The sequence below is a fragment of the Bidens hawaiensis genome, unplaced genomic scaffold (genome assembly GCF_021521415.1).
Source record: "Bidens hawaiensis isolate Kalapana, Puna unplaced genomic scaffold, B.hawaiensis_p1.1 tig00027307_1, whole genome shotgun sequence".
Classification (NCBI taxonomy): Eukaryota; Viridiplantae; Streptophyta; class Magnoliopsida; order Asterales; family Asteraceae; genus Bidens; species Bidens hawaiensis.
Window position 1 is genome coordinate 129,984 of NW_027494411.1, and position 144,179 is coordinate 274,162.

The 144,179-nt window shown below is 36.3% G+C and overlaps 2 protein-coding genes and 1 pseudogene across 2 annotated transcripts; 1 reads left to right on the forward strand and 2 right to left on the reverse strand.

Annotated features, from left to right (window-relative positions):
- The first annotated feature begins 7,885 nt into the window (after nt 1–7,885).
- On the forward strand, nt 7,886–93,841 carry LOC143575210 (acetylglutamate kinase, chloroplastic-like; annotated as a pseudogene).
- A 9,926-nt stretch (nt 93,842–103,767) lies between these two features.
- LOC143575211 (uncharacterized) lies at nt 103,768–104,415 on the reverse strand. Its single transcript, XM_077059637.1, has one exon. It carries the CDS (start codon nt 104,413–104,415, stop codon nt 103,768–103,770), a length of 648 nt encoding a protein of 215 aa, XP_076915752.1.
- A 99-nt stretch (nt 104,416–104,514) lies between these two features.
- Nucleotides 104,515–105,027, reverse strand: LOC143575212 (uncharacterized). The gene has a single exon (XM_077059638.1). It carries the CDS (start codon nt 105,025–105,027, stop codon nt 104,515–104,517), a length of 513 nt encoding a protein of 170 aa, XP_076915753.1.
- Nucleotides 105,028–144,179: the final 39,152 nt, after the last annotated feature.

The window sequence follows — 144,179 nt, forward strand, 5'->3', positions numbered from 1 at the left end:
AAATACTACACAATTCAATGCAGTGCGTATCATTATAACTAATGGGTCGTCGCGGTTATAGTCTAGTATGCATGCAGCTTCTAGTTCGCTATAACTAATGGCTCTGATACCAATCTGTCACACCCTCAAAATCCACTAACGGAGTTTTACCGTCAGAGAGTGTGAACTAACAGGATCGGAATCATCAGTTATAATCAAACCATAAAACAAAGTTTCAAAACCATGAAAACGTTTACGAGTAAATAAATGCGGAAGCGTAAAAACCTTTAATCAAAAGTTGCGTCACGCAGGACGACTTAAAACCAATAATAACCGTTAAAAATAAGTTTGCATGACAAAAGCGTTTTCAAGCAATGCATGTTCCTAAACCGCGCGCCCCGCCTTGGCTACCTGAGAATAACATACTAAAAGTGTCAATACAAGGTTGGTGAGTTCACAAGTTTAAATAAAAATAAAGCGATTAACGTTTGCGTTCAGCGTGTTGCGTTAAGCGTTTTGCATTACAGCGTTTTGCGTTACAGCGTTTTGCGTTACAGCGTTTTACGTTACCAGATAGTGTTATGTCAATTATATATCTATAGATAGCTATCCTATAAAGCAAGTATTACTAAGTGTTCGACACCGAAGCTGGTTGTTTATCAATTTGCCTTGCTACCAGGTCATCCAGACCATGGTATGTGTTTAGCCAAGATTACACCCGCTCGACATCCAGTCGAGTTTAGCGTTGGGTGGGGTTTGTCAAACCCAGTAGTACTACTCAACAATGACTCGCTATTCTCAATATTAAACGGTTCGATTGTGAATGAAGGACTTTTAGTTAACGCGTTTGCCACTTAGTCTTTACAAGTGATATATAATCTATATTAACAAAATCTTACATGCGTTTCGGAGTATGTTATCTCCCCCAAGTGAAAAGCGTTTAAAAACAGTTTAAAACGGGGAAAGTGAAACTCACTGTTTGCGAAGTATTCCCAAAATAATTCACCAAGATGCGCGTCACAGAAAAACTCTCTCTAGCGTTCTAAAACAACAAAGAGATTTTTCTAAGTGTCGGAATATTATCGAGTCTCTAGACCCGGCACATAATACCTATGCACATAACATGTTTCGTGTTTCGTTTGTGAATCGTGTGTGACTTTAACAAATGTATTTGTGATACGTTACATGTGTAAGCAATTATATACGTGTCATGTATTCATAAAAGTCATCACTAGCAATTACTCCCCGTAAGGGCAATTTGGTCAACAAATAACAATTAACTAGCCATTATTCCCCATGAAGGCAATTTGGTCAAATCATGGCAATCAACTAGCAATTATTCCTCGCAAGGGCAATTTGGTCAAAACATAACGATTATATAGCAAGTATCATGTTTCATGCATTTTCACACAACTCAGCAGCTAGTTTCACCGAGAAAGAAATTCTACTTGAAAGATTGTACTATTCCACCGATCATAGCATCTCAATTAATTTACCAAAAATCATCACAGAAGCACATATGTCTTAGATTTCCAGAACATATTTTATTATATTTTTATTCCACATAGTTTTCTCACAATCATCAAATCATTACAGCAAACTCATAACAGTCAAATTCATGCACAACAGAATGTTATTTGAAATTCCCGTTAAACGAAAAATCCAATAAATGCAAGACCACTTGGGTTAGGTTCCTAACTCAATGATTCAACTTCCAGAAGTGGAACCAACCCAATTGGTCTCGTAGTTCATGAGATATAACATTTACAACACAACCTAACAGCAGGTCTAACAGCTCAGCTTTGCACAACGTTTTTGTAAAATCATAAAAGTTAACTTCTACTTGTCCAAAAATTACAAATTTATATTCTATAGAAACTAGACTCAACCTAGTTTACTGTAGTACCAATAATCTCCACCAATTTTCACCTTTACACCTCGTTACAGTTAATTTAACATCACTAACACATTCTGTCCAGAAACTGTTTGCATCCAAACTCAACATAGTAATTATCTATGGACTATCATGCATTCATATGACACTCTAGACTCCATAAACACCATCCATGCACATCAATTTCACATTATATACATGATTAGGGTTTTTGTTTGAACTCAATTCAAAGACACAACAATTAACGTGTAACAATATAAATTCTAGTTATCAAATCATTACACAATCAACAACAATCATATTGGTTACATGCACACATGAAAACGGCAGCTAGGGTTTGTAGTTAACCCAACAAACATCAAAATCAAGTATAAAGGATGCATAGGATAATCGATTATACCTTCCTAGCACCTAATTCTTCAATCAAGGGCTTGATTTCTTGGTGTATATGTGTGTATAAGTCGACGGCAGCCATGAGGGGATGGGGTTTGGGTTCCGATCGGGGTTGGGAGAAAAGAAAATAAGTTAGGGTTTAGTTGTTAATGATATATTTATAATAATAATAATAAGTTACACTCAAGTCCCTCCACTATCAATTGTTGTTTTTCTAACTTAAATAACTAGTTTACATCTTGAGTTAACGTTTATAACCATGTTATCACACAACACATAAGTCTAACACGTAATTATCACATAATTACTGTTTTGACGTTTTTCATTTATTCATCAATCGTTTGCGTCAACTCGTTTGCGTTTCGGTGCAATTCCCGAAAGACTACACATGTAGTAAGTGTTAAGCGTCATTTAAACCCTAGTTTAAATGAAATGAAGTGTGCGTTATAGATTCAATGATCTTAAGTTTGAATTGACGGAGTTGAGTTAATGGAGTTAACCTGAAATTGACGATGTCACAGAAACAGCCGCTACAGTCACCGGAATAGTGAAACAATGGCCGGAAATCCTCATTTTGAGCTGCTACGGTTTTTCTGATAAAAACCGTACTTCCCGGCCTCTGATCGAAGATCTAATCGGTGGGAATCTTCATTTATATACCGTGAACACTCAGTTATAATTTGGGACCGATCCGACGGCTAGATCTCCGGGAATCTTTTTGTCATTGTGGGTGGTTTCCTCAAAAACGGGAATTGAGTTAAGTGTGTGTTTTGATGGTGGAGACTATGGTGTGGAGATGTATGAAAAAGGAAAGGATTAGGGTTTTAAGGGGTATTTATACTCCCTTAAGCCCATGGACCTAAGACCCATCTTTCCTTTTTGGTTCATAATTAACTCCATCTAATTAGCCTACTTATCCTTCCATCCTTATTATTTTATTAATTCTCTACTAACTCATGTAAACTTTTTCATCATAAATAAATAATATATTAAATATTATTTTTAGAAATTTCGGGATGTTACACGAAAACAAATCAAAGGTATATTGTATTGAAAGCAAATAATAAACAAAAAAAATGCAAAACTAAACGAATCTAATACTCGAAATCAATGCAAGTTTATGAATGAAACCAAACAGAGGAATACCTTTGATTGGAGGCCAACCGATGATATTATTGTCAAAAGATTTAAACCCTAAATGAAAAAGGAAGTTAATTGTTTTTTAAGCTTATGGTGGTAGCACCTATCCGGGGCATCCTCTCTTGCTTATTTATAGCATCTTCTCGACTATAGTCTCGGTCGCACCCTCCTCCGCATTTTCGGGAGGGATTTTCCCAGTTCTGCCTTAAAAGAGAAAGCATGATAAAAAGCAGCGTAAAGTTACTTCATAAAAAAAATGTAATTACATTATCTTGGAAGTAATCTTATGATTTAATTGCATAATGTCCTATCTTATTTAATTGGTATTTCATTTGTTAAAATAATAAAAATTAGTGTAGTTTGAACCTTTCCTAGTTAATAAAAAACTGAGTTTGACCTTAAGTCGTTAACAACCTAAAGAAGTCTCATACTTTCTAGCATATAACTTTAGTGATAAGATGCTTACATGATTCTTGCCTCTTTGTTTTCACCCGCTGATTTGAAACTTTATCTACTTCATTCGCATTTGTGTTTGAATCATACAACCAAACTGTAAAGCAAAATCAGAAAAGGTTCAAATATCAAATTAAAAAGAATAAATAGTTATATAATAGTAAAGATTTGTGACAAACTAAAATTTTTTTGCCTTTTTCAGGCCGTCATCGCGACATGACACAAATTTTCGGGACGAAAATTTTTTCAACAAGGGAATGATGTGACACTCGTCAATTTCAGGTTAACTCCGTTAACCCAGACCTTGTTAATTCAAACTCAAGTTCACACGAACTATGTCATTTCAATTAACGCATTCCTCAATGCATTAAATTAGGGTTTAAATTAAATGTGTCGATTATTACACAAATAGCCCTTCGGAGTTTTACCGAACCGCACACGAGTCGACTCAAACCGTTGGTGAACAAACAATAATTAATCTAAACAAGTATTTGTTATAAATACGTATTATGATGTAAAAATATATGTTTATACGTGACTACGTGCTTGCATGTGTAACAAGTGTGCTACATGTTAAATTTTTCTAGAATTAAGTTAACTGGAAGATTAGGGTGTGAATTGCAACATGGTATTATATTTAAACAACTTATCCCCAACCCTAATTCCCCCAACCCTTTTCCACGGCTGCCCACCCCCCCTCCCCATTCTCGGCCGCACACACACACACACAAGTTGATTTCAAGTGCAATTGAAGGATCCAATGTGCTAATTAGGTAATTAACAACCTATCTAGCCTTTCTATTGATTCAATTGCATCATTTAATCATGTTAATAAAAACCCTAAATCTCAAAATTGATGAATGGTGATGAATTAGGGTTTAGTAGTGAAATTGTTGATGAATACAAGTGTATTGATTACTAGTTATGTTGTAATTGATTGGCAATTGCATGTTTGTTCGAAATTGAATTTTTATGTAAACCTTATATATGCATGAAAAGTGAAATTGAAGAGAATGTTTGATTTATTATGTGTCTAGCAGGGTTTATGCATGAATTGTGGTAGAAAAACTTGTTTGGTATTGAATTTAGATGAAAACAGGATGCTGATTGGACTGAAAATCCGTTTTTATTTGACTTTAAGTTGGTGTTAATGACATAATTTGAAGTGGTTATTAATTCCCTAATGTAGTATGTCGAGTCTAGTTTCCAGAGAATCCAAGTTTGTAATTTTTGGACGTGTGGAAGTCACTTTTTATGAATTTATAAATTAGTTGTGCGGTTCTGATTCGGGAAGTCTTTTTATATACTGATTTGTTAATAGCATATCTCACAAAGGACAATACCAATTGAATTGATTCCACCTCTGAAAGTTAATAAATTGAATTTGAAATCTAACCCAGTTGTCCTTGTATTAATTGGATTAACCATGTAATGGGACTAGTCAAGAACTTTTTGTTACGCCTGATTATGACTGTTGTGTACCTACTGTGTTGATTTAATTCTTGTGATAAAACCGTACATGCTAAAAACATAATAAAAATATTTCCCGAAACCTAACTCGCGTGTGCTTCTGTGATAAAATTTTGGTGATTTATCTGCATGTTATGAATAGTGAAATAGAGTCTTCTTGGCGTGCTAAATTCTGTCTCGGAAACTTAGCTGCTGAATTCTATTGGAATGTGAAAAGTTGATTGTTTGATCAATGTTTGAGTTGCGTTTGACATATATGCCCTTGTAATTGATGATATACTGAAAATATATATTGTAGTGACATTAAATGTCATACTTGATCATGCCCGTAACTTATCACCAACGTGTTGTTGAGTCGCACTTGTTTCACAAATGTAACACGAACACACCTCATACATAACTTTTATGTGTCGAGTCTAGAGACTCACTCATGGTTCAAAACACTTAGAAATCTCATTTTGTTTTAGAGAATTGAGGATTTCCTTTACGCACGCTTTTTCTTGGCCTTCAGTAACTTCGCAAACAGTGAGTTTCACGGCCCCTCTTACCTTTTTTTACGTATTATTAGGGGGAGATAACATACTCCAAACACTATAGATTTTGTTTATTATATATATATATATATATATCACTTATAAGACTAAGTGGCAAAAAACCAACTAAGTCCTTCAGAAACAATTGAACCGGTCAATATTGGATAATAGCGGGTCAGTGTTGAGTAGTACTACTGGGTTTGACAAACCCTACCCGACTCTAAACTCGACTGTAGGTCGAGTGGGTGTAATTTTGGCAAACACATTACCAAGGTCGTGGTTGACATGGTGGCAAGACAAACGTATAATCAGTCAGCTTCGGTGTTGAACACTTAGTAATACATGCTTGATAGGTTAGCTAACTGTTGATATATATTTGAATAACCCAATCTGGTAACGCTAAAATGCAACATTTATTTTATTTAAACCTGTGAATTCACCAACCTTATGTTGACAGTTTTAGTATGTTTATCTCAGATAGCCGAGGCGAGCGCGCGGTTTAGGACATGCATGCACAATTCTCATATGTTTTAGATTGCTTTTAACTTCACCATACCAACTGTTGCTTTAAGTCGTACTGTGTTGACGCAACAATTTACATTACTGTTTACGCTTCCGCATTTATTTCAGACTTGTATGTTTTGTTTGTTTTTTTTTTAACTTTAATAATGATGTTTGATATAACTAATGACTACAATCCTGTTAGTTCACACCCTCTAACAGTAAAATTCCGTTAATGAATTTTGAGGGTGTGGCAAGATATCCCAAAATGTGACCATTTATTATTATGTATGTTGTAATGTATTCAACTAAAGTAGAAAAATCATATTAAGAAGTTAAACTGTGAAAGAAACAAATTTTTGAAAAAAGCATCTAGTTTGGCATAAAGGCTCAAAATCTTCAAAAATTTCACAAAATTAGCATTTACTCAAATACCTTCTCAACCACTACAGGAATTAAACCTCTAAAGCAAACCATTCCCAAAATTAAACCTCAATTAAGCATAAAGGAAAACAAAACATTTTATCATACGCCTTATGCCTGGCGCTCACGAACCTAAGATGAAGAAAAATGAAGCATGCAATAATGCCCTGACGGTTAAGCAAGCAACATTTAAATGACAAATCAATCACAGTAAATAAAAGATTTATGCTACTATACATAATATCAAACGACGCCATTTTTGAACCTCTGATGGAAGCACTGTGAACCTCCTATGAAGCTACCGTCAACATATAACTAAAATGAAACGTGTAAACCAAAATTAAAGTATAACAAAGATGATAAACAACTACACATGAGTTATTGCAATGTGGAACAATGCAGCCAGCAAGGAGGACTAAATTAAGCTCTAACTCCAACTCGACTAATACATTTATCAAAAGCAAAATTACACCTCTAATATTTAAATCAAACTCCATAACACTTAACTTCTAATACTTTAATAAATTAAATATATGAACAGAGAAGAAACTTACAATTTTCAAACAATTAAATGTACAGCCGATAATTTACTTTGAACCTAGCAAAATCACCAGCGTTTAATACTATGTTCTTCACACAATTTGAACCGCCACCAAATTAGGGTTTGAAGATTGGGGAATTGAGAAATATAATATACGTATAAACTTAAACATCAATTTTATAAAAAGCAATTTAGATGTCTACGATGACGAAACGCGAAGCAGTTGCCTCATGTCCCTAGAAATTACAGGTCCCAACTCCCAGTTTGTGTGCCGACATAGCTAAAGGTGATAGTGGCGGTGGATGATGAGAACATCGACAAAGCGTAAGGTATAACTTCCAAAGCCTAAGAAAGTTTATTTATAATAAATCAAAAAACCAAGTCCAAAACCCTCGTCGTCTTCACCTTCCACTTTGCTAGCTAGTCACAGACACAACTATGACAACAAAAGCCCTTCTTGCAGGCCCATGTATCCACCAACTCCTACCATTCTCAAACCCCATCTCATAAAAACCCTCACGCTTCTCATCCGTACGAATCCAATCATCTTCCCATTCCATCCTCACCGAAACCCTTCAAACTTCCACCACTCCAGCTACAACCCGCGTCAAGATCCTCTCCGAAGCCTTACCCTTCATCCAAAGATCCAGTGGCAAGACCGTCGTCCTCAAATTCCGCCATCACGGACCTCGTCCTTCTTTCTTGCATCGGACTTCGTAGTGTGTTTGTTCACGGCGGCGACCCGAAATCAATCAGTGGCTGAATCGGTTGGTCTGACATTTGTCAATTTTTCGTATTCGTATTGGTATTTGTATTCATTAAACCGACCCGTTTAGTCGTTTCAATGTATTCGTTTTTGAAAGTTATCAATTTATATAAATTTCAATTATTTAAAGTTCGTATCCATTCATTCTCTATTTGTATTGTTCAATTAACGAATCTCCGAGCCTTAAAAGGTTAATAAAATAATCAAGTTCAAACTACTGAGGTATAAAACGTAAACGATCTAAAGATATTAAAGATATAACAAGTTTTAATCTAGTTAAGTATAGTTATAAAGTTCAAGGTTCAAAGTATAAATAAAGTTTAAAATCAATTTATATATATTTATAAAATCTAGGGTTTAAAGTGTAAATATGATTTAAATTATAATATAATAATAATCTAAACCCAACCCCCCCCCCCCCTCATCCCTGATCTCGTTGTTTCGACGACAAGTCCGGCGACCGGATTCCGGCACCGGCGACATGTAAAACGACGTTGTAATCCTCGTTCGATACATTAAATCATCTTAAAAGACTTCTCCTCTAACGTCAAACATTATTACGAGATTTATTTCACCATTTACCACCTAATTAACACCAATTAATTTCCAAAACGATCGAGATTATAATCAAAACTATAATAACTCGTATTAAACATCAAACGATTCAAATGAAGCTATAAATAGTACCCTAATTATCGTCTATGTAACATTCGTTAATTTTCAAACCCGAAAACCCGACCAGTTTTAAATTTTCGGTTTTGTTTATATTTAAATTTATATATTTTTATAATATAATTGAGTAATCTCAATTATTGTTTCATGTATTTTATGTGATCATTTCTATGGAATTATATTTTTCACCACTCTTGTAGTATTTTATACTCATTTAAAACATTCATAATCAAGATAATTTGTTCAAGAACTTTTCCTATGCAAATCACTAGAATAAATTTTGCATTATTATTATTACCATCTTATTCATATGTTGTTTTTTTTAATAAAAATAAACCAATTTATGTTTTAATTAAATATAATTTATTGAAAGACACACTTTGACAACCTTTTAAACCATTTTAATTTTTGTTTTAATTATATTAAATATGTTTAATTTTCATAAATTCTATAAGACATAACAACTCTAAAATTATAAATTAGTATAATTGAGAAGTTTGGTGCCACAAAGTTTTAGATAAGACATTAAGTATTTATATAATTAGTTTCAAGAGTTATTCAAATTGTTGTGTTTGTTTGATGGTTGATGCAAAGCTTTCTAAATCTTGTCTCAATTATATGCCCAAGTTCAAGTCTCTCTTTGAGTCGTAGCTTTCACCTTTTTTTATTTTTGGCTTTTTTTTAAGTTATCCATCTATGCATGTATTGATTAGGTTTTTAAATTTTATTTTATTTGTTTATTTTTTAAATATGACCAAAATTATTTCTTATGTTTAGTTTTCGTACACGTAATGAATCTAATTGATACCGATGGAATTCGCATCCAGTTGTCGCCGTAACGCCAATGTTTTTGTCTTAATATTGGTAACTTGACGTAACTATTTTTTAGGTTTAGTTCTGAAACATAACAAACGTAGAATGTACCGACCAAATGCAACGACTATGTTTTATCGACCGAATAAACATTGTTTTAAATATGTATAAATTTTGTATCATATGTTATAAGGGTATAACTACCATACTAGGTTTTTACTAATTTGTGTTTTGAGGTTAATGTATGTATAGGTACGAACCTAGCTGATACCAATATAATTTGTGTCCGTCGCCGCAACGCGGCGGGTTGCAATCTAGTTCACTATAAAAGGAGGACTAATCCTCCACCTTTTTAACACCACAATACATTCTTTACGTAAGTTTAAGAACACTAACAAGTAAGTTATTACCATTTCATACATTTTATAGCTTTTGTTTTGATTTTACCTTGAATATTCATATTTGTTCATGAGTTGTTTTTAATGATCATGTTACTTTTATCATAAAAATCTTATATTTTGGTTTTAAGAATCATTATGATTATGGATATCCAAGTTAAACACTTTGATTTTTCTATATCTTGGATCAAACCTCGTTATTTTTCAAGAACAAGCATGAATATATATATTTATCTAAATCTTATGTTCCGTTGATTATCATAAACTTATAAACGTTCTTTTAAACAAGATGATTTATAAATTTTTTTTTATATAAATACATCTTATAATAGAAATAACATATATTTAAATTAATAATTGTTTATTTATTTCAACATAAACTAATATTTATAATTTTTTTAAAAGAATTCATGCAAAACATTTAATTTAAGTAACAGTAAATTAATTAATTATGTTACTTGAAAAAAAAACGCTTAATCATAAATTATTATTAATATTCAATGTTTTCATAACCGGACCGGACACCGAACCGGACGGCCTACCGGTTCACCGGTTCAACCGGTCGGACCGGCTGAACAAATTTGGTCAAAAAATGACGGATCAAGCTTCTTTTTCAAAAAAAAAATATTTTTTTCTTAGAAAACCGGTTCAACCGGTCCGGTTTTCCGGTTCGACCAGCCGAACCGGTTCGGACAGGCCGGTTCTCTGTCAGCCGAGCGAACTATGTGAACAGGACCGGTCGGTGGACCGAATCCCGGTCGGACCGGTTCGACCGGCCGGTCCGGTTTCAACAACATTGTTATTTAATTTTATATTAATAAGCTATAATTATGTATCTACAAATCATTCTTCAACTAATAAACATCAAATGATTTATATAAATTTTTATTCATTTTTGTTAAACTTATTAAAAATCCCCAAGTCCCCATTTGCCATAAGTTAATGAAATAGATATTAAAATAATGCATAATTTCTAAAACTAATATTATTTAACTTTTATAATCCCGATAGTTAGTATTTAAATTTTGTATTTACTTTTTAATTATAGTTTATGATGTTCGATCATTTCAATTTCCTTAAACGTGCTTTCGGTTATTATTTCAAGTTGTCTTCAATCTCAAAGGTGAGTTTCTCACATCCCCTTTTTACCTGTTTATTACATTTGGGGGTAGCATATATATCCTATCAACATTACAAATTCGTTTATTCATTATTTACAAACTACAATTCGTTACATGGACTTGTGTGTTTATTTGCTTACTTTCTCAAAGACTACGTGCATTGTTTCCTCAATAAGTATGATCATACGCCCCCCTATGCACTCAGGACCTCGATGTTATGAGTGGAATAGGGACCCCCGATCCGAGTACGTTGGTTGTTACCAACGGAAAAGACACTTAATTGCGCTATTATCCGAGTACGTTGGTGCACAATCCCAACTAGAAAGGACTTTACTTGCTCATTTACACTTGTTCATGGAATTGTAAATTTTTTATGTACTTATATCAAAACTTATGTGAACTCACAAAATATTCATTTGGTTGACATTATTTTATATATATGCTACATGTACCTTATTTAGAGGATGATGCCGTGACAAAGACATTAGTGCTTAGGATATTCAACTTAAATGGACGAATTGCTTAATTGTGTATTTCTTTGTATTTTCCTTGTATTTCTTGATATAAACTTGTGTACTTGATGTTTAAATTAATTAATGATAATATTGTCACTTAATAGTGTCACATGTGTTTTGAGCAATATGTATGTCACACTTGGGCGTTTACCGCTTTAGTCGGGGTGTTACAGTCTAGAACTGCTGCAACCATAAAATTTCACAAACAAACTGTTTTAATCTCGAATATGTTCTTAATATCTCGGTTCCGGCCAACTCGCCGTTCACCGTCTTTCCGGCATCATCCAAGGTAATTAGTATATGGTTTTGATTCGTTTTAACCAGAATAATAAAACCCCTAACATCTGTTTAACAAACATGGAACAGATTAGGAGAATTGAATCTAGGGTTTATTGAAGAAGATGGTGAACTTGTAGTTATTATATATATCTATACTACATTATAATACATATATGAGTCTTTTCAACTACCTATTTTCTCTCTCATGAGACGCCTTAATATTTATTATACCCTTAACCGTGGGCGACTTCAATCCTCTTCCGGCGACTACAATTGCTAACCGACACATTGATTGCGTCTCTCTGAATCCCTGATTGAAGCCATGAAACTGACAATATTCTTTTAATTCTCGATACCAGTTTTAAAGAATCTCCTTTTGATGAAACCCTTCTGTTATCCTCTCTTATAAATTCACTCACTACAACCAATTGAAGAGCAATCCTCTCTAAATTGAAAAATGATAGGTAATTGTTTAGATTTTTATTAGGATTCCAGCAAACGAGTTTGCAATTGTTGCCGCCAATTACAACGGTTAAAGTGGTGTTCTTGGAATTTTCAATGACGATGATTTAATTTTTCAATTGTTTAGTTTCAAACTCAGTGTCTTCTAAATCACCTCTTTATGTCTGCTTCCAACTCTCAAGATTACATATTTTGTTGTTACCGTATTGGATGGCTGTTATTTTGGGTTTAATTGAACACACTTGTCCGAATTTGCAGTGGATTCATGATCCATGTATTATCTATATTCATATCTAGAGTAAAGTGTGATTTTCGTCTCTGTGGTTTGTCCAAATATGTGATTTTAGTCCAATAGTTTCAAATTTGCGATTTTGATCATTGTGGTTTCATTTCATCTGCAATTAAACCCGAATTCAATAACTCCATTAAGTCTGGTCGTTAAACCTATCAGCGTACCCTTCACGTGAGGGGCAGTTTTTTTCCTTTTTTTCTCAAATACTTCCCAGCCCCTCACGTGAGGGGGGGCTTGTGAATTACGGCTGGGGTTTATTTTGGAAAAAAAGGACAAAAATGCCCCTCACGTGAGGGCCACACTGATGGGTTTAACGACCAGACTTAACGGAGTTAATGAATTCGGGTTTAATTGCAACTGAAATGAAACCACAGGGATGAAAAATGTAAATTAGAAACTATTTGACTAAAACCGCAGATTTGGACAAACTACAGTGACGAAAACCGCAATTTACTCTTATTTCTATTACTCTTATTTCTATTACATAAATGCAGGAGACTCCGCTAAACTTTAACTTAGGTTACCTCCGGCAATCCTCAGGCAACGTTACAGTTTCTCTGACGATGTTACATGGTTCAATTGAATTCTTGTACCATGTCATTAGACACCACTAATAAAGTTAAACCCTCATCTGCTCTTCTATTAGATGCAGTCAGTTATTGGGTTGTTCAGTTAGGGCTTAAATCAAATCCAGTTCGTCACAATTTGTATGTTTTAAATCAAATTCGTTCAAAATTTCTTCCTACTACACGGTTTTGATTGTGTTTTCCCTTATTTATTTTGTTTGATTCTAGGTTTTTGTTTAATTGTGCATGTATGCTTTTAATTTAATTCAGTTTGGGGTGTCTTTGAAACTAAATGATGTCTGACAGGAGTTTAGCGTGCTTGATGTTGCCTGTGATTGGATTTTACAGGTGGTTCATAATGTCTTAAAGCGCCCATGTTGCCACTGGTATTTATGCGGGAAGCGACAAACATTGCTTTTACTATTTTGTTGTGTTTGGTTATGTCGCATGAACTTTCTTTGGATGTTGTGAAAGTATACAAGTGATTACTTTCTGTTGGTTTGTTAATTGTTCGTATATGATCAGGTTCGTTTACTTGGTTGAATACATTTGGGTTTAATTGGCTTTTGTATATACGGTTGTAGTCTTTTATTTAAAGTGGAGCAAGCATGAAATGATGAAAACTGGATTGTTTTTTTTTTTCTTTTTTTTCTTAACGGAAAAACTGGATTGGAGTATAGTTTGTTGCTGATAAATAAAGTTACCTGTTGGTGACTTGATGATACATTTAGATGAGATAAATTTGATTCTGGTTGATTTGGAAATAACCTCTATTTTTAATTCACCAATGGACTTCTTGATTTCTATTCATCTTTTTCTTGCATTGTTATTAGTTTATTGTTATTAGTTTTTATTAATTGTGTTTGTTGTACCGGTCACGGTTGGATTCTGGGATGTTAATGGCCATTGTAATTGCCATGGGTGTCAGACGTACCAGTGGGTTTCGAGTATATCGGTTAGTTTGTTAAAAACATCCGTTGGGTATACCAGTCCTAAAACCCATCGGGTATCTATCGGGTTTTGACATAATATTTCAGGATTGGGCTACCTTAACGAACAATGAAATGCTGACTTCTGGTATACACAAGCTTTATTGGCTGTTTGTATCAAACAATTGACATCCTGAAGATTGGAAACTGGTTTAGAAACTGGTTTCATACTTCAATAGGCTGGGACAAATTAGTTGGTGTGTCAGTTATAAACGTTCATATATGGTTAGACAACCCTTTCAATATAATGCAAAGCCTTATAAGATTATAATAATACATCCCTCTCACATTTTTTATTCTTTACTCAATTTACAGGTTTGACAGGAAGCTCAAAAACACATATGATCATCAGGTCAACTCTTATTTCATGCAAAACATTTAATTATTTTCTCACAAAAAATTGTTGTCTTTTTTCCTTTCTAGCAGGTCACCTCTTACTATGCCTAATTGCTACTAACAAGTTATTTTTTTCTTCTTTTCCAGGAGCCCTCTTCTTAATGTATATGCTTACATGTCTGTTACATGTAAGGTTACTTGTATGACACAACAGACACATACTACGTCATAAACATCAGTTACATGACCTTTTATAAGGAGAAAAATAATTGTTAAACACATTGCTTGTATTATGCAGGAATGTTATGATCTGAATCGGTCAATGTTGGAATTGGTTTTTACACCTTCAGAAGAATGGGTTGCAGACAGTGACTGGCATTATTGATGCCATAATGAGTGAACATTCTAACTTTTTCATGATGAAATTGCAGCAGATGAGAGCAAAGCAAAAATACCGAAATATCATGTAGTAAAAGCACCAAGGTTAGTGTGTCTAACAAGTAGTTAGAAACAAGTTAACAATTTGTATTAATACTTGTGGTTTTTTGGGTCTGTTTATAAAACTGTACCAGAATATGATGATTAATAAGTTGAGAATTGATAAAAATAAAAATAAAAATACACACATATAGGAATTGAGTATATATCGCTTCATACACGCATTGAGTATATCCTCATAATTGTAAGTTTCGTATTTTTTTATTCATTTTATGTTTGTGGTTAGAAATCACTAAGCTCTGTTTTTCCTTATGTCTTATTGCAGGTAGTTAGATGCTTACTGATCGAACCGTTTCCAGAATCTACGTTAAATGTGCAGGCTGGCAAAATGCTGCTTGAAAATTATTAGTGTGCAAGACATGCCAGGTCAGCAGCTATTGCCATGCTGTCATTTGCCTTTTTTTTGTTTGTAGTTATTGTAGTGAAAAGCCTTGTTCTTTTTCATGTTTCTAAGTTCTACTATGTGGCTTCAACTCTGAGTTCAAGAAATCTTGGAATCTTGAATAATTTAACCCGAGGGGTGTTCACGAATCGAGCCCGAGTTAAGCGAGGGTGGGTTCGAGCTTGCTCAAAATTAAGCGAGACGGCTTGACTCGGCTCGAGGTCAAGCTTGAAGTAAGCCGAGCCATGACCCGAGCCGAGCTTAGATAGAGCTCGGCCCAGTTACAAAAATGAGCCAATTTGGTTCAGGTCATTTCAATTAAAAAAACACACGCACACACTTATTGGAATTTAAGTGAAACTTATTTTGTAATGTTGCTTTATACACATTGAGTATATCAATTAATCAGTGATTATAAATGAATATGGACATTTGTTAACGATTTTAGAAGTATTTGGAATAACAGTTACTTGTGAAATTGGTATGTTATAGATTCATTCATCGACTCATGTAAGGCCCCGTTACCGGTGCCCTACTTTAACGTTGGATTTACTCATAAACATAGTTCCAAATATCAAAGTTAATTAAAACTTTCGCGGAATAATATTAAAGGTCAACCATTCATTACAAAACATTCTTAACTTGTCTTTTAAAACATAACACAAATAATAATATCACAACATCATGACAAATCTTCAGATGCCAGCCTCTTCAATATTGCCATGTGTCTCGCTCAAACCTGTTGTCTCAATCTGTTAACCTGTGTGCATACTAAAAGTCAGCTACGCTGAGTGGGTTCTAGTCAATCAGGTAACTTACTTTACATACAAAGATACGTGCCCGAAGGTACGCTTTACATACTTAACCTGTTCATCATTCTTCGATATACATCCATAACTAACCTTACATTATAAAGAGCATTCGCCCTACATATCTCGGATATTATTAGGGTCTGGTACCCTCCATCCTCGGATATTATTAGGGTCCGGTCTCCCTTCATCCTTGGATATTATTAGGGTCCGGTACCCTCCATCATCGGATATTATTAGGGTCCGGTCTCCCTTTCTTTCCTACTATCGTGCCATACCTTTCCATCTATATAATTGAAAGTTTCATACGTACATACACCATTCATCCATCACATATACAATCATATCATCAAAACATCACCTGAAAGTGCATGCAATATCTGAAGATCGTTCACGCACCGACAAGCTTCCATTCACATTTAGATATACATAAATAACATACAAATTATACATGGTATACACTTACAATTAAGGTAAGTGTATTAACTATCACATCGAGTATGCACACAACCTCGAAAACATAACAAGGAATGGGGCTAGAAACTCACATGAACTCGGTTACGTTCACCGTTAATCGGTATTCCCTTCTTGAGCTGTGCACGACTAACTGTATAACAATTACACGTATCAATTAACTATCACTACACATATCATCTTTCTAGTTTAATTATTACCCTCAACGAACGGGGGTCTGGGGCAGCGCCCCTGGCAGCGGGGTTCTAGGGGCGGCAACCCCTAGCGGAGTCCAAGGGGCAGAGCCCCTAACTTGGAAATATTTTATTTTCATTAACTGTTTTAACACATTTTCCATTAAGATTTTAATTTATTATTTAATTTGCTAACTCCTTTGCTATAACGAATTAAGCCTAATTCGTTAATTAATTCGTTATCTTTTTTTCCAGATTCGTTATCTTGATTCGTCTTTGATAAATCCCCATTCGTTATCCTGATTCGTCACCTTATCCTCTGATTCGTCCTCTGATTTGTTAAATTATCATCATGAATTGGGTAAGTAACGAATCACTTGATTCGTTATCTTTCCATAGCGAACTGGTGGGTTATCTTAACAGAGCGATCTGTGTAAGCTACTTCGTTATTTTGTCTTAACGAATGGTTGAACTAATTCGTTATCTGGAAATAACGAATGGATGGACTAATTCGTTATCTTAACATAACGAATTGAATCAATCTTATACAGACTTTGACTCAGGGTCAAAGTCAAAATTGCCAAGAACAGCAAATAGTCAACAGAAACGGATTTTTGCAATTGAACCTCAAATCTTAACGAAACAACACGATTTTGGTATCCATGAACTCGTAATCACATCGCCTACAAACCCCAATCATCCAATCATTCAAACATCGGGTTTTAAGGGGTGTGATTGGACCATTTCCTAACCTGTTTATTCATTCAACAATTAACCTATCAAACTGTAATGGATTTCAGTGAGGTTTGCTTTGTTGGGTTCGTTTTTATCATTCTCAAACAGATCTAAGATCCTAAAACAAATCTGAACCCTAATGAACGATTTCTAATTATAAACGTACCTTAAACGAGCCGAACTATGAACAAGGTTAAGCCTTGATGTTGTTTTGGTCCGTCACGACGTTCCAGCACCAACAAGCTCGGGTTTTCGCCTTCGGATCTTGATTCGGGTTATAAGATGGTGTTTGTGTGTGTTTTTGATGGTGTAGGCTATGGTGTAGAAATGGATAAAAATGGAAAGATTTAGGGTTTAAGGGGTATTTATACTCTCTCAAGCCCATGGACCTAAGACCCATTCCATTCTCTTATTCCATCTTCTAAAGTCCAAACCCATCATCTTAGTTTATTTATCTGAACTGATAACGACGCACTATAAAATAAACGAAATTTATTTTATTAATTCTTTCAAAAGCAGGATGTTACAACTCATCTGGTCTTTATGTGGCTCCGTAGGAAGAAGGTAAGTCAGATTTCGTTTAAATGCGTACTCAATCATCACTAAAGTCGATCGGGTGTTATTGTGTGGTTTACGGATTATGAGGCTAATAAGCCCTAGGTAGTAGGTTATTACCAACTGTTCTTGATGCATGAATATACAATGTGGCTACCATATTTGCACATTTGATACAGGCTGTTGCTCACATTTATCTTTAGTTTTACCGGACCTCTAAGGCTCATGAAGCTTTGAAAAAAGCCACCAAAATTGATCCTCGAGATCCCGAGGCTTGTTAGTTACCGTTATGATTTTGATGAAACTTCATGTATAAAGTAGCACATGATCCTAAAGTAATGTCACTTGTAATTTTTTTTATTTGTTTCAATATGGTGCAGGCCTTTCTGGTGTAAGGCCTCGTTACCGGTGCCTCACTTTGGACGTTGGATTTACTCATGAACACAGTTCTAAATATCAGAGTTAATTAAAACATTCGCGGAATATAAAAACTTTCATAAAACATTTCATAACAAACCATATCTTGTCTTAAAACAACATCTCGTCTTTCAAAATAAACAAAACATTAAACTTAAACGTCTTGAGCCTTCCGATGTTAGCCTCTTATTCAATGCCACGTGTCCCCTCAAGTGAGCTGCCTCATTCTACTCACCTGCGTGCATACTAAAAGTCAGCTACGCTGAGTGAGTTCTAGTTAATCACATAACATACAATACCTTCATAACTACATACTTTCATACTTTCATTTATAATATACTTACCTTCGCACTTTTTTTCTTTCATATACTTATCTCACGTTATAAAGTTATAAAGAGCATTACGCCCTATAACCTTCGCATATATTATTAGGGTATGCAACCCTTTAACCTTCGCATATATTATTAGGGTATGCAACCCTTTAACCTTCAGATATATTATTAGGGTATGCAACCCTTTATCCTTCGCATATTTTATTAGGGTATGCAACCCTTTAACCTTACCTTACATTTCATTATCATATCCATACATTTAATACCTTACACAACATAATCGTACATACTTTCGTATTCAAATACACTTATCATACATACTACACTATACTTGCCTTAACAGTACGTGCAATACCCGAAGGTCGTTCACGTACTGCCAAGCGTACATACATAACTATCAAGACATACACTTAACATTTAAGGTAAGTGTATTAACATTCACGTCGAGTATGTACACAACCCCGAAAACATAACAAGGAAAATGGGGCTAGAAACTCACATGAAGTCGGTTACGTTCACCGTTAATAGTTATTCTTTTAGTCAGTTGGACACGACTAACTGTATAATAATTACATGCATCAATTAACTATCACTACTCATAATGTGTTTCTAGGTTGATTATTGCCCGCAACGAACGGGGGTCCGGGGCAGCGCCCCTGGCAGCGGGGTCTAGGGGCTGCAGCCCCTAGCAGGGTCCAAGGGGCAGATCCCCTGGCTGGGGTCGAGCTGCCAGGTCAGCTTGGAAAAAATTTATTTCCATTAACTGTCTTAACACATTTTCCATTAAGATTTTTAATCCATTTCTCAGCGAACTTAACTTTTGGCGAACTTAGTATTAAGCGAACATGTCAGTAAACGAACTTAACCATCAGCAAACTTAATCAACAACGAAGTTGACATAAGCGAACTTATTCGGCGAACTTACTTGGCGAGCTTGCTTAGCGAACATGTTGGGCGAACTTGCTGCGGGCGAAGTTACCCAGCAGCAGCTGCGGCTCATCCCAAAACCTCTATAATCATTCCGTTTTAATGTGTAATACATTGATAAGATGTTAATAATTATCGCAAACGTTCCCGTGGCCATTTTTGGATAAAACACGACCCGAAAGTGCCTAAAGTTTGGACCTTTAAGATTAAAACGTTCAATACTTGGTCTAGGGTTTATTTTTAAACGAGTCATAGGCAGCCGCGAGTTCGTTAAGTTCGTTTCTAACATCAAGTTCGCTACTTTAATACTCGTTTATACCCGATCTTCTCTAGGTTCAAGTTTCAAGACCAAACGCTTATAAAAACGTAAACTTTAAAGGTCAAGAACATACCTTTTGTGTTCGTTTGTATCTCGTTTAGCTTGTTTATGAACTCTAGATCTTGTATAAGCTTGTATAATAAAGATCTACACGAACTAGCGTCCATTTGATCTCGGATCCCTCTCTGCTCTCTCGGCCGTAAGTGGTGTAGTGGTATGTGTGTTTTTGGAGTGTGTAGGCAAATATGGAAAGATGGAATAAGGATTAGGGTTTTAGGGTGGTTTAAGGGGTATTTATATCCCTTAAAGCCCATGGACCTAACGCTCGACAACTTAACGAAATCTTCTTTTATTTAATATTATAATATTTAGGACGTTAAATCTGGATCTTGAAGGATTATCAATTTCAACTCTAGACCTGTTTTGGATGAATTTAGAAGCTTATAAAATATCAGCATCTTTTTTTTTTCTCATTTTTATTACTATGTTGTCTCTTTGAGTTTGACTTTTCATGTATGGACGTAACATCTTTTTATAGAATAAAATAATGTGTAATTTGGTTAAAACTGAATTGTAATAATTTGGAAAAAATTGATGTGTGATAGATGTTTTTTGTAATTCAGATTATAAATTATAAAGGTAACCCAAAAGTCTTTTTCCAAAAGGACAACATATAAGAAAAGCCACGGTAGCCTATTTTCACCAAATTCCATTTATATCATTTGTTATTGATTTTGTTCCAATCTCAGTTTGTTGAACTTTTGATTGTTCTATCATAGCCACACAATGACTCTAGCTAACCTCAATAGCTTTTGAGGTTGATTACAACGATATTTATCCCTGGAAAATATAAGTTGTCCGGTCCTTAAATCTGGTTTAATAGATCCGACTGGTCCTATGGATGTGCCATGTAACATACGTCATTAACTTTTGATGTTGATTACAATGATATTCACACAACCCCGCTGATTAGTATTGTAGTTGGTATTGTTTCTTACGTTCTCATTTTTTTATAAATTAGTATTATTTCCTACGTTAACATGTTAAGATTAAAATGTACATGAACCTTCCCCATGATATATAATCGTTTGTTATGCATTACCGCGTCAACTACCTTAGTCACAAATTGTAAATTGCATCGAATATAAATTTAGCTATATCAAATGCAGGTAACATAACGAACTGAACAAGCTTCGACCGAATTATCATTGCGTCCCCGTCGCAACGCGCGGGCACTCCTACTAGTATATATATATAGGTATTGAATAATTTTAGAAGTTTTTTTACAGCGAGAAGTGCGAGAAGTGAATGCGTAACTCCATTAATCCCTTATTTCACACCCTTTCTTATGTGTATGTGCGTTGTGTAGGTGCGTTGTGTAGGTGTAGGTACGTATGTTTGTTTATGTGTACAATAATGTGTAATTTGGTTAAAACTGAATTGTAATAATTTGGTAAAAATTGATGTGTGATAGATGTTTTTTGTAATTCGGATTATAGAGTATAAAGGTAACCCAAAAGTCTTTTTCCAAAACGACAACATATAAGAAAAGCCACGGTAGCCTATTTTCACCAAATTCCATTTATATCATTTGTTATTGATTTTGTTCCAATCTCAGTTTGTTGAACTTTTGATTGTTCTATCATAGCCACACAATGACTCTAGCTAACCTCAATAGCTTTTGAGGTTGATTACAACGATATTTATCCCTGGAAAATATAAGTTGTCCGGTCCTTAAATCTGGTTTAATAGATCCGACTGGTCCTATGGATGTGCCATGTAACATACGTCATTAACTTTTGATGTTGATTACAATGATATTCACACAACCCCGCTGATTAGTATTGTAGTTGGTATTGTTTCTTACGTTCTCATTTTTTTATAAATTAGTATTATTTTCTACGTTAACATGTTAAGATTAAAATGTACATGAACCTTCCCCATGATATATAATCGTTTGTTATGCATTACCGCGTCAACTACCTTAGTCACAAATTGTAAATTGCATCGAATATAAATTTAGCTATATCAAATGCAGGTAACATAACGAACTGAACAAGCTTCGACAGAATTATCATTGCGTCCCCGTCGCAACGCGCGGGCACTCCTACTAGTATATATATATAGGTATTGAATAATTTTAGAAGTTTTTTTACAGCGAGAAGTGCGAGAAGTGAATGCGTAACTCCATTAATCCCTTATTTCACTCCCTTTCTTATGTGTAGGTGCGTTGTGTAGGTGCGTTGTGTAGGTGTAGGTACGTATGTTTGTTTATGTGTACAATAATTTGTAATTTGGTTAAAACTGAATTGTAATAATTTGGTAAAAATTGATGTGTGATAGATGTTTTTTGTAATTCGGATTATAAAGTATAAAGGTAACCCAAAAGTCTTTTTCCAAAACGACAACATATAAGAAAAGCCACGGTAGCCTATTTTCACCAAATTCCATTTATATCATTTGTTATTGATTTTGTTCCAATCTCAGTTTGTTGAACTTTTGATTGTTCTATCATAGCCACACAATGACTCTAGCTAACCTCAATAGCTTTTGAGGTTGATTACAACGATATTTATCCCTGGAAAATATAAGTTGTCCGGTCCTTAAATCTGGTTTAATAGATCCGACTGGTCCTATGGATGTGCCATGTAACATACGTCATTAACTTTTGATGTTGATTACAATGATATTCACACAACCCCGCTGATTAGTATTGTAGTTGGTATTGTTTCTTACGTTCTCATTTTTTTATAAATTAGTATTATTTTCTACGTTAACATGTTAAGATTAAAATGTACATGAACCTTCCCCATGATATATAATCGTTTGTTATGCATTACCGCGTCAACTACCTTAGTCACAAATTGTAAATTGCATCGAATATAAATTTAGCTATATCAAATGCAGGTAACATAACGAACTGAACAAGCTTCGACCGAATTATCATTGCGTCCCCGTCGCAACGCGCGGGCACTCCTACTAGTATATATATATAGGTATTGAATAATTTTAGAAGTTTTTTTTACAGCGAGAAGTGCGAGAAGTGAATGCGTAACTCCATTAATCCCTTATTTCACACCCTTTCTTATGTGTATGTGCGTTGTGTAGGTGCGTTGTGTAGGTGTAGGTACGTATGTTTGTTTATGTGTACAATAATGTGTAATTTGGTTAAAACTGAATTGTAATAATTTGGTAAAAATTGATGTGTGATAGATGTTTTTTGTAATTCGGATTATAGAGTATAAAGGTAACCCAAAAGTCTTTTTCCAAAACGACAACATATAAGAAAAGCCACGGTAGCCTATTTTCACCAAATTCCATTTATATCATTTGTTATTGATTTTGTTCCAATCTCAGTTTGTTGAACTTTTGATTGTTCTATCATAGCCACACAATGACTCTAGCTAACCTCAATAGCTTTTGAGGTTGATTACAACGATATTTATCCCTGGAAAATATAAGTTGTCCGGTCCTTAAATCTGGTTTAATAGATCCGACTGGTCCTATGGATGTGCCATGTAACATACGTCATTAACTTTTGATGTTGATTACAATGATATTCACACAACCCCGCTGATTAGTATTGTAGTTGGTATTGTTTCTTACGTTCTCATTTTTTTATAAATTAGTATTATTTTCTACGTTAACATGTTAAGATTAAAATGTACATGAACCTTCCCCATGATATATAATCGTTTGTTATGCATTACCGCGTCAACTACCTTAGTCACAAATTGTAAATTGCATCGAATATAAATTTAGCTATATCAAATGCAGGTAACATAACGAACTGAACAAGCTTCGACAGAATTATCATTGCGTCCCCGTCGCAACGCGCGGGCACTCCTACTAGTATATATATAGGTATTGAATAATTTTAGAAGTTTTTTTACAGCGAGAAGTGCGAGAAGTGAATGCGTAACTCCATTAATCCCTTATTTCACTCCCTTTCTTATGTGTAGGTGCGTTGTGTAGGTGCGTTGTGTAGGTGTAGGTACGTATGTTTGTTTATGTGTACAATAATTTGTAATTTGGTTAAAACTGAATTGTAATAATTTGGTAAAAATTGATGTGTGATAGATGTTTTTTGTAATTCGGATTATAAAGTATAAAGGTAACCCAAAAGTCTTTTTCCAAAACGACAACATATAAGAAAAGCCACGGTAGCCTATTTTCACCAAATTCCATTTATATCATTTGTTATTGATTTTGTTCCAATCTCAGTTTGTTGAACTTTTGATTGTTCTATCATAGCCACACAATGACTCTAGCTAACCTCAATAGCTTTTGAGGTTGATTACAACGATATTTATCCCTGGAAAATATAAGTTGTCCGGTCCTTAAATCTGGTTTAATAGATCCGACTGGTCCTATGGATGTGCCATGTAACATACGTCATTAACTTTTGATGTTGATTACAATGATATTCACACAACCCCGCTGATTAGTATTGTAGTTGGTATTGTTTCTTACGTTCTCAATTTTTTTATAAATTAGTATTATTTTCTACGTTAACATGTTAAGATTAAAATGTACATGAACCTTCCCCATGATATATAATCGTTTGTTATGCATTACCGCGTCAACTACCTTAGTCACAAATTGTAAATTGCATCGAATATAAATTTAGCTATATCAAATGCAGGTAACATAACGAACTGAACAAGCTTCGACCGAATTATCATTGCGTCCCCGTCGCAACGCGCGGGCACTCCTACTAGTATATATATATAGGTATTGAATAATTTTAGAAGTTTTTTTATAGCGAGAAGTGCGAGAAGTGAATGCGTAACTCCATTAATCCCTTATTTCACTCCCTTTCTTATGTGTAGGTGCGTTGTGTAGGTGCGTTGTGTAGGTGTAGGTACGTATGTTTGTTTATGTGTACAATAATGTGTAATTTGGTTAAAACTGAATTGTAATAATTTGGTAAAAATTGATGTGTGATAGATGTTTTTTGTAATTCGGATTATAAAGTATAAAGGTAACCCAAAAGTCTTTTTCCAAAACGACAACATATAAGAAAAGCCACGGTAGCCTATTTTCACCAAATTCCATTTATATCATTTGTTATTGATTTTGTTCCAATCTCAGTTTGTTGAACTTTTGATTGTTCTATCATAGCCACACAATGACTCTAGCTAACCTCAATAGCTTTTGAGGTTGATTACAACGATATTTATCCTTGGAAAATATAAGTTGTCCGGTCCTTAAATCTGGTTTGATAGATCCGACTGGTCCTATGGATGTGCCATGTAACATATGTCATTAATTTTTGATGTTGATTACAATGATATTCACACAACCCCGCTGATTAGTATTGTAGTTGGTATTGTTTCTTACGTTCTCATTTTTTTATAAATTAGTATTATTTCCTACGTTAACATGTTAAGATTAAAATGTACATGAACCTTCCCCATGATATATAATCGTTTGTTATGCATTACCTCGTCAACTACCTTAGTCACAAATTGTAAATTGCATCGAATATAAATTTAGCTATATCAAATGCAGGTAACATAACGAACTGAACAAGCTTCGACCGAATTATCATTGCGTCCCCGTCGCAACGCGCGGGCACTTTTACTAGTATATATATATAGGTATTGAATAATTTTAGAAGTTTTTTTACAGCGAGAAGTGCGAGAAGTGAATGCGTAACTCCATTAATCCCTTATTTCACTCCCTTTCTTATGTGTAGGTGCGTTGTGTAGGTGCGTTGTGTAGGTGTAGGTACGTATGTTTGTTTATGTGTACAATAATGTGTAATTTGGTTAAAACTGAATTGTAATAATTTGGTAAAAATTGATGTGTGATAGATGTTTTTTGTAATTCGGATTATAAAGTATAAAGGTAACCCAAAAGTCTTTTTCTAAAACGACAACATATAAGAAAAGCCACGGTAGCCTATTTTTTTCCGCAATATCCATCCCCTGTATATATATATACTTATATAGGGAAAGGTTAAAATAAAAACCTACTCTAGTTGAGAAAACCATGTAAACCCTATGCTAGCCATTGATCTTGATGAATGGATGGTTGAGATTGGATGACTTATAAAGTCTTATTTTATAATTAAATAAAACATAAAAAAGGTACAAAAGGGAAATTTGGATAATTTACAATTCTTGCTTTATATCACTAGTCAAAAGATGCAGATGAAAGACATCTCTCACTCTCTCTCTCTTCATTATTCAAAACCAAAACTCTCTCTCTCTCTCTCTCTCTCTCTCTTCCTTCATCTTCAATTCACACAACCAAGACTCTTTATCTCTCATCCTTCATCTTTCATGTTCGATTTTCCTCCATCAAAACCATAATCCAAAGCATATCGAAGCCAAGGTCCAAGGTGATGACGGCGGCGAAGGCCTTGGTGTATCGAAAAGTTCCATGCAGCGGCGATCGATCGTTTACCACTTGATCCGGTGGTTTTTCTCTACAAAAGGTTCAGATCTGAAGATTTTATATTGACAATGTTCTGAACAAGATTTTATGGATGAAAGCTGCTGGGATCTCGTCGTTTTTAGTTTTTTTTCTTTTATTTTTTAAGGTACTATGTCGACATAGTTCAGATCTGGTCGTTTTAGTATTTTTGTTTTTTGAGATATTCTTTGAAATTTTGTTTGGATTTGAATCTTATTTTATATTTTTTTAAATTTTTTATTTTAGAGTAAAAAATAGCTTTATTCTTCTGTTTATTGTTTGGCCATTAAAAAGATTCAAACTTTTTGGTTTTGTTGCAATTCTTGAAGAAATCTTGAATTTGGTAATAAATCTTCTATCTTATTTTTTGCTGGAAAAATAAGACAGTGGAGTGGGGTGTTGTTTAGAGTTTGTACTGAAAAATATTATTATCCAGTTTTTTTAAAATATATACGTACATTTTTAAAACATATGTTACGCATGTCTATAAATGTATGTTTTAATATGAAAAAACGTATGTTTTTTTTTGTATCGAAATATTATTATTTAAGTGGACCATTTACACACTTTATTTGTATCGAAATATTAATAAACGTATGTTTTTTTGCATCGAAAACATATGCTACATTTGTCTATAAACATATGTTTTAATATGCAAAACATATGTTACACTTTTCTATAAACGTATGTTTTAATATGAAAAAAACATATGTTTTTTTGTATCGAAATATTAATACCTAGCATAGATATTAAAATATGGATTTTGATATTAAGTTTGTTGATACCATTACTTAATTTACACACTTTTTATGAATCTTTCTTAATTACTTAATAAACAATAGACATAATTTGGTAAGACTAGATAAATAGTAGACCCTTAAAGGTGATGGAAAGTGAAAGTGACATAAAGAATTAGAAAATGATATATTTTATTTGTTTAATAATAGTATACACTTAAAAATGATGAAAAGTACTTTGAGTGTTGTCAACTTTTTTTACTTTTGATACATTTTAATATTGAGTATTTAAATATTCAAATCTCTATCATCCAACAAGACATTTAATTAAAGATTTAGATTTATATAAATTATAAATAATAAATAAAATATAAAGAAAACATAAAATATAAATAAATAAATATAAACAAAGGTAGCATGCCCTACATATTTTTTTCTCGTAACCTACTCTTTTTCCTATATGCTTTTTCTCTTTCTATATTTTTATTTCAAAAACAAGATTGAATTTAAATCTTCATATATTCATGGAAACTTTTAAGTCATTTATCAAGAAAACTTTTTTCATTGGTATGATTCAGCAACTCAGTCTTAATCTTTCAAAATATATATATTCGAGACAAACCAATTATTAGGATCTCGAACATCCTACCCCACCTTAAATTCTTCAAAATCAAGGATCTTGAACAACGAAATCGAGACATTCAATCGAGATCTCGACTCATGAGAGCTTGACTAGAAGACCGAAAGGGTTGCCAAAAACTAGTCACCATCATCGGAGGCGGTATTTAGGCCTTTGAACTTCTAGTTAGCAAGGATAAATAATTTGATTGTTTGATTAATTAAAAAAGAAGATAAAGATAGATGAAGATGAAGAGAGATAGATAGATAAAGAAGATATGGAAAAAATAAAAAAGAAAAGAGATAAATCTATATATTTTTTTGCCAGGAGAGAGAAACACTTGGTGTTAAAAAGACTAATATGCCATTACGAATTTTGAATTAAAATAACAAAAAGTATAGATGTGGCATTCTTAGAACCACACAATCAAGTTTCCATGGTTTTCTCAACTCAACCAAGTTTTCTATCTATACTTCCCCTACTTATATATATATATATATATGTATATTTGTTTCTGATTTTATAACACAAAGCAGAGTCTGGTCCAGTGGTTGTGTACACTTGCTGTGGTCATGGAGACCCGGGTTCGAACCCGGGCCACTGGGATCCGGTTTATATTTTTTAAAATACATTTTTATTAGTTATAATCAATTATATGTATATATATATATATATTTACAAATCATTATAAAATAAATAAAATTATTTTTATAGTTAAATAAAAGTTGTTTTAGATTACGTTAGCACTTTCATTCAAGAATCAAATTTTGGCAAACCCGAACCATTCGTTAAAATTCGTAAAATAATTATATATATATATATATATATATAATAACATTATAACTTTATAAATTCTAAACCGACAAATGTTTATACTAAAATAAAACATACTGGTAACGACAAATCCCGTAAACATTATTTAATATTAATCTTGTAAGTAATATTGTAATTGTTTTGGACAAAAATCAGCTAAGGATCAAGTATCCAAATCTGTTATGTAAGGTAAGGTGCCAATTCAATAATAACGAGTATATAAGCGTGATATTGATGAACACGATGATTTGATCACGAGGGAAAAAGCCCTTAACCAAGATAGTCTTACCTCGGTCAAAACTTATCAAGGTAATCGTTGGTAAAATAGCTCCGGTCAATGATTAATAATATAATCTTTGGTCGAAGTACTTTAGTCAATGATCAACAAGGTAACCTTTGGTCGATAAGTATATGGTTATCTCGGTTTCCGGCACAAAAATCCCCCGGAAGGTGAAAACTATCACCGTCGAGTTTATTAATGAATAAAAAGTGATTACAAGTGTTTGTGGAGTATATGATCGAGATTACAACGAAAGCTAGTGTCTAGAGAGAGTATTTGCTTCTGCTCTAGTGTGTGTGTGTAAGTACATGTGTCTTTTCCTATCGATCATACTCAAATATATAAGAAAAAAAGTAATTAACAAACATAACGACTTCATCCTATAAATCTGCTAGTCTTCCATTCTTCACCAACGTGCTCTTTGACCACGTGCTGATAGCCACTCACTAGCGAATAAAGCGGTAGACCAGGTCTAGATACCGTTGTTGTTATTTAAACATCAATCTCCTAGAGAGTTCGTCCATAATTAGCTATGTTGAATTAGGATCTTATATCCATGTTCCAGCTATAGGATGTCCCGTGAGGATAATTGATACAAATTCGTCTTAAAGTTGATATACCTGTCTAACACATCACCATACTAAACGTAATCATTAGTAAACAAACAATACCGATGATCTTCGATCCTTTATATCCTGATGTATATTTCAAGGATAAACTATCCTTAAGACAGTTAAGGATAAAGGATCCTCAGTATAAAAATCGTGGCCTAACAATTGTCCCCAAAATGGCGAGTGACAGTGGAAAACAGCTGTCATTTTGAAATTTAAAATCACTGCAAAATAGTAGATGATTAGACGTGTGCTAGACTGTTGATATTCACATACCATAATTACAAGCCGCCTATATATGTGGTAGTTATAATCCTTTTATAATCACACATCTAAGCGCATCTCAGGTATCTTTTTTATTCTTCTTTAACCGATATGTCGACTGTTTCCACATCCTCTTCCTCCTCTTTTTCCTTCATGATGAACTTTATTTGCAAAACATCCTTCAATCACATTCTTCCGAAGTCTGTAAATTCACAGACTCGGAAATTGATGAAATTCGATCATGTTTTCCAATCAACACGGTTTTCCGACCTTTCGATTCCACAGCTCGTAGTGATAGCATCTCGAAAACCTGGGTTTGCTTTCCAGCCCAACCGTTTCTCATAGGTTATAAGTATCCATTCCCCAACTTTACTCAAAGGTTCTTCAACTTAGCGGGAATTTTTTATATTCAGACCATGCCAATGTTGTGGAGAGTCCTTCATACCATAGAAAGGATTACAGTGGAAGAAGGAATCGAGTTTGGCTTAGCGGAATTAGCATACCTGTACAACCTTGTTACCCATGGTTCCAAACGTTTCGTCTTTAAATCGAAACCTAATCAAGAGAACCCCATTTTTAAAGTCACCCTTAAGAGTACCCTCTGGAAAAATCAATTTTTCTTTGTTAGAAGAGACTCTATTCCGGGTGGAACTAATCTTCCCAAAAAGTGGATACCAAAGGGTAGGATCCAGGATCCTTAGATAACATAAATAGGATACTTTATTGTTTCGCTAACCACTTCTATTATTTGTGTAGTTGAAAACTTCGATCTGCTGACCGATCTTCCAGGAGTTGAAGACAGAGTAAGGAGGTTTTTGTCATTGGATCCTGCAATCAGAACTTTTCAGGCAAAGTCTGTTGAAGCCTTTCAAAGACCAAGGCCAGAATCAATCATGTCAAGTAAGAATAATAATTTTCAGTAAAAAGCATTAAAATTTGAAAACTTATCTGCTATCTACTATTTATAGGTGCCCCAAAACCAGGAAAGTCTGCTTCCAAATTCTCCCCCAAGGATATCGACTGCATGCTTAGCAAGAAAAAGACTTCAAACTCAACTCCAACATCCGAGCCTTGTCCAATCACAACCCGAACAAAGTCTGGGTCCAAGAGAAAGAAAAGCTCAGACATAGAGAACCCCTTTGATGCCGAAAAGCGGATCCTGAACATGCTTTCTTCTGTAAGGATCCTTTATCTTCACCAATTTACATTATCTCGAACATTTTCCTTGGCGTATTCTACTTTTATTCATAGGTCATTGATTTTGCCCGACATTATTATGAGAAGAATGTTGCAGAACATGATAAGACCCACGCCATGCTGAGATCAACAGCTGCTGCTAATGAGAAGGCCCTCGCTAAGATGACCAAAGAGAAAAGAGAAATAGAGGCGCATGCTGCTGACCTGGCCGTTCAGATGCAGGATGAAATCAACCGGGTAGCCGAAGAGGCGAAGGTATGGGCAGCTAAGTCTATCTTAGAGGCTAGAATCAAGTTAGTTACCGAAGCCAATGATCCATCCTTTGATAAGTCTTCATGGGAAATCAAAGAATGGAAGCAGGCCTTGATTGACTTAGGTGGAGGCGAGGAGGAAATTGAGGTTGTGATGGTTGATGTGGGCGAAGCAGGAACTAGCGGGGTGAAGGGTTTGGATGGAACTGAAGGTAGAAACAAGGCAACGATGGGCGATGAAGGATACAAAAGATAAGTCTCGAACCCATTTTTTTTATTTGGTGTTGATGTTTTTATGAACAATTTCTATGGTCTGTAATAAACAATAGTATTTAGGGTAAATGATCTATGATCCTTAAGACAATATGCGGGGGTGACCAAGGTGGAGGGATCCTCTGTTTGTGGGGATGAAGCCTTTGTTGCCCCTGTTTTTAATTTTCCTACACTTTATGAACTATTAGTAACTCTTACTTAATCCGGATGATGGTCCATCTTTTCGTATGGTGAAATCCGGGTTAAGGATTTTGGATAAGTCCTAGCGGCTTATTTTAATATATAAATCTTTTGACTATCTACATGTTATTTTTTTCAAAAACTTGTTGCTTATAAGTTTAGCATTATTAATAATTTGATAAATAATCTTGAGTAAAAGATTTTTAGGATAAAAGATCTTTAAAAATCGTTTAGAATAGAATATCCTTAAATCATAGATTTTAGGATAAAACATCTTTAAAGAAAATTTTAGGATAAAGCATCCTGAAAATAGCTAAAGACTTTAGTAATCAAATAACCTCTTAAAAGATTAGCCTTTCTAACAAGAATATCCAAAGTTATTGCAATAAATATCAAACTTATGTTAATCAATAAAGATCATACCAGAAGGTCTAGATAAACCTAGGTTACTAGAAGTATTGAACTCTTAATGTTCCTTACTAGAGTAGCTTTAGGATCCGGGATCCTTAGTTTCTTGATCTTCAATAATAACTTAGAAAGTTCACTGCAAATAATTCATATTATTAACTGGGATCAAACCCATTAGACTGGGGACAAGCCCAACAAATATTCTGGGGACAAGCCCGTGCAACTGGGGACAAGCCCGTGTAATCTAGGGACAAGCCCGTGCAACTGGGGACAAGCCCAACATACTAGGGACAAGCCCATAAATTAATCTGGGGACAAGCCCAATAAACTGGGGACAAGCCCAAACTGGGGACCGGCCCAAAGATACGGATGTTAACAGGGGTCTCGCCCGAACCGGGATTTAGCCCAAACGTGAGATAACGTGAAAACGTTATAAACCGGAGGTATGGTACGTCTACCATAATTCGTAGGATCCTCCATATAGCCAGAGACAACGAAATTGTCAGCGACTAAGCGTGTACTGGTCCCGCAGCCCCGAACTATATGTTGGATATCGTGTACAACTGGAGATCGTGAGAAAGGTGAAAACCTTTAAATCTTAGGGGATATGACCATCGGGGGTCATATCCAAACGTGGGCAAGGCCAAGGGAAATAGTAAAGTACCTTAAACGCAAAGGAGAGGTGGCCAACCTCTTGAACATCAAATGAATCACTACAATCCTGCATGGTTACTCAAAACTTGGAAAAGATAAAGTATTAAGAATATATTATCCTTAAATTAATAATAATTCAAAAGAAATAATAGATCAGAAAGATGTTACTGATTTAAGGATCCTAGATCCTTTTCTGGATAATATATCCTCTCAGGATAGTGGATCCCAATCAGAAAAAATATTTCTTGAGGTGGATGGCATTCCATGCTCTTGGTAACCTGTTGCCTTCCATTGTGAGAAAATGATATGTCCCCTTTCCTGCTTCCGACTCAATTTGATAAGGTCCTTCCCATTTAGGCGCTAGCTTCCCATCAGCCGGATTTGTTGTGTTTTGGAAGGCTTTCCTCAATACTAGATCTCCTTCTTGAAATCTCCTAATTCTGATATTTTTGTTATATGCCCCAGCTACCATTTGTTGATAAGCTGCCATTCTAATTTTTGCTAGATCTCTGTGTTCCTCTATAGTATCCAAGTCTTCAAGAAGGATTTCTTTATTGGCTTCAGGATCACGGATGCTGGTTCTTGTAGTAGGAACCACCATTTCTATGGGAATCACTGCTTCTGATCCAAACACCAAGGAGAAGGGTGTGTGGCCCGTTGCATTTTTGGGTGTAGTTCTGTCTGCCCAGAGAACATAAGGAAGTTCTTCAGCCCATTTTTCCTTCTTGGATCTTAGCTTCTTCTTTAGATTATGATGATCTTGTTGCTGGACTCTGCTTGACCATTGGCTTGAGGATGAACCGGAGTCGAAGTGATCATTTTGATGCCCTAACTGTCACAAAAGTTAGTGGTCCTCTTCCCGATAAACTGGGAACCATTGTCACAAACAATTTCAGTGGGAATACCAAATCTAGTTATAATATTTTGTTTAATAAAAGATATTACTTCCTTTTCTCGGACTTGTACAAATGCTTCTGCCTCAATCCACTTGGAGAAGTAGTCAGTAATAGCAAGCATAAAGACTTTTCCACCTGGTGCTTTTGGTAGTTTGCCTACAATATACATACCTCATTTCATGAAAGGCCATGGGGAGGATATAGGATATAGAGGCTCCGCTGGTTGATGAAGGATGTTCGCGTGTCTTTGGAAAGCATCACACTTCTTTGAATACTCCACTGCATCTTTCTTCATTGTTGGCCAGAAGTATCCAGTTCTGAGTATCCTGGAAAATAATGCTATTCCACCTGTGTGATTGCCGCAATCTCCTTCGTGAAAATCCTTAAGTACTTCTTGGGTCTCAGGATCTTCGATGCATCTCAGATATGGACCTGCAAGAGATTTTCTATATAACATATTATCTAATAATATATATTGGGATACCTTGAGCTTGAAGGACTTGGGATTTTCTGTGGCTGGAATTTCTCCAGTCTGAATATAGTTCTTGATAGGATGGATCCATGATCCTTTGTTATTTGAGGATAAAGGATCCCAGAGCACGATTTCTTTGTCTTTTGTTATCTCCCCAACTTCCTGTTCTCCTATTGCTAGCGCGAGAATGTGGATTATTGGGATTTTCAAATCCTCATGGATCTTCAGAGATGAGGCTAAGTTTGCTAAGGCATCTGCCCCAGCGTTTTCTTCCCTCGGTACCTGTGTGATATTAAATATTTTGAAGGATTTCGACAATTCCTTCACAACATCTAAATATTTCATTAGTTTCTCACCTTTAACAGCATACGAGCCGTTAAAGTGGTTAGTTATCAACAAATAATCTACATAAACTTGAAGATACCTGATCCTTATGCTTTTGGCTAATTGCAAACCTGCGATTAAAGCTTCGTACTCTACTTCATTGTTTGTTGCCTGGAACTCACAAGCTATGGACTGGGTTAATATGTCCCCCTTTTGCGATTTCAGTAGGATCCCTAATCCTGTTCCTCTTACGTTGGATGTTCCATCTGTGAAGAGTATCCAAGGATCCTTGGTCTTTTCTAGTTGTTGGACTTCCAAGTCAGCCTCTTTTTGTAGATCACTAGTGAAATCAGCCACAAAGTCTGCTAGTGCTTGAGACTTGATTGCTGTTCTTGGCTCGTATTGGACATCATATGCACTCAATTTTACAGCCCACTTAGCCATTCTACCTGATAACTTTGGTTTTCTAAGAACATTCTTTACAGGATAGTTAGTTCTCAAAATAATAGGGTGAGTTTCAAAATAATGTCTTAGTTTAGTAGAAGCCATAATAAGTGCAAGAATTAACTTTTCTAAATGAGAATACCTGGACTCCGCATCTAGAAGACTTTTACTTAGATAGTATACATGATGTTGTTCACCTTCATGATCCTTTACCAAGACTGCACTCACTGCATTTCCTGAGACAACAAGATATAGATACAAGGATTCTCCATCCACAGGCTTCATTAGAGCTGGAGCTGAGGATAAGTAATCCTTCAGGGCTATAAGCGCAGCTTCATGCTTTTCAGTCCACTCAAATTTCTTGTTCTTTCTAAGGATATCATAGAAGTCTTTGCACTTCTCCGAGGATCTTGAGATGAATCTATTCAAGGCCGCTATTCATCTGGTGAGCCTCTTGACGTCTTTGGCATTTGCAGGAGATTTGAGATTGACAATAGCTTCTATCTGCTCCGGGCTTGCTTCAATTTCTCTCTTTGTGAACATATATCCCAGAAACTTTCCAGCCTTAACACCGAAGTGGCATTTGGACGGATTTAGTTTCATGTTATAATGGTCAAGGATATTGAATGCTTCCTCAAGGTCTCTGAGGTGATCCTCTGCCTTCTTCGACTTTACTACCATATCATCTATATATACCTCCATAGTTTTGCCCAATTGGTCCTTGAACATCATGTAGACTAGTCTTTGGTATGTTGCTCCGGCATAGCAGTATAACAATATATGCCGGTTGGAGTCATGAACGTTGTGTCCTCTTGATCAGATGGTTCCATCTGAATTTGTTGGAATCCAGAGGAAGCATCCATAAAGGTGAGCATTTCATGTCCAGCCGTTGCATCCACCATGGCATCTATATGTGGTAATGGGAAAGGATCCTTGGAGCATGCCTTGTTTAAATCCGTGAAATCGACACACACCCTCCATTTTCCATTCTTTTTTGAAACAACGACCACATTAGCTAACCATCGAGGATATTGAACCTCTCTGATCATACCGGCCTTAAGAAGTTTTTCAACTTCTTCTTGTATGATCTTGTTCCTCTCAGGAGCGAATTTTCTTTGCTTCTGATGGACGGGTTTAGTAGATAAATCAAGGCCGAATTTATGAGTGATTACCTCTTTTGAAATACCTATCATGTCTGAGTGCTTGAAGGAAAAAGTAGATCTTCTTCGCCCTAGGAAGGATATTATACCCTCCTCGATTTTGATGGGGATACTGAATCCTAGGAACACTTTTATCTCTGGATCTTCGGGGTCCAATGATACTTCTTTGAGGTCTTTTTCCCGAGCTTCCAGCACGTTCCTAGGATGTTGCTGTAGTTTCTATGCTATAGTTTGCTTGGCTGCTGGCTTCATTGATGATGAATAGTAGTTCTTAGCCTCCGCTTGGTCACCTACTATCTTTACAACTCCCCAAGGAGTTGGTAGCTTGATGCATTGGTGATAAGTTGAAGCTACGGCCTTCATGCCATGGAGCCAAGGCCTACCTAAAATAACATTACAACAGGAAAGGTTATCTATAACACAAAATTTTTGGTATGAATTTAACCCTTCGATATAAATTGGGAGGTTGATGTCCCCCAATGTCTTTTTAGTTTCGCCACTGAAACCGACTAGCACCGATGTTCTTAGGATGATTTCTGAATCCGGGATGTTCATCTTTTTGAGGACATCATGCTGGATAATGTTGACCGAGCTGCCCCCGTCCACCAGGATCCTGCGTACATAATGGTTAGATATAAACAAAGTAATAATCAAACCGTCATGATGAGGATCCTGAATGTTCAGCTTGTCTTCCTCATCGAAAAAGATTCTCCTGTCTGTTGTTAATGTGGTTGATACTATTGAGTGATCTCCGTTATCCATCTTGATCTCTTTGGCGAATCTTTTTGCTGCGGAGAAAGATGTTCCACATATGTCTGAACCTCCCGAGATAAAACTAACTGCTGGCACATCTGGCTTGTTTTGTTGAGGATCCTGGATCCTTGAATTGAAAAAGACTCTCTGATCAGTCATCTGAGTAGTGGGGATGAGTGGTCTTCTCTGATTGTCCAATTCGAATTATTCTATGGGACTTTCTTCTATGGCACACGAATCTCTAAACAATCGTAGTCTCTAGAGACGAAATTGATCACATGGGCATCTGGCGGTGGTGGTGTTGCTTTTTGTGGAATATCTTCGGGATCCTGGATCTTGGATTTCTTCCTTCCCAAGAGTTCTTTAAAGTGACCCTTGCTCAGGAGGTACCCAATCTCTTTCCTTAATCCGATGCACTCGTCTGTTGCATGGCCAAAATCTTCGTGGAAGGCGCACCACTTAGGCTTGTCCTTGAAACCGACAACCTTCTCATTCTTTCGGGGCCACCTTGCTTTTTCTCTGAGATCCTTCATTGCACAAATCAAGCCATAAGTATCTACAGAGAAACAATAGTCGGAGATGCAAGGGTAGTCTTCATCGTCATCTCCTTCTTCAACTGCTCGTACGTTCTGATTGTTGAACTTGGCGTATGGCTTCGAATTGTTGTTCCTATTCCAGGATCCTTTATTCTTCTCAGGGTTTTCTTGTTTCGTTTGTCCCCCGAGACGATTCTGGATCTTCTTATCTTCCTCTAACCGGATGTATCTTAATGCCCTGTTTCTGACTTCATCTAATGTCCTGCATGGAGTCATCACTAAATCATCATAAAAGGGGGAGTTCTTTTGAATTCCCATCTTGAATGCTTCAACAGCAGTAGTCATATCAAGGTTTGGGATTTCTAGAGCTTCCTTGCCGAACCTGGTAACGAAATCCCTAAGGGATTCATCACTAGGTTGAACAACACGATATAAATCACTGGTTAACCTCTCAAATTTCCGACTACAGGAAAATTGAGTGTTAAACAAATTAACTAAATGAGAGAAAGATGTAACCGAGAAAGGGGGGAGACTTAGCAGCCATTTAAGTGCAACTCCTGTTAGCGTGGCTCCAAATCCTTTACAAAGGCAAGCCTCCTTGAGTCTTTCAGGAACATGATTAATTTCCATCCTTTCCCTATACTGGGCAACATGCTCCTCTGGATCAGTGCTCCCATCATATGTCTTCATGTTGGGAGTTTGGAACCGCTTCGGGATTTCAGCATCACAAATGGGCGGAGCGAATCTGGATAATTTGTGACTTCCCTCCAGTATCTCAGGAATTGGACGTATCACCCCGGGAATACTGGATATCATATCCTTGACTTTTTGCAACTCCTTGGTCATTACCTGGTTGATACCTGCATCCTGCATTGAACCATGGTTAGTATCTAAAGATATAGGATCGTACCAATTACCTCTCTGCTGGGTGGAGTTTGGTATTCCAGACCGGTATCTGGGATAAGAGGAGTCAGCAATCGGAGTGGGTCCTCCGGAAGCTATGGTCTGCATGGGGATTATGTCCCCATCATGGACTTCGGAAGAACGTTGTTGTTGGGATCCAAAGGATCCTGGATCTTGAAATAAGGATCCTTGATAAGGAATCCCAGAGGATCCTGGCGGAAGCATCCCTGATCCCCTTTGGAACATCGAGGAACTCTGCATTGGTTGAACCATTGACCCATGGTTGATTCTAGGTGGTCCTTGCTGGGAATCCGAGTACCCTTGAACCTGAGGACCTATGGATCCTTGTTGAATGATACGTGATCCTGACTGAATGAGTGAGGATCCTTGAGCCTGCTGACCCATGGACCCTTGTTGAAGGATGGATGATCCTGGCTGAAACATTGAGGATCCTTGAGCCTGTTGACCCATGGACCCCGGTTGCAGGATAGAGGATCCTGGATGAAACAGTAAAGACCAATGCGAAGGCTGAGCCATGGATCCTGGACTGGTGAAATCCAGCATCCTAGGCACCAAGGGAGTGAGATCTTCTGCTGGCCTCTTATTCTTCCTGAGATCTTCTATCTCACGAATGATCCTTTGGTTGGTATTGTTCTGCTACTCCATATCTGCTTTAATCTGCGAAAACATAGATGAAACATCACTGTTTGTATTTATCACCGGGGTAGCAGTAACAGTTTTCGAGCTATGGAAGACTGGTAGTTGCGTCTTGCTTCCAGCAGCAGCAGTTCGTTGTGCTCCCGTGATTGGCGGAGGCATCGGTGGCAAGGTCCTTGATGAGAGAGAAACCGATGATGGCATGGTTGACGACGCAGAGGTTGATTGAGAGGCCATTGCGAGTGTTTAGGGTATGGAAAAATGAAGGTTGATGAGAATAATATGGATTATAGCACCAATTGCCCCACGGTGGGCGCCAAATTGTTTTGGACAAAAATCAGCTAAGGATCAAGTATCCAAATCTGTTATGTGAGGTAAGGTGCCAATTCAATAATAACGAGTATATAAGCGTGATATTGATGAACACGATGATTTGATCACGAGGGAAAAAGCCCTTAACCAAGATAGTCTTACCTCGGTCAAAACTTATCAAGGTAATCGTTGGTAAAATAGCTCCGGTCAATGATTAATAATATAATCTTTGGTCGAAGTACTTTAGTCAATGATCAACAAGCTAACCTTTGGTCGATGAGTATATGGTTATCTCGGTTTCTGGCACAAAAATCCCCCGGACGGTGAAAAATATCACCGTCGAGTTTATTAATGAATGAAAAGTGATTACAAGTGTTTGTGGAGTATATGATCGAGATTACAACGAAAGCTAGTGTCTAGAGAGAGTATTTGCTTCTGCTCTAGTGTGTATGTGTAAGTACATGTGTCTTTTCCTATCGATCATACTCAAATATATAAGGAAAAAGTAATTAACAAACTTAACGACTTCATCCTATAAATCTGCTAGTCTTCCATTCTTCACCAACGTGCTCTTTGACCACGTGCTGATAGCCACTCACTAGCGAATAAAGCGGTAGACCAGGTCTAGATACCGTTTTTGTTATTTAAACATCAATATTCTTGAGAGTTCATCCATAATCAGCTATGTTAAATTAGGATCCTATATCCATGTTCCAGCTATAGGATGTCCCGTGAGGATATCACCATACTAAACACAATCATTTGTAAACAAACAATACCGAGGATCGTCGATCCTTTATATCCTGATGTATATTTCAAGGATATACAATCCATAAGACAGTCAAGGATTAATGATCCTCAGTATAAAAATCGTGGCCTAACAATAATAACAAATCGTTAAAATCCAATTGACTTAAATATTAATATGCTTTAAAATGTGTATATATATATATATATATATAAACGTATGAACTTTAAAACTGACATTTTATTCCAATAAATTAGTTATTAATTTTCATGTTCTTATTATTTTAGCTTGTGAGATTCTATCGTTCGGTTTCATATAATGCGCTTACCGTATTATTTTCAAGTTTTCATCCAATCTCAAAGGTGAGTTTCTCACACCCCTTTGTACGCTTTTAATTTTGGGGGTAGCATACATATCATAATAAAATACTTAGTTTTACTTCGCTTTGTATATTCAAACTACAATTTGTTATCATGGAGTTGTGTGTTTACTTGCTTACTTGCTCAAAGATTACGTGCTCATGGTTTCCTCATTAAGTATGATCATACGCCCCCCTATGCACTTAGGACCTCGATGTTATGAGTGGAATAGGGACCCCCGATCCGAGTACATTTGTTGTTACCAATTGGAAAACACATTGCTTGCGCTATTACTACATTAAGTTTCATGGAATTGTATGATTTTTATATAATTGTATCAAACTTGTGTGAACTCACCTATTCAATTAGTTGACTTTATTTTATATGTATGCTACAGGTACCTTCATTAGAGGATGAAATGACGAAGATACTAGAAGTTAGGTTATTTAAATAATAAACAAAGAAGATGTTTGTTTTATTTCCTTCCATTGTTTTTGTTTATTTGATCAACTTGTGTACTTGGGATTTGAATGAATTAACGATATTATTGTCGCTTAATAGTGTCACATGTGTTTTGAACAATCTGTACGTCACACCCGGGCGTATTCCGCTCTAGCCGGGGTGTTACAGATTGGTATCTGTGACACTCGTCAATTTCACGTTAACTCCGTTAATCCAAACTCCGTTAATTCAAACTTAAGATCACACGAACTGTAATGCATATCTCATTACATTTAAATTAGGGTTATAAATGATGCATGACAATCACTGCACAAGTAGTCTTCCGGAATTTCACCGAAATACACACGAGTCGACTCAAACCGTTGGTGAACAAACGACAAATATCAAAACAATAAGTATTTGATAATTATGTGTTAATCTATGTACTACTTGATATTTATATATAGAACACAAAAAATTAAGAAGCAAAAGTCTATTGTTTTATACTAGAAATTGATTTACTAGAAGTTAAGGGGGCTAGGTGTAACAAATTAATAATATTAATCAGATTATTACACAAACCTTAATCCCCTACCCCCTTGTACGATCGTTCCCCCCCTCCCCCTTTTCCTCTTGGCAGCCGTGAGCTACACACACACACATACAATCTCTTTTCAAGCTTGTTTTGAAGGATTCAAGGTGCTAGATAGGTAATTAACATCTCCTTTAATCATTCCATGTGTTTAATTAGGCCATTGAAGGTGTTAATCAAAACCCTAAATCTTGAAAGTGATGATTTAAGATGAGTTAGGGTTTAATTATGTGTTTGTTGATTATTGCTAGTGAATTGATAACTAGTTATGTTGTTGTTGATTGTTAATTACATGTTTCTTGAAATTGAACTGTAAAGTAAAACTCTAATTGTTTATGTAAAGTGAAATTGAGATGCATGGTTGCTGAATTATGCATCTAGAGGGTTGTATGTATGAGTTATAGTTCATAGGTTAATGATTTGTTGAGTTTTGATGAAAACTAATGCTGGTATTGAATTCGTGTTTAAATGACTGTAACTTGATGTTTATTACATGTTCTGGAGTGATTTTTGATTCTATGATGTAGTAGGTCGAGTCTGGTTTCTAAAGAGTCCAAATTTGTAATTTTTGAGCATGTAAAAGTTAGTTTTTATTATTTTACAAATCTGTTGTGCAAGTCTGATTTGGGAAGCCTGCTGGTAAGCTGTTTTGCGACTAAGATATCTCATAAACGACAAGACCAAATGGATTGGTTCCACTTCTGGAAGTTAATATTTTGAGATAGGAATCTAACTCAATTGTTCTTGCATTAATTGGATTTTTAATTTAACAGTAATAACAAATAACATTCTGTTGCGCATGATAATGATTGCTGTGTGTTTGCTGTGATGTTTTGATCATTGTGATAAAACCGTATATGATAAAAATATAATAAAAATATTTTTAGAAACCTAACTCACGTTTACTTCTGTGATGATTTTTGGTGATTTATTTAACATGTTATAATTTATTAATAAGAGTAATCTTGTCAAGTGAAAATCTGCCTGGACAATTTAGCTGCTGTATTACTTGAATTGTAATGAAAAGTGCATAACTGATCGATGTTTGCTATGTTTTGACTAAATTGCCCTTGTGGGAATAATTTATAGTAATGTACAATGTTAATACTTGACACTTAAGAAGTTGTTCACACATGTAACGTATCACCAACGTGTTTGTCGAGTCGCACTTATTTCACAAATGGAACACGAAACACATCTCATGCATAAGTTGTATGTGTCGAGTCTAGGGACTCACTCGTAGTATAAATACTTAGAAAATCTCATTTTTGTTTTAGAGAACTAGTGAGGATTTTTCTGTGGCGCACACCTTTCTCGGATCTTTTTGGTTATCTTCGCAAACAGTGAGTTTCACGTCCCCTTTTTACTCTTTTTAAACGCTTTTCTTTAGGGGAGATAACATACTCCAACGCTGTAGATTTTGTTTAGTTTTTATATATCAATTGTAAGGATAAGTGGCAAACAAACCAACCAAAGTCCTTCATAACATCAAACCGGTAAATATTTGAATAATAGTGAGTCACTGTTGAGTAGTACTACTGGGTTTGACAAACCCCACCCAACTCTCAACTCGACTGTAGGTCGAGTGGGTGTAATCTTGGCTAACACATTACCATGGTCGTGGTTGACATGGTGACAAGGCAATTGATAAACAATCAGCTTCGGTGTCGAACACTTAGAAATACATGCTTGATAGGTTAGCTACCTATTGATATATAATTGACTTAACACTATCTGGTAACGCAAACGCAAACGCAAAAACTTTATTTATATAAACCTGTGAACTCACCAACCCTGTGCTGACACTTTTAGTATGTTATTCTCAGGTAGCCGAGGTGGGCGCGCGGTATAGGAACATGCATTCGCTAAACACCATCGCTTTGAAAACTTCCTTTAATTTTTATTTTAATAACTTGGGTTTTTAAGTCGTCCTGTGTGGCGCAAACTTTTTGGTTTACAATTTACGCTTCCGCATTTTATTTAAGACTTAATGTCTTGTTGGTTTGAATCTTTAAACATGGTGTTTGATTATAACTAATGATTCCGATCCTGTTAGTTCACACCCTCTGACGGTAAAACTCCGTTAGTGGATTTTGAGGGTGTGACAGTATCAGAGCCGTGACTATAAGATAGGACATTAGACGCAGTATTCTAGTTAGTTATAGTTTATTTGCTTAATTGTTTAGGTTGCATGATTAGAAAATTATGTGGGCCTTATGTGATTGTTCAATGCACTGGCTTAATATTTTATTGTCAATTCATTTATGCCTCATGTACACAAAGCACACACAAGTCCTAGGCTTATACCTAAAAATAATGATTTTTCAAACATTTTTTAATATTCGATTTTGTTGCGGTGTTCCAATATTTCTTCTTCTTAAAGATAGTTCTATATGGCGGGTATGTAGTAAACTGTAAGGGGGACGTGCTTGTTTTCCGAAACTCTTGACACCAAGGTTATTGAAACCTAAGGATAAGCAATGCACATAAATCCCAATCAGACGCGAGACTCGTTGCTTACTTGGAGAGTTAGGAAAGGGCATGGACTCTATTAAGCCAAAGCATACCACTTTCAACACCATATGAATCACAACTTTAAGTTTTCAAACGTGATCATGTTCTCTTTGTGAAAAGAATATGGTTGCACTCCTAAGGATGTCACGCAAGTCATGGTGGTTCATGCGACATGTGACTCCGACCCTCAATGTTTTATAATGTGTTTTAACGGGAAGTCTGTCAAGTCGTGGTGATACACAAATACCCAGCTTTCGGTTCGATTTGGTTTCGAGTTTCTTTGATTTTTGGAAAATAAGAGTCCAAGGTGATTCATGAAAACTCTAAAGTTCCATATAAGATTTATTCTCATTGTTATGATTTTTATTTATGTGTTTAATTAGGTAATTATTTATTTATTTCTTTTAAAACAAACTTTAACAAGGATTTTTATACCACACCCTATTCTGAGTCTCACGATTTTCGTTATCATTGTTCGCAGAATGTCTCTCCGTTTCAACAAGCGTTGTTCTTCTGAAACCTCCAGCCGCAAGTTAACTACTTAGATCACCAAACAACTAGCTGCGGTCATTCCCGATATGATGACCCAAATTCACCAGAACCTTTCTGCTAGTATTACCTCTGCTTCAAGAGAGCCTAAAGCATCTCAATGCTCGTTTAAGACCTTCACAAGCACCAAGACCTCAAATTTTGACAAGACTAAAGGTGCCACTTCTCTACTTCAGTCCTACGAAAAGGCGGAGAGCATATTCCTCCATATTGAGTGTCCCGATGAAAAGCGAACCCACTTTGCTACAAGTGTCTTTGAAAAAAAGGCATTTACCTTGTGGCTGAAGGAAAAGTCAATTCGTGGTAACGAAGCTGCCAAGGCTATGCCGTGGGATGAATTAAAAAAAATGATGACCAAGCAATTTTTCCCTCCAAATGAGCTTATGAATCTGGAAGCTGAGTTTTGGAACCTCAAACAAGAAAGTGGTGAGCGTTAGCGCACGGTTTTGTTGTCTCGAGACTTTGTAACTAATCGTTTGTAATTTATTATTATTATTATTATAATGTTAAGAGACATTTTAGTAATTATGTTTAATTCTTTATGTAAAGACTCATTCGTTAAGGATGTTTAACGAATGAGCCAGTTCATTATATGTACAATCTATTCGTTAAGGATGTTTAACGAATGGACCTTAGTTTGATATGTATGTATCCCATTCGTCATAGAATGTTGATGAATGGGGGTATAGAGAATGAGTCATTCGCTATACTTTTCATTTAGGTTATGTAATGTTAACGAATGGAGCCCATTCGTTACGAGATGTGTAATGAATGGAATCCATCGTCTATATAAGGATATGTTGCCTTAGTTAATTTTTGTATTGATATAAGTTTAATACCGAACCTCTGTCCAATCTCTCTCTCACTCATACTTCGTTAATATTATTCCTATAACTATACAATTACTTATTAATAGCATATCAAATAACTATATCCGAGATCTAATCAATACAATGAATCAATGTTGATTGGATCTGTGTTTAACAAGTGGTGTCAGAGTAAATCCAGGGTTAGATTTCTCTTGATTAAGGTAAATGGATATGAGTTGAAAGAGATTTTGGTATATTATTGGTTTAATAATAGTTTTATTGAATTTGATGGAATTAACATTTAGTGATGTTAATTGAGTATTGAATTGGGATTGAATTGTGTTCGGTTTGGATTGATTAAGGTATTTGTGGACTGAATTGAGTTATTATGATTGTTTGAGATGCAATTGGTTTGAATTTGAGCGTGTACGGAACAGGGGAATTTGGGTGTGTGTTTTGTTGAATTTTGGTAATCAGTTGATTGAGTTATGGTTTATGGATTATAATACGTGTGTTCGCGAGATGTTTACGACCATTCTTGGCTTTGATTTGGTTGATTTGGTGTAAAATTAACCTAGTATTACATAATTTTAGTTTGAGTTTTGGCATGTTTTAGATTTGGAAAATTTCCAAATTTCTGGAAACATTTGCTTGAACATTTGAAGATTACCTTAATTCATTATGGGGATAATTAACTCGTTCGTTATACACGTGTTGTCATTCGTTATCAGTCTCTAACTGATTCGTGACACATGTAAAGTTTGTTACAACTGAATAACAAACTCATTCGTTATTAACTATAGCTAATTTGTGCTCACTGTAGTTAATTCGTGCTCACTCATTCGTTAACCATTCGTTTTCTCATTCGTGATATCATTCGTCATTGATTCTTCCTCTGATTCATCAATTCATTCTTCATTGATTTGTCATTGATTCGCCAATTCATTCATCCTTCATTCGACTAAGTCATTAGTTACTTATTCGTTGCTCATTCGTCCTTTCATTCGTCAACCTTACATCACTTCGTTCGTTAAGTTACTATTCCTGATTCGTTACCTCATTCGTTACTTAAATTTCACTTTAAACCCTTAAGTTTGAATTCTGTTTAAACTTGAGCTTTTATTTAGTCAAAATGGCTAGTTATTATGCACTGGCCTCTTAGAGTTTTAATGCAGCAAATGTTACATCTAGATGCGGAAATAGGTTCTTACTCGAAATGTCCTCGGTTGATAAAATTTAACTATTTTGCTAAATGGGAACCACATTTTCGAGCAAATCTTGGCTCTGTGCATCCTGAATGTTCTCAATGTCTTGATGAAGTTTATACAGTTCCAATGATTGGTAATGCAGCTACGGGTTTTACTCCAAAATTTTTTTCTCAATACTCGCAAGAGGAAAAGAAAGCTTTAGAGATCGAGACTAAAGCATATTCTACTTTGACCATGGCATTACCCGATAATATATTTCATCAAGTTGGGAGTATTAAATTATGTGCATCATTGTTTCAACACATCAAGATGAGAAGTATGGGAAACACTATAGAAAGCAAGAAGGTGATGTTGAAGTTTCATTTTTGAAACTTTAACAAGGTGAGACTGTTGAAGAGATGCTTACTCGTTTTCATCATTTGATAGCTGAAATGTTCAAGTTGAAGATGGAACCCACTGAATCTGATAAAACTGATATAGTGAAGAATGCTTTACCTAGTTCATATTCAACGTTTCTCAGGTTTTAAAAGAAAACAAATATTTCAAGAATGAAGATCTAATGTCCTCGGAATTCATGCAAAAGGTGGACGCTCGAGAATATGATCTGAAATGTCAGAAATCTTCAAAAGAAACTCGAGATCCAACTTTTTATGGAGGTTTTATGCCTTTGAGTAGTATTGTAAGTCAAATGATGGCATTTCTCACTCAAAGTGCGCAAGAGGGATCGTCTTCTTATAGTGATCCTAATGTATGATTTATGGCTTATGGGTTTGCTGATAATTCTTCTGGTGGATCTACAACTACCAATAACTTCACTGCACCACCAAATGTGAACATGAAATGTAGGTTCCCAGCCGGATCTACACGGAAATATCTCGTTCTACGTAGGTGCGGAATCCCTACGTAAGACGATACGAGCGTAAAAGGCGATATACGTTAAACCCAAGCAAACACAAACACACGTTACAATACCCAAAAGACACGTTGTATTGAAACTAATAACACGTGATATTCAATCACCAATTACACGTCAAAATGGACTCACTCCCAAATACAAGCCGTAACCCTAGCTTATATGGTTATCGACAACTTCGCCTAACAGACTAGGCGAAGTTGTTGATAACTTCGCTTGTTCCACAAGTTCGCTTATAAGAGGCGAACTTGTGAGACAAGTTAACTAAAACACCAATACAAATCAAACTAACATGATTACAGACACTAGATACTGAACTACTGACATCATGCACCAACAGACTCCCCCTTGGCAGTAGCTTCATATCTCAATTTTCAATCACGTGTCTTGTAATCCCAAAACTCGAGTCACCCATCTTCAAGCATGTACTCCTTCTCTGACACAAACCGAAACTACTCTCTGATATTTTTTAGCTTCTTCTTTCCAGGCAGGAATATAAAATATCTTTTTCTCGTTCAGCACCAGCAAATCTGCTTGAGACAAATTCACCAAGTGCATAGGGTCATACACTCTCAGCAACTCTTGTTCATCCTCATCCTCCATCACTGCTTCAGCCGTTTCACTATCAACATACCACCATTTCAGATCCTTTAGCACATCCTTGGGCATTTGTTTCATCGGCACTTCTTTTAAGCAACGGATCGGCTTATACTTCATTATCATCCAAGGCTTGCCATCAGCTCTCATTCCTCTGTCTTTATCTTCAACGAGCTTTCCTTTCTGCGGTTTCAACAGCTCGAACTTTTTCTCCTTTATGCTTTCTTTCCAGACTATCTTTCCAATAATCCTAGCCATGTTGTCATCACTCCTGTTTATCAACCCCAACTTGGCTAAGTCCTTCACCTCACACTCCGGCAAGGTATTCAACGATCTCAACAACCTCTTGAAATACTGAACTCCGTCAAAACGTTTAATCACAAACAGCCTCAACTGCTCATCATATAACCAGCAAATAATCCCCTTCTTCGATTCAGCATATCCTTTGATGTTGTAACTCTTCTTGAACATAATAGGAACCGCTGGTTTCTTTGTCTTTACGAACCATTGAGCGTAGCCTTCTTTCCATCTTGGCTGCTCTTCCCATTCCATCTCATCGCTTCCCATATCTTGACCCATAGCTGACTTATCAACTTCGGGAATTTCATGCTCAACGTTTTCTTCCACAATCTCTCCCTCTTCAATCTCACTATCAATTACAATATCATCCCCTATCTTCTCAATCTCTTCACTCGGTAACACATCGTCATCACCTTCGTCCTCAACATCCAACACCTCCTCAGCATCAACTACCACCACATCATCACCCCCCGATTCACCAGTTGCACCAGTAGAATCCCCCTGAGATGTGGAATTCCCAAGAGCTTGTTCAGTTCTTGGCAACTCACCACCTGCACCTTTAGATGCATTGGGATCATCGTCTCGATCGTTACTCTTCTTCGTCCTCAGCTCATCACCCTTATAGCTCGTCTCCCCCTGAGATGCCAAGAACTGTTTCAAGGCATCAAAAAGTTTACCCTGCTTAATCAGGAGAGACGACTGAATCTGATTCTCTGCAACAAGGCGCTGAATAGCGCGAGTCTGGATCAGATTTATTCTCGACTGTTTTGCCACGACCCTTTCAAGAGCTGCTATTCTTTCCGAGTCAGATAAGGTTGCATCAAAATCAAACCTCATATGTGAAATATCTTGAGCGTACGGAGGAGGGATTCCCAAGGTAACCGGCACATCAGAAACAGGCGTAAAAGTAACCGCAGGTGGTATCGTAACCGACAACCCTGCAGTGGCAACCAGTGTCGACTCAACAAATCTTGCAACGACCTCCGATGGAGTAAGAGTTGGAGGTGGCAAGGACACAATTTCTGGAGCCGAGAGCTGAAATGTAGTGGGTGGTATGCCAAAGGAGGATGAGATAGTCAACACGGCAACACACGAGGTGATCGGTCCTGTAACTGTCAACGATGTAGGGACCATAGTCATACCAGACAGTGCGGGTGGAGAAAAACGAACCACCCTCGAGCTCTCACCAGCTCCCGATCCTTCACCCGTTCTTGCCCTTCTCGCTCGACGAACCAACCGATGTAAATCCTCCTCAAAGTCTGATTCACTGTCATCTGTGTCTTTCTTTCTCTTCCCACGAATTCTTTTTTGACTAATCAGAATCTGACTTGCTTCAGCAACATCATCATCTGAGGAATTTGAATCAGTTCTTTCAGAATCAGCCACAGTCGTTGCTGCCATCGACACATCCACACTAGAAACCTGTGCAGCCGAGACCTGTACCTCTTCCTCTGGATCAACACGTTCCATATCAAAAAATCCTTGACCGCCGAAAGCAGCTACAAGGTCGACGTGTTCCTCCGGTGCCACAACAGGAGCAGCAGGAAGAGATTGCTGTACCACAAGTGGTGGTTGAGGTGCTCCAGCCTGTTGCGGTGCCGGATCCCGAAACTCGTCCTCACGAGCTGCAACATACTCCGGGTTGATCAAGTACCCAAATAACGGAGTATGTCGAGGACGGAGCTCTGGTTTACTTCTAGCACTTGATGATCTACATTGGGCGAAGATTCTCTTGCTGACACTCTCCACATACCGAATCGGACAGCGCTGAGGTAGCGTAGGAGCATCGTGATTCAAGATCATTTGTAAAAATCTTGGATACATCAAGAATCTCTCACGCGCCACCGCTCGTCTCTGATGGTCTATCTCATAGAACACCATCTGACTGAAGTTATAACGCTTGTTGTAAGTCAGTGCTTTCATTGCCGATTGCATCGTCGCACCCATTCCATCTGTACCAGCCTTTCTACCCGACATGCACACGATCATCACGTGCATGAAAAAGCGCCATTGATCTAACAAAAACCCCTTGCGTCTCTGAGTATCCCCCAATGGACCAGAATAGCCCATTCTTAAAAAAGCACCATCTCTGAATGGAGCCACGAAGTCTGTAGGATCATCTCTCGTTTCATCCCCAAACTGCAAAGCAACCCGTATATGTTCTGATGAGAACTGCACTTCCTGATTGTTAACCGTTGCACGCATAACTGGGGGGCTCGACTCTGCAATCATATTCAACCGTCTGCCAGAAATCTTCTATGTTTGGTAAAGAGATGGGCAGAGTTGTAGTAATAGCATGGAAGATACGCGAGCGGATAAGAAAAGTGATTATCTCGCGGTAATCATCAACACCACTAGCATCCGGGTCCAGTGTGATGTACATATTATGCCCCGGGAAAAATTGACGGTTGTTATCACCACCCTTGTCACCACCAGCACCACCGGCTCCTGCTATAGCTGCCATATCTGCACCACAAACGGTATAAGTTAGATAATCGTCAAGGCAGATCATAACTTCGCTTATTACCATGAGCGAAGTTAAGATAAACATAAGTGTGCAAGCGAAGTTAGACATAGGGCGAAGTTGAGCACAACTTCGCCTATACAATAACTTCGCCTGACAACAGTTTAAATTGCAAATAATATTTATAGCATCAGGCGAAGTTAAGCCTAAGGCGAAGTTAAGGATAACTTCGCCTAACCATAACTTCGCCCTTGATTAATTAAAATATAAAGTAACAGGTGAAGTTAAGCCTTAGGCGAAGTTGAGAACAACTTCGCCTAAACTATAACTTCGCCTGAACTGAAACGGCAAAGGTTTAGACGGCCAAACGAAGTGAATTTGGTGAGATTGGTGATTGTGGACAATAAAGACATGATACTAAAGAGATCTAGACGATCACATTATTTATGAACACGTTAAAATAAGTTTGAAAAGTGGGTGTTTAAGGTTTGCATGAACGGGGTCTTAAATCGGACCAAAACGGCATCTAAATAACATGATCGAGACGACTTATACATTCTCCCGACCCTACACACCTTTTAGACGGGTTGAATTTGAGAAAAATAACAAGGATTGATTCGAGATTTAACTTCGCCGAGGGTTCTGTGAGTATAAGTTCGCCTGAATTGAAAATATGAAAGGTTTTGACTAAGTTGACCTTTATATAGGTCTGTATTATACAAGCGAAGTTAGGGTTAACTTCGCTTACCCCTTAACTTCTCCTGTTAACAAGTTCGCTTAGTATAGAAATTTACACAAAGGTCCTTTATAAATTGAACATTTTGCAATTGTCTTTTAAAAACTCTCTTTAAAGATTAAATGTTACGATCAAAAACCAAGTAACCAGGTATTAAACCATAAAATGACATATGTAAAATAAAATTTAGAAATAAAATACACGGGATCAAATTTCAGTCTTGACAGGGACTAGTATGTTTTAGAAAAGATCCGAACAGGAATCATACCAATTAAGTGACTGTCACATAGATCCATGTTCAGCGGTATTATGACATAAAGACACAGGTTGTAAGCAGGTAAACAACTTAGTATGGTTTTCATCGCTTCTGTGATACGGATTAGGTTCAATTAAGCTCAAAATATAAATGAACAACACATCAGAGACTGTGATGTCTCCTATTTATTCTCATAGCGTATTTGGCTTTCCCCAAGTCACCCCGAGTTGACCTCGACCCGTAGTGTCTGATTAAACAGTAATTACACTTCGATCTTGAGAATCTTCTTCCCGTTCTCTTTCTTTTCTCTTGATTGATAAGTAGAACATTATAAGCTTTAGAAGGCTCAACAACACATACACACATTTTTTTTAATAACGATTTACATAGCTTCTAATAGTAAACGACTGCAAGTCCCGAATCTGGATCACTGCAGTTACTTGACACACTATCTTCACAGGAATCAGAACACTCACGGGCTCGTGTATGACTGGGTAATCGCTTTTCTGCCTATCATTCGGAAAGATGTATATGGAGACATGCACAACACTGAATGAGTCACCACTTTAAATCGAGGAGATTTAGTTAGTATCACTTCTACTTTTACGCACCATAAAAAGCTACCATAACATACAATGACTGTTCTAAAGTCTTTTAGGCCTAATAACTTCACTAGTTAAGCACACAGAATTAGTTTGTCTATCATTTTCCAAGGTTGGATCAATTTTCTTTTAAACATAGTAAAGAAACTTCTCACGAAGTTATAGACTTGAAAAATTATATCATCTCCCTTAAAAATATTTTAAATTCTATATCCCCGATCAAGTCAAAGTCATCAGGTAAACGGCTATCCTGAAGATCCAATGGATCAGCTGGACCGACCACATACGAATATGTGTCCTTCTAACTAAGTATGAATGACTAAGTTTCAGCGAAAGAATAAAAACACATCATAAACCGCCCCAGTCGCTTTCAGTCATCTGGTTAATGGCTATCCTCATAATCTACCGGTAGAAGTGAGGACCGAACACATCCGAAGATATGTCCTTCAAACTGAAGCAACCGACATACTTCTAAGCATTGGTGACGTTTTTTTTTTAAGTAAAAACGAAAAATACGGTTACTCGGGATTGATCATCCCATTAACTCAACAAGGTTTTGAAAACGAGTTCTGTCAAACGCTTTAGTAAAAAGATCAGCGAAATTATCTAACGAATCAACCTTTTCGAGCACTATTAATTTCTTCTCAGCACAATCCCGTTTAAAATGATGACGAATGTCAATGTGTTTAGTTTTGCTGTGCTTTACGGGATTGTTAGTTACTGAGATCGCTGCAGTGTTATCAATGCAAATAGGAGTTTGAGTGAAATTCAGACCGTAATCGCGCAATTGCTATTGTATCCAAAGAACCTGGGAGCAGCAGTTTGATGCTGCCATGTACTCTGCTTCACAGGTAGAAATGGCTACAGAGGTCTGCTTTTTGCACTGCCAAGACACCAATCTTCCTCCCAGAAACTGGCATCCACCGGTTGTCGACTTCCGATTCTGATTGCAACCTCCATAGTCAAAATCCGTGTAAGCAACCAAGTCCAGGTCTCCCCTTTCGTGTACCACAATCCCAGCTTAGGCTTGCCTTTGAGATACCGCAGTATTCTCTTCACTCCCTTCATGTGAGATTCCTTTGGGCTTGCCTGAAATCGAGCACAGAGACAAACTGCAAACATAATGTCAGGTCTAGATGCAGTTAAATACATTAAAGAACCTATGATTTCTCGATATTGGGTGGGGTCCACATCTGCGTCACGGTCTGAATCAGCACCCAGCTTGTGGTTGACGCAAACCGGAGTATCAAATGGGGTGCTGTCCTCCATCTTGAAGCGTTTGAGAACGTCTTGGACATATTTAGTTTGATGGATGAACATCCCATCTTTCTTCTGATCGACCTGCAATCCTAAAATGAACGTTAATTCACCCATTGCGCTCATTTCAAACCTCCTTTTTATGATTTCTTCAAATTCCTTACACATGGCGACTTATGATGCAGCAAAGATGATGTCTTCCACGTAGACTTGAACAAGAAGAAAATCTCCCCCCTTTCTTTTGACAAACAGCGTGCTGTCGATCTTTCCTCTTTCGAACCCATTCTCAAGTAAGTAATCAGACAAGGTTGCGTACCAGGCACGAGGGGCCTGATGTGTCCATATAGCGCTTTACTTAAATTGTACACATGATCAGGAAAGTCTGGGTCAGGAAAACCTGGAGGCTGCTCAACGTACACAACCTCATCGACTTTACCGTTAAGAAACGCACTTTTCACATCTAACTGGAACACCTTCAACTCATTGTGTGCAGCAAATGCCAAAAACAAACGAATCGCTTCCAATCTTTCCACAGGAGCAAACACTTCATTGTAGGCGATTCCTTCCTGCTGATTAAACCCTTTAACGACCAGCCTCGCCTTGTTCCTAATAATTATCCCTTTCTCATCTCTCTTGCATTTGAAAACCCATTTGGTGCCAATCGCATGCACATTATTCGGTTTTGCAACCAATTTCCATACCTACATCTTCTCGAACTGGGCTAACTCTTCTTGCATGGCTTCGACCCACGAGCTGTCTTTTCGAGCCATTTGATAGTTCTTTGGTTCAATCTGGCTAATGAAGTAGGTGTACAAGCACTCGTTAATGATACCTGTTTCTTTAATGCTTGCGTAAACACAGGTGTGCTCATTCAAGCTTCGTCTTGTTTGTAAACCATCAGACAGATCACCTATCACGTTCTCTAAAGGGTGATTTTTGTGAACTCCAGTAGTCGGAACCGAACTGACTTGAAGATTATCTTCCAGGTTCGAAGAGAGTTTATCAATGGGCCATTGTTGTTGAGAGTGAAAAGGGTTGTAGAATTCTTCTTCAGTAGAGGCAGCAGGAGCATTAACTATACTTGGTGTGGAAGGTTGACTTTCATTGTATCATGGATGTTGCACAATATTTTCCTCCTCGTCATACATGATCTGTGAAGCAATTTTCTCATCAACTTCTGCATAATCTAAGTAAGGCACATTAAAAGATTTAAACAGTCTATCATAGTCAAAAGCTTCAGCGGGTCCCGTGCTGGGCATTGGTGGTTTGTAACTCGTGATGTCGGTGTTACATACCACTTCAACCTTGCTGTTCGATAAATTAAAGACTCTTCTGTTGGGTGTCCCAACAACATATTCGACTAAAATACCTTCGTCGCCTTTCTCACCAAATTTGGAGTTTGTCTTTAATATCGTACATGGGGACCCGAATGGTTCGAGACCATTCAAGTTTGGCTTTCGACCATGCATAAGTTCATAACAAGTTTTATTTAGCCTTTTAACAGTTAAAACACAATTAAGGATATAACAGGCTGTGGCAACTGCTTCAGCCCAGAACACCACGGGAAGCTTAGCATCAGCCAGCATGGTTCTGGCTCCTTTAATTAGCATCCTGTTCTTCCTCTCAGCCACCCCATTTTGTTGCGGATTATATGGGGTGCTGTACTGGTGTTCTATCCCTTTCTGTAAGCAGAACAGCTCCATCTGGTAGTTTTTGAACTCTGTCCCATTATCACTCCTGATGTACTTAACCTTTCTCCCCATAATATTCTCAACCTTGGTAATCAAGTTAATTACCAACTGAACCGTCTCATCCTTTGTCTTCAGAAAATACACCCAAGAGTATCGCGAGTAATCATCAGTTACTACCAAGCAGTATGAAGTTCCACCAAGACTCTTTACATTCACGGGACCAAAGAGATCCATGTGAAGTAGGTCTAGTATACTGACAATTGAGTTAACCATCTTGGAGTGATGAGGTTTCTTGTGTTGTTTTCCCTTCTTGCATGATAAGCATTGATCTTCAAAGTTGAATTTCTTTAAGGGAACACCAAGCACCAGCCCATTCTTGACAATGTAGTTCATTTTTCGAAGATGCATATGCCCCATTCTTCGATGCCATAACTCGGACTCAGATTCAGTTGCCTTTGATAGAAGACATGATTCTTCTGATGTCATCTCAGTTGACCTCATATCCATGACGTATGTGTTCTTTTCTCTTGGAGCCTTCATCACCACCCATGCCTCTAGTATCTTGAAACCAGGATACAGAACAATTGCTTCATTTTTGGTAAAGTGCACTGTGTACTCTTTGTCACAGATCTGAGGCACACTCAGCAAATTATGCTTCAGCTCTTCAACAAAATTCACCTTTTCTAACTTCATTTTACCATTAGTCACCGTCCCAATCCCAGTAATTCTACCACCACTCTCTCCAGCAAAACTTACTCTACCTCCCTGAACAGGTTTCCATTCGTGTAACAAATTCTTGTTACCAGTCATGTGCCAGGAACAGCCGCTATCCACAACCCATAGATTGTTTGCAGCCCTGTTCAACTGTTCCTACACGATTAAAGAAAAGATTAAAATCTTGGGACCCAAGACCTATTGGTCTTGGGTCGATTAAATCTGTTAAATTGCACCCTGTACTTTGGTTGTCCAAAGTCAGTTTGAGGTTGATTCCTATAAGTCCTGAAAGGGAACCTTCTTGAGAATTGATTATGAGGCCTTCCAAACCTTAGAGAATTAACAAAATTATAACTGTAGGTTTGGTTGTTAACTGGGAAAAACTAAGACTGGTTTCTCTGAAATTTGAGTTTTGTCCAATGTCTGAGCATTGATGAGTTTGCATTCTTACCATTATAACGATTACTGTTAGGTATATTCTCAGTTTTAGGAGGCCTCATACCTCTGAATCTCTGATTTAGAGGACAATCAGCAATCAGGTGTCCTATTTGATTGCATCTGAAACAACTCCTGAGTTCAACTTTCGTCTCAACAGTTGTTTCTGATGTTGAGGTTGCATTACTACCCGTTTGTCTAACATATGGTGGGACATACGGGTTTAGAGGGGAATTCTTTTCAGTAGGTTTATATTCCTCCCCAAGTCTTAGTAACCCTACCTCTTCTTTTGTCTTACTAGATTCGGATGTCTTGTCCGAATTTGATGAGACAGAACTTGGAACAGAAATCTTAACATTCGAAACAGGCATACTCGTTTCTTTTTACTCAATTCAGGATTTTTAATTGAAACTTTGACAGGAACTATCTGACTAATCTCAACATCAACAGATTTCTGATTACTAGGATCATATGTATAGTTATGATTATAAGGTGGTGGAACTTCAGAATATCCAATTCTTCCCTTTTTAACTGGGGAACGTTGATCACTTACGAGGTGATCAAGCATTGCAAAGGAATTTCTAAACTGCTCAAGTTTTCTGTTTAGTTCCACCACTTTCACCTGGTAGTCAGCTATCTGTTTATCCCTTTCAGCAATTAGTTTGGTTTTCTCTTCTAACACTTCATAGCTAAGATCAATTACTTGTATTTTTTCAGCTAGACTTGCTTTATGACTTCTGATATCTTTTTCACTAGCCTTAATCTTTACTGAATAACTATTTTCTCTAGTTTTAGTGTAATGATGATATTCTTTTAACGTTTTAAATTGAGTGTCCAAACTAACAAACTGATCAGTTAATGTTTTCAATTGTTCAGACAGATTTTCACATCGCATACAAGGGAGTTCAGAACTTACCTCAGAGAGTTGATCATTCACCTCTGCCATATAAGCTTGATCTTCTCTTGTCTCTCTGTCGCTTCCTTCAGTTTCGATGTTAACCAGGTTGGCCTGTTCGAACACTTCTTCAACTTGCAGATTCCAATTGTATCCCCCGTTCTGTCTGGATACCATCGCCCTATTCTCATTACTTCCCCCATTCGGTTGTGTTGGCCTGTTATGACTACGTTCTACTCTTTCATTTGTGCATTCTTTAACAAAGTGGCCATTCTGTTGACAGTTATAACACCGAACCTTTGACTTATCAAACCCTGGTCTTTCGCCAACGAACTTTCTACCAGTTTTCTTCATAAAACTTTTAACTCTTCTTACTATCATCGCCATCTGCCACTGCAGATCCATCTCTTCCAAATCATCAGCATCAATCTGATCATAGTCTTCGTCTAAAGTTGCAGGTCGACAATTTTACCTTTGATGTAATTTTCGTAAGAAGCAATGAAAGATGCATAGAGAGCAAACTGTTGTTCTGCAGATTTAACACTCATGGGCATCTGAGAGTAGTTGTTGTTCGGAACATTTGAGGAAAAACTACCAGTTGTTGCTTGAGGTTTAGAAGAATTTGTTCCACCAGCTACGAAACACACATCACCATCCATGTTGAGAGTTACATGACCATCATGAGTTGAGTTAGAGCTCGAGTCTCCCTTTGAGTAGTAAGAAGATGATTCTGACTTTGAACTTGAACTTGAAGTAACTTTCGCACCATACATTCCCGGATCCTGAACCTGATCAGTAGGTGTCTCTTTTCGAACCATGTTAAGTTCAAAAGTTCGTAGTTTATTGACTGCTGTTTCCAAGTCGATGTTTGCAAACTCTTTATCTTCTCTCATCAAGACAGTGTACATTTCCCATTTCGGTGGGAGAGCATCAAGAAGTTTTTCTACGATCTCTTCTTCTTTATAGTCAATTGAATAGTTTCTGAGTTCGGTCATCAAGTGGTAATACCTTGTGATGATATCATCAAGTGACTCATTCTTCAAATACTTGAACACCGAGAATTGGGTTTTGAGTAGCTTAATCTTGGATGCACGTATCCCCACATTACCTTCATATCGATTTTCAAGCGCTTCCCATTGCTCTCTGGCGGTTTTGTATTTCCTGAAGGTGTGGAGAATCTCTTGTGGAAGAGCCATTGTTATCGCAGCATGAGCTTTGCTTTCTGCCTCATACATCTTCTTTTCTTCCTCTTCCATCTTATTGTACTTCTTAATTTGTTCACGACCCTCAAACATAGCCGTTGGTGGAATGTATCCATCTTGAATGCACACCCACATCTTAGCATCTTGATATTTAACATACTGTTCAAACCGATCTTTCCAAGCAACGAAATCGGTACCCTTAAGCATTTTCGGAGCCTTAGTAGCTGAACCTGCTTCCACCTCCATTTTCACCAGTTCCGTAATATTTATAGAAGTCATCTTTGGAAGAAATACGAACGAACACTCAAAGAAACCAAATTTTTTTTATTATTCCGAACAGTACCAGTAAGCGAAATTATTCTTAACTTCACTTAAGAGTAACTTCGCTTGAATACTCAACTTCGCTGAAACTCTTAACTTCGCTTTCTTCTCAACTTCGCCTGATGTTAACTTCGCTTAATGACAACTTCGCTTAAGATAAGCGAACTTGTGAGGTAGGCGAAGTTAATGATAACTCCGCTTAATCTTATATCTTCGCCTAAACCCTACAAACAGTGGCGGCAACTTCGCCTGATGAACACAACGTTTTTGCAGGTTTGATTTTGACGTATTGCGAGGTATCCAAAGGTGTAATGGGTTGTTTTTGATGGAGGGAGGTGAGTAGGACACAAAAACTCGGTATTTCAACGTAAACTCGTCCCGCGAATAGTTGAACGGAACGATTTCTACACCCGTGTGATAATCCCGAACCACACAATCAAGAGCAAATGCTCTGATACCAATTGTAGGTTCCCAGCCGGATCTACACGGAAATATCTCGTTCTACGTAGGTGCAGAATCCCTACGTAAGACGATACGAGCGTAAAAGGCGGTATACGTTAAACCCAAGCAAACACAAACACACGTTACAGTACCCAAAAGACACGTTGTATTGAAACTAATAACACGTGATATTCAATCACCAATTACACGTCAAAATGGAATCACTCCCAAATACAAGCCGTAACCCTAGCTTATATGGTTATCGACAACTTCGCCTAAAAGACTAGGCGAAGTTGTTGATAACTTCGCTTGTTCCACAAGTTCGCTTATAAGAGGCGAACTTGTGAGACAAGTTAACTAAAACACCAATACAAATCAAACTAACACGATTACAGAGACTAGATACTGAACTACTGACATCATGCACCAACATGAAAGAGCTGAACAGAATTTTTTGTTTCTTTGTGCTTTCATGACTTCATATGAAAATTTGGTTGGTAGCAAGATTGCTACAAGTGAGTTGGCTGATGAAGATTATGACAAAATCCATCCAGATGATTTGAAGTAATGGATCTAAAATGGAATATGGCCATGATTGTTAGAAAAGTGAAGAAGTTTATGCAATGAACTGGTAAAGACCTACCACCTCTGAACAAGCGAGTTGGTTTTGATAAGTTAAAGGTCAAGTGTTACAATTGTCAAGAGTTTGGTCACTTTTCCAAAGAATGTGATAAGCCAAAGAAGAAGTATAATGGACCTCGAAGTCAAGACAGAAATTTTGTGAAGAAGGGTAATGATTCTTCTAAAAAACCTTCTGGAGTTAGTTCTTCTAAACCTTCGGGATCACAAGTTCTTCTTGCGGCTGATGGAACTGACTGGACTCAAAGATTGATGTGTAATGAGAATCAAACAAATCTGGCAATGTTCGAGCTGTCTGACAAATTTGAAGATTCTAGTGGAAACGAGCTATCTTCTTACAATGAGACAGAATCAGATTCTGATGATTCGTGTCAAATAAAGCCAACTTCATTTGCATGCATGGCTAAGATTAACGAGAGTTCATCCAAGACTATTTCTGGTGAAAACTGGATATTGGATAGTGGATGCTCTCAGCATATTACCGGCAATATCAACATTTTAACAAATGTTAAGAATATTCAAGGAGGATATGCTGCTTTTGCGGGTAATTCGGGAATTTCGGGGGGGGGGGGGGGGGATGACTACTAAAGAAGGTGATGTTTCAAATGGGTGTATTACTTTTGATAAGGTTAATTATTGTGACAAAGTTGATCACAATTTGTTGAGTGTGTCACAAATTTGTGATAAGAAGTACACCACTTTATTTAATGATAAGTATTGGATAATACTCAAACATGGATACGTAATTCTAGAGGACATGGTAAGTATGCGATCTCCTCGATCAAATGATATATATGTTTTAAATATGACTTCTAAGGTAACTACTTATGTTGAAACGTGTTTTGTCTCTAAGGCAACTGAGAAAGACTCGATTCTATGGCACAGGCGGATGGGTCATATTCATGTCAAAAAGATGAACTATCTTATGGCTAATTAATTGGTTGATGAGGTTTCTTTGAAACACTTTAAACTGACTGACCACTATGTTGCATGCAACAAGGGCAAACAGAAAAAGAAGTTACACCCTTCTAAGTTAACTAATACTATTGATACTCCTTTGGAATGACTTCTTATGGATTTGTTTGGTCCTATGAATCGTACGAGTATTGCTAGTGATTGGTATTGTCTAGTTGTCACTGATGACTATTCACGGTACTCTTGGGTGTTATTTATGAGTTCGAAAGATCAAACACCTATTCTTGTTCAAAATCTAATCACTAAGATCGAATCACTGTACAAACTCGAAGTGAGACGTATTCAAAGTGATAATGGTACGGAGTTAAAAAAAACGTATTAGATTTCTTTTATATTCAAAAAGGAATTCATCAGGAATACATTGCTCCATATGTACCTCAACAGAATGGTGTTGCAGAAAGAAAGAATCAAACACTGATTGAAGCTGCACGAACAATGCACGCAAATTCTAAGCATTTTGTTCAATTCTGGAGCGAGGCTGTGAATACTGCTTGCTACACACTTAATCGTGTTCTGACTGTGAAGAAGCTACAAAAGACAAGTTACGAGCTTCTGAACAAGAGAAAGCCTAATTTAAAGTATTTTGAGCCATTTGGATGTCCTTGTACTATGTTGAAGAAAGATGCAGAAAAATTCAAAGAAAAAGCAATTGGCGGTTATTTCTTGGGTTATGCATCACTGAAGAAATGAGTATTTAATTTCACTTCAGGTTGTGTTGAAGAGTGGTACCATGTCGATTGTCAACGGTACATAACACATCCGGTTGGTAAAGGTCCATATTGTATGTTCGACTATGAAAGTGTATTTAACTCATTTACTCAATAATTGATCAACGTGATGAAGACTTGGTGCGTGCTTATTTAGAAGACTAATTTCTACCTCCAAGATCTTCTGGTACTAATTCTGATGATGCTCCACAAGATGATCTTCCTTATACATCTGATGTGATTTCTATCTCGGCAGATGATGGTCATTTTGTTGATTCTTCTTCAGCTCCATTTCCAGAAACACATGAGATTGGTGAATCATCTCATGATGCTGAGGAGAATTTGACTAATTTAGCTGATATTGTTGTTGTGTCTGAGAATCCAACTCTTCGGATTCATACTTATCACCCTCTGGACAACATCATTGGTGATCTTGATGTGGGTGTGCAAACACGTCATCAGATTGCTACTTCTAGTGATACAACTGTATTATGTGCGTATGCCGATATGCATTCATCGGGAATTATGAATCATGCAAAATACACTTGATTTTTATCTCAGATGGAACCAACGTGTGTTCGTAGGGCACTTAAAGACTCTTCATGGGTAGAATCAATGCAAGAAAAATTGCAACAGTTTGCTTGACTGGGTGTCTAGGATCTTATTGACAAAACTGCTCATGTCAAGAAGCCAATTCCAACAAAATGGGTATTTAAATGCAAGAAAGATGATCGTTGGGTAATTGTAAGAAATAAAGCCCGTTTGGTTATTCAAGGCTTTCATCAGCAAGAAAGCATAGATTACACGGAAGTATATGCTCCAGTTGCTCGATTGGAGGCTATACGAATATTTGGCCTATGATGCTTTAAAAAAAATTAAGGTTTATCAAATGGATGTCAAAAGTGCGTTTCTCAATGGAGAACTTCATGAGGAGGTGTTTGTGTTGCAACCTCCTGGTTTTGAAAATCCAGGTTATCTAGACCGTGTTTATCGATTAAACAAGGCTCTTTATGGTATACACCAAGCCCCGAGATCTTGGTACGACACATTTGCTGGCCATCTTACCGATAATGGCTTCAAACGAGGAACTGTGGACTGTACTCACTTTTACAAGAATGTTGGTGATGACCTGCTCCTTGTTCAGATATATGTCGATGACATCATATTTGGTTAAACAAATGACAAGTTGTGTAAGGAATTTGAGAAGTCGATGCAGACGAAGTTTGAAATGAGCTAGATGGGGGAGATGGATTTCTTCTTAGGGTTGCAGGTTTATCAGTCTGACACGGGAATCTTTATTCATCAGACAAAATATGTGAACGATGTCTTGAGCCGATTCAAGATAACCACCGGAAAAATCCATTCGACGCCTCTTCCCGTGGGTCACAATTTGTCACTGGACGAATTGGAGGATACCGTAGGTCCAACCCTTTACCGAGCAATGATTTGGTTCTTTAATTTACTTAACTGCTTCTCATCCTGATATAATGTTTGCTGTTTGTTTGTGTGCTAGGTATCAATCGAGTCCTCGAGTGACTCATCTAGCGGTGGTTAAACGTATACTTCACTATCTGAGGGGTAATCCTGACACCGCGTTATGGTATCCCAAGGATGATAGCTTTGAACTCACTGCGTTTTCCGATTCAGATTATGGAGGATGCAAGATCAATTTCAAATCGACTACAGCGGGTTGTCATTTTTTAGGAAGCTGGCTTGTTTCCTAGTAGTGTAAGAAGTAGACAACGGTCTCCACTTCAACTGCTGAAGCAGAATATGTGGCAGCCTCAAGTTGCTGCTCACAGGTTCTATGGATCCAACAACAATTGCGGGACTATGGTTTCAAGTTTCTTACTACTCCAATTCTTATTGATAACTCTGCTGTTATTAGAATCACCAAAAATCATGTGCAACATTTTTAAACAAAACATATTGAGATTCGATATCATTTCATCCGCGACTGTTTTGAAAAGAAGTTAATTGATAATGAAAAAGTACACACGGATTTTCAACGCGCTGACCTGTTTACCAAGGCATTTGACAAAACTCGTTTTAATTTTCAGCTTGGTTTAAATGGTTTAAAAAAACTTGTCGATATCCTAAAACAAGGATAATTATCTTTATTTTTATTTTGACTATTTTTTTTTGTTAATTTTTTATGTTTTGGGGGTGAAAATCAAAATACAAAAATATTGTGATTTATGGTTTGTATAGAGAAAATCCAAAAACATTAAAAATTTTGAAAATTCAAAAACATTAAAATTTTTGAATATTCAAAAACATTGAAATTTTGAAAAGCCAAAAAGATTGTGTTTTGTTTGTATAGAAAGATCTGAAAAGTCAAAAAGATTTTGATTTTAGTATGTACAGAGAAAAACCAAAAATCATTTTGTACACTCTCGCTTAAAATTATGCTAGTTACTCATATTTAAAGGACATGTACTTGTACGTGTTTGGTCCTGATATTTACTTGTAAATGTTCGGGATAGCCATTAACATGAAAATGGAAAGTACTTGGGTCGATTGTTGTGTGTTTTTATTCTTTCGCTGAAAATTATGTCGGTTATTTAAGTTTGTGGAACATGAACTGAAAGTGACTGGGCGATTGAATTTTTATGCTCCTCAAAAATTGAGTTTTGAAGCAAAAAAGAGAAAATGATAGTAAATTGATCATCTAGTCCCATATCCAGAAAGAAATAAGCTTAAAAGGCTTTGTGCTTAATTGCATTGGTGCATTGATAGGTCTTAAGGAAGCTGTTAAGGTAAAGTATGTGATATAAACATAAAGAAATGCCAAATTGAAAAAGGTGTTAGTCTCTTCCAAAATTCTCGGTAATGATGGTAAAAATGTAATAGCCTATCATACTCAAGCCTTATATTTGTCTAATCACCAAAAACAATAAAGCAAATAAAAAAGCATTCGGCTTCTGGACACTGTGAGTCTTTATGCTGCTTAATCATTTGGGTATTCGTATGCATGAATATTTCAAACGCTTTTAGAGCAAACCCAAAGTCATTAAACTTGATCACTGTTGTACATCGTACAAATTAAAGTACCGACTTGATCAAATTCCGTTGTTAGTCATACATTTGTTCCTCCCTTGCGCGCGTCTCAATACCAATAAGAAACGGACCACATGGGATACAATGTATGTAAGCCTACATATGGACTCGTGCATACTCACTCACAGTAAAGAAAACTTGGTGCATTGCTAAAAAATATCTCTAAAAATCTAAAATTTTGATCGGCAATATAATGGTTTAAGTAAAGTTAGGGTGATATGGTAAAATTCAAATTAAGCTTGAACCGAGATTAGAGGCTGATAGTTTCCAATATTTTGTGCCCTAATTGAAAATTAAATCATATCACAAAAATTCTCGAAGCTTTGTTATAAGATTTAAGTGGACAAAAATATCAATGACCGACTTAACGTCAGTCATAATAACGCTGAAATATAAAACTGTGATGGAAGGGCAATTTGGTCAATATGATTCTCTGCTTAAACTCACAAAAATATGTAATGCTTTCGTAGTTTAATTTTTCATATTTACTTTCGTGTATAATTTATAGTTCAAAAAGATTTAAAAAGACAAAAATATTTTGTTTTTCGAGTTATTTTCATTTTTCGGGTTTAAGGGTAAATATTGGAAAAGAAAAAGAAAATACCAAAAAGCTTTTCTTATTTTATTTATTTTTTTAAGTTATTTGTTTTTAAGTTAAGTGTTTTGAACTTAAAACACGTTAAGGTATTGCATCTTACTCTGGCGAGTAAGATCCGTAAAGTAAAGTTGACCGGGATACGAGTTTCGATGATTTATTTAACCCATATATTTAATTTTTTAATTTTTAAAAATGAAAATGATTTTATTTTTTAAGTTACTGTCCATTCGCTATTCATCTGGATAACGAATGAGGGTCATTTGAATAACGAATTAATCCAAATTCGTTATCCTTAATTTGCTTCCGCTACTCTGTAACGAATGACCTCATTCGTCATCGCATAAACTTCCCTTGATTCGTTATGCTTATTAACGTATTACTCATTCGTTACCGGTGTTTACGAATGAGATAACAAATTAGCCCATTTGTTAATTTTGAATTAACGAATTATCTTATTCGTTGTCTAGGAAAGTGTGTCGTTTCGTTCTATAAAATGAACAGGGCTGAGATGAATCGCCTCATTCGTTCATCTTGATTTTTGTGCTAACATAAAAGAAACTCTGGCCAATTTTTTCCTGAAATTTCAACCTTAATCAAATCCAGTTTTGATCATCGTTTAAGATTCATTAGGTATTTGCGATCACAACGCAATCAAAAACGTCAAAATCCATGAATGTTTACTTGGATAATTAATTGATGTTACTTCCGGAAATGAACCTATAACCATAAACCTATTTATAACAAGTTTTTACCTAAAATGGTTGTATATTTCATCGATGTTATTGCGAGCCTATTCATGCTCTTTGTTAGATATTTCATCGTCTAACATGGTCTAATTGATTTTGCTATTGCAAATTGACCATTGGAGTTCATCTCAATTTTGACTTTGACTCCTAATAGTCAAAGTTTATAATTATTGGTGTACATTCGTTTTAGCTCAACGAATGAACACAAATTTGTGCTCAAGTTCCATTCGTTATGGTTAACACAACGAATCTACTCCTTCGCCTGTTTAGATAACGAATGAACTCATATTCGTTATGGTTAATTCGTTACCCTTTAGTTATTGATTCGTCATCAACTTCGTATAAGGTATATATAACGAATCAAGCGAATGAACCAAGAAAATAACGAATGACAGTCTTAATTAATATGGTTAAATAATTTAATGTTTGAATGTTTGTTTTTTCTAATTCTCGGGTTTATATATTTTCAGAAATGGCAAATGAAAACATTCAGGTGATCAGCCATAGGTTCAGCAACAACAACCTGCGATCCCACTCTTACCATTTGAAAAAAAAGCACAACATTTGCGCTTTTATCCAAGATAATTTTGCTGATCAGGAGATATTTGGGGACATGATAGCTTTCTTACAACGATCAAGGATCCACCATGCCGTTACTGTTGATACTTCTGTTCACTTCAGCATCATTCATCCATTTTGCAATCACATCATTGCTAAAGTCAAGAAGAAGCCGATTGTCAACTCACCTGGGGTTATACGACGTGTGCTTCGGTTTGGGGATAACATGACATGCCATGTGAGTTTGATAGGTCATTCATCCGCGGGTTATTTTCGACGAGTATTTTATGCGGGTGACCTTGAACGTTCCCAGTATAAGAAGGCTTACTTGTGCGCCACGTACAAGTATCTACTTCATGTGCTTATACACTGCCTTGGGGGACACAAGGGTGGATATGATGAATGCCGTATCATGTTGCAATCGACACTCGAATCTCTGATTTTTAACAAACCTTTCAACTTCTCTGAGCTGATTTTTTATAATCTTAAGGAAAACTTCTTGGTCAAGAACCTATGCGGTGTATTCCTGATGTATCCACGGTTTATACAGATGATCATTTAGAACTTAATTCCTGATTTGGTGATTGATCAAACTGTGGAGAATGACGTGTTGAAGCTGGAAGACATGAATACGGACACGATGAAGTCTTATAGGCAGCAGACCCCGAGTACCAAACGTTTGGTTGGTCATTTGTCGAATCCGGCATATGAATGTCCTTTTAATGATCGTTAGATCCACGATGATTCGGATTCCGAACGAGTAGAGGGACCAGGTGGGAACGAGGGAGGAGATGATTGTGGTGATGGTGGAAACGATGGTGATCAACGACGTGCTGAAGTTGAGGCAACAAGCTCTCAGGCTGCTCAACGGAAGCGTAAGGGCAAGGCGTTAGCTAAAGAACAACCACCCAAACGTTTTATTTCTTAAGGTTCTGGGGTATCCTTTGGTCCCAAGAACCTAGATCGTCTGCACTTCAAAGATCGGCGGTGCCGCTTACTGCTAGCACCCCGACACTCACACTGACGACCATCACATCTGATATGTGGCTTGGTGAGATTCCTCATTTGGTTTTATCTTGAATACCAAGGCCTCCGACACAGTCTATGATAGTGACACCTCCTATGGACGTCTCTTTTATTAGAATCAGCAGTCCACAGGGTCCGGTACAACCTGTTCTGGCATCTTTTCATACTTTACTCCTAACCCATCAGATGGACATCCTCTTGAGTTTGATTCATTTATACGAGAATCAGATGGCGGCCGATCTTCAAGCTTAAGAGCAGATGATGCTTAAACAACATCGTATGATGGGGTATGTTTCGTATTGCCAAAAGGAATCGAAAGAGCTTAATGAGATTGTCACGACTCAGGGGTGAAAATAAAGGAGCATGAAGATCTCATCCTTCATCTAACTTGCAAAGAAGATGTTCTGAAGAAGCTGAAGAATGATGACGACGATCCTGATGCTCCAGGTACTGGAGGAAGTGAGCCAAAACAAGTTCACGGCTCATCCTCAGGTGCTGGTACTAGCGGTGGTGATGTCAATGATAAACAGTTGGTGGTTTATCATGACTTGACAAACGTTGATCCTATCGAGTCAATCAAGGCCAACACCGTGCTATTTATGGATAAAACTGGGTTAGTGATCCTATTGATCCTATCGAGTATTCCACATGGGAATACGTCGTATATTCAACTCATTAGCACCACTTATCGTGAGACTGCTATTGTGTCAACTTCTCCTCAGCGGTTGCTCAAGCCAACCCCGCATGTTCAACTCATTAACCAGATGCGAGCTTGCTATAATTGAGGTGACCCTAACCACTTTCGCAACGGGTGTCTATGACTCGCACATCACACTTCAGCTCGCTCCTGTTCTGCTGTACCAGGTTCTGACGTACCAAATTCAGCAAGCTTACCAGCCACAGGTTCCAGCATTGTTGTCTAACCAAGCTCAAGTTCAGCAGCATCCCGCTATTTTAGCTCCTGCACCACAAGGTGGTCAAATCGTTCAAGATGCTCAAGCTCCTCCAGATACCTATGGGCGTGCTTTCATGATTAACACCAATCAAGCTCAGCAAAACGGTGATGTTGTGAACGGTACCGTTCCTCATAAATGACCACTTTGCAAACATTTTATTTGATACCGGTGTCGATATGAGCTTTGTGTCTTTTGAATTAGAGCCTTAACTTGCTAAACGCCGATCTAAGCTTAAAAACTCGTATTCTGTTGAGGTAGCTAATGGTAAATCTATATCAATGACTAGGTTATTCGAAATTTCAAGTTAAATCTAAATGGCCACAAGTTCTCAGTAGATCTCATTCCTATGCAATTGGTAAGTTTTGACATCATAGGTGGCATGGATTGGTTATTAGCTCATCGTGCTGAAATTGTTTGCTTCGAGAAGTTATTCGTATTTCGTTTGCCAATGGTCAATTCTTCCGTGTCTCTAGTGAAAATTATGCTCCTCTCGTGAATACTCACTCACAGTAAAGGAAACTTGGTGCATTGCTCAAAAATATCTATCAAAATCTAAAATTTTGATCGGCAATATAACGGTTTAAGTCAAGTAGGAGTGATATGGTAAAAGTCAAATTAAGATTGAACCGAGATTAGAGGCTGATAGTTTCTGATATTTTGTGCCCTAATTGAAAATTAAATCATATCACAAAAATTCTCGAAGATTTGTTATAAGATTTAAGTGGACAACAATATCAATGACCGACTTAACGTCAGTCATAATAACGCTGAAATATAAAACTGTGATGGAAGAGCAATTTGGTCAATATGATTCTCTTCTTAAACTCACAAAAATATGTACTGCTTTCGTAGTTTAATTTTTCATATTTACTTTCGTGTATAATTTATAGTTCAAAAAGATTTAAAAAGACAAAAATATTTTGTTTTTCGAGTTATTTTCAATTTTCGGGTTTAAGGGTAAATATTGGAAAAGAAAAAGAAAATACCAAAAAGCTTTTCTTATTTAAATTATTTTTTTTAAGTTTTTTGTTTTTAAGTAAAGTGTTTTGAACTTAAAAAACGTTAAGGTATTGCATCTTACTCTAGCGGGTAAGATCCGTAAAGTAAAGTTGATCGGGATACGGGTTTTGATGCCTTATTTAATTCATTATTTAATTTATTAATTTTTAAAAATGAAAATGATTTTATTTTTTAAGTTACTGTCCATTCGCTATCCATCTAGATAATGAATGAGGGTCATTTGAATAACGAATTAATCCACATTCGTTATTCTTAATTCGCTTAAGCTACTCTATAACGAATGACCTCATTCGTCATCGCACAAACTTCCCTTGATTCGTTATGCTTATTAACGTATTACTCATTCGTTACCGGTGTTTACGAATGAGATAACAAATTAGCCCATTTGTTAATTTTGAATTAACGAATTATCTTATTCGTTGTCTAGGAAAGTGTGTCGTTTCGTTCTCTAAAATGAACAGGGCTGAGACGAATCGCCTCGTTCGTTCATCTCGATTTTCGTGCTAACATAAAAGAAACTCTGACCAATTTTTTCCTGAAATTTCAACCTTAATCAAATCCAGTTTTGATCATCATTTAAGATTCATTAGGTACTTGCGATCACAATGCAATCAAAAATGTCAAAATCCATGAATGTTTACTAGGTTAATTAATTGATGTTACTTTCGGAAATGAACCTATAACCATAAACCTATTTATAACAAGTTTTTACCTAAAATGGTTGTAATGTATCGGTTATCGATGTTATTGCGAGCCGATTCATGCTCTTTGTTAGATATTTCATCGTCTAACATGGTCTAATTGATTTTGCTATTGCAAATTGACCATTGGAGTTCATCTCAATTTTGACTTTGACTCCTAATAGTCAAAGTTGATAATTATTGGTGTACATTCGTTTTAGCTCAACAAATGAACACATATTTGTGCTCAAGTTCCATTCGTTATGGTTAACACAACGAACCTACTCCTTCGCCTATTTAGATAACTAATGAACTCATATTCGTTATGGTTAATTCGTTACCCTTTAGTTATTGATTCGTCATCAACTTCGTATAAGATATATATAACGAATCTAGCAATTTGTTAAAAGAATGAACCAAGAAAATAAAGAATGACAGTCTTAATTAATATGGTTAAATAACTTAATGTCTGAATGTTTGTTTTTACTAATTCTCGGGTTTATATATTTTACGATATGGCAGATGAAAACGTTCAGGATGCTCTCGTCGCTGATCAGCCACAGGTTCAGCAACAACAACCTGCGATCCCGCTCTTACCATTTGAAAAAAAGCACAACATTTGCGATTTTATCCAAGATAGTTTTGCTGATCAGGAGATATTTGGTGACATGATAGCTTTCTTACAACGATCAAGGATCCACCATGCCATTACTGTTGATACTTCTGTTCACTTCAGCATCATTCATCCGTTTTGGGATTAGGCACGTTACAATGAGTCCGAAAATCACATCATTGCTAAAGTCAACAAGAAGCCAATTTTCATCTCACCTGGGGTTATACGATGTGTGCTTCGGTTTGGGGATAACATGGAAATGCCATATGAGTTTGATAGGTCATTCATCCGTGGGTTATTTCAACGAGTATTTTATGCGGGTGACCTTGAACGTTCCCAGTATAACAAGGCTTACTTGTGCGCCACGTACAAGTATTTACTTCATGTGCTTATACACTGCCTTGGGGTGGATACGATGAATGCCGTATCATGTTGCAATCGGCACTCGTATCTTTGATTTTGAACAAACCGTTCAACTTCTCTGAGCTGATTTTTATAATCTTAAGGAAAAATTCTTTGTCAAGAACCTATGCGGTGTATTCCTTATGTATCCACGGTTTATACAGATGATCATTTAGGACTTAATAATTGATTTGGTGATTGATCGAACTGTGGAGAATGACGTGTTGAAGCTGGAAGACTTGAATGCGGACATGATGAAGCGGATAAAGTCTTATAGGCAAGAGACCCCGAGGACCAAACGTTTGATTGTCATTTGTTGAATCCGGCATATGAATGTCCTTTTAATGATCGTTGGATCCACGATGATTCGGATTCCGAACGAGTAGAGGGACCAGGTGGGAACGAGGGAGGACATGATTGTGGTGATGGTGGAAACGATGGTGATCAACGACGTGCTGAAGTTGAGGCAACAAGCTCTCAGGCTGCTCAACGGAAGCGTAAGGGCAAGGCGTTAGCTACAGAACAACCACCCAAACGTCGTATTTCTCAAGGTTCTGGGGTGTCCTTAGGTGCTTAAAGATCGGCCTTGCTTCGAGAAGTTATTCGTATTTCGCTTGCCAATAGTCAACTCTTCCGTGTCTCTAGTGAAAATTCTGCTCCTCTCGTGCATACTCACTCACAGTAAAGGAACCTTGGTGCATTGCTCAAAAATATCTATAAAAATCTAAAATTTTGATCGGCAATATAATGCTTTAAGTCAAGTAGGGGTGATATGGTAAAAGTCAAAATAAGATTGAACCGAGATTAGAGGCTGATAGTTTCTGATATTTTGTGCCATAATTGAAAATTAAATCATATCACAAAAATTCTCAAAGATTTGTTATAAGATTTAAGTGGACAACAATATCAATTACCGACTTAACGTCAGTCATAATAATGCTGAAATATAAAACTGTGATGGAAGAGCAATTTGGTCAATATGATTCTCTTCTTAAACTCACAAAAATATGTACTGCTTTTGTAGTTTAATTTTTCATATTTACTTTCGTGTATAATTTATAGTTCAAAAAAGATTGAAAAAGACAAAAATATTTTGTTTTTCTAATTATTTTCAATTTTCGGGTTTAAGGGTAAATATTGGAAAAGAAAAAGAAAATACCAAAAAGCTTTTCTTATTTTATTTATTTTTTTTAAGTTTTTTTGTTTTTAAGTTAAGTGTTTTGAACTTAAAACACGGTAAGGTATTGCATCTTACTCTGGCGGGTAAGATCCGTAAAGTAAAGTTGATCGGGATACGGGTTTCGATGCGTTATTTAATTTATTATTTAATTTTTTTAATTTTTAAAAGTGAAAATGATTTTATTTTTTAAGTTACTGTCCATTCGCTATCCATCTGGATAACGAATGAGGGTCATTTGAGTAACGAATTAATCCACATTCGTTATCCTTAATTTGCTTCCGCTACTCTGTAACGAATGACCTCATTCGTCATCGCACAAACTTCCCTTGATTCGTTATGCTTATTAACGTATTACTCATTCGTTACCGATGTTTACGAATGAGATAACAAATTAGCCCATTTGTTAATTTTGAATTAACGAATTATCTTATTCGTTGTCTAGGAAAGTGTGTCGTTTTGTTCTCTAAAATGAACAGGGCTGAGACGAATCGCCTCGTTCGTTCATCTCGATTTTCGTGCTAACATAAAAGAACTCTGGCCAATTTTTTCCTGAAATTTCAACCTTAATCAAATCCAGTTTTGATCATCATTTAAGATTAATTAGGTACTTTCGATCACAACGCAATCAAAAACGTCAAAATCCATGAATGTTTACTTGGTTAATTAATTGATGTTACTTTCGGAAATGAACCTATAACCATAAACCTATTTATAACAAGTTTTTACCTAAAATGGTTGTAATGTATCGGTTATCGATGTTATTGCGAGCCGATTCATGCTCTTTGTTAGATATTTCATCGTCTAACATGGTCTAATTGATTTTGCTATTGCAAATTGACCATTGGAGTTCATCTCAATTTTGACTTTGACTCCTAATAGTCAAATTTGATAATTATTGGTGTACATTCGTTTTAGCTCAACGAATGAACACATATTTGTGCTCAAGTTCCATTCGTTATGGTTAACACAACGAATCTACTCCTTCGCCTGGTTAGATAACTAATGAACTCATATTCGTTATGGTTAATTCGTTACCCTTTAGTTATTGATTCGTCATCAACTTCGTATAATATATTTATATATATAACGAATCAAGCAATTTGTTAAAAGAATGAACCAAGAAAATAACGAATGGCAGTCTTAAAATATGGTTAAATAACTTAATGTCTGAATGTTTTTACTAATTCTCGGGTTTATATATTTTCAGATATGGCTGATGAAAACGTTCAGGATGCTCTCGTCGCTGATCAGCCACAGGTTCAGCAACAACAACCTGCGATCCCGCTCTTACCATTTGAAAAAAAGCACAACATTTGCGATTTTATCCAAGATAGTTTTGCTGATCAGGAGATATTTGGTGACATGATAGCTTTCTTACAACGATCAAGGATCCACCATGCCATTACTGTTGATACTTCTGTTCACTTCAGCATCATTCATCCGTTTTGGGATTAGGCACGTTACAATGAGTCCGAAAATCACATCATTGCTAAAGTCAACAAGAAGCCAATTTTCATCTCACCTGGGGTTATACGATGTGTGCTTCGGTTTGGGGATAACATGGAAATGCCATATGAGTTTGATAGGTCATTCATCCGTGGGTTATTTCAACGAGTATTTTATGCGGGTGACCTTGAACGTTCCCAGTATAACAAGACTTACTTGTGCGCCACGTACAAGTATTTACTTCATGTGCTTATACACTGCCTTGGGGTGGATACGATGAATGCCGTATCATGTTGCAATCGGCACTCGTATCTCTGATTTTGAACAAACCGTTCAATTTCTCTGAGCTGATTTTCTATCATCTTAAGGAAAACTGCTTGGTCAAGAACTAATGCGGTAAATTCCTGATGTATCCACGGTTTTTATAGTTGATCATTCAAGACTTAATTCCTGAGTTGGTGATTGATCGAACTGTGGAGAATGACGTGTTGAAGCTGGAAGACTTGCATGCGGACACGATGAAGCGGATAAAGTCTTATAGGCAAGAGACCCCGAGGACCAAACGTTTGATTGTCATTTGTCGAATCCGGCATATGAATGTCCTTTTAATAATCGTTGGATCCACGATGATTCGGATTCCGAACAAGTAGAGGGACCAGGTGGGAACAAGGGAGGAGATGATGGTGGTGATGGTGGAAACGATGGTGATCAACGACGTGTTGAAGCTGAGGCAGCAAGCTCTCAGGCTGCTCAACGGAAGCATAAGAGCAAGGCGTTAGCTACAGAACAACCAACAAAACGTCATATTTCCCAAGGTTCTGGGTGTCCTTTGGTCCCAGCAACCTAGGTCATCTGCACTTCAAAGATCGGCGGTGCCGCTTATTACTAGCACCCCGACACTCACACTGACGACGACCATCACATCTGATATGAGGCTTGGTGAGATTCCTCATTTTGTTTTATCTTGAATACCAAGGCCTCCGACACCGTCTATGATACTGACACCTCCTATGGACGTCTCTTTTATGAGAATCAGCCGTCCACAGGGTCCGGTACAACTTGTTCCGGCATCTTTTCATACTTTACCCCTAACCCATCAGATGGACATCCTCTTTTGTTTGATTCATTTATACGAGAATCAAATGGCGGCCTATCTTCAAGCTCAAGAGCAGATGATGCTTAACAAAAGTTTTATTATGGGGTATGTTTCGTATTGCCAAAAGGAAATGAAAGAGCTTCGTGAGCTTGTCACGGCTCAGGGGTTGAAAATAAAGGAGCATGAAGATCTCATCCTTCTACTAACTTGCAAAGAAGATGTTCTGAAGAAGCTGAAAAACGATGACGACGACCTTGTTGCTCCAGGTACTGGAGGAAGTGAGCCGAACAAGTTCACGGCTCAACCTCAGGTGCTGGTACTAGAGGTGGTGATGGCAATGACAAACAATTGTGGTTTATCATGACTTGACAAACGTGAATCAAGGCCAACACCGTGCTATTTATGGATACTACTGGGGTGGTGATCCTATCGAGTATTCGACGTGGGAATAAGTTGTATATTTATTAAGATGAGGAGATAGAGATGGAGGATGTGACAACCGTGGAATACCCCGATCTATATCAACAATCTAATGTTGATCAAGGTGTTCCTACATTTACTGAAGAACACGTTAAAGCTGCTGAAGACGATTTGTATTACACAACGAAGAATAAAGCTAAGATGCCTGAACGGGATTCTAATCCCTTCGAGGCTGACATTGAGAACAACAACTGGACGCTGTTGTACGGGCTAAGGCAAATCAGAAAACCACATTCAAAGTCGTTTCGACTGTGAAAGGTGATATTGTGTCTTGGTTATACGATTATGACTTAAAGGTTTGTATTATCAAGTGGGAGAACGGCGTTCAGTACTATCAGTATATCACTGAAGTTCTCTAACTGCCGAGGTGGGATGTTCGTACACTCGCCTCTCGGCCGTTTATTAACCACGGTAAATATCGACGAGCAGAATGGTTTCATCAACATTTGCTATTCGAAGTTAACCGTGGGTTTAAGTTCTTTAAACCACAAGTTCCAACCCGCAAACGCATTGACGAGATTGATCCTCGTACGGGTTGGAGAAAACTTGTACTTAAAGTTAACCCGCCGAAAATCTAAGCAGTTAATGCGGAAAAATATCGGATATCGGTCAAGGACCAATATCTGAGATATCGGTTATCGCAGTGAGATATCGGTGGGATGTCGTTAATTTTTATATCATGTAAAATTCTTATGTATAGCAATTAACACCAATAATTCAGTATAGTCTCCTCCCATGAACAAATTAACATTTTGCAAATTGCAAACACTAACAATCGTAGCAGAGTAATAATTGATTAAGACTTATAACACTAACATTGAACACTAAAAGTTAATAATTAAGACTTAAACAGTAATATGGGGAGTATCGGTGATATACCGGTCAAATATTAGTCGAATATCGGTCAATATCATTGATATTATCGGTACCGATATTCTGAACCGATATTCTGATTTATATATCGCCAAGCACCGATAACAGATATATCACTAATATATCGGTGATATATTGACGATATCGACTGCGTAGCCGAAAACGATGAAGCGTGTACCAGTGAAGACATTTCCACATAGTCTTCATCTATCATTTAGTCGTTGGTATTACGATATCGTACTTGCGAGGTCGTCATTGTGCTGGGTAAGGGACTGAAGACCAGCTTTATTAGAGTTCTCGATCCGATGTGGCTCTTTTAGAGCACATAAATTTGACACTGTGGATACGTTATTCTGGCATATGTTCTTGGATCAGTTATCCTTAGTCAGATCCTGTCAGGATCAAGGATCCTTAGTACTTATTATTTACTAACGATTGTTTCTCATGTGTAGTCTTGTATTTAGCAGGTGTAATGGCTATAATACATGGTCTACCTATTTTTTCGCTACTGGACTCATTCAACACGTGGTCAAAAGGAATGGAGCAGCTAGTGGAAGAGTGGCACAAAAGTATGAGTATTTGTTATTTCTATTTTTGTATTTAATAGAGATATGATCAATTAGGGTTTACACACAAAACAACACGTTCACAATCAAACTCAGAACTCTCTCTAGCAGTCACACACACATAGCTTTCGTTGTAATATTTATCATATTCTCCAAACCTTGTATCCTCATTTTTTATATTAATAAAGTGGTGATAGACAATTGTCGTCACCCGGGCTTTTTGTGCCGGAGATCTGAACAAGATCAAGGGCTTTTCCTCGTAACAAATCCTTGTGTTTGTGTTTGCAATCATTACATAATCGTTACTATCATCATAGCACTAAACCTCACATTACAAATTTGGTTACTTGATCCTTAAACGATTTTTGACCAAAAAAATTTGGCGCCCGCCGTGGGGCAATTGGTGCTATAATCCATATTATTTCCTATAAATTTTCAACCTTATTACCTACATTACTATCATTGGCCTCTCAACAATCTTCTGCTTCATCCACCATGCCTTCATCAGTTTCTCACCCACCAAGACCCCTACCACCAATGCCTCCTCCGCTAGCAGTAGCTCAAAGGACCACCGCGGCTGGAAACAAGACATAACTTCCGGTGTTCCAAAGCTGAAAAACCACTGCTGCCACTTCGGTGGTTAACTCTAACAATGATGTTTCTGCTATGTCTTCACAGGTTAAAGCATATATGGATCGCAAAATAGGACTAATCAGAAGATTCTTCGTGAGATAGAAGATCTCAAGAAAAACAAGAGGCCACTAGAGGATCAGACTCCTTTCGTGCCGAGGATGCTGGATTTCACCACTCCGGGATCCTTGGCTCAACTTGCTTAAGGATCATCTATCCTTCAGCAGGGGTCCATGGGTCAGGAAACTTAAGGATCCTCGTTCTTTCAGCAAGTATCATCTATCCTTCAACAGGGGTCCATGGTTCAACAAACTCAAGGATCCTCGTTTCTTCAGCCAGGATCATCTATCCTTCAGTAGGGGTCTATGGGTCATCAAACTCAAGGATCCTCATTCCTTCAGCAATGATCATCTATCCTTCAACCAGGATCCTCTGGGTTGTATCCTCAAGGATCCTTCAACCCCCAACTTTAAGGATCCTTCTGGCAGAATCAAGGATCCTCATGGATTCAGCATCAAAGGTCTTCAGAGGTCCATGAAGGAGACATCATCCCCATGCAGACCATTGCCTCTAGTGGACCGACTGCCATAGCAGATGCTTCTTATCTTGGCTACTCTTCTGGGATGCCAACGTTCAATCAACCGAGAGGTAACACTTATAATGGCATATCCTTAGACACTAACCTTGGCTCTATGTAGGATACAAGTGTCAACCAGGCTATGGCTAAGGAACTTCAGAAGCTTAAGGATATGATATCCAGCATGCCAAGAGTAGTCCGTCCAATCCCTGAAATTACCAGAAGGGAGCCATAAGCTGTCCAGATTTGCTCCACCAATATGTGATGCGGAGATCCCAAACACTTTCAAACCCCCAACATGAAGGTGTATAATGGGACCACCAATCTGGAAGAGCATGTGGATTAGTATAGGGAAAGGATGGAGATCAATCCAATTCCTAAAAGACTCGTGGAAGCTTGTCTATGCAAGGGTTTCGGATCCACACTAACAGGTTCCACACTTAAATGGCTGCTAAGTCTTCCTCCCTATTCTGTTACTTCTTTTTCACACTTAGTTAACTTGTTCAACAACCAGTTTTCTTGTAGTAGGAAATTTGAAAAGTTAACTGGTGATTTATATAGAGTTGTCCAACCTTATGATGAATTCCTTAGGGATTTTTTACAAGGTTTGGCAGGGAGGCCCTAGAGATCCCTAATCTTGATATGGCTACGACTGTTTAAGCTTTCATGATGGGACTTTAAAGGGGCTCCCCATTTTATGACGATCTTGTGATGAATCCATGCAGGACTTTAGATGAAGTCAGAAACAGGGCACTCAGATTTTATAAGGCTAGAGGACGACAAGAAGATCCAAGAACGGTTAGGGGTTCCAACAAAGAAGAATCACCTAACCAGAAACAAGGATCCTCATTCAGGAATAACAACTCGAAGCCATACTCTAAGTTCAACAACCAAAACGTCCAGGCAGTTGAATAGGAGATGATGATGAGGACTACCTAAGTATTTCCGAGTATTGCTTCTTTGTTGAAACTCATAGCTTGATCTGTGCTATGAAGGATCTTGGAGAGAAAGCAAGGTGGCCTCGGATAAATGAGATGTCAACGACCTTCAAAGACAAATCCAAATGGTGTGCATTCCATGAGGATTTTAACTACATGACTGATGACTGCATTGGTTTAACGAGGGAAATTGGATACCTCCTGAGCAAGGGATACTTCAAAGAGCTCTTGGGAAGAAAAAAATCAAGGATCCAGGATCCTGAAGATGTCCCGAAGAAAGCAACTCCGCCCCCACCAGACGCACAAGTCATCAACTTCATCTCCGGTGGCTCAGATATATGTGGAACTTCCTTCTCTATGGCCAAGAGGCATGCAAAAGAAACAAAATCGGAAAATGGGGAGCGACCAGTCATCTCCACTACCTTGACAACTGATAAGAGAGTCTTCCTTGATGAAGAAGACAAAACAAGCATCCTGGACCCTCATCATGATGGTTTGATTGTAATTATTTTTATTTCTAACCATTACGTGTGCAGGATCCTGGTCGACGGGGGGAGTTCAGTTAACATCATTCAATATGATGTGCTCTAAAAGATGAACATCCCAGACTCAGAAATTGTTCCCCAAAGATCCGTTCTAGTTGGTTTCAGTGGTGAAACCAAGATAACATTAGGGGACATCAAACTCCCTATATACATTGAAGGGTTAAACTCTTACCAAATATTTTGTGTTATTAATAATTTGTCTTGTTGCAAAGTTATTCTTGGCAGGCCATGGTTACACGGAATGAAGGCTGTAGCCTCTACATATCACCAGTGTATCAAACTACCAACTCCTTGTGGAGTAGTAAGAATAGATGGTGACCAAGTGGAAGCTAAGAAATATTACTCTTGGTCCATGAAGCCGGCGGCCAAGCAAACAATAGCATAGCAACCACATCAACATCCTAGGAAAGTAATGGAGGCTCGAGAACAAGATCTGAAAGAGGTATCCTTGGACCCTGAGGATCCAGACGTAAAAGTTTTCCTAGGATCCAATATCCCTACTAGCGTTGAAGAGGATATAGTATCATTCCTCAAGCAACAAAAATCTACATTTGCCTTCAAGCACTCAGACATGACAAGTAATTCAAAAGAGGTAATTACTCATAAGTTAGGCCTTGATAATTCTATTAAAACCATCCATCAAAAGCGAAGGAAATTCGCTCCCGAGAGGAATGCGGTCATACAAGAAGAAGTTGAAAAACTTCTCAAGGCCGGTATGATCAGATACATTAAGTATCCTTGATGGTTGGCTAATGTGGTTGTTGTTTGAAAAAAGAATGGAAAGTGGAGGGTTTGTGTCTATTTCACCGATTTAAATAAGGCATGCCCAAGGATCCTTTCCTATTACTAAATATAGACTCCATGGTGGATGCAACAGCAGGACATGAAATGCTTGCTTTTATGGATGCTTCCTCTGGATTCCAACAAATTCAGATGGAACCATCTGATCAGGAAGACACAGCATTCATGACTCGTACTAGTATATATTGCTATATTGCCATGCCATTTGAACTAAGAAATGAAGGTGCAACATATCAACGCTTAGTCAACATGATGTTTAAGGACCAGCTAGAGAAAACCATGGAAGTCTATATAGATGACATGGTTGTCAAGTCCAAGAAGGCTGAAGACCACCTTAGAGACTTGGAAGAAGCATTCAATATCCTTGGCCAATATAACATGAAACTTAATCCATCTAAATGCCATTTTGGTGTTAAGGCGGGAAAGTTCCTTGGTTATATGGTCACTAAGAGGGGTATAGAAGCTAGCCCAGAACAGATAAAGGCCATCCTCAACCTGAAATCTCCCGTGAATGCAAAGGATGTACAAAGGTTGACCGGAAGAATCGCAGCCTTGAATAGGTTCATCTCTCGATCCTCAGAGAAGTGTAAAGATTTTTATGATATCCTTAGAAAGAATAAAAAGTTCGAGTAGACCGAAAAACATGAGGTTGCGCTCAAAGCCTTAAAGGATTACTTATCCACAGCACCAGCATTAATGAAGTCAGTGGATGGAGAATCCTTATACTTGTACCTAGTTGTCTCGGGAAATACAGTATGTGCTGTCCTTGTGAAGGACAATGAAGGTGAACAACATCTTGTTTATTATGTAAGTAAAAGTCTTCTAGATGCTGAAGTCAGGTATTCTCATTTAGAAAAATTAATTCTTGCACTTATTATGGCTTCTACTAAGTTAAGGCATTACTTTGAAACTCATACTATTATTTTGAGAACTAATTATCCTGTTAAGAATGTGCTTAGAAAGCCAGAATTGTCAGTAAGGATGGCCAAGTGAGTTGTGAAGTTGAGTGAATATGATATTCAGTATGAGCCTAGAACAACCATTAAGTCACAAGCACTCGCAGACTTGTGGCTGATTTCAGTAGTGACATGCAGAAGGAAACCGACTTGGAGGTTCAACAACTAGAAGAAACCAAGGATCCTTGGATCCTCTTCCCAGATGGTGCTTCCAACGTAAGAGGAACAGGATTAGGTATCCTACTGAAATCACCACAACGGGACATAATACCCCAGTTTATAGCCTGTGAGTTTCAAGCCACAAATAATGAAGCAGAGTATTGTTTTGGTCAAAAATCAACTAAGGATCAAGTAACCAAATCAGTAATTGTGAGGTTTAGTGCTTCGACAATAATAATGATTGTATGGATTAAATAAGGATGAACAGCGCGATTTGTTGCAAGGAAAAACCCCTTGATCTTGATTAGATCAAAGGAAAGAAAACCCCGGGTGATGACAAATCGTCTATCACCACTTTATTAATGTAAAAATCGGGTTACAAATGGTGGAGTTTATGATCAAAGATTACAAGTAATCTAAGTGTGTGTGTGTTCTGCCTTGAGTGTTCTTGAGAGAGAGAGTTTTTGTGAATGTAAACAGTAAGTAAACGAATGTGTGCGTATGTGAAGTGACCTAACTTTGATCATAACTCGGTATTTAATAACAATAACAACTAACTAATTTCTCCTACTAATCCTCCATCTTCCCACTCACTTCCTTCGTGCCATTTGACCATGTTCTTGAGAAGTCCAGTAGCGAAATAGGTGGTGGACTAGGTCTTGGAGCCGTTGCACTTGTTAAATATCAACCTACATACAAGAAACAACCGCTAAGAGTACCAAGTACCGAGGATCTTTGATCCTGACATAACCCTGGAGCTCTTCAGAAGGATAATTGATCCATACTCGTCATTAAGAAAAACATATCCTCAGTACTTAATTATTTGTGGCTCAACAAGTATAAAGCTCTAATAGCATGTTTGCAACTAGCTAAACACATGAGGATCAGGTATCTTCAGGTGTATGTAGATTCATTAATAATAGCTAACCACTTTAATGGCTCATATGTTGTTAAAGGTGAAAACTAATCAAATATCTAGATATTGTGAAAGAACTGTCAAAGTTCTTCGATTCTTTTAGTATTATACAAGTACCAAGGGAAGAAAATGTTGGGTCAGATGCCTTTGCAAATTTAGCTTCATCCATGAAGATTCCAGAAGCTACAAAGATCTCGATCATCCATACACTCTGACCAGCATAGGAGAACAAGAAGTTATGGAGATAACAACTGACAAAGAGATTGTCCTTTGGGATCCACTATCCTCCAATAATCAAGGATCCTGGATCCTCCCGATCAAAAAATTCATTCAAAATGGAGAGATTCCCACCACAGAGAATCCTAAATCCTTCAAACTTAAGGCATCACAATACATTTTATTATATGATATTCTATATAGAAAATCTCTTGCAGGTCCATACTTGAGGTGTATTGAAGAACCTGAAATCCAAGAGGTGCTCAATGACTTTCACGAAGGTGATTGTGGTAATCACACTGAAGGCAGAGAACTATTCTCTAGGATTATGAGAACATGATACTACTGTCCAACTATGAAGAGAGACGCTATGGAGTATTCAAAGAAGTGTGACTCATGTCAAAGGCACGGAAATATTCTACACCACCCAGCAAAGCCTATGTATCCTATATCCTCATCATGGCCTTTCATGAAGTGGGGCTTGGATATTGTGGGTAAGCTACCTAAAGCGCCAGGAGGAAAAGTGTTCTGCTCGCCATGACTGATTACTTCTCAAAGTGGATAGAAACAGAAGCTTTTGTACAAGTCCGCAAAAAGAGGTGGTATCTTTCATTAAAAGGAATACTATTACTAGATTTGGAATTCCTTCGGAAATTATTTGTGGCAATGGTTCCCAGTTTATCGGGAGAAGAGCCACTAAATTTTGTGACAGTTGGGGCATCAAGATGATTACCTCCACACCAGTTCATCCTCAAGCTAACAGCCAGGCAGAGTTAAGTAACAAGATTATCATCAACAACTTGAAGAAAAAACTAGGATCCAGGAAGGGTATATGGGCTGAAGACCTACCTTATGTTCTTTGGGCTGACAAGCTAACACTAAATAATGCAACAGGTCAAACACTTTTCTCATTGGTGTTTGGCTCAAAAGCATTAATCCCTAGGGAGATGGTGGTTCCCACTGCCAGAACAAGCATCCATGATCCTCAAGCCGATCATGAAATCCTTCTCGAAGACCTAGATACTGTTGAAGAATTCAAAGATATTGAAACCTACCAAGGATCTAGCCGCGTCGATACATAAATTATACGATAAACACGAAATCGTTAAACAATAATATGATACTTTATTTATAGATAGATATGATTACATTATGGTGTATAATAATAAGTTATGGAGAGAATAACTTAGATCTAGATCTTTCTCTCTATGTATGTACATCCTCTCATGAGCATGGATCTGCATATATATATATATAGGCCATATGCTCTAGTTCGTTAAGTTAAGCCTAATTCGGTATATCTTCATAACGAATTAGACACCATTCGTTATGCTTCCATAACGAAAGGGCTTATACCTTAACGAACTAGTCTAGTTAACTAACGAATGGGCCTCATTCGCTATACCATCCATAGCGAATGGGCCATTTTACATTAAATAAACAACCTAGACTATCTATAACTTATTCAATTGCTACGGACACCAAAACCGTGCACTAACAGACACCCCCTTTTCCGTAGCTATCGAATACTTTAATCTTGAATACTTTAACTGCAAATCACCAGTCACAAAGCCGTGCACTAACAAGAGACCTAGCCAAGATCAGAATGGCAGCATATCAACAAAGGGTAGCTGGGGCATTGATATACATCTATTTATACATCTCAAATCCCTTGTAAAGTTGTGTATATTTAATGTTTTGAGTTCAGTTTAGTTCGTGTTTCGTTTATCTTTTATTATTTAAGGTTTGAGTCAAGTATTTTATATTTATCATGTTTTAAATCTTTTGGTGTCTTGCATGTTAAGCTTCAATTCTTTCTATCATTTCATGTGAAGTTTAAGTTCGTTTTTGCTCGTCAACGGTTACTTGATTAGTTCACTTAAAGTTTTGATTTGTTTTCATGTAGATGGTGGCTTGGGACTTAAGGAAAAGAAGGCCTAGAAGGTTCCTATCGTTGCTTGGAGTTCAAGGAAGAGATCTAACATGATTAAGCAATAAATAACAAGAAAAAAACGAACTCCCCTATGGCACACGTCGCGCCGCGCGACGGGGGAGGCCAGGCCCGGTCGCGCGGCGCCTAGGCATCTTGATCAGCTATATTTTGCAAGTCCAAGCCCAGCTCATTATATATAAAGATAGATATAAACCTAGACGAATTAACAAGTGTTGGCAACCGATTTTGAGAGAAGAAACCAAGAGTTTGAAGGTTTTTTGGAGGTTGATTACATTAGAGGTCATGAAGCTTTCATTCGATCAATCAAGGAAGGAGTTTTAAGGGTTTTATCACTCTACTTTCTTCGTTCTTATTATTTATCATGATTCTCTTTTGTTTTCTTTGTTTGGGATTGTTTTTAATAATGATTATGCTAGGCTAGACTTCATGTCTACCTAGGTTTGATGAACATGTTTGACGCTTGATTTTTGCTTTGGAAGATTGTTTTGATTATGGTTTCGTTATATTAATAGTAAAGACTTGATTTTGCTTTCATGATGCATATGAGTGTTTGTTATCTTGGTTGATTATTAACTATTGCTTCACATAGATATTTTATCTCTTGATTTTTTTCTTTAGATTTAGGGTTTATGTTTAATCATTACTTGGTGTTTTGATTATTGTGATTGAATAGGCCTATTAGATCATAGAAGCTTGTTGATCGTTGGTTAGGATTTTAAATGTTCTGCTAAATTCCAATAGTTGTAAGGTGAGGAGTTGTTCATGTGTCTTGGTCAATCACATGCTAGGATAGATTAGTGACAATATTCTCGCTTATTGTGTTGATCCTTGTTCATGATGTCGTGTTTAGTTTATCAAGTTATCTAGGGTTTAGTGTTTCGTGAGATTGCTTGCCTATGATACTATTAATTAACCCTATTTGACAACTGTGACAAAATCAATATAACTGATTGCTTAATAATCTAATAATTATTCTTTGGGATGTCGTTTGATTCGGTCAAGGGTCCTTTAGGGTTTGTTAGATGAATATGTTTAGAAATCGGTTTCCATATCATGTTAGTTGTCCATTGCTTGTTGATTGTTGATGCATGGGATTCTTACCTAGATAGATTCCTTCTTTTATTGGTTTCGATCTTGTGTTCGATTGCTTGTTTCTAGTTTACTTGTTTATTTAATTTCTTAGTTTAATATTAATTTAAAATCCCCTTAAAACATTAATAATAAATAGTCGTGTCGTAAGTCAAGTCTAATTAGTTAATTTACGTAATTTATAGAGTCCTGTGGGTTCGATATTCCAGACTTACTTAGCTTTAGTACAATTGATCGGTTCACTTGCCGGTGTTTTGCATAGTTGAGTCTTAAGTCTAGTTTTTATTACTTGTTTAATTTAGTTAATATTTAATTGATTGTTATTAGCACATCAGGCATACAACAAGAGTATCAAGATTCGAAGATTTCAAGAAGGAGATCTGGTCTTGAGGAAAGCCTTCCAAAATACGACTAATCCAGCCGATGGAAAGCTAGCTCTTAAGTGGGAAGGTCCATACTTGATTGAGTCAGAAGCTGGAAAAGGGGCATATCATCTACTGACTATGGAAGGCAACAGGTTACCAAGAGCATGAAATGCTATCCATCTCAAGAAGTACCTTTTCTAGTCAGGATCTAGTATCCTTAGAAAATCAAGCAACAATCAAGGATCACATATCCTTATAAGGATTGAGGATCCTAAAGTTGGTAATATCTATCTAATCACTTATTAATTTCGGATTCTTATTATTAATTTGAGTATAATATATCCTTAACGTTTGTGTTTTCCAAGTTTCAAATAATAATGCAGGATATCAATAAGAAGGTTCAATGACTAAGAGGTTGGCCACCTCTCCTTCATGCTTAAGGTACATTGCTATTTTCCTTGGCCTAGCCCACGATTATGGTATGACCCCCGATGGTCATATCTTCCAAGGTTTAAAGGTTTTAACCTTTCTTACAAATTAGAGTTTCTACACTCTCGCCTGGAGCGCACGTTATCCAACGTATAGTCCGAGGCAACGGGACCAGTACATGCTTAGTGGCTGACAGTTTCGTTGTTTAGGGCTATATAGAGGATCCTATGATTTATGGTAGACGTACCATACCACCGGTTTATAACATTTTCATGTTATCTCAAGACAAAGGTTTCTAACATTTTCATGTTAGCTAAGGTTTTGGCGTTTTCACGTCACTCATGATTGGGCTAAATCTCGGTTTGGGCAAGTCCCCAGTTAGCATCTGTATCTTTGGGCCAGTCCCCGGTTTGGGCTTGTCCCCAGTTTAACATCAGCTTATTTGGGCTTGTCCCCCAGCTTATTTGCTCTTGTCCCCAGTTTGTTGGGTTTAATCCCAGTTAATATCATAAGTTATTTGCATCAGGTATCCTAAGTTCAATTATGAGGATCACAGAAGGATCAAAACTTATGGATTCAATATCCTTAATTTATTTTTACAAGGATCACGGAAGGACCAATACTTATGGTAACTTAGGTCTAATTAGACCTTATGGTATGATTTCTACTTATTAATTTACATTTATTTGGCTAAAATCTTTTATTAACTCTTTTTTTGTAAGGATTCAAGATTCTTAGTATATTTTTTACAAGGATATTCCATCCTTAAATCTTTTTACTCAAAAATATTTCTTAGAACTTTCAACAAGACTAAAACCATATCAAACTTATTTAAGAATAACAAACAACACGCAAATAGACAAAAGTTAAGTTGTTATTATTATTAAGTCACCTGGACTTACCAAAATCCTCAACCCGGACTTCACCATACGAAAAGATTGACCATCCACCCGGGTTAAGCAGTTGTTACTAGATGTTCATAATTTGTAAGGAGAATAATAGGAGTTAGATATATAGCCGTAATGGAAGTTCCCAAGGAAACTCTATAGATATATGATAATTATATCTATCTTGTCAAATCTCATATGTTTTTGCAGGAAGTTTTAATTCAAAGGCAAAATGACTGTTGTGATCTTATTACAACCGTCATTTTGGGGGCAATTGTTAGGGCACGAAAATTTGACACCGTGGATATGTTATCCTGGCATATGTTCTTGGATCAGTTATCCTTAGTAGATCCTGTCAGTATCAAGGATACTCAGTACTTATTATTTACTAACGATTGTTTCTCATGTGTAGTCTTGTATTTAGAATGTGTAACGCCTATAAGACATGGTCTACCTATTTTTTCACTACAGGACTCATTCAGCACATGGTCAAAAGGAATGGGAGCATCTAGTGGAAGAGTGGCACAAAAGTAGGAGTATTTGCTATTTCTATTTTTGTATTTCATAGAGATATGATCAATTAGGGTTTACACACAACAAAACACGTTCACAATCAAACTCAAAACTCTCTTGCAGTTCACATACACGTAGCTTTCGTTGTAATACTGATCATATTCTCCAAACCTTGTATCATCGTTTTTTATGTTAATAAAGTGGTGATAGACAATTGTCGTCACCCGGGGTTTTTGTGCCGGCGATCTGATCAAGATCAAAGGCTTTTCCTCGTAACAAATCATTGTGTTTGTGTTTGCAAGCATTACATAATCGTTACTATCATCATAGCACTAAACCTCACCTTACAAATTTGGTTACTTGATCCATAAACAATTTTTGACTAAAACAGGCTCGTTAACTTATCTGAAACCGACAATGACGTGCTGTTTGAAAACAAGATTTTGATCGAGCGTCAAGAAGATTACGATCAGGCTATGCAATTCCAGCGTGTCGTACGTTTTTGTCATGCGTTCGGAATTCATAGTTGTTGTGATTGGAAGACCTCAAGTTTCAAGTAATTAAAGACAAAGAGCTCAAGACGAGGGGGTGTATGTTAGTGCATGGTTTTGTCGTCTCGAGTCTTTGTAACTTATCGTTTGTAATTTATTATTATTATGATGTTAAGGGTCATTTTAGTAATTATGTTTAATTCGTTATGTAAAGGCTCATTCGTTAAGGATATTTAACGAATGAGCCAGTTCATTATCTGTACAGTCCGTTCGTTAAGGATGTTTAACGACTGGACCTTAGTTCGTTATGTATGTATCCCATTCATCATGGAATGTTAACGAATGAGGGTATAGCGAATGAGTCATTAGCTATACTTTTCATTTAGGTTATGTAATGTTAACGAATGGAGGTCATTCGTTACGGAATGTGTAACGAATGGGATCCATCGTCTATATAAGGTTGTGTTGCATTTGTTAATTTATGTATTGATTTAAGTTTAATACCGAACCTCTGTCCAATATCTCTCTCACTCATACTTCGTTAATATTATTCCTATAACTATACAATTACTTATTAATAGCATATCAAATAACTAGATTCGAGATATAATCAATACAATGAATCGGTGTTGATTGGATATGTGTTTAACAGTGAGCACGCAACTTACACTTCTCGTTCCAATGTATTTAGTATAATGGTACCTCACCTTGTTACCTCAGCCTCGTGTGCCATCGATAAGTACATTCGGGGACTACCGAGACAAATTCAAGATAGTGTCTTAAGTAGTAATCCCAAGGAACTTGGTGACGCGATTAACCTTGCTGCAACTTTAACTAATAATCATGTTAAAGCTGGGACTTTGAAATTGAAGGGATCAAAGTGACCTGCTGATAAACCCTCTACCGAGCCCAAAGAATCGAAACCCGAGTAATCTCAGCCTGTCTTCTCCTCACACCACCATAGAAAGAAGCGCAAGAACTATGCGCTAAATCAACAAACCGCACCTCAACCTCAACCTCAACCTAACCTTGCATCACCACTCCTACAATGGACCTCATTCGTTTTGCAACTTTTGTCGAAGACATCACCTCACCAATGCCGCTAGCCTCCAATGCACCCGTTGCAACCGTTTTGGGCACCTTAGCACCACTTATCGTGAGACTGCTGTTGTGTCAACTACTCCTCAGCGGTTGCTCAAGCCAACCCTCGCCATGTGTCGCATGTTCAACTCATTTACCAGATGCGAGCTTGCTATAATCGTGGTGACCCTAACCACTTTCGCAACGCGTGTCCATGACTCGCACATCACACTTCAACTTGCTCATGTTCTGCTATAATCGTGGTGACCCTAACCACTTTCGCAACGCGTGTCCATGACTCGCATCCCGATATTTTAGCTCCTGCACAACAAGGTGGTCAAATCGTTCAAGATGCTCAAGCTCCTCCAGATACCTGTTGGCGTGCTTTCATGATTAATGCCAATCAAGCTCAGCAAAACGGCGATGTGGTGAACGGTACTGTTCCTCTTAAATGACCACTTTGCAACCATTTTATTTGATATCAATGCCGATATGAGCTTTGTGTCTTTTGAATTTGACCCTATACTTGCTAAACCCTGATCTAAGCTTAAAAATTCATATTCTATTGAGGTAGCTAATGGTAAATCTATATCAATTGACTCGGTTATTCGAAATTGAAAGTTAAATCAAATGGCCACAAGTTCTCAGTCGATCTCATTCCTATGCAATTGGGAAGTTTTGACATCATAGTAGGCATGGATTGGTTATTAGCTCATCGTGCTGAAATTGTTTGCTTCGAGAAGTTTATTCGTATTCCGCTTGCCAATGGTCAACTCCTTCGTGTCTCTGGTGAAAATTCTGCTCCCTCAAGCCTAAATATTATCACTTGTTTTCAAGCCCAAACGTACTTATGCAAGAAGTATGCAGCATTCGTAGCTCATGTGGTGAAAAAAAAGGAATGAAAAATTGAGGACATTCCTGTTGTTCGCGAGTATCCTGAGGTGTTTCCCGATGATGTTTCTCGTCTTCCTCCTACTCGTGAAGTTGAATTTGGAATCGATCTCGCGCTTGGTGCAACCTCGATTGCTAGGGCTTCTTAGCGTCTTGCTCACTCCGAGATGCAAGAGTTGTCTAATCAGCTCCAAGAACTTTTGGACAAAGGGTTCATTCGCCCCAGTTCATCTCCATGGGGTGCACCCGTTCTGTTCGTCAAAAAGAAAGATGAATTCTTTTGTATGTGCATCGATTACCGCTAACTTAACAAGATCATCATCAAGAATCACCATCCTTTGCCTTGTATTGATGATCTTTTTGATCAAATCCAAGGAGCTTCATGCTTCTCAAATATTGATCTTCGTTAGGGTTATCATCAACTACGCGTGCATGAAGATGACATACCCAAAACCGCTTTTCGGACTCGTTATGGGCATTATGAAATTAGGGTTATGCCTTTTGGGCTATCCAATGCACCCACGGTGTTTATGGATCTCATGAACCGTGTATGCAAACTTACTTAGATAAATTCGTAATTGTTTTTATTGACGACATTCTCATTTATTCCAAGTCCAAAGCCAAGCACGAGAAACATCTTCATTCCATCCTTGATCTCTGAAGAAAGGAACAACTTTATGCTAAGTTCTCAAAGTGCGATTTCTGGTTGAAAGAAATTTCGTTCTTAGGGCATATAGTAAACGAAAAGGGTATTCATGTTGACCCAGCCAAAATCAAAGCCAATAAGAATTGGAAAACTCCAACCACTCCTACTGAAGTTCGTTCATTCCTTGGTCTTGCGGGTTACTATCGTCGCTTCATTCTTAATTTTTCCAAGATCTCTTTGCCCCTAACCACTTTAACTCACAAGGATAAACCTTATAAATGGGGACCAAAGAAAGATGAAGCTTTTCAAACTCTTAAGCGCATGCTTTGCGATGCACCGATCCTTGATCTTGCCGAGGGCAATGAGGATTTTGTTGTCTATTGAGATGCTTCCAATAAAGGCCTCGGTTGTGTCCTTATGCAACGAGGTAAAGTTATTGCTTATGCTTCATGACAACTTAAGGTTAATGAAAGGAATTGCACAACGTACGATCTTGAACTTGGTGTCGTTGTATTCGCGTTGAAAATTTAGAGACATTACCTCTATGGCACCAAGTGTGTGGTATTCACTGACCACAATATTCTTTAACATATTTTTGACCAAAAAGATCTAAACATGTGGTAACGACGATGGGCCGAACTACTTAGTGACTATGACTGCGAAATTCGTTACCACCCCGGTAAAGCAAATGTTGAAGAAGATGATGATGAACTTGTAGTTATTACATATATATTTTTGTTTCTGATTTTATAACACAAAGCAGAGTTTGGTCTAGTGGTTGTGTACACTTGGTGTGGTCATAGAGACCCGGGTTCGAACCAGGGTCACTACATATCCTATTTATATTTTTTAAAATCCATTTTTATTAGTTATAATAAATTATATATATATATATATAAATCATTATAAAACAAATAAAATCATTTTTATAGTTAAATAAAAGTTGTTTTAGATTACGTTAGCATTTTCATTCAAAAATCAAATTTTGACAAACCCGAACCGTTCGTTAAAACTCGTAAAATAATTATATAAATAAATATATACCATAACGTTGTAACTTTATAAATTCTAAACCGAAAAACGTTTATACTAAAATAAAACATACCGGTAACGACAAATCCCGTAAACATTTTTAATATTAATCTTGTAAATAGTATTATAATGATAAATTGTTAAAATCCAATAGACTTAAATATTAATATACTTTAAAATGTGTAAATATATATATATATATATATATATATAAATAACGTATGAACTTTAAAACTAACATTTTATTCCATTAAATTAGTTAGTAATTCTCGTGTTCTTATTATTTTAGCTCGTGAGATTCGATCGTTCGGTTTCATATAACGCGCTTACCGTATTATTTTCAAGTTGTCATCCAATCTCAGAGGTGAGTTTCTCACACCCCTCATACTAAAATACTTAGTTTTACTTCTCTTTGTATATTCAAACTACAATTCGTTATCATGGACTTGTGTGTTTACTTGCTTACTTGCTCAAAGATTGCGTGCTCATGGTTTTCTCATTAAGTATGATCATACGTCCCTCTATGCACTCAGGACCTCAATGTTATGAATGGAATAGGGACCCCCGATCCGAGTACATTGGTAGATACGAATTGGAAAAGACATTGCTTGCGCTATTACTACACTAAATTTCATGGAATTGTATGATTTTTATGTACTAGTATTAAAATTGTGTGAACTCACCAACTATTCAATTAGTTGACTTTATTATATATGTACGGTACCTTCATTAGAGGATGATATGACGAAGATACTAGAAGTTAGGTTACATAAATAATAAACAAAGAAGATGTTTGTTTTGTTTTTTTCATTTGTATTTATTTATTTGATCAACTTGTGTACTTGGGATTTGAATGAATTAATAATATTGTTGTCACTTAATAGTGTCACATGTGTTTTGAACAATCTGTACGTCACACCCGGGCGTATTATGCTTTAGTCGGGGTGTTACAGTTAGGGATTAGTCCAGTTTTTTAAACGGGTTACGGGTGACTGATGCTTCCACTATGGAGATTGTGTCTATGGTGTTGGTGGGTAAAGTCAATAAGAATTTGGTTGGGTTGATTAATAAGGTCAGCGCCATTGCGGTCGGGTTATGGGGGACCGACGGCCGGATTTTCACAGCGGTTCCGTTCGCGAATTCGGATCAGTTAGGATTTGTCGGTGAAATCGCGTGTGTGGATACGTCGGTGTTGCAACCGTTGATTAATGATAATTTGATTTCGGCTATTGCGTCGGTGGCGGCGGATGGGACAGGCCAGCCGCATATTATTAATGCGGATACGGCTGCGGGGGAGCTAGAGGCAGCGTTGGGGGAGGAGAAGCTGCTTTTGTTGACAGATGTGGCGTTTTTTTGGAGGATAAGGATAATCCCGGGAGTTTGGTGAAGGAGATTGACGTGAATGGGGTGCAGAAGATGATGGATAATGGGAAGATTGCGGGTGGGATGATTCCAAAAGTGAATTGTTGTGTGAAGTCGTTGGCTCAAGGGGTTAAGACCGCGAGTATAATTGACGGGCGGTTGGATCATTCGTTGTTGTTGGAGGTTCTGACCGATGAAGGTGAGGGAACGATTATTACTCGGAAAGATTTTGTCAAAACTTTAACCAGAATACTTCTTCTATATTACTTTCAATCTCTTGATATTGATTATAATACAAATCAAGATCACTCTCCAATAACAAACAAATTACAAAATAACAATCTGAATGCAACCAGTAAAAATCTATCAGACTAACAACTCTTCTATACAAAGAATATAACCCTAGATTGTTTATAGTCAGAGAACTGAACAGAAGCGAGTGAGAAAACAATAAACTCTTTGATATAATTTGTGTGTGTATCTCGATTGAATACACATGACTGTTTTATATAGATAACTAAACCTACTGAAGCCAAATTATGCATGAGGCCCAGTAAGCAGTTTAGATATCACATAATAAGACCGGCCCAATAGCTCCTTCTTTAAATTCAAGCTCCTTAAGTCAGCATAAGCCCAAAGCACTTTATAAGCCCATCAACAGACTCCGGTTACTCACAAAATAAAACAACATGAATTAGAACCATCTTAATAACAAATATATCATATTGAATTGAAACTAAAACAAATTACCAGATAAAATAATCTCCTGTGATCTTTCAACACCCCCTCTTAATTCAATATCCAAATATATCAAACATTTGCAGCAGTTCACAAATTTCAGAATGCTGACTCACTAACAACCCCTTTGTAAACACATCAGCCACTTGTTTTTTAGACTGAATGTTCCCCGGCTTAATCCATCCTTTTGAAATTCTTTCTCTCAAAAAGAACAAATCTAACTCATAATGTTTTGTTCTTTTATGAAAAACAGGATTTTCTACTATAGATATTGCAGCAGCATTGTCACAAAACAAGTTAATAGGAAGGTTTGTTTTAACTTGAAGTTCCCTTAACAAATTTACAATCCACATTACTTAACAAGTAACAGCACACATGGCTCTGTATTTTGCTTCTACAGATGACCTAGAGACAGTATCTTGTTTTTTACTTATCCAGGAAACCAAAGAGTTTCCCAAAAATACACAGTATCCGGTAACAGACTTTCTAGTCTCCAAACATTTAGCCCAATCAGAATCAACATAAGCTCTTAATTCAAACATTTGACTTTTGCTAAATAAGATACCTTTTCCAGGTGACCCTTTTAGGTACTGAAGAAGTCTTATAGAAATTTTCAAATGTGAATTTGTAGGTTTATGCATATATTGACTCAAATAATGAACAGTATAAGCAATATCAGGCCTGGTGTGTGACAAGTAAATCAATTTACCAACCAACTTTTGATATCCAACAAAATTTTGAAGTATAATATCATCCTTTTTACACATAGTTGTAATTATGAAGTGTTGTTCAATAGGATTACTCACTGGTTTGCATCCAGTCATGCCATACTCAGCAAGTAAATCTAAACAATACTTCCTTTGAGACAAACACACACCAGCATCAGATTTAATAACTTCTATGCCCAAAAAATATTTTAATTCACCTAGGTCTTTAATCATAAACTTTGTTTTAAGAAATTCTTTAACTTTAACTATTTCAGTTTCTGAATTTCTAGTTAAAACTATATCATCAACATAGACAAGCAAAACTAAAAACACAGATTTATCACTTTTAACAAACAAAGAATAATCACACATACTTTGTAGAAAACCAAGTTCAACTAACACATTTACAAGTTTTTCATTCCACATTCTAGGGGCTTGCTTAAGCCCATAAAGAGACTTATTCAACTTACATACTCTAGTTTCTCCTTTAGAAAAATATCCTTCAGGAAGATTCATATATACATCTTCATTAAGATCACCATAAAGGAAAGCATTATTAATATCTAACTGATATAATGACCAACTGTTTTGAACAGCTATAGACAAAACACATCTAACAGTTACTAATTTAACAACAGGTGAAAAAGTTTCAAAGAAGTAAACACTTTCCTTTTGGCTATACCCTTTAGCCACTAATCTTGCTTTATACCTTTCAATTTCACTTGTGGCTTTATATTTTATTTTATAAATCCATTTACATCCTGTAGTCTTCCTATTACAAGGTATCCACAAGCTCCCAAGTATTATTTCTATGAAGAGCTTCTATTCCATTATTCATAGCAATGATCCAGTTGGAATCACTAGATGCCTCAAAATAATTTTTGGGCTCACTACTTTTAGTTAGCACAGCAGCAAAACACATATTAGAACTAGACAAGTTGGAATAATTAACAACTTTCTCAATTCCATACTTAACCTTTCTTTCTACCACATAATCATCAAAGGTTCTAGGAAAAATCACATTTCTAGTAGATCTCCTAGGAACAGTTGGAATGACTTGATCCACATTAGTTCCCTCAGACATATCATCTATCTCATTGTTTCTACCTACATCCTGAGCCCTTCTAGGTTCACTAAACAAACTATTAGGTCTCTGATAATCTGCCATATCATGAACTCTCTCATTGTTAACACCAGTTCCACTGATTTGCTGATTATCAGTTGCACTAATAGTAGAATCAAGCCTTGAACCAGATTGCTCAGACCGATGCCTCAGAATTCTGATTTTCATCATCAGGAATGGAATCATTCACAGATTGCTTAGGTACATCATCATCATACGAATCAAAAAAAATTTAAGTTTGTTATTTCAACATTATTGAAATCCTTATTTTCAAACACAACCTTATCTTTAAAAGGAAAAATAGTTTCATATAACTTAACATCTCTTGAAAACAAAACTAGTTTTCTTTCTAAACTCCAAAGTTTATATCCTTTTTTCTGATTTGAATAACCTATGAAAACACATTTTTCAGCATTACTGCTGAATTTATCAGTTTTATTTAAAACAGTACTAAAACATAAGCACCCAAACAATCTAAGATGATTTAACACAGGTTCAAAACCAAACACACATTCATAAGGTGACTTACCACTCAACACAGAAGAAGGTGTCCTGTTAATCAAGTAAACAGCAGTCAATACACAATCAGCCCAAAAATTTAAAGGAGTTCCTCCTTGAAACAACAAAGCCCTAGCTACATTCAACAAATGCCTATGTTTCCTTTCAACAATTCCATTTTGTTGAGGAGTATAGACACAAGATGTTTGATGAATGATACCACTATCAGCACAAAAATTACTCATTTGGTTATTCACAAATTGTGTTCCATTATCAGATCTAAAAGTTTTTACAACTTTACCAAATTGAGTTTTAATCATATTAACAATGGCTCCTTCTTTAAATCCAAGCTCCTTAAGTCAGCATAAGCCCAAAGCACTTTATAAGCCCATCAACAGACTCCGGTTACTCACAAAATAAAACAACATTAATTAGAACCATCTTAATAACAAATATATCATATTGAATTGAAACTAAAACAAATTACCAGATAAAATAATCTCTGGTGATCTTTCAACAGATTTTTAGGTTTTGTTTGTATTTGATATTGTTGTTTGTTCAATAAACAGTTGTTGATGTGATTATGAAATCTGTTAACAAATGGTTTGGTATATTAATAAAGTTACATTTTTGGCTATTGTTATCATGGTTATATATGCTCTCGTTTGTATTAAAAACGTCAACATTAACCCACGAACACTCAAAATCGTGTAAGTTTAAACCTAACGAACGGTAAACCAAAGAAAATTGACATACACAGTAACACAAGTATGAACGAACGTTAAAGCTGGCCTACAGAAAACTAACACCAAACAAGGAATTTAGAATTACTAAAGTCATATTATCCTCTAATGCACCTAGGGGTGTGCAACGGGTATGACCCGGACTGGAACGGACCAAAACCGGTTTGCATGATTTCTCAAGCCCATAACCGGACATATTACAAGTGGGTCAGTCCGGATCTAAAAACTGGTTATGCAGGTACGGTTCCGGTTTTAGTTGCAAGAACCGTTTTATGTTTTCATTATATATTTTCCATGTAAGCAATTATAATGAAGGCTTTTATATGATCATTATTATGAACTCTTCAATAGTGTTGATGGTTGAAGGATAACAAATGTTACATTATAGGGAAACAATTAGAGAACATATATATTGATCATATATGACGAATTATCAACTATTATCATGCTATGCCATTAAAGAAGGAAGAACTGTTCGATTATCGATAAGATGAATTATCAACTATTATCATGCTATGCCATTAAAGAAGGAAGAACTGTTCGATGAGATGATGATCGTGATGTAAGTAGTAATATTGTATGCTACATACGTTAGTTATATCTGAATATATAATTGTGATAATTCAAAAAATTAATATTAAATTCTCTTAAAGATTGATACGTCGGCAGGTTATAGTGTGGAAAAAATATAAAAAACATTAAAGTTCTATATAAGATATTACACAACTATAAACAACAAACTATAAGCTATGACAATTAGAGAAAAAAACATCTTTGGCTAGATAATAAAAAAGAAAAATTATTTTAAAATATTATTAAATTCTCTATGCAAATAATTTTATATATATATATATATATATATATATATATACTAGCGTTGTTACCCGCGCGTTACGGCGGTGTATTAAAATGGTCGGCTAAAAATTTCATATAACAATATTACATTTTAATTTAAGTAAATCCAATCTATTGTTTTTGGTAAATATGTTAAAAAAATAACATAAATAAAATCAAAATTACATTAAACTAAAAGAAAACCAAAGGTTATGTACATACAATGAAAATCATATTATAATTACATTGACAACTCAAAGATACCTGTTAAAAAAAATCAAAATTACATTAAACTAAAAGAAAACCAAAGGTTATGTACATACAATGGAAATCATATTATAATTACATTGACAACTCAAAGATACCTGTTCACCACCGCAATTTTGCAAACAATGGATAAAAAAAATTATGCATCTTCTCCAGTATAATATACCTCAAATACCCCAATATAAATCGTAATTTGTACGATTAAATCAGCAAATAGACTATAATGTTAAAAGTGGATTACAACAAAATGAAAGTTTGACAAAATAAGGTGAAACACACAGTATGTAATCTTGACAAAGTCTAAAGTAAACATCAATTTAAAGGATTTGTTTAAATACATCCGATAACAAATTGCGATTTTAATAAAATAAAGTCAAAATTAAACGTTGATTGAACTTGACATTCAAATTTGAAAATAAAGTCTCAATTAAAAAAGCATCAAAGTGCTATATACCATAATACCCAACCATAAAAAAAAGTTGTATCTATTTAGAAATAATTCATTCTTACGTGACCACAAACATTATGTAATCTACGAAAAGCAAAAATTCCTACCTCATTCTAAATTTAAATTATTATCTTATTTTATCTTATGTTGAACATCTTCATTTGAATATGACCCTAAGTACTCAGAAGTTCTTTTTACTTAATAACCGCTTCAATCCTAAACCAAATCCGTAAGTACTACAACATTCCCAAATCTTGTTTTTAATCCTTCAAACTCTAAATCGAAATCCATGCATTAGTCACGTTACATATTGTTTACGATTTCTACGGAACCACCGATATCAATTGACACTTTTGAATCCAACACAGGCTCTCTCGATAAACATAGACACTTTTGAATCCAACACAGGCTCTCTCGATAAACATACAATACATTATAAAAGCATACGCATGCGTTAATAAAATATTTAGTGCCATATGATGCCTATCGACCTTTTCATGAATAATAGTTTATAAAGCAAACGAAACCGGATTTTAGAGTAACGGAGGTTCGATGGATTTAACGCCGAGTCGGGTTAATCTTGTTGTCACCGCCATTTACACTCACAATGTGATTGCATATACATGTTGAATTATCAAGCGATGGCAAAAGTTGGATGTGGTCACCCATAAATTTTGGGATAACGATGTATTTATAGGATGGCAGTGGTGGACGGTATCGGTTATTACAGTTTTACTGCGGTTATCAGATAAATAAAGTGATGGTCAAGTTCAACCAAACGTACATCGTCATCCGTTGTGTTAAGTTATGATTGCCACCGGCGTTGGAAAGTTGATGAAAGTAAGTAGGTGATCCGAATGGACGTATGTATTTATAGTTTGGGAGGGGTGGCGGTTATTTGGTTATGACGGTTGAAAGGTGGTTATAGGAGAAGGAAGGAACGACATGACGGTTGAGTAGTTAGAATATCAAGAAGATGCCGGCGGTTGAAAGTGATAGAAATTGAAAAAGCATTTGGTTTGATAAATCTGCTACGTGGGATGCTAATGAAATAACATGTGTATGACTCAATTGTAACTGTAATAGATAATATATATATATATATATATATATATATATATATATATATATATAGTTTGACAAAAAAAAAGTTGTTATGTAACTTATATACATGTTACATGTATACTGATATTTTTTCTCTATCTTTTATTATATATGGCCGATTTAGTTATAACTATAACAAATTGAGGTGTGATTGCTAATATATATCTGCCACTCTATTTTTAAATAAATATATATTAGGATAAATAGCAAAAGAAATATTGAAAAACTAGTATAAATAAAGTGATGGTCAAGTTCAACCAAACGTACATCGTCATCCGTTGTGTTAAGTTATGATTGCCACCGGCGTTGGAAAGTTGATGAAAGCAAGTAGGTGATCCGAATGGACGTATGTATTTATAGTTTGGGAGGGGTGGCGGTTATTTGGTTATGACGGTTGAAAGGTGGTTATAGGAGAAGGAAGGAACGACATGACGGTTGAGTAGTTAGAATATCAAGAAGATGCCGGCGGTTGAAAGTGATAAAAATTGAAAAAGCATTTGGTTTGATAAATCTGCTACGTGGGATGCTAATGAAATAACATGTGTATGACTCAATTGTAAATGTAATAGATAATATATATATATATATATATATATATATATAGTTTGACAAAAAAAAAGTTGTTATGTAACTTATATACATGTTACATGTATACTGATATTTTTTCTCTATCTTTTATTATATATGGCCGATTTAGTTATAACTATAACAAATTGAGGTGTGATTGCTAATATATATCTGCCACTCTATTTTTAAATAAATATATATTAGGATAAATAGCAAAAGAAATATTGAAAAACTAGTATAACTATTGAATAGCGTGTGGTCGCTAATGCGTATCTGTCAGCTTTTCTTAAGAGCATTCTTAACGGGTTCTCTATCCCCATCTTTAAAATTTGATCAAAAACCATAATTTCTTAAATTTATACACCATTTTTAAAAAACCTCTCCCAACTCATTCTCCATTTCTATCGTTATATTCTTTTTTTATTATTTCTTTCTCTTTCTTCCATTTATATTTTAACTACTAACTATTTTGGCTTATTATCATTTTCATTTTCATTTCAATGTAGCTCCATTATGCGGGCTTTGGCTGTTTGGAAAGATGGGGCAGGTTTAGAAGAGTTGGTGTTGCCGCTCCTTGAACCTCCTGTAATGAGGGATTGCCAACATAAAGAAGAGGGAGGGGGAAATATCAAGCAGTGCCTCCGGAAGGTAGAGGATGACCATTACACAGCGGCGATCAAAGTCCTGTGTTCATCCGGGGTCGCGCCTGCTGGGGGGGGGGATACATTGAGAGCATTGATAGATAAACATCCTGTGGTGGACCCCCCGACCATGCCCTCCGTCGTGCCATCGGAACCAGCCTTGCAGGTGGATGGTGATTGTGTGCTGGAATGTATTAAAACCTTCCTGAAATGTACATCTTGCGGGAGGGATGGTTTGCGGGCCCATCATATTTAGACGCTTTCTGTGGCCAGGGGTCTCCAACCGCCTCCAGGCTCTTAAAGGCCATCACTGATGTTGTCAACTTATGGCTTGGGGGGCTTTGTCCTAAAGTTCTAGTGGAGTTCATTGCTTCGGCACCGTTGACCCCCCTGTTGAAACCTGACAATGGAATTAGACCCATCGCAGTGGGGGCCATTTGGAGAAGATTGGTGTCGAAAGTCGCTATGCGTAAAGTAGGGGAAAAGGTGGCTGCTTATCTAGGGGATTTCCAATTCGGGGTTGGGATCCCTAATGGGGTAGAAGCGGTATTGCATAGTGCTAACAGATTTTTTAGCGCGTTTCATTCTGACGGGTCCCTGGCTATGCTCACTGTTGATTTTTCTAACGCCTTCAACGAAGTGGATCGGACGACCCTTCTCAGGGAAGTTAGCTGCATATGTCCATCCATCTTCCCATGGGTCCAGTTTTTATATGCACATCCCGCCCGTTTATATGGGGGGGATACTCATATTGGAGCTTTTACTGGGGTGCAGCAAGGGGACCCCCTTGGCCCTCTTCTTTTTGCGTTGGTCCTTCATCCGCTCATCCTTAGGGTGCAGGGGGCATGTTCCTTGCCCTTCCATGCTTGGTATTTAGACGATGGCACTATCATTGGTAAGTCTGAGGAGGTTTCTAGAGCGTTGGGCATTATTCGCTCAGAGGGGGCGTCTCTAGGGCTTAGGCTTAATATTCGAAAAACAGAGATTTTTTGGCCGTCATGTGATGATTCGAAGAAAGTGTCGGGTTTATTCCCTGGCGAGATTAGCAGGCCTGTGACAGGAGTTAAACTCCTGGGGGGAGCGGTTAGTCGGGATGCAGGGTTTATTCGGTCTTTGGCAACTAAAAAAGCTTTGAGGGCGGTTGAACTTATGAAACGTCTGCCGGACCTAATGGACCCCAAAGTGAGCTCCTTTTGTTGCGCTCGTGCATGGGGGTTGCTAAGTTAGTGTTTGGGCTCCGGACCTGTCAACCTGAACATGTCAAATAGGCTGTGTCCATCTTTGATGCGGGCCTGCGGGGGGCAATTGAAGATATTGTTGTGTGTGGAGGACCGCATTTTGGGGACCTCCAGTGGAGGTTGGCTTCCTTCCCTATGCGTTGCGGAAGCTTAGGAATTTTCTCGGCTGAGGATGTCTCCACATATGCCTTTGTGGCTTCCAGGTCCCAGTCGTGGAAATTGCAGGACCACATCCTGTGAAACGCTGGTGTTTTGGGGGGTAGATCCTGACTACTCTTATGCACTTGGTAATATTGGAACAACTCTCCCGGACCTTGATCTAGAAGGTTTTACTGATAAGGAGACCGCCCCAAAGAAACCTCAACAAACCTTGGCGAGTGCTCTTTATGGTAAACACGTTCATGATTTGGAGGAGCGATTCGATATGACCCCGAGACAAAAGGCAGTTTTAGCTTGTCTCAAGGGGGCTCATGCCCAGGATTTTTTGACTGTTGTTCCCATTGAAGGTCTTGGGCAATGGATGTCGGCAGTTGAATACAGAGCCATCCTTAAATACCGGCTTATGATTCCTCTTTTCCCTCCAGATGAATCATGCCCCATTTGTAAAAAAGCTTGTTTGGATAGATTTGGTGAGCATGCCCTCCACTGTAAGGAATTGCCGGGATTCAAGTATCGTCATGACTGGGTTAGAGATGTCTAATGGGATGTGCTTAGGCATGCCGGGATCTCAGCCAAGAAAGAGGCACCTGTTAACTTTTTTTCTGATCCGCGAGAGGGAAGATCTACCTTGCGTCCTGCGGACGTTCGTGTGTTTGGCTGGGCAGGGGGTAAGCATGCGTGTGTTGATCTCACTGGGGTGTCCCCGTTGGTGGGGCTGAGAGACAGTGGCTTCGTACCGGGACAGACGGTTTTGAGAGCGGAATCTAGGAAGGTTGCTAAGCATGAGGCAACGTGTTTGGAGAATCAGCACGTGTTCATTCCCTTTGCCTTCGACACATTTGGATCCCTAGCTCCCGAGGCGGTTCGCTTCTTGGAGCGAGTGCAAAAGGTGGTCCACAGTGACTCGCAGAGCCCGAGGAACCAAGGATTTATATTTAGTAGGATAGGCTTTGCGATTCAAAAGGGGATAGCGGCGCAGCTTGTTGCTCGCTTACCCATTATCCAGATGTAGCTCGCTTTGTGTTATATAAAATATTATAACCAAATTGACTAGTATTATTACTCATGCGTTGCAACGGGGCACATCAAATGCATTGCATGTATTACCAATAAAACACTACTACCAACAAAATCCAAATTACAATCCGATGTATTACATGTATTATCAATACTCTAAATAGCTAATTACTTGCCAAAAGCCAAAACATAGTCATAAAATATAATGTGACCTCGTTTATTCTTGAGAATAGAGTAGCCATTGATGTTCAATTAGATCTTCTTGAAGTTGATGATGAGCCGATCTATCTCTAATATGAAGATGACGCTCGATGAAGTCCATAAACTCAGTTGTGTGATCGCGCGACAATTCAGGGAGATCATCAAGTTGATCATACTCGAAGTTAAGATTATCACCATCATCGCGCTCATCTTCAATGATCATATTATGTAAAATAACACACGCTTTCATTATAGTTGTTAGTTCACTCACTTTGAACATCCGAGACGGTCCTCGAATTATTGTAAATCTTTGTTGAAGTACACCAAATGCTCGCTCGACATCTTTTCTTGCCGATTCTTGTGCTTTTGCAAAATATTTATTCTTATTCCCTCTTGGTGATGGAATCGTCTTCTCAAAAGTGCGCCACTTAGGATAAATACCATCTGCAAGGTAATATCCCATTGTATAACCGTGACCGTTGACTGTGTAATTGACTGGAGGAGCACGTCCTTGCGCAAGTTCCGAGAAAATAAATGACCTCTCTAACACATTAATGTCGTTATGTGAACCAGGCATACCAAAAAATGCATGCCATACCCAGAGATCATATGAAGCAATCGCCTCTAAAATAATAGTAGGTTCACGAATATGGCCAGAGTACATACCTTTCCAGGCCGAGGGACAATTTTTCCACTTCCAATGCATGCAATCGATACTTCCGATCATTCCAGGGAATCCTCGTTGTTCACCAACAGCCAGTAATCAACTAATATCGTCAGGGGTTGGTGACCGTAGAAATTCAGTTGAAAAAACACTTACTATTGTTTCACAAAAAATTTTTAGGCTCTCCATTGCGGTGCTTTCACCAATGTGTATGTATTCATCCATAAAATCTCCGGTAACCCCGTACACCATCATTCTTAATGCTGCAGTTATCTTTTGCATAGCAAAGAACCCAAGTCTTCCGGCATTGTCTCGTTTTTGAACGAAGTACGGCTCGTTAGACTCTACCTCATTTACAATACAGAGAAATAGAGGGCGTCTAATCCGAAATCTCCTTCGAAATATATTCGAGGGATATACTGGATCTTCTACAAAATAATCAAGAAGAAGACGCTCGTGACCTTGAATACGATCACGTTGAATAAACTTACGACGTTGGCGATTATCACAATAACTTGATGACTGTCCATCGATATCCTCATTAAGTTCAACATCGCTCTCATTTTCAGAGGACAAGTATGTCAATAATTTGCAAAAGAACGTAGGAGCCATGTGATGAAAATCCTATGCTATAAATAAAGTTAAGTATGTTAACATATCAAATACTAGTATACTAATTTGTGTGTCAACTGCTGAGACAAATTTACTAGTACACATTCACAGTCAATATATTTAAAGAATGAAAAAACATGTTTCAGATGTAAACCAAATGGACCTATATGCACTTATAAAGACACATGCTTGCAACCCTTTTAATCTATTACTGTCAAAAAAAAAATAATGGATAAGAATCCATTTAACATAAAACCAAAACAATAAACAGTAGCAAACTGGAAACACTCTGCAAGTTTGTAAAAAGTATAAGTATAATCCAGAAGTAAAACATGACTGTATCAAGAAATGCGATTTTATATTCACTTTTAACTCTTATATGCATTATACTTACCATTTACAACCAAAATAGGCAATTTCTAACCATTCACAGTAATATACATGTTATTTGGTCAAAGCACATTCTAGTTTATTTCAATTTGCCCAAGGCTAACTATTTATGATACGTATAAGGTGTGTACATATGTTACCTGTTTCATATGTTGATCCAAGTCTGCAGTAATGTCTGAAATAAGATGAATGTATGTCAGGCAAACAGTTAGCAAGAAAATGTTATAATAAACTCATGATGCTTTAAACTATGATGATATTTTATAAAATTGACAATATGAAACATAATTAATACACGGGTTCACATGAATATTTTTCAACTGAATTTGGACAGAAGAACCCTGCTGGACAAAATACCTCGCGACTACTGGTTACAGCTGCCCAGACATCTGCTCCACCACAAGTATTACTAAAGGTGTAGGGGTCAGCCGACCCTATGAAATTTTGACACCGACCCCTACTAGTATCAACATCAACAAAAATGTGTCAAGCATTTCATCATACACCTAGCGTGCGTGCTAACTCATAGCAGAACAAAACAGAGACATGTAGTCATCCTAAGACTAATAAAAGGCAAAAACCCAAGACGAACAACCCTTGACATTTTCTAGAACAATTGCAATGCAACACAACAAAATGACAAAAAGCACAAAACCTACAATATAGTGTACAACAGTAAATGCAAATAGTTAGACGAAATTGTTATATTATAAATTAGCCCAACATTCAAAATTCCAATTCACAAACCTGCATCTTTAATTTTTGTTGTGCATTGCAATTAAAACAATAATTTTGCATAATCAATTTTGACTAATTTCGTCACAAAACCCTAGAAGTTGCATAATAGGGCCTGCATCAAAATTTATCAAAGGAGAATCGAGCTGGGAACATACAAACCAACAATATGAATGAATTACAAAAGATATATGGATTTGAAGATGAATTACCATAGAATGGAGAAAGAATGTCTGAGAAGATCACAAAAATGAAGGCTTTTTTTTCTCTTGGCTAATAATACCCAATTTGATTAACTCAGGGATTGAGAGGAAGGAATGAGCGCCAGAAGAAGATAGGCGGGAGAATGAGGGAGGGAGTTGGAAATTAAGTGCTTTGACAATGCTCTAAATTTGGAGATCCACCACCGTAGCATTTTATTAAAATTTGGAGATGGGGAATGAATTGGAGTCCGTTTTTAGATGTTTTCTTTAAATTTTAGAGATGAAGATAGGAATAGGGAACCAATTGGAAATGCTCTAATTATTGGATATTAAACAGGTATTGACATAATTTTTGAAGAAATTGGATGGCGTCATCTTCTTTCCGTCTTCATCTTTATCTATTATAACCCGAGTTGAGTTCTTTCGTCATAAAAACTTCACAGTTTTACATCAAATAATTCTAAGGTTCGTACGCTTAAAAAAGTGTGTCCTTCAAATTCCCCAATTAATATACGTATTACATACCACCAGACTGAGCTGAGGCATTCAATTATTCTCCGTGATGATGGCTTGTAATGTTTGGCCGCGCCCTGTAACGTTCGGCCCCATAGTCGTCAACCGACACGATTCGCTGGCGCTCTCAGTGTCCCATGCACAGCCATTCCCTTACGGTCGTTCCCTAAATGCATTGGCGATGGTGGCGGCGATTGAAGAAGGTGGAGCTGAAGTTGATGTCGTGGATCTGGACTCTGGTTGGTTAGTTCCGTCGTTAACCAATATTGTAATGATTGTGTATGTTTAGGCTATAATATAACAATCATAACATCGGAAGTTGGTGAGGAGAATTTATGGATATGGAGATGCATTTATAGGTTGGAATGTTAACGGTTATTGGTGGTTATGGATGACGGTTATAAAGTGGTTACTAGAGAAAGGACACAACGGTTAATCAAGTCGTTTAATGGTGTCTTGTAATTGCAATATACATTCTTCATGTTTAAAATATTTGAAAAAGAAAGTGGTGGTTGTATAAGAGTTGGATAAATCAGTTTAATATTATAATATAAAAAATAAAAGAAGGAAAAAAGATAGGGGTAAAAAGATATACACGAAACTTTGTTTAAAAAAGTTATATAAATTAGAAAAAAAAAATTAAGGATAAAAAGATGGGGAAAGGTTAGCCGTGATAAGGAAAATTACAAAAGATAAACTTATTTTTTGCATCAAATTCTAAATGTAGTAGAGATAATTTATTATGTGGGTATATTTGGGCTTATGTATAATGATAAGTGCGCTTCTAATTAAATATTTGGGTTTATGTGAGATAGGGGATATGAAAATCTTTTTTTTTATAAGTCGATGTTTTCATTCCTTGGATTCTCTAACTTGATCGCATAGATAGAACAGAAGAGACGGTTACTTTCTCTTGTTCTTCATCAAATTCATAGGATCATCAAAATCAACTTCCATCTATATAATCTCTGTCTGACCCGATAAATCAATGCGTGTAACCCGCAAATAGGTTTATCTTATAAAGTGATTCACGATTCAGAGATTAATCCAGCCAATTTTTCAAGAAACCAAGGTTAAATCAAGAATACATGTTTGCATCATTGATCGAATTCATCATCCAGGTACGCAAATATACAACATTAACTTACTGTACGTAGGAGCCGAAGTATTCAGGTAGGTGGATTTTTGGTCTGCAACATGCGCCCATTTGCTTGTACTCCATCTTGGAAACCTTGAGAGTCAGCTACAAATTACACTAACAAAGAAAGAAAATGTCCTTTCACTATTTGACTTGTAATTTTTTTATATAAAGGAACGTCGACAATGTTAAACGAGACGATATTTAAGGGCGGTTCGGTAAATCTCATGGGGTGGCTTGGAGGAGATTTAAATAATAGTTCGTTTATTATTTTTAATAAGTTAGTCTTATTTTATTAAGTTAGTATTATCCTAAAACCTATTTGAGTTGGGTTCAAATTGTGTATTTGAGTACGAGTAGGACTCGAATTAAGGTTGTTATATAAACCCTTGGTTCACATAGGTTTATTAAGTTTTTTAGCTCGTCTTTTCTTAATAAAAAAAAAGTGTCCTTTGTTTGTCGAGGAAAAACTCCCTGTGTCCAAAGTTGCAGTTTAGTTTCATTCATTATTATTATACTATTATTTTGGTTTTGTTTGTCAAACCATATACATAAAGTTGTGTGGTTGCTACAAAAGAAAAAGAATATTAATTCTTTGTTGATTCGTACACCAAAGAAAAAGGAACAGAGCCTAGAAAATCAAATTTGGCTTCTTAATCTGCAGATACCTTCAAGATCAGTTCTTGATTATTAGTTAACTCTGCTGTGCCAAATTTAACAAGTGGTATCAAAGCCAGTCGCCAAATCACATTCGTACGTAATCGAGTTTAGTCGATCGAAGTCCAGCCAAGAGATTAGTCTCACGGACGGTTGCCTTTGGCGATTATCCGGGTCTGTAGATCGTAAACAAACTCGTGGTGAGAAAAGAAGCTGGCGAAGAAGGAAACGATGGTCGATACGTCGTTTGTCGCCGGTATCAAGCGTTTGAACCAAACTAATTACCGTGTTTGGTCGACATGTGTTATGTCATACCTTCAAGGTCAGGACCTTTGGGAGGTAACAAACGGAACCGAAACGCATGTGCCAAGAAACGACACCGGAGGTGCCATCGGAAAGTGGCGAGTAAAAGTCGGGAGAGCGTTGTTCGTGTTAAAAACAACAGTCGAAGAGGAGTTGTTAGATCACTTTCAAGAATCCGAAACACCGAAGCATGCATGGGATATTCTTGAACGACTATTCACGAAGAAAAGCGACACCCGATTACAACTTCTTGAAAACGAGTTGCTTTCGGTTACTCGGAAAGATATGACGATTCCAAAGTACTTCCATAAAATGAAATCGCTTTGTCGCGAGATTGCCGATTTAGATCAGCAATCAAGGATCGGAGACGCGGGGATGAAACGGATTATTATTCACGGGTTGAGGCCGGAATTTCAGTCGTTTGTCGCTGCTGTTCAAGGTTGGCCGAATCAACCGTCACTCTCGGAATTTGAAAATTTATTATCCGGACAGGAATCCTTAGCCAAACAGATGGCCGGTGTGTCGGTCTCCGCTGTACCAAAGCAAGAAAACGAGGCGTTGTTTGCGGGCAAAGGAAAAGGAAAGTTCAAACCCAATCACGGTTACAACAAAAAGAAACCGTGGGATCGAAATAAACCCGAGGAACAAAACCAACAGGAAGGAAACGTTGATCGAAAGAATTGGAACCGCAATAAAAAGGGTAACGTCTGTCGTTTAAAACTTTTAAGTGTTATAATTGTGGCATGCGAGGGCACATCGCACAGTATTGTACAGCGAGTGCAACTGAAGAAGGGAACGCCGCGACAACGCAAAATTGAACTGAAGAGCCTTGGGATGCCGAGGCCCATTATGCCGGAATTGAAGAAGTTCATGCGTTAATGGCTACGATAAAACCTGCTTTAAATTTATTAAATGATTGGATTGTGGATTCGGGTTGTTCGAATCACCTAACGGGTGAAAAGGAGAGATTAAAGAACCCGGTTAAATACGAGGGTAATCAGGTGGTAGTTATAGCCGATGATTCGCGACACGGCATAGCTCATATCGGTGAGGTTGATCTCTCACCAGATTCTGAGGAAAGTGGTTTTGTTCTTAAAAACGTGTTTCATGTTCCCGGTATGAAAAAGAACCTGTTATTAGTTCCTCAAATCACCGACACCAGACGATATGTTCTATTCGGGCCAAACGAGGTGAGTATTTTCGATAAGTTTGAAACTAAATCCATACCGGTGATTCAAGGGAGAAAGAAAGACTTGGTTTATGTATTGTCAGCCGGGACTTCGTATGTGAATAAGGTGAAAAAGAATCTAAACGCAGATCTGTGGCATCAAAGTTTAAGCCACGTCGGGTATGATAAACTTCAATTAATCGTGAAAAAGAAGCTGGTGGCGGGAATACCCGAACTCGAAGTAAAAACAGATGTGGTGTGTGGCGGTTGTCAGTTAGAAAGGCTCATAAGCAACCGTTTGAGAACTCTAGTTATCGAGCTAAAGCCCCTCTCGAGCTAGTTCATACCGATGTGTTCGGTCCGGTGAAATAACCGTCAATTAAAGGTATGAGTTATATGATATCATTTATTGATGATTATTCGAAATAGTTGTGGGTATATTTCATGAAAGAGAAATCCGAGGCGTTTGAACGTTTCAAAGATTTCAAGTTAAAAGCCGAACGGGATCTAAAGAGGAGCATCGAGTGTCTTCGTTCCGATAATGGAGGCGAGTATACATCTCGTGAATTTTTTTTGTTTCTAAAAGAAAATAGAATTAAATGCCAACTAACGTGTTCTAACACTCCCGAGCAAAACGGGGTTTCGGAGAGAAATAATCGCACCCTAACCGACATGATCAGAAGCATGATGCACAACAAAAATGTACCGGGGAGATTTTGGACGGAGGCAATGAGTACCGCTGCGTTAATAAGTAACCGATTGCCACAACAAGGAATGAGCTACGAGTTACCATACGAGAAGATGTTCAAAATCCAACCGAATGTTAGATACTTTCGAGTTTTTGGATGCGTGTGTTACGTGTTCATCCCGGGGCATCTCAGACACAAGTTGGAGAAAAAGGCAACGAGATGTATTTTTGTTGGTTACGATAATGAAAAGAAACGGTGGCGATGTTGTGAGCCGAGTACCGGGCGAATTTATATGTCTCGGGATGTAATATTTGATGAAAATTCATCATGGTGGTCACCAAGTAAGGAAGTCTTGCCCGACACAAGTGACCTACAGAAAGAGTATGATGAGTATGTTACGGTTCAGGTTGGTGACAACGACCTAGAAGAACAATCTGAACAAACAACTAACACCGAACCTGAATTTTCGGTAACACGAAACGGGCCAAGTTCTGATCCATGGCGAACCGGGTAGTTAGTTAGCCAAACGAACAGTCAAACTAGCACCTCAGCTGTACCAGTTAATACCGAAGGTGATGTACCGGCTGTCCGGAGGTCCGAACGTGTTAGTAAACCGAACCCGAGGTATGCAATGTCGAGTTACTTGTTAGTCAAGAAACTGAACGTGAACCCTTAGAGCAGGCTCTACGGGATCCTAAGTGGATGGAAGCCATGAAGCAAGAGTTAGATGCTTTAGCCAGTAACGAGACCTGGCATCTTGTTCAGAAGCTGGGTGATGTAAAACCGATTTCGTGTAAGTGGGTTTTTAAAATTAAAAGACGGGCCGACGGGTCGATAGAAAGATATAAGGCTCGATTAGTGGCTCAGGGTTTTTCACAGGAGTACGGGATCGATTATGAATATACGTTTAGTCCCGTAGCTAAACTCGTTTCGGTTCGAGTGATTTTAGCTATTGCCGCGTGCAAAGATTGGGATTTATGGCAAATGGATGTTAGTAATGTGTTTTTGTATGGCGATCTGGATCGTATAATATACATGGATCAGCCGGGAGGTTTTGTAAGTCAAAATTTTCCTAATTATGTTTGTCAGTTGAAGAAAGCAATTTACGGCTTAAAACAGTCACCGCGGGCCTGGTTCGGAAAGATTGGTGAGTTTTTGGAACTCAACGGATTTGTTCCTACAATAGCCGATACCAGTGTGTTCGTCCGAGTCGAAGGTGACAAGACCACCGTTGTCCTCGTTTATGTGGACGACTTAATTATAACCGGCTATTTTGTAAGTCCCCCCCGGGGCGTCGCCGATCGATACGAGATCCGCACGAGGTCTAGGAGTGCGGAATCCTCCTAGACTCGTTTATTGGTGTAAAGATGAAGAACAAAAACACGTACACGAACAAATACACGAACAAATACACGAACAAATACAAGAACGGGATAATCAAATCTGCAGATTCTTATATAATAATCAAAACACGTTACATACCGTAACCAAACAGAAAACACGACTGACCCGAGGTGAGCTCTACCTCTGGTCGTCTCACACGACTCTCCTTGTCTCTTACTCTCTCTAAACAAACAAACTGCTCAAAACACACACTAATTTCTGGATTGCTAAACCTAAACAAGACACACGTATATATATATAAAACATTCTCGGGCCTGGGCTTCAGTATGCGAAGTTGTTATAACTTCGCCTATGGCGAAGTTATTCTAACTTCGCCTATGGCAGAAGTTGTTAAAACTTCGCCTATGGCGAAGTTGTTCTAACTTCATACTTCGTTTCCGCTGATCAGAATTGTATAGCGACGGTCACAAAATGCACCAACAGTCTCCCCTTTGACCGTTGCTCTCAATTCTAACAAACACAAAAGATCATCTGTTACACGACATGCACCAACAGTCCCCCTCTTAACTGATGATCTTCTGTTTGCAGTCAACCAGCCGTGTCTGAATCTGTCATGTAGCTTCACAAATCTACCAATCACCCAGCGTCTTCCATATCAGATCTTCCCTTCAGTGTAAGCTTCTCCGACTATAACGATTGAGGTCTTTGAAATGCATGCATCCTCGTGCCAATAGATCATCTCAACCAATTACGTGAGTCCATCTGACTTCACCAACACGTGAAGTTGGGCTTCCTCCACAACTTCACCAACTCGTCGGCATACGATAAGGTTTAATCTTCAACTACTCAACATCAAGTGATCAATTTCATCACAAAACCACCTTGACAGAATCTAACACATGACCATTAATTAATCCGTAGCATCTTCAATCACCAGGGATAACGATCAAGAACATAAACACTTTATTTCCCTATTAAATCCAACTTGTTCCAGAATTTTCACTCTAATAAATAAGCATCACGTTTCAGGATCCAATTCTCGAACGCCTTGAAAATAACATAAATAATATGCTCTGACCGCAATCCAGTAATGACGAAAACCTTCAGTTCAATTTGACTTTCTTCAGTTGGTCAACCTCGAACAACAACTATTTCATTTGCCCACAAACACCCAAATATGTGTCAATATCCAGTTTCAATCAATATCCCATTCACAAACTCAACTCCATATCCAGAGTTGACACGTATTTGTTCACACGTAAGACCCAGAGATAACAAGTTTCACTCGTTGACGGAACAACATCTCCGGTCTCACAATAATCGTGTACACCTGGCCATACAGACGAAAACTCCAAAACACTCTTTTTTTTTTTTTTCTCGTTAACTTCGCCTAAAGTCAACTTCTCCTGTTCATAACTTCGCCTGGCTATAACTTCGCCTGGCTAAAACTTCGCTTGGCTGCTAACTTCGCCTGGCCAATAACATCGCCGAAACCCTACGAACAGTGACGGCAACTTCGCCTGAATCCCGTAACTTCGCCTGCGGCGCTGTTCAGCCAAGAACGCATCAGATTCGTGCCAGAAACACCAAAACGCCGATCTCGAACCATAGCATAAGAGCCTAAGGCTCTGATACCACATGTAAGTCCCCCCCGGGGCGTCGCCGATCGATACGAGATCCGCACGAGGTCTAGGAGTGTGGAATCCTCCTAGACTCGTTTATTGGTGTAAAGATGAAGAACACAAACACGTACACGAACAAATACACGAACAAATACAAGAACGGGATAATCAAATCTGCAGATTCTTATATAATAATCAAAACACGTTACATACCGTAACCAAACAGAAAACACGACTGACCCGAGGTGAGCTCTACCTCGGGTCGTCTCACACGACTCTCCTTGTCTCTTACTCTCTCAAAACACACACTAATTTCTAGATTGCTAAACCTAAACAAGACACATATATATATATATATAAAACATTCTCGGGCCTGGGCTTCAGTAGGCGAAGTTGTTATAACTTCGCCTATGGCAGAAGTTGTTACAACTTCGCCTACGGCGAAGTTGTTATACGGCGAAGTTGTTCTAACTTCGTACTTCGTTTCCGCTGATCAGAATTGTATAGCGACGGTCACAAAATGCACCAACAGATTTAGTCTACGTGGTGGAGCAGGTAAAAACGAATCTGTGCACTCGTTTTTTCATGAAAGACTTGGGAAAATTAAAGCACTTTTTGGGTCTTGAGCTCGAGTACGAGAATGATGGGTTTATACTTCACCAAAATCGGTATGTCGTTAATCTATTGGTGAAATTCGGTATGGAAAGTTGCAAACTGATACGGGTACCCATGGAACCAAACGGGTCTCTACGAGTCGAAGAAGGAAAAGAGTTAGAAGAAGTAACCATGTATAGGCAAATAATTGGAAGTCTTGTTTATTTGACCTTGACTCGACCCGACATTGCGTATGTCGTTGGTGTGCTTAGTAGATTCGTTCAAGCTCCAAGAAAACCGCACCTTGAAGCTGCTCGGTTAGTGTTGCGGTATGTGAAGTCGACTCCGAGTTATGGTGTTAAGTTTAAGAGGGAGTCGAGTATGGAATTAATCGGGTTTTGCGATGCCGATTATGCTAAAGATCCAGACACGAGACGGTGTACAACCGGGTATGTTTTCTTGATTGGTTCAAGTGCTGTGACATGGTGCAGCAAAAGGCAGCCTACCGTGTCACTTTCGACTACTGAGGCGGAGTATCGGGCCGCGACTATGGCTGCGCAAGAGTGCGTGTGGCTGGTTCGTTTTCTAAACGAGTTAAATCAAGGTAAGAACGAGAAGGTAACCTTGTATGGAGATAATGTGTCTTCAATATTGTTGGCTAAGAATCCCACGTTTCATGCGCGTACAAAACATATAGAAGTCCATTATCACTTTACTCGTGAGAAAGTGTTAAATGGAGAAATTGATTTTAAATACGTTAACACATTGGAGCAAGCTGCTAATATGTTCACAAAGAGTTTGCCAAAAGAGAAGCTTGTGAAGTTTTGTACTCGTTTGGGAATGAAGGAAGCAAATATCGAGAGGGAGTGTTAAACGAGATGATATTTAAGGGCGGTTCGGTAAATCTCATGGGGTGGCTTGGAGGAGATTTAAATAATAATTCGTTTATTATTTTTAATAAGTTAGTCTTATTTTATTAAGCTAGTCTTATCCTAAAACCTATTTGAGTTGGGTTCAAATTGTGTATTTGAGTACGAGTAGGACTCGAATTAAGGGTGTTATATAAACCCTTGGTTCACATAGGTTTATTAAGTTTTTTAGCTCGTCTTTTCTTAATAAAAAAAGTGTCCTTTGTTTGTCGAGGAAAAACTCCTTGTGTCCAAAGTTGCAGTTTAGTTTCATTCATTATTATTATACTATTATTTTGGTTTTGTTTACAATATACATAAAGTTGTGTGGTTGCTACAAAAGAAAAAGAATATTAATTCTTTGTTGATTCGTACACCAAAGAAAAAGGAACAGAGCCTAGAAAATCAAATTTGGCTTCTTAATCTGCAGACACCTTCAAGATCAGTTCTTGATTATTAGTTAACTCTGTTGTGCCAAATTTAACAGACAATGTACTTATGAGCCACCTTTGGTGTATATATGAGTCAACCCACCACCGCCAGTCCGCCATCTCCCTACAACAAAAAATATCATATTATCAATGAATAAACCTTCAATTAGTCCCATATAGAGGTGCATGGTTCGGTCAACAAAAGTAAAAACCAGTTTATGATCGGTTTCGGGTCAAGTTCAAATCGATTTCTTGACCATAATGATTATGATCGGTTTTGGTTCGAGTTTTGGCCAGTTTCGTTTTGGTTAAGCGGTTTAGAAACCGATTCCAAACCTACGATTTAAATCGGTTTCTACATAATAGTTTCAAACCAGTTCGGGCTTGGTTTGATTTTCGAATCGGTTCTATTAATCGGTTTATCTGGCCTCCTCGTGTCCCACATATACCCGTCTCAATTTGATCGAACAGCTGCTTAGTTTTATTATTTATTTATAAATTTATGATATAAATTATTTATATTATTACTTTCCATATAAAACACTTCCAACAATACTTGTTCATTTTTTTTGTTTGAATTAGAGGTGTTCAAAATTATCTGAATCCGAATCCGTATCCGAATTATCTGATAATCCGTAGCTGAACTATCCGAAATTTCGGATATCCGAAAATTCGGATTCGAATTCGAATAGTATTTTTGAGATTTTTCGGATAGTTCGGATATACGAACTCTCCAAAATATTAAATTTAATTTTTAACATATCCCCTTATATAATAAAAGACAATCTCCTATGCCACTTGTCCCCTACTCCTTAAACATGTTGATGTGTCACTCATACATTCAATTTGCTGATATGTCACCTTTTTAAGCAAGGGTCACAAAAAAATCCGGTTCATCAATCCATTATCCGATTCATTAATCCTTTCAATTTTCAGAAACCCTAAAACATATCAAAAACATATCGCCTCTTCTGTTCTCTTCTCTGCCTCTTCTTCTTTCTTCTCCAGAAACCCTAAATCAAATTGCTGTTCTTTTATGCTACTGTGATATTTATCTCCATCAAATTAACCTTGGCTTCTCGAATAACCTACGATTAATTTGCTTGACGAACGTTCCGTTGATTTCAAGGTACAACTCTTATTCCAAACTTTAGATATGCTTAATTTGTTAAGTTTTTTTAAATTAATTAGTATCATAATTATTTTGATTTTGATTCTGTTATGACTTCCTTTTTTTTAACTTTTTTATAGGTTTGACAAACAACCAAAACTGAATGCTCATAGAATGAATTCGTCAAATCCTACCTAAGTTGTTACCCCTCATCGGAAACAGCATTTTTCCCACTTCATCGGAAAAGTTGGTACCCCTCACTAAAAGCATATTTCGACCCTACACCCACCTCCACGGGTGGCTAAGGAGAGACCAATTTCACTATATCTGAAGATTTTTAATGGCAACGAGAAAGAGAGATGGAGATGTTTCGATTTTCAGGTGTTCGTGGTTATGGCAGGCGGTAAGGCTAAGTTGAACTTGACGAACACCTAATTTCATGGTATGAATATTTTGTCAAACATTAGATATGGTTCAATTGTTAAATTTTCTTAAATTTAATTAGCATCATTACTTTAATTATGTTATGACTTTCTTTTCTTACACTTTTTGTATAGGTTTCACAAAAATAAAATCTAATGAATCTGTTAAACCCTAACTCAGTTATGTTATTGTTGGAAGCCATTATTTAAAAGTGATCACCATCGAACGTTTCATATTGAGGCTCCCTTATCATTCAAAAAAACTTAACTGAACTAGGCTTTTTCGGTATGTAAAGGTTTCATTCAATTTTCCAGTTTTCGGTACATGAAAATCCGAAACCGAACTGAAAACTTGGTTGTTTGAAAAGCCATAAACTATCTGTTATTACTTATTCAATAAAAAGAAAGATTTTTGTTTTTAAATATATTGCTTTCAGGAACTCTAGCTTTGATCTCGAGACGTTTCGAGTTGACCCGTAACGCAATTTTTCTGTATTTTCATGCTCATATGGCTTCTCCTCATGCTCGGGATGTTGATCGTTGGTTCCTTGCTAAGGTAATTATATTTATATGTTTATACAAATTTCGGTTTTTAGGTTACTAAAACCGTTCAGTTTTCAATTTTCACGACGAGTTTGGTTTCGTTTGTGTTTTTTTCAGTTTCAATTAACCCGTCTTTAAACAAAATTTATAAAACAAAAATTGAATATCAAAAACTGTTTTTTTAGTTTCTAAAGGTTTGGTTCAGTTCAAATTAAAGGCATGACTACTTTACACACGTATCCATGTTTTCAAGACCTTACACAAAAAAAGTATAAAACTTTATACCTAAACAATTTAAACTTTATTTATATATTCAGTTTTCTTATAATAGCTTTACAATTTATATACCTTTCATAATAAAAAATATGCTTTTTTGTTTTGTTACACAACAGATAATTAAGAAATTTATTTCTAAATTATTGTTTGTTTAGAGGTCTCTTTATATTCTATATTTGTTGTAATAATTTATAAACAACTTTGAATCTTTATACCATTTCTAGATTTATAAAATTAGTGTTTGTTTAAAAAAAATTATATCAATTTTCCATTCTTTCTTAAAGTTTCTTTTAAACATAGATTTGAAAGTCAACAAACACACGTTTCGAGTTGACTCGTAACTCAATGTTTTGTATTTTCATGCTCATATGACTTCTCCTCTTGCTTGGGATGTTGATCGTTGGTTCTCTTGCTCAAGTAATTATCTTTATACGTTTACACAAGGTTTCGTTTTAGGGTTACTAAAACCTTTTATGTGTGATATTTTCACAATGAGTTTGGTTTGGTTTAATTTTTTTTTCAGTCTTTTAATTAATTTAATAAACATAAATTCAATAACAAAACTGGGCTTTTTCGGCATGTAAAGGTTTCGTTCAGTTTTTCAGTTGTCGGTACATGAAAATCCGAGACCGAACTGAAAACTTGGTTGTTTGAAAAGCCATAAACTATCTGTTATTACTTATTAAATAAAAAAAAGATTTATGTTTTTAAATATGTTGCTTTCAGGAACTCTAGCTTTGATCCCGAGACGTTTTGAGTTGACCCGTAACGCATTTTTTGTATTTTCATGCTCATATGGCTTCTCCTCATGCTCAGGATGTTGATCGTTGGTTCCTTGCTAAGGTAAATTATCTTATATGTTTGTACAAATTTCGATTTTTAGGTTACTAAAGCCGCTCAGTTTTCAATTTTCACAATGAGTTTGGTTTGGTTTGTGTTTTTTACAGTTTCAATTAATCTGTCTTTTAACAAAATTTATAAAACAAAAACTGAATATCAAAAACTGTTTTTTTTAGTTTCTAAAGGTTTAGTTCAGTTCAAATTAAAGGCATGACTCTTTTACACACATATCCATGTTTTCAAGACCTTACACAAAAAAAAATATAAAATTTTATACCCTAAACAATTTAAACTTTATTTATATATTCCGTTTTCTTAAAATAGCTTTACAATTTATATACCTTTCATAATCAAAAATCTGCTTTTTTGTTTTGTTACACAATATATAATTAAGAAATTTATTTCTAAATTATTTTTATTTAGAGGTCTCTTTATATTCTCTGTTTGTTGTAATAATTTGTAAACAGCTTTGAATCTTTATACCATTTCCAGATTTATAAAATAAGTGTTTGTTTAAAAAAAATTATATCGAATCTCCATTCTTTCTTAAAGTTTCTTTTATACACAGATTTGAAAGTCAACATTAACATTAATCTCATTTTTGTTTACATAAATCTGAATCTAAATTTGAATTGACCATACATATAAATCCTCAAATGAGATAACATAAATTATAGTATTTGAGGTTTCTAACTTCTATAATTTTTAATTTTTGGTCAACTATTTATGTTGACATGCACATGTCTACTATTCAAACTTTTTCTAGACTTTACACCAAATAAGTAAAAAAGTTAATACCCTAACAACTTCACACATTCTTCATGTATGCAGTCATCCTTCAATAACTTCAATTCATTATTCAAAATCTGTTTTTCTCTTTTGTTACAATCAATGAGGTTTTAACTTGTATAGGAGGATTTGACCTTACATTTTTTGATTGTGACTTAACACTTTTTCAAACCATTTAACCAAATAGTTAACAAGCACGTTTACCAATAGAGATTCAACTTTATGCTTTTTCGATACATACTCAATATACATTGTTGCTTTAGTTTTCAACATTATAAATACTACTCGTTCTTAATCACATTTCTACAAACCATCTTCTCACTTCTTTGCGCTCATTGAGTTCTTACACTACCAAATACCACTCAACTCATGGAACCCAAGTACTGTTATTCTCTCTTCATATTTTGTTTTCTTTTTCATGTTTCAACATAGTTTATACATTTTTAAACATTTATTGATAAACATCTATATTTCTTTACAGCTTGCCCGCATTCGGTAACATCACCTACCTGAAGGATCTGGATTTGTCTCACCGTGATTATACGGTCAAGGTTCATGTCATTCGGTGTCACACCCCGACCAAACGCGGCGGAACATGTCGGGCGTAACGTATTGATTGGACAGTAGCTCAAAAGACATTAATTAAAGCGACAATAAATATTTAATTTCATTAACATTAAACACGTACACAATTTCAATAATCATAACAATTGCATCATTTTTATTATTTGAATAAATATCTTAAGGTAAAATCTAATATCTTTAATCTTGATCAGTGTAAATTACTTGTACTTGTAGCATGTATAAAAATAGAGTTTGTCAACACGAATGTTGGTGAGAATATTAACTTTTAGTGTGTGTGTATATATATATATATATATATATGTTTAAGTTCAATAAAGAAATCAAATTATTGCAAAAAATGAGAGAAATGAATATGAGCCACTAGTTTTATTTTAGGTTTTAAATGTTTAGAAATAAATAAAAAAGATGTAAATGCAACAATAAATACACACTCTCTCTCTCCAATTAATACAATTAATATAACCATAATAAATATCTCTAATTAATATATCTAACTAATTTAACTATAATAACTAAAAAGATAAAAACACTACTTTATTTTTATTTTTTATTTACACATTCTTCATTTTATTCAACATAAATACAATTTATTCATATAATAATATTTCTTTGTATTAAAAAAAATAATTTCCACTCAATTATTAGCATATATCAACGTATTTAAGTTCAATAAATATACAACTTACACAAAGTTATATAACCTACACTTGTTTTGAGCAATAAAAACGTACAACATACAAAAAGCATATAACTTACATATGTAATTCGACATCAACAATTATATAAACTACACAAAGATACACATACCCTACACATGCGTAGGTCATATATTTTTCGTATGTAAGCTATATGTTTTCTTATTCTTAGAACAAGTGTAGGTTATATGTTTTTGTGTAGGTTGTATATTTTTTATTGACATTTAATGCAACCATGTGTAAGATAGTTTTTTGTATTATTCATCACAATGTAACTACATGTTGATGGATATTGATATGTTGAATTTGAAGAAATTGATTTTGAAAAGAAAGTAATGTATGAATAAATTGTATTTGTGTAAAATAAAATTTTCGTGTGTAGGTTATATGTTTTTTATGTGTAGGTTATATGTTTTCGTGTGCGTGTGCATTTTATTGATGATGAATTTTGTGTGTAGGTTAAATGTTTTTCGTGTGTACGTTATATGTTGTCTTATTCTTAGAACAAGTGTAGATTATACGCTTTTGTGTATGTTGTATGTTTTTTGTTGATATCTAATTCAAACACATGTAAAATTGTTTTTGGTATTATTCATCATAATGTAAGTATGTGTTGATAGATATTAATATATTGAGTTGGAAGATATTAGTTTTGGATAATAAAAAATTTTAATGTATGAATAAATTATCCTTGTGTAGGATAAAAATTCAAGAAACAAAAAGTAAGTTATAAAAAATAAATGAGTTCTTAATATTTTTTAATTATAATAATTTAATTAGTTATATTAATTAAATAAATAAGTACTATGGTTTATTAGTTATATTAATTGAAGAATGAGAATAATTAATAGTTTCTTTATTTAACTTTAATCATTTAAAACTTAAAATAAATCTAGTGGTCCATATTTATTTCTTACATTTCTTGCAATAATATCATTTCTCTCTTGTACCATTCCCTATATATATATAGATAAGTCACAATTTATATGTAAATGATGAGTATTACAAGTTTTATGAAAATATAAACAATTAAATAGATGTGGACCCGTTCTTATTTATACGAAATCAAAATACTTGGGTAAAGTGTATGATCATACTAGATGAGAATAGATGAGGATGAGATACCAATCACCAAACATAAAATAAACAATTATGCACATAGAGCATTATCATAGAGCATGCAATAATCACACATAAACATATATTGAATTGTGTTTTGAATAGATGCGGAAATAAAACACGAGTAGAGTAAATAAGGTATACATGCTACCTACAAAATATAAAATATGGAAAAGGGGGGATATGTAAACTCACCTTAGAGTTATGATAGACGACGACGTTGATATGGCGGCGACGTTAAGGCAGAGTAGCTAGTTAATCCTTTAAGGAGTCTTTAAAGTATAATTAAATGAATTGATCTAGTGACATAAACGAAACAAGATGTAAAAAAGTAAAGTTTTTATAACAGATTTGGGATCGGTAAGGAGTTACACATACATTATGTAAATTTTATAGGAGTTGAATAAAAACGTTACCTATTAAAGTATTATTACTTATTGATTTTTGAAACAATAAAATACTAATTTAATATTATGTATGTGTATATTAAAACAAAATCTTGGTTTAAAAAGTTTCAAGATGATTGGCTCGTTTAGACGAGTGAAACCATTTTTTTATTCATAATATTTAAATTATGTTATATTGAGAAAGTGTATATTTTGAAAGAGTTTTTACACACACACATATATATATATATATACGGAAAAGTTTAAATGAAAATGCATTTTGGGAGTTCAACGGCGTCCGGTCCGTAAACAATTTTTTTATATTGATTAGATTCTAAATGATAATATTTAAACAAAACAAAACAAAAGAACAAAAAAAAATTAAAGAACAAAACCGGTCCATGGGGATTCGAACCTGCGCCCCTAGTCGGGTACAAGCATTTAACGAAGTGCACCTACCACTGGGGCAGGTGTCTAACATGTTAAATGGATGAAACAGAAATAAATAAGCAAGATCCCAAACAAACTCTAAGAACCCTAGGAATCAATTGCAGCCCTTATACACTCTGTCAATTAAAATTGACAGAGGGGTTTTGATGAGGATGGAAAAACGATCAGAAACCCTGTAACTCATACCTTATTTGGTTATGAATTGAAGGGGAATTGGGAATTTGAGTTGCAGCCAAGAACACAAACTCAAAAACTATTCTAGATTGTATATGTGATAAAATTGATAAAGGGCTATGCGTCGAGGTGATGTGAGGAAGGTGTGGGATCATTGAATTACAATAAGGACTAGTATTTATAGTGTTTTGGAGGATGACATAGCCGCGATTTGTTAAGCTTTGAATTAGATGTCAATTAGTCGAAGTTTACCACAATTAGGGTGTCGGTGGAACGCTTTTAGGATCAAGGAATGATTTGGAAACGTCGATTTTGTTGATTAAGGCCGGATTTTATGGGTTGAAATATGGTATGGTGATGGGGGTCGTTTTTGATGACGAGGGAGGTGGAGAAGGAGGGGGGAAATATATTTTTTATTTGCAATTAGGTCCTTAAGCTTTGATGCTTGATTAAAAGGGGTAAAAGTTAAGGGTGAACTTTGCACATGTTGGATAGTTCTAATATTTTATTAAATAAACGAAATAAATACGAGTGGTGTAATTAAATAAATGATCAATGACCAACCAAAATAATAAGTTATTGGTTTTAATAAATAACAAACGTCCGTTTAATAATAATAAAAATTCAAACGGTTCAAATTTCAAGTTTGAAAAATAACGAATGTTACAGTATTTACAACTTTTTGCAAATTTCGTCCCGAAATTAAAACAAAATCATAACATAAACAAAGAAAATAAGTGTCAAGAGATTTTTATTATTATTATTATTAATTTTAAATAAAAATAACACAGATCTTCAAGTGACCCAAACAACGCTACAAAGGTAAATATGATAACGACACTTATATATAGGATGTACCATCGGCGTATCCACCATGCACTTATCACATCCATATTTGTATCGTTACCCAAAATCACTCTAGGTTCTAAGTTATAACACACAACTGTATTCACTATGAGTTCCATGTGAAGACTTTGATAATTATGCGTGCACTCATAATTATTTAGGTCGTTGCATAATGCACATAGTTCGTCCCGTTGTGCGGGTTCCGGAAAAAATAAACAAAAAAAACAAAAAAAACAAGGTAAATGAAAAACTTTTTTTAAGTCGATAAATAAATGGAACTATCGGAGTAAGAGTAATAAAATAAATGAGTGAAATTTGATTAGCATAATAACTAGCAACAACTTTGCAAAATATAACGAAATTACTAAGTTAATCGTCGAACGTAATAATAACTAAATTAAATAAACAGATAGAGGGAATTTTGAAATTAAATAATTAGAAATACTTAGGATAACAACAAAATTCACGAATAAGTATTCACATAGATGGGTTCACATAACAAACGAATCACGTGATAGAAGAATATAGATGAGGCTTGTAATCAAGATTATAAAATTGGGTAAGGTGAGGAAGGAGTACTATGAGAGTATGGTGAGTTTGGAGAGTTTGGGTAGCCATGTATAAAAATATCAAAAATAAAATTTGTACATGTGACTCCTATTAGATAACTATGTACAACACATGTTCATAGTCCCAGTTTCAAAAACAAAATGTTTGTATAAATTCGGTCATATGTAGTTCATGATACAAATACGATACTATTAGATAACCATGTACATCGCTATGCACATAGTCCCGTAAATAACCGGTCATAGACCACTTGAATAAATTGTGTAACAATAAATAGTGAAATAACCATCATAATAGAAATTGGTGAGGGTAACATCCTAAAATTTATATTAATAAATAAAAGGAATTATGTTTGTGTAATGTGTGTTAATATTTAATTAAGATTAAGTAAAATAAAGAGTATGGACTTGAGTGGGAAAGATGAGATAAGGGATGGGATGAGCATAAGAGAGTATAAATACTCCCTTAAAACCTCCCTAAAACCCTAAAACGCTCATTTATATCTTTCTTATTCTCTACACACCCTAAAACACACACCTACACCTCACCATATACGGCCGCAAGTTAGAGAGGACATCCGAGACCAAACCGAACCTAGATCTTGGTAAATCTTAACTATACAAGCAAGATACGAGCTTAGTACTTCATACCGGAGCTAACCGTAGCCTAAAAACGCATAAAGGTATGTTCTTTATCCTTAAAGGTTGCATTTTTATGAACGGTTTGCCCTAGAACTTAACCCTAGAGTAGATCTAGTATAGATGAACCATAAAGTTGCAAACTTGATGTTTAAAATGGACTTAATGAACTCATGGGTATATAAGGCTCATAAAGAAAATCGTAGATCTAGCCTTTGAATGTTTTAAACCAATAAAGTTCAAGCTTTATGGATAAACGAGTTGAGTCTTGGCCGAAAACGTTTAGGGAAACGTTTATGGGTTGATACCAAGCCATAATAGAGTGTTAAGGATACGAGATGTAATGATAACGGTGATAAAAGGACCAAACGGTAACAGGTCGTTCGATTACATACATAAACTCGAATACAAGGGACAAGTTCGAATACATGCCCAAATTCGAATACATTGAGGGCATCGAATACATGCCCAAATTCGAATACATCGAGGGCTTCCAATACAAGGTGTTCGATTACAATGGACAAATTCGAATACATTATGACTCAATTACATGTCCATATCCGAATACAATCATGAACTCGCTTACATTGTGCCATTCGATTACATGTATGACTCAATATACATTTGATTACATCGTGTAACTCGAATAAAATTTGTATTCGAGTGTATCAGCCTAATTTAATACAAGGATAGAAAAGGGTATACTCGAATACATTTCCCTTGGGCTTAAATGATTCCATTCGAATACATTTAAGGATACCGCAGGCGTGTTCGAATACATTGTAAGAACTCGAATACAAAATACATGTTTGCATACATGGCATACTCGGATACAATAATGTATTCGAATACAATAATAATACATCAATTGTCCACATACATTTTGTATCTGAGTACTTAGATGTCCTTTAATTCCCTATGGTTAGAATACAAATTGTATTCCAAGTAAATTGTATTCTAATACAAGACCATGCTTATGAATACATTACCTTATAAAGCCATTAGAATAGACCAGACTTAGCCATATTTGATGAGACCCAAATGATGTGATTAGGGCAAGTATTGATACATGTAATTAATGTATAGTTAGCCGAGCACAGTTAAAGAAAGGAATAACAATTAACGGAGAACATAACAGAATCCATGTGAGTTTCTAGCCCCATTTCCTTGTTATGTTTCTGGGGCTGTGTGCATACTCAATGTGAATGTTAATACATTTACCTTAAATGGTAATTGTATGTCTTAGTGATGAATGTGATAGATATGTTTATATTATGAATGAATGCTTGATAGTACATGAACGATCTTCGGATATTGTACGTATTATTAAGGAAGGTATAGTGTAGTACGTATGAAATGAGTATGTGAAAGAAAGTATGTATGAATATTGCATGTATGATATTATGATAAGTATGTATGAATGTGATAATGATAAGGTAAGGTAATGTATGGTTAAAGGGTTGCAGACCCTAATGATATTTGCGAAGGTTAAAGGGTTGCAGACTCTTCTAAACTCTGTGAAGGTTAAAGCAGACCCTAATAATATCTGCGAAGGTTAAAGGGTTGCAGACTCTTCTAAACTCTGCGAAGGTTAAAGCGTTGCAGAACTTAATAATATCTGAGAAGGTTATGGGCGAAATGCTCTTTAAAACAAATGGTTAGTCGTGTATGAAATGTACAAACTAAAATAATGAAAGTATAAAAGAGAGTAAGTATGTATGTATGAATGAAAGAAAGATAACAGGCTAAGTATGTAATATGTGTCTCCGGATACGTATTGTCACACCCCGGCTTAGCGCCTAGGCGTATGACCAATAGTTGGTACATGTTTTGTAAATACATCAGAGTTGCGGTTTATTTTAGCTGAAGACTTTGGTTATAATAAAATATTAATTTATTTGAAACTTTTCTCGGATAATAAATACTCGAGTGTTTGATTAAAAATCATGTTTAAATCTTGTTTATAATATTAATAATTTAAAATTGAGCCATCTCTACCTTGCGAGCGTCTATCATCATGAATGACCATGTTTCTTGCTACCTGTGCTAATATGATTTCCTGAAATGTGGGGAAAAATACGTCAGCTATATGCTGGTGAACAGGTATGACTCTATAAAACGTTTTGAATAACGATTACAATACAATGATAGTTTTCTGTACACAAAGCAATTGTACGGCCACATCTAGGCTTTGTACCACTCCCCTACACATACACAATTGTTCCACTGAGCTATATGCGTATAGCCCCTGCAAGGAGAACTAGTTATGACCGTTAGCCCGCGGCTACCCCGGCCATTGATTGATGGGCTGAACAGTTATGTTTGGATCCAGACACATGTGTACTCGGTCTGAGTTGCTTTTATTGTCTATATTGTATTATAACGTTTTAAAGATCACATAATTTCATGTAAACATTGACTGAATCGTTAAGAAAAACACCCGTTCATCTTATTGAGTATAAATATGTTTTGACTGATTGAAAAGGTTAACGTATTCACCTGTGATTGTCCGATCTGAATGATATGGTGATCTCGTTTGAAACCTTGACTGTGAATGATTGATTGATTGATGATTGACCTATTATAAAATAGGTTTGTATAATTATCTGGATCGTCTTTTGATCCGGCTACAGACCCTTAGTCTGGTTTTGATAGCTTTAAACATTGATTGATCATTCGTTTGAATAAAATAATGATACCTGTAGACTTTCTGTTTATTTACCAAATCATATGCTGAGTTTCTTCTTCATGAAGAAACATCTATAATCTGTTTCTTTTTCAAGAAGAAACATTCATTGACTGCTAGTATTGAATGTGAAATCTTATGTTTCTTAATCATAAAGAAACAATGTTTTTACTATATTACTTGTGTATGAAATTCTATGTTTCTTAATCGTTATGGAACTATATTTTCTTATGAATGAATGTACATTTGATGTTTCTTAATTGTAAAGAAATATTACTATAATCCTTTGTATGTTCAAAGCTTATGTAAACATATTTATGATCAAGGTTTGCGCTATAACCCTGACTAATGTCCAAGCCATATAATATAATAATAAATTAATGACTTAGGCAGAACTCCTACCTTACACGGGTATTCGGAGTTTGATTACTAAGATTGATTGAGCAGCACTTCTACTCTCTAACGCGTACTAGAGCTTAAACTGTCGGAACCTTAGAGCTTGGCACGCACTACGATACTTGGCAAGCAAACCGAGGCGACATATGGTGGTTGTCGTGTCATGCACGTACTTTGAGATAAATTGTCGGGTTAATATCTGGTGGCACGCACTTCGTGGTGTTATCGGTAAATGGCACGTAATACAAGGTAACGATTGTCGGGTCGGGGCACGGAAACCGAGGTAGTGAGAGAGTATATTTCTAGAGAGAGAAAGTTTTGGTGTGAAAATGAAGGAGCCGTGACCCCCCTTTTATAGGCTGATTTTGGGTCCCATCGCGGTACGCGATGAGTCCTCTTCCTTGGCCGTCGCGTACCGCGACGCCGCCATTTCTGTATGAACGCCACGTGTTGACACGTGGCATGCCACGTGTCACCAGAGTGTGACACGTGTCCCTGAGTCATCACGGACCATCGCGGTACGCGATGGATGTGTCCTTGGACTCATTGCTTATCGCGATGGGTCCCTGAATATCATTTTTTTCACTTTTGGTCCCTTGTCTTTTATAGCTTGTCACGTCTAGGTATAAATCTCGTTATCCAAAAATACTAAGGCGGCTCGCGGCGATGCGAGCGTGCGAATGATTTCTTACTTCTCGATTTATGATCAGGTTCTATCTACTATATTTTTTGAGTTTAACTAGAGTTGTTTGAATGTTTGGAATCCTGTTTTGTTGTTAACTCACATCTTTGGATGATGTATTCAGTTAATAGTTCAGAATGTCATAAGTAATTGTAAATTTCTAAGCATAGTGGCCAGTTGTGTTTAACTATTTACCTTACCTTGGGTATTCTAAACATTTACTGACGTTTACTAGATTGTATCTTGAATTCAATCTACCGAATCCTTCTAATTTATCCATCTTTATAATTTTCAAGATATCCATTCTTGAATCATGTTATCCTTTACTTCATGATCTTGATGGATTCCTTCCGTTTATCAATTATGCCTTTGAACTTGAAAAGTTCGGATATTCTTATGTCTTAGTTTTTTATCTTTCTATTAGATGTTGATTGAATAACAGAGTTTCTTGTATTTCGAGAACTTTCGAAATTTTAACTACCTCTTTTCCAAGTGTATGTATGCTAATATATTTCTTTATATATATTAGGGATTTAAATACCCTTTTTCTATTACAAAACTTCTCGTTTAAACACGAGTTTGCAAACAATTACAAGAGTTAACTATCTATTCCTTATCCTCTTGTTTGCATTTATCCTTAGTTATCAGATGCTTCTTGTGTTTCCTCCTTTCTAGTGTTGCTGTTGCAAATCTTTTTATTTGCTTATTGTGTTTTTGAACATCCACTTTTAAAATGTCCTTTTTCTCCACATTTGAAACATGCAACTGCTTTCTTTCTACAGTCTTCTTTAGAATGACCATTTTTGTTACAAAAAGTGCAGGTGATTATTGTTTTGCTCTTGTTTTGTTTTTGGCATTTTCCAAAATGTCATTTTCCACAGTTTTCACAAGTTGGTCTGCTGTATTCAAATGGTTTCTCGTGGTTGGTCTTCCTCATTTGTCCGATTGTTGCTATTTCTTTCTTTCTATTCTTCTCTTTAACCTCCGTTTTTCTTTCCATATTGTTGATCAAATAACTAGCCAATTCCATAGCCGAGGAGGTAGTTTGTGGCATATGAGTTCTTACCATATCTCCTATCTCTTTGGGTAATCCTTATATGTATTGAATAACTTTGTCATATTCTGAGTTGTCTAAAAGCGAAGTTGATTGGTAATCTCCAAGGAACTTAGTGTTGTACTCTATGAGATTTGTGATATCCATCTTAGTTTGAATTAGATTGGCTTTTGGTATGGGGCAAAACTTTTGTAATACGAGTTCTTTGAATGTTTCTGATTTCATTTGATACAAGGTTTCTCTGCCCTTTCTTACGGTTAGAGTGTTCCACCATTCAAAAGCTTCACCTTTGAATTTCAAAGATGCGTACTGAATCTTTTGAATCTCAGTACATTGACTAATGATAACGATGGACTCGATTTCTTCAAGCCATCGTAAAGTTGGTATAACACCTTGGTTTCCATAAAATTCTTTTGGTTCCAAGGTTTTGAAATCCTCAAAACTACAACCTTGAGTTACTATAGGTTTCCTGAACTTATTATTGAATCGACTATCAGTCTTGAGGTTCTGAATGTTTTTATCATGAGGTGAAGGTTTTTGATAAGGATGGTTTCTAACGGCCTTATCTGAGTGTTTAATTTTGTGTATCTCGTCTTTCATCGCATCAGTGAGAGGAGTTAATGTGTCCTGAATTATCTCTTGTATTTTGACTAAATATTGTTCATGGGTCTCACGATCAGGTTCTGTCACGTTCTTGTCGTTTCTTTGATTGGAGATTTCATCATTATTTGCTTGGCTGTTCAAGTTCGACATTCTGTAAATAGGATTGCATCAGTATGAAAGAAACTTCTATACTAATGATAAACTACATGACATGTGAACTTAATGCTACAAGTATAAGAAATCTCTTGATTATAAATTTGTCGTATTCTTAGAGGAATTCATTTCCAACTCTTCTCTGATCTTAACTAGTTTTTCCTTGAGGTTATCTGTCTTGTGCTAAGCACAATCCATATGATTTATCCATATATCTCATAATTATCTAAGTATTCTCCTGTTATCTTAATGATGCTTGATACGGTTCTATAGAGGTATAATCACTTCATCCTTTTATTATGTGCTCTTGAAATGACTAGTACATACCTTGTGTACAGACAACCCATGAGAATTTCTAATTCTCTTCCTAGGTTTATTTACGTCTCTTTTGTTAAATATTTCCTTATCATTGACTTAAGGTCACTTATCCTTGGGATTCTGTCCACCTGTACTTTTCCTTATGCTGACATTTTCTCTCTTCCAAACTTGCTAGAAGAGTTACTTTAAGAGTTTTATGCTCTTATTCTATTGCTATACTGATTATAACCATTAAGATCTTTATTGTCTACTTCTTTTAACGAATGATTGATTTCTTGATCTTGTTTTCTTCTTGATGCTTTTGCCTATCTCCTCTTCTTTTGTCTTTCCCTTGTTTTCCATTTCTTTCTTAAGAATTGCTTATGCTAATTTGGTGACATTGATTTCGTAATGATTAGACTTATTTTTAATGTCATACATTCCTTCTAAGGAAATTCTGAATCGTATTCAAGTGTTTTTCCTTGAATGTGAGCGAAGTAAGGATTTTTGAAATGCTAAATATATTGTTTGTTTTTGATAATTGTCTCCATTACTCTTTTCTTTTCCTTTTTACAATATTGATTTTGATTTACTTGATCCTGCTCCTTGCGTATTTTGATTTGCACTTATCAGAACTAATGGAGTCTTAGTATCGAATGAATCTAAATTTTCCTTCCATTGTCGTTTGATATGAGTCTTTGTCACTGGACGCATGATTTGGAAGTATAGACGTTCCAATGTATCTCTTTCCTTTACTGAATCGAAGTCGACTGGTATAACTATTGTGATTGGACATCTGCATGAGGTTTGGTTGAAAATAGGAATGCGTTCCTATCTTATCCGTAATATTTGAATATTCTATATAGATATTTTTCAGTCAAATATCTAATTTATTGTAACCGTGATTGATATTCCTATGGGTACTTTTGAATTGCCCGGAAGATACTTCGATTGACCTTCATATGGCAAATTAGGAACTTATCGATTGTTCTTGATTGATTATGCTTGTATAATAACCGTTATTACTGTTTGCCATATCTGATGGCTCATATTAATGTAGTGATTGAATGTCTAACTACTCGACATGCATGCCTAAAAGTAGTTTATATAAGACATTTGAACAGATTATGTTTTAGGGATATTATTAATCCTTGCTTATCCCTACTCATTCAACAATTAATTAAAGCTTAGGTACCAATACATTAATACCTAATTTGTTGTAACCGATGGCTCTTATTTATAAGATTGATATTTATCTCTGATCAAAGCCTAGGTATGATTAAATACCTAATTCGCTAAAATCGATGGCTCTGATACCAACCTGTCACACCCTGGCTTAGGGTCTAGGCGTATGACCAATATTTGGTACCTGTTTTGTAAATACATCAGAGTTGCGGTTTATTTTAGCGGATGACTTTGGTTATAATAAAATATTAATTTATTTGAAACTTTGATCGGATAATAAATACCCGAGTGTTTGATTAAAAATCATGTTTAAATCTTGTTTATAATATTAATAATTTAAAATTGAGCCATCTCTACCTTGCGAGCGTCTATCATCATGAATGACCATGTTTCTTGCTACCTGTGCTAATATGATTTCCTGAAATGTGGGGAAAAATACGTCCGCTATATGCTGGTGAACACGTATGACTCTATAAAACGTTTTGAATGACGATTACAATACAATGATAGTTTTCTGTACACTCAGCAGATGCACGGTACCAATACATTAATACCTAATTTGTTGTAACCGATGGCTCTTATTTATAAGATTGATATTTATCTCTGATCAAAGCCTAGGTATGATTAAATACCTAATTCGCTAAAATCGATGGATCTGATACCAACCTGTCACACCCCGACTTAGGGTCTAGGCGTATGACCAATATTTGGTACCTGTTTTGTAAATACATCAGAGTTGCGGTTTATTTTAGCGGATGACTTTGGTTATAATAAAATATTAATTTATTTGAAACTTTTCTCGGATAATAAATACCCGAGTGTTTGATTAAAAATCATGTTTAAATCTTGTTTATAATATTAATAATTTAAAATTGAGTCATCTCTAACTTGCGAGCGTCTATCATCATGAATGACCATGTTTCTTGCTACTTGTGCTAATAAGATTTCCTGAAATGTGGGGAAAAATACGTCAGCTATATGCTGGTGAACAGGTATGACTCTATAAAACGTTTTGAATGACGATTACAATACAATGATAGTTTTCTGTACACTCAGCAGATGCACGGCCACATCTGGGCTTTGTACCACTCCCCTACACACTCACAATTGTTCCCCGGGCTATATGTGTATAGCCCCTGCAATGAGAACTAGTTATGACCGTTAGCCCACGGCCACCCCGGCCATTGATTGATGGGCTGAACAGTTATGTTTGGATCCAGACACATGTGTACTCGGTCTGAGTTGCTTTATTGTCTATATTGTATTATAACATTTTAAAGATCATATAATTTCATGTAAACATTGACTGACTCGTTAAGACAAACACTCGTTCATCTTATTGAGGATAAATATGTTTTGACTGATTGAAAAGGTTAACGTATTCACCTGTGATTGTCCGATGATCTCGTTTGAAACCTTGACTGTGAATGATTGATTGATTGATGATTGACCTATTATAAAATAGGTTTGTATAGTTATCTGGATCGTCTTTTGATCCGGCTACAGACCCTTAGTCTGGTTTTGATAGCTTTAAACATTGATTGATCATTCGTTTGAATAAAATAATGATACCTGTAGACTTTCTGTTTATTTACCAAATCATATGCTGAGTTTCTTCTTCATGAAGAAACATCTATAATCTGTTTCTTTTTTAAGAAGAAACATTCATTGACTGCTAGTATTGAATGTGAAATCTTATGTTTCTTAATCATAAAGAAACAATGTTTTTACTATATTCCTTGTGTATGAAATTCTATGTTTCTTAATCGTTATGGAACTATATTTTCTTATGAATGAATGTACATTTGATGTTTCTTAATTGTAAAGAAATATTACTATAATCCTTTGTATGTTCAAAGCTTATGTAAACATATTTATGATCAAGGTTTGCGCTATAACCCTGACTAATGTCCAAGCCATATAATAAAATAATAAATTAATGACTTAGGCAGAACTCCTACCTTGCACGGGTATTCGGAGTTTGATTACTAAGATTGATTAAGCAGCACTTCTACTCTCTAACGCGTACTAGAGCTTAAATTGTCGGAACCTTAGAGCTTGGCACGCACTACGATACTTGGCAAGCAAACCGAGGAGACATATGGTGGTTGTCGTGTCATGCACGTACTTTGAGATAAATTGTCAGGTTAATATCTGGTGGCACGCACTTCGTGGGGTTATCGGTAAATGGCACGTATTACAAGGTAACGATTATCGGGTCGGGGCACGAAAACCGAGGTAGTGAGAGAGTATATTTCTAGAGAGAGAAAGTTTTGGTGTGAAAATGAAGGAGCCGTGACCCCCCTTTTATAGGCTGATTTTGGGTCCCATCGCAGTACGCGATGGGTCCTCTTCCTTGGTCGTCGCGTACCGCGACGCTGCCATTTGCATGAACGCCACGTGTTGACATGTGGCCTGCCACTTGTTCTTCCCTGCTGCCACGTGTCACCAGAGTGTGACACGTGTCCCTGAGTCATCACGGACCATCGCGGTACGCGATGGACGTGTCCTTGGACTCATCGCGTATCGCGGTGGATCCCTGAATATCATTTTTTTCACTTTTGGTCCCTTGTCTTTTATAGCTTGTCACGTCTAGGTCTATATATCGTTATCCAAAAATACTAAGGCGGCTCGCGGCGATGCGAGCGTGCGAAGTGCAAAGTGCGCAATCAAAGAGCCACATTGCGCCCATCGCCCAACGCCCGAGCCCGTGCCCGTGAGCGTGCGCGTCGGGTGCTTCGCACCCACCGCTAGGACCACTGGGTGCATGCTAGGCATAAAAGAATATTGCTATGCGATTTGATCTCTTTATAAAGAGCTTCCTAATCTTTACCACTTTCCATGTGGGATGGGTTTTAACTTCCTTATTTATACACATGTAGTATGTTTCCACTTTCTTACATCTTTTCATGTGGGATGGAATTTTCTTATTCCATATCCTTAACATAAGATAACTTTATTTATGGGATATTTTTATTTCCTTATAGAATGATCTTGTTTTCTTTATTTAATTTTCCAAACACTTATTTTAGGTAATAATTTTGATCCTCCAACTTTACTTAGTTGTCAAATTAGGATCAAAATTTTGGGGATGTTACACGTATGCATGTAAGTATGTGAATTTATTGTATGTTTCTTGATTAACTAGAACTCACTCAGCGTAGCTGACTTTTAGTATGCACACAGGTTAACAGATTGAGACAGCTGGTTTGAGCAGGACACATGGCAAGATTGAAGAGGCTGGCATCAGAAGATTTGTCATGATGTTTTGACACTATGTTTTGTTTTATGTTTTAAAAGGACAAGTTATGAATGTTTGTAATGAATGATTGAACGTTATTAACCAGCCGCGAAAGTTTTTAATTCACTCTGATATTTAAAACTGTGTTAATGAGTAAATCCAACGTCCAATGTAAGGCACCGAGGACGGGGCCTTACAGTGAGTAATTGAATTCAAACATAAATAACCATGATTTTCATTCATAACAAAATTTGATGTTTAGTGAAGTCGTTACAATAGATTTAATGAAAGGAACTTAAGAAAAATTAACTAAACGTCTCTTGCATAGCATGTCTTCTCGAAAGGTGAGGCTTAGACTTATGATACATTGATGTAATACACTTGTCCATGAGTAGCTTGGTCACTTGAGGTTGGTTGGTTGATTTGGATTTGGTTGACTTGAATTGGTTGAATGGGTTGGGCTTGAATTGCTTGGATGGGTTGGGCTTGGATTGGTTGAAGTTGATTTACTTGGGCTTGGTAAGCTTGATATTGAGTGGTTTGGGTTGGGTAGGATTGAATTTGGTTCATGTGTGCGAGTCTTGGGCATGAATTGCGATAATGGCTAGGGTCTCCACAATTGTCACAAGCTCTAATAGTTGAGGGCGCTTGAGTAAACGGTTGAGCATAATGTAAAGTTTGGGGTTGGGTAAGAGGTGAGGTAAATGGTTAAATCATGAGTTGGTTGTGTTCACAGCATGTGGTAAAGAGGTGACCAAATCGGTCGCAATGGGTGCATTGACGACAGCTGAGGTTAGGCGAATGGTGAAATTTACACGTATCACATAAAGGGTGGGGGTCCGGTGTAGGGCTTCTTGGTGGATTGGGTTTGCGATTGGACCAAGACATAGTTTGGGAATTGGAATTTCTTTTATTGTTGCGGTAGTGAGGAGAATTGGAATTTCTTTAGAAGACTCGGGTTTGGAAGATTCGAGCTTGGGTTCTTTGGTAGGCTCGGATGTAGGCTTCTTGGAACTCTTCCGCGTCAAAGTCCCGGCCTTGACGTGGTTCTCGGTGAGGGTACCGGCTAAGGTGATGGCATCATGGAGGGTTTTAGGGTCACGACTTAGGGCGGAATCTTGGATTTGCATAGGCAAACCCGAGATGTACTTGTCGATTGAAAAGGGGAGTGACCATGTAGGGGATGAGAAGGCTCAGTTCATGGAAACGATCGCTGTAGATGGTGTCATTACCACTTTCTTGTTTCAAATTCCAAAAATCCTCTTCCAACTTCCGAAGCTCATGTTTCGGGCAAAACTTCTTGAGCATGAGTTTCTTGAGGTCATCCCATGGCAAGGCCATGGAAACCTCGGCTCCAAGGGTGTGTTTCTCGCCATTCCACCATGTGAGGGCGCTTTTCTTGAAAACGCTCGATGCATAGGTGAACTTCTTGTCCTCCGGACACGCACAATGAAGAAACACACTCTCCATATCTTCAAACCATTGGAAGAGGGCGGTAGCACCCTCGAGCCCAAAGTACTCGGTTGGTTAGCACTTTTGAATTGTTTGAGAGACAACGTAGTTGCGTTTGGATTCACGGGTGTGGCAGTGGCATTCACGGTTTGGATTTGAGAGATGATTGATGGGAGGGCTTCCACGATTCCCTTAGCAATGCGGGATGACATGCTACGGCCCGAGTTGCTGGTGCGACGGTTACGGTTGATAAGGCGGGAAGAAGACATGTTACGATGACGACACGTGAAAATTTATTATGTTTTGGAAAAATTGTATAGCTATGTGAAATTTCGAGTTTTGTAAAAATTCATGAGGATACAAAATAAAATTTTGTTAACCTTAACTTAGAATATTGATGAAATTGATAATTTGAGAAAATAATCATTTATAACAAAATCAAAAACTTGAACAACTCATTGTTGAAATATCCAAATATCACCATGGCTTAATTTTCCAACAACATATTTAAAATTTATTAAAAATCGAGATGAGAGTATTGAAGTGAATGGTGGGGTATCCATGTATCACCATGGCTTTTCCCACTCATTCTTTCAACTAAAACATCATAAGGAAGAACCGAGTTTAGCCACGTATCACCGTGAATTCGCTTATGATTTAAGGGTGTGGCCGTCACACGAATTATTCTCAAGGAGAGAGGAGTAAAAAGGTGGGATTTCTTAAGGAATTTCCTTATTAAAAAAATCATCCTAGGGTTTTAAAAATTAATTTTGATAGTGAAGCACAGCCTCGGAATAAGTGTGTGCTTTTGTGTACAAGAATAATATTAAATCATTAAATAATACTTAAGCTACTGCAATCAATAATGTAATTCAGGGTGCAAACACGTAAAGGCATATCACATATAGGGACCCTAAGCATGCTACTAGGCCGTTATATCTAACCACATATCTTATAGCATTCGACTCTGATACCAATCTGTCACACCCCGACCAAAGGCGGCGGAACATGCCGGGGCGTAACGTATTGATTGGACAGTAGCTCAAAAGACAATAATTAAACCGACAATAAATATTTAATTTCATTAACATTAAACACGAACACAATTTCAATAATCATAACAATTACATCATTTATATTATTTGAATAAAGATCCTAAGGTAAAAACTAATATCTTCAATTTTGATCAATGTAAATTACTTGTACCTGTAGCATGTATAAAAATAGAGTTTGTCAACACTAATGTTGGTGAGAATACATAACTTTTAGTATATATATATCTATATATATATATATATGTATTTATAGATAAGTCACAATTCATATGTAAATGATGAGTATTACAGGTCTTATGAAAATGTAAACAATTAAATAGATGTGAACCCGTTCTTATTAATAAGAAATCAAAATACATGGGTAAAGTGTATGATCATACTAGATGAGAATACATGAGGATGAGATACCAACCACCAAACATAAAATAAACAATTATGCACATAGAGCATTATCATAGAGCATGCAATAATCACACATAAACATATATTGAATTGTGTTTTGAATAGATGCGAAAATAAAACACGAGTAGAGTAAATAAGGTATACATGCTACCCAAAATATAAATATGGAAAAAGGGGGATATGTAAACTCACCTTAGAGTTATGATAGACGACGACGTTGATATGGCGGCGACGTTAAGGCAAATTAGCTAGTTAATCCTTTAAGGAGCCTTGACAAATTTTCCTAATTTAAAGTATAATTAAATGAATTGATCTAGTGACATAAACGAAACAAGATGTGAAAAGTAAAGTTTTTATAACAGATTTGGGATCGATAAGGAGTTAAACATACATTATGTAAATTTTATAGGAGTTGAATTAAAAACGTTAACTATTAAAGTATTATCACTTCTTGATTTTTGAAACAATAAAATACTAATTTAATATTATGTATATGTATATTAAAAAAAATCTTGGTTTAAAAAGTTTCAAGATGATTGGCTCGTTTAGACGAGTGAAACCGTTTTTTTTTATTCATAAAATTTAAATTATGTTATATTGAGAAAGTGTATAGATTTATAAGTGTCACACCCCAACCTACGGCGGAAATGCCGGGGCATGGACTGATTGTCACAGCTCGTAAGGTCACTCTCATGCAAATATTTAAAATTCAAATATCTATTTATTTAATTCAAATAACACCATTATTCATTACAAAAAGAAATCCAAGTAAACAAAACATCAAAACATCAAATAATTCAAATGAACATTTAAAGTCTCAAAATAAACTCTTCTAGCATAAGTCCTTAAACAATTCTTCTAAGTCCATACTTCACATCAAACGGTGACCTGCATATGCGTTGAAAATAATATAGTTTGTCAACACAAGGTTGAGTGAGCAACACGCCAGTTCAGTTTAGTTCAGTTTACATATATAATAAAATACGTAGCTGCAACGAGTCAAATGAGATTAACAAATCAACCAATGAGCAAATAAAATGAGATGTCGAAAAGCACAAAGCTAAATCGACTAGCGTATGATCATACTATTTTCTGAGATTATGTTGGACCTCTCCGAATGCGGTTCACATTGAGCACATAAACATATAGCAAGTATGGCATAAGATTAGTTAACACATAAGACAACGATTGTAGTTTTGTGTATAGATAAAGTGCGAACGTATACTAAGTTACGCATATGTCCCCAAAACAGTATGAAAACGAGTAAAAATGGGGAATGTGGTACTCACCTCAAAGATGAACGAGTATGATTAAGGTAGTGAAAATGAGGAAACGAATCACACGCGAACAAAGTTAAAGCCTAAGAGAATAAAGGATATGCTTGAGATAAGGATCATGATACGAGTTAAACGATAACCATTTAATATTATAATAACATTATGTTTGTAAGGATTTATTATTAAACCATTATTTTTAAGAAAACATAACATAATAAAATATCATCCTTAGTTTTTATAAATAGAGTTACTTGATTTATGTATATACTAGTCGAGTGCCCGCACGATGTAGCGGGAATAACATTTTAAGTTAAGGTTGTTAGCGAGCCAAGGCTAGCTTGACTTGAACTTTACATCAAGCCAACTCAGCTCAGCTCTAAACTAAAGCTGAAATCTTAAAGTCAAGATTGTCTTGATTATTTTGATATTTATATAACTTGAGTATTATTAATTATATTTTTGTAAAACATATAAAATGAATATAAAAAAAAGAATAAAGTTGAATAATTTGGATATACATGAGGGGTCAAAGTTGAACATTAAATAGTATAATATTTAATAAGTGAAATTTTTTTAATTGTAACAAGTTTATTTATATTTGTTATCAAATAGATAAAGGGTTAGATATGTAACTAATGAGATGAAATTGTAACCATTTATGTTTAAAAAACTTGTACATTCATGCATATATTTATGCAGTAATAACTTATACATTTCAAATCGTTCATCTGATTTGAACAAAAATTATATTAAAACGTAGACAAAAATAAACCCGTTTAAATAGGTATGCTCGGATTTTTTTAGATCATATTTTTGTAAAACATATTAGATTAAAATAAAAAAAGTATAAAGTTGAGTTAAAAGTGGGTAAACAGTTGTAAGTAGTTCTTGAATTACAACATTTGAATAAAGTTGGGGTACCATAATTGTAATTATATTTGTTAAAACTAAATGAACGTGGGTTAATTATGTTGAAAAGACTACCTTACCCCTTTGTGTGCATGTACCATATGCATTAAAACTTGTAAATTACTTAAAAACTTGCGTCTTAATTTACCCCTCTTTGATGTATTATATATAGTGTATATATATTTATTTAAACGTTAGTTTCTAAGTATATATATATATATATATATATATATATATATATACATATATACATATATACACACATATATAGGGATGAGATTGGGACCGTACCCGTACCTGTACCCGAAAGTACCCGTACCTAAAATCAGTAAATCTTGGTACCCATACCCGTACCCAAATTATATGTTACGGGTACGTGTATGGGTACAGGTACGGGTACTGGTATTTTGGGTACGGTACTCACTTTGGTACCCCTTTTTTCTTTTTTTAAATCTTCACTAAACTAGGTAACGGTACGATACCGACAATCATTATCTATAATACCAAAACCATAATACCATAACGAGAACCATAATACCACAACCAAAACATAATTCCAAAACTAAAAACGAAAAAAATCAACCATAATTTAAAATCCATTCTCTTTTATTTTTCTTTTTTATTGCTTCCTAAATTTCTATAGAAAAACAAGAGAGAAAATTAATAAATGTTATTTAATGATATACACAAATACACATACATGAAACAAAAATATACGAATACAAAATATATGAATACACACATATAGATTGAGAATGAAGTTATTCGACTAATATAGAAAATCCCGCTTGAAAGTTAAATTATGAATGCTTGAAACCTAATAAAAGCCCCTACATATATTAAACGGGTACCAGTACCCGTAATACCCGTACTTTTACCCGTACCTGCATCCGAAAGTACCCGTACCTATAATCTGTAAATCTAAGTACCCATACCCGTACCCAATAGACATGTACGGGTACATGTACGGGTACTGAACAGGTACGGGTACGGGTATTCGGGAAAAAATACTCATCGCTACACATATATATATAAGTGAAAACATGTCTTAGAGAATACATATATATGAATGAAAAACGAGTGTTATAAAGGTTGGTTTTTAGTAGAATAATCTTGCTTAAACATTATTATTATTATTAAAAATAAGTTTTTGATTAAAAGGAATAAAAAGAAGTATTTTCCAAAAATATGGGGTGTGGGAAGGTCGAACCCGTGACCTCCACCCCCACGCTCACGCAGGCTAACCAGATAGGCTACCCAGCCAAGTGCAACATAACAAGTTTCCAAATATTTAAAAATCTGATCTGGTTCTGACCCTTCTCCTTTGCCAAGAACCCTAGGAAATTCGATTACCCAAAAACGTTTACAATTGATTAAAACAAGTTTAGGGGTATTAATCCCATGAAATCGCGATTCAAATCATACCTTTAATTACGTCTAATGATGAACAGACGAGGGAGGACGAAGGTGAACAGGGTCGGCTGAGTTAAGCGATGAACAAGTATAATCATGTGCAAATAAACCCAATTAAATAAGGGGGTATTGTCGGCGATCTAACAAGGAAAGAATCCTTACAAATAATTGAATTAATTCAAATGATTTCGCGGTCAAAAGCTGTAAATTAGTGTCGGCATTGTTAAAGACGTAAACACGAATCAAAAGATGCTATTTACTTAAATTGATTGTCGGTTAAAGCCGCGTATGACTAATTCAAATGATTTCCTATAATAAAATTTGATCATAAACAGATTTGGACAGTTGATTGATTGATTTCTTGATTCGGGTACAAGAAACTTGAATATGGGTCGGGTTTGGAGATGGATATCCATTTCATAATATGGATTATAACAATTTTTACAGATAGAACCCTCAAGTTTGGAGGTGGATATATTATGGTTGGAACTTTATATTTTGGGTTAAAAGTGTCAACGTTAAATAAGTGTAAATATAAATATAATAATAATTTATAACTCGATAAATGCGGAAATTTATTAATGATGAAGCCCGGACCCGAAAGTGGGTCGGGTAATGGTTACAAATGATAAAGTGAAAAACCCGAAATGTTACAATAAGTGTATATTTTGAAAGAGTTTATATATATACACACACATATATATACGGAAAAGTTTTAAATGAAAATGCATTTTGGGAGTTCAACGGCGTCCGGTCCGTAAACAATTTTTTTATATTGATTAGATTCTAAATGATAATATTTAAACAAAACAAAACAAAAGAACAAAAAAAATTAAAGAACAAAACCGGTCCATGGGGATTCGAACCTGCGCCCCTGGCCGGGTACAAGCATTTAACGAAGTTATGGGTTTTAATAAATAACAAACGTCCGGTTAATAATAATAAAATTCAAACGGTTCAAATTTCAAGTTTGAAAAATAACGAATGTTACATCCGATTATGGAAAAAAACCCATGAACAACGATCCTCAACAGTAGTACTCCATTGAAATGATCATTATTGACGAGCAGGTATATGTTTCTTCAATAATTATATTATCATTTAGTTTATTTAATAAAAAGCATCAAAGTTTTTAATTTTATCCTTATATGATACTACTATACAAGCAATTATTCTTCGTCAATGGTTCTCTAGATTTGAAAGTATTCTCAATGAATCAGTTATACTTTATGATTTATCAAAAAAATTTCATTTACACTGTTCGCTTAAAGAATAGTCCTATGTTTTCTTTCTTGTTTAGTCAATACCTCATTTAATCATTGTTTTGTAAGACTACCCTTTGAAAATTCATATTTTTTTTTTTGCTATTACTCATAACATTGTAAATTGTTTTAATTTATTGCAAATGGTTTGAATTTAGGAGAATATTTAAGTCACTTTATGCAACTTGAGATTTATACTCAGAGTTAATGTAGGTAATAATGTTAAAGCTAGGTTAATATAATGTGTCGGTGAATATTATTTTGAACGGTTATGGTATATGCAACTTGAGATTCAAAATTTGTAAGTCTAGGCTAATATATTATGGGAATGAACATTTAATTTAAATGGTTCAAATAGTGAATGAGTTGTAGTTATCGCTTTACAACAATCAAATCCATTCAATTTTTATTTTGTTTCAGTGATATCAATATTTTTAGCTATTAAGACCTTACATAACTAACCTAAATATTTTACAATTATTAACATTCTATAACTATAATTGTATGAGCATGTTTTCATTCTCTCTACATTAAAAGGGTGACACAACTTTTTGTTTTATTTGCTGCTCTATTTAATAAGTAATATTTTATAACTATAATTGTATGAACATGTCTTATAATTATCATAATCATATTTAACCATTATTATAGAAATTTGAAAGTAACACCACATTTCATTACTACACAATTTAAGTAAAAGCTGTTAACATTTATTTTTTAAATGTGTTTTTTCTAGACTGCTATTACATTGTCAAACCGACAATTGGTTTAAACGAGTCCAAGTACAAGTACGTTGAAAGCCAAAGCAAGCTAGGAATCTATTGTGACACAGAAATCTACCGATGCAATCAATTCTCTGGTTCAACATATGGCTTTTCATTCACAAACTTTAAGGGTATTGTTGAACAAACTATTCCTGAAAATCATCCACTAGGTAATAAAAAAC

What these genes read in the sequence shown, in the direction of transcription:
- LOC143575212 (XM_077059638.1), bottom strand. Translation starts at nt 105,027, where the DNA reads ATGGCTCCTACGTTCTTTTGCAAATTATTGACATACTTGTCCTCTGAA.
- LOC143575211 (XM_077059637.1), bottom strand. Translation starts at nt 104,415, where the DNA reads ATGTACTCTGGCCATATTCGTGAACCTACTATTATTTTAGAGGCGATT.